Source organism: Leopardus geoffroyi, chromosome C1 (assembly GCF_018350155.1).
Source record: "Leopardus geoffroyi isolate Oge1 chromosome C1, O.geoffroyi_Oge1_pat1.0, whole genome shotgun sequence".
NCBI classification, from domain to species: Eukaryota; Metazoa; Chordata; class Mammalia; order Carnivora; family Felidae; genus Leopardus; species Leopardus geoffroyi.
The window spans coordinates 111,016,554-111,145,474 of record NC_059328.1 but is presented as its reverse complement, the minus strand read 5'-3'; the positions used below and the strand labels follow the sequence as shown (position 1 = coordinate 111,145,474).

At 41.1% G+C, this 128,921-nt stretch overlaps 1 protein-coding gene, 1 non-coding gene and 1 pseudogene across 18 annotated transcripts; 2 read left to right on the top strand and 1 right to left on the bottom strand.

Moving 5' to 3' along the window:
* Window positions 1-22,040: 22,040 nt before the first annotated feature.
* On the top strand, window positions 22,041-29,904 carry LOC123596864 (annotated as a pseudogene).
* A 7,879-nt stretch (window positions 29,905-37,783) lies between these two features.
* On the bottom strand, window positions 37,784-119,755 carry SAP130 (Sin3A associated protein 130). Of its 17 annotated transcripts, none has more exons than XM_045479350.1 (21): window positions 119,620-119,754; window positions 117,856-117,973; window positions 109,464-109,699; window positions 108,587-108,745; window positions 107,202-107,313; window positions 106,037-106,161; window positions 104,260-104,384; window positions 90,831-90,978; window positions 90,578-90,668; window positions 90,269-90,373; window positions 85,551-85,692; window positions 82,903-83,024; window positions 77,038-77,340; window positions 75,949-76,126; window positions 68,865-68,969; window positions 55,716-56,074; window positions 52,082-52,330; window positions 51,791-51,916; window positions 40,209-40,312; window positions 38,993-39,106; window positions 37,784-38,735 (listed from the first exon to the last, which is right to left on the bottom strand). In XM_045479350.1, exons 2-21 carry the CDS (start codon window positions 117,965-117,967, stop codon window positions 38,577-38,579), a joined length of 3,174 nt encoding a protein of 1,057 aa, XP_045335306.1. In that variant the 5' UTR covers window positions 117,968-117,973; window positions 119,620-119,754; the 3' UTR covers window positions 37,784-38,576. The 17 variants fall into 17 exon arrangements, with proteins under 17 accessions (XP_045335306.1, XP_045335319.1, XP_045335305.1 ...); XM_045479363.1 differs by having other exon boundaries at window positions 109,599-109,699; window positions 119,620-119,745; XM_045479349.1 differs by lacking the exon at window positions 119,620-119,754 and adding an exon at window positions 119,387-119,527.
* On the top strand, window positions 62,632-62,784 carry LOC123600217. The gene has a single exon (XR_006713577.1). It is a non-coding gene; the product is annotated as a small nucleolar RNA SNORA62/SNORA6 family (small nucleolar RNA).
* Window positions 119,756-128,921: the final 9,166 nt, after the last annotated feature.

Below are 128,921 nucleotides of genomic sequence, written 5' to 3'. Positions count from 1 at the left end.
AATAAGTGTTTACAGATAATTTCTTAAAAAACATGCTGAAGATGATTTAGGAGAAAAAATTTATTACTTGCAAAAAATTTTTTAAGTATTTTTAAAATTCTCTTTATAAAAATGAAGTATGGGGGCATCTGGGTGGCTCAGTTGGTTGAGGGTCCGACTTTGGTTCAGGTCATGATCTCACAGTTCGTGAGTTTCAGCCCTGCATCAGGCTCGCTGCTGTCAGCGCAGAGCCCACTTCAGATCCTCTGTCCACCCCACCCCGCCCCTCCCCTGCTCAAGCTTGCTCTCTCTCCCTCTCAAAAATAAACATTAAAAAAATAAATAAATAAAAGTGAAGTATGTAGTCAACATGATGCTAGAAGTTCTAGCCAATGCAACACAGCAAGAAAAAATAAATAAAAGGAGTACAGATTGGAAAGTAATAAAACTGTTCCCATTTGCAGATGACATGATTGTCTATATAGGATATCCCAAGAAAATTACAAAAAAACTCCTAGAACTAACAAGTCAGCTTAGCAAAGCCATGGAACACAAGATTAAAACGCAAAAATCTATCGTATGTCTATATCCTAGCAATAAACATGTGAAGGCTCAAATTAAAGGTGTATACCAGTTGCAATTGCTCAAAAAACCCCAAACACTTAGGTGTAAACCCAATAAAATATGTAAGAGGTTGTATAATGAAAACTACTAATGAAAGAAATACAAAAAGATCTAAAAAAAAATGAAGGGACATACTGCATTCATGAATTGGAAGACTGAACATAATAAAGATATTGGTTCTATACAAATTGATCTATCTACACATCTAATGCAATTCCTATCAAAATTCTACCAAGGATTGGGTAGACATAGAAAAGTCTATTCTGAAATTCATATAGAAAAAACAAGAACTAGAATATCTCAAAGAATTTTGAAAAAAATAAAAGTAGGAAGACTCACTCTACCTGATATTATGGCTTCCTTATATAGCTACAGTAATCATGACTGCAATATTGGCTGAGGGATAAATGCATAGATCACAGAACAGAGAACCAAGTGATAGTCAACACAAGTCTAACCAACTGGCTTCTGACAAAGATAAAAAAGCAGTTCAGTGAATGAAAAGAGAGTCTTTTCAACAAATGGCATTGGAGTAATTAGACATCCATGGGAAAAACCCAAAAACCAGGCTTAACTCCACACCTTTCACAAAAATTGGCTCAAATGGATCATAGATTTTTAAATTAAATTAAGTTAAATTTTATTTTATTATTTTATTTTAGAGAGAGTGAGCAGGGGAGAGGGGCAAAAGGAGAGAGAGAGAATATTAAGCAGATTCCACACTTAGTGCAAAGTCTGACGCGGGGCTTGATCCCAGGACCCTGGGATCATGATCTGAGCTGAAATTAAGACTCGGACACTCAACTGACCAAGCCACCCAGGCACCCCAAAATGGATCATAAATTATTTTATTTTATTTTATTTTATTTTATTTTATTTTATTTTGAGAGAGAGAGTGGGTGTGCATGCATGTGTGCACTTGAGGAGGGGCAGAGAGAGAGGGAGAGAGAGAATCCTAAGCAGGCTCCACCCTGTCAGCCCAGAGCCCGATGCAGGGCTCGATCTCATGAACTGTGAGATCATGACCTGAGACAAAATCAAGAGTTGGGCACTTAACAGACTGAGCCATCCAGGTGCCCAAGATCGTGTAAAGTGTAAAACTATTAAATGTTTAGAAGAAAACAGCAGAAAACACTCAGGACCTGGGGCTTGGTGAAGTTGTGGATATGACACCAAAAAACACTATCCATAAAAGAAAAATATCAATCAATTGGATTTCATGAAACCTTTGTCTCTGTGAAATGCCCTCTTAAGAGGGTAATAGCACAAGCTACAGATTGGGAGAAAACACTTGCAGACCACATATCTGGTAAAGAACTCATTTTTAGAAATATAAGGAACTCTCAATCCAATTAGAAAATGGTGGGGCGCCTGGGTGGCTCAGTCAGTTGATCGTCCGACTTCAACTCGGTCATGATCTCACAGTTCATGAGTTTGAGCCCTGCATCAGGCTCTGTGCTGACAGCTTGGAGCCTGGAGCCTGCATCGGATTCTGCGTCTCCCTCTCTCTCTGCCCCTCCCCTGCTTGTGCTCTGTCTCTCTCAGAAATAAACATTAAAAAAAATTAACAAAAAAAGAAAGTGGGCAAAATGCATGAATAAACATTTCACTGGAAAGGATAGATGGAAGGAAAACAGGCATGTGAAAAGATGCTCAATATCACTTGCCATTACGTTAAGGCAAGTAAAGACCACACTGAGACGCTCTTACACATCTACCAGGACAACTGAAGTAAGAAGCAGCAGTAATACAAAATGCTGGCAAGGATGTGGGGAGAACTGGATGCCTTGTACTTCGCTGCTGGGAATGTAACCTGGTACAACCACTTTGGAAATAGTTTGGCAGTTTCCTAACCCTATGGCCTGGCTACACCACTGGACATTTCTCCTAGAGAAACGAAAATTTGTGTCTTCACAAAAACTCTGACACAATTGCCCACAGCCTCTTTATTCATGCCAGCCTAAAGCTATAGACAGCCCAGATGTCCTTCAGTGGGGGAAATAAATTGTGATAGGTCCATACCATGAAGTACTACTTGGTAGTAAAAATGAACAAACTACTGATAAATGCACCCACCTGGATGGAGCTCAAGGAGCAGGATGTGATGTGAGGTCCCCCAGGGGCACAGCTCTGCCCCTCCCCAGCCTGCACTTAGGGCAGCTCGACTTCACTCTCCACTGCATGGACAGGATGGAACTCAGGCCTAACATCTCATCCTTCTTGTCCTAGCACATGGCTCAAGCATGACCATGTGACACAACTCAGGCCAAAGACAGGGGCTGGGCGTAAGCCACAGGATGCCTTTCTCCAGGCTCTGCCCCTGGGTGTCTTAACTACTATGCAGCACATGACCTGGAGCAACTGGAAAGGAACCACGCTGATTATATTGTTTGAGCCTCTGAAAGAGTCCATGCCTGCAGGTAAAACTACCCCAGACTCATGTGATAAATTGTATCTTCTATTAAAGGAACAAACTATAGAGTCCCTGGGACAATTCAAGTAACAGTGGACAAGATGCCTCTACTCTGAATAAGTAGATTAGAGAAACATTCTCCTGTGTTACCTGAGCCCCGTCTTCCATGTCAACAAAAATGGAAGGTCCCTCAGTAAGTCAGAAGATTTTTGTGCAAGCAGCTACCCGTTTTTCTGACCCACTTTTGTGACAGTCTCATTAAGAAGTAACTTAAAAAAATTTTTTTAATGTTTATTTATTACTTTTGAGAGACAGAGACGGAGCATGAGTGGGGGAGGGACAGAGAGAAAGGGAGACACAGAATCTGAAGCAGGCTCCAGGCTCTGAGCTGTCAGCACAGAGTCCAACATGGGGCTTGAACTCACAAACCTTGAGATCATGACCTGAGCCAAAGTTGGGCGCTCAACTGACTGAGCCACTCAGGCGCCCCAAGGAGTAACTTTTTAGCTCCAGGAGTGGAGCCAGAATCAGTTTCTTTTTCCTCTAAAGAGAATGCTCATGGGGCGCCTGGGTGGCTCAGTCGGTTAAGTTTCTGACTTTGACTCAGGTCATGATCTCACGGTTGGTTAAGCATCTGACTTTGACTCAGGTCATGATCTCATGGTTCGTGAGGTGGAGCCCTGCGTCGGGCTCTGTGCTGACAGCTCTGGAGTCTGCTTCGGATTCTGTGTCTCCCTCTCTCTCTGCCCCTCCCCCACTCACCCTCTGTCTCTGTTTCAAAAATAAATAAACATTAAAAAACTTTTTTTAAATAAAGAGAAAGCTTACGAAATACAGGTAACAGACAGCAATGTGTAATGTTTCCTCCCTTTGCTAGAAACCAGTGAGGGAAAGAAGTGTGTGTGATGGCGGGGGCGGGGGGGAGGGTACCCCAGCCTAAGAGAGGTTATAGTTTCTCACAAACAGAGTTCACTGATGAAGTGACATGAATATTATTTTAGCAGCTTCAAGGAAACTGATTCTTCTTTACCAGCTCAGCATTTCCATCCACAGATAGCAAAGAAGTAGCAGGCTCCAGGAGCCTGGCTGTTGTTCCTTTCTATCTGAGGGGTTGGCCATTGTGCCCTCATGTGACAGGTCACCTGATCTGGTCCAGGCTCTTAACAAGAAGAGTGAGACATTGAGGGATGGGGCTAGAATAAAACATAAGGAACCCACCAATCACCTGGGCTGAAAGTCAATCCCTTTTATCCATGTGAAACTTAGTACTGGCCCCTACATTAAAACTACTGTATTATAATGAGCTATATTAGCCAACTTTATAATTAAGGCCCATAGACTTCAACTACTCTAGCAGAAAATTTCTGCCAAATTCTCGTTATGAAGTGACACTTTTTGTGAGATATTTCAGTAACCTTGGCAGAAGGAAGGAAATGACCCCAAGATATCCTAACTAAATGCCTTTTGAATAATTGTAAAGGAGGTGTTTTAAAAAAAGACTACATGAATTCCTTTACTGCCATAGACGTACCATAGATCGAATGTTTGTGTCCCCCAAAATGCACATGTTGAGACCAAAATTCGTATGTGTGATGGTATTGGGAGTGGGGCCTTTGTGGAGGTGATATTTATGGAAGTGATTATGACATGAGGGTGGAGCCCCCACAAATGGGATTAGTGTCCATATAAAAGGGACCCCATAGGGCTCCCTCACCCCTTCTACCATGTGAGGACAAAGCCAGAAGACAGGTGTTTATTTAAAAAAAAATTTTTTTTAATGTTTATTTTTGAGAGAGACAGAGCATGAGCAGGGGAAGGGCAGAGAGAGAGAGAGAGAGAGAGAGAGAGAGAGAGAATATGAAGTAGGCTCCAGGCTCTGAGCTGCCAACACAGAGCCTGATGTGGGGCTTGAACCCACAGACCTCAAGATCATGACCTGAGCTGAAATCAGTCGCTTAACCGACTGAGCTGAAATCAGTCGCTTAACCGACTGAGCCACCCAGGTGCCCCAGAGGATGAGTGTTTATTAACCAGGAACAGACCCTTACCAAGGAATCTGTTGGTGCCTTGATCTTGGACTCCCAGCCTCCAGAGCTGTGAGAAATCAGTATCTATTGTTGAAGACCCTGTCTGTGGGGTTCTGTTACAGCAGCCTGAACGGAGACAAAGGAGGGGACTGAAGATAGGCCTCAGCGTGTACTTGTTTGTTAATTCATTAATTCACTCAATGAAAAGGTTTTTTTTTTTTTTTTTAGGTGATAAAAATGTTACTTGATTTTTTAACTTTAATTTCTCTTTAATAACAATATACTGGTTTCAGGGGCACCTGGGTGGCTCAGTCAGTTGAGCATCTGACTGCAGCTCAGGTTATGATCTTGCGGTTTGTGAATTCAAGTCCTGGGTCGGGCTCTGTGCAGACAGCTTGGAGCCTGGAGCCTGCTTCGGATTCTGTGTCTCCCTCTCTTTCTGCCCCTCCTCTGCTCATGCTCTGTCTCCCTCTCTCAAAAATAAATAAACATTGAAAAACAATTAAAAATGAATAAAACAAGGTAAAATAAAATAAAACAAAATCTTAAAAAATTAAAAAATAAAAATTGTGGCAAAAAACACATAACAAAATGGTTCATTTGTCACCATTAAAAAAAAATTTTTTTTAACATTTGTTTATTGTTGAGAGACAGAGAGAGACAGAGTGTAAGCAAGGACTGAGCGAGGCGTGGAAAACTCTACTGAAACATGATAACCTTCCCTGTGGAAAATCAAAATGGAAAATACCTGGGTGGCTCAGTCGGTTGAGCGTCCGACTCTTGATTTCGGCTCAAGTCATGATCTCACAGTTCGTGGGATTGAGCCCCGTGTCGACCCCCGCATTGATCTCTGTGCTGACATCCTGGAGCCTGTTTGGAATTCTCTCTCTTTCCCTCTCTCTCTGCCCCTCCCTTGCTCAAACTCCAGTGCGTGTGTGCTCTCTCTCTCTCTTTGTATTTCAAAATAAATGAACTTAAAAAAACAAATAAAAACACACTAGCAACTCTTAATTACCATTTGGTGTAATAAATATATATTTGATCTTCATCCACCGTTCTGGCGCAGAGCTCCTAAAGCCTGTAGGATATCGTAGGACATAAGAGTTACGAGAGCGCTTTTGTTCGTAATAAACCTCTCTCAACCAGATCTGAGTTTATGCTAATAAGGTGGCCTTGGTGGGTCCCTAGATGGCTTCAGGATGCATCCCGGGTCATGCCCTTGTGATGACAATCCTATAAAAATCTCTAAGCAGTAGGTTCAGAGAGCTTCCCGATGGATGAACACAGTGAGGTTCTGTGGGGAGGTGTGCCTGGAGAGGATAGGTTGCTCTGTAGTAGCTCCAAATACCTTCTGGCTATTCCTGCCTTGTATACATCTCTTCCATTTGCCTGGTCCTGAATTGTATCCTTTACCATAAACTAGTAAACAGAAGTAAAGTGTTTTCCTGAGTTCCACAAGTCATTCTAGCCAAGCATAGAACCTGAAGAGGGGAGTCACAGGACCCCTGATCTATAGCTGCTCCATCAGAAGTATGGGTGGCCCCTCCGGGACTTGCAATTGGCACCTGCAGTGGGGGTAGTCATGTAGAACTAAATCCTTAAACCTGTGGGGTTCTGCCACTAACTCTGGGTACTTACTGTCAGAACTGAATTGAATTGAATTGTTGGATATCAGGTCGCTGTCACAGAGAATCTGAGAGTTGATGCCAGAACTGTAATGACAGGTGGGCATCTTCCCTGGCTCCAAAAGGAGGCATCTGTGGAAAAGGAGACCGGGCAGGCAGGCAAGCTCAGTGTATCTGGTGCATATTAAGAACTCATTGCCTATAGAAAAAATAGTTATTAAAAATAAGTTGAATGCTGAAATGCCTTGCAATATGGGGACATCTGGAATATTCTAGTAAAAGCTATGGGACATTTACTAAAGATTCTTACTTCAAGTTTATTTATTTATTTTTAGTAATCTCCATACCCAAGTGTGGGGCTTGAGCTGACTACCCTGAGATCAAACGGAGACAGCCAGATGCCCCTCCAGATTCTGATTTGAAATCATTATTCTATGCTCTTCACCCTGAGGTTAGTCCCTCAAGCCAGGAGGGGCCCAGTTTACCAGTCTCACTCTTGAGTTTGTAAAATATAAAACCTGTATTAGGAAAAATGCTGTTTCCTTGATTATTGGCAGCCCTCTCCAAATCATACACAAAAATCCTCGTGTAACCTGCTTAGAGATAAATGCATTTGCCAGAGAGAGGGCGAATGAACAGGAGGAAAGTGAGGAAGACAGCTCAAAGCAGGCTGTTTCTGCTTGATGGCTCGAGACAGCGGTTTTCCACCAAGTACAGCAAGTGTCGACAAGGGAATGGGTCAGAAGAAGTTCTCCAGCTTAAACCTACTCCGTCAGTGACTGCAGGACAGGATCTGTAATCGCAATCAACACATTCCCCAGGGAATTCTAAAGCCATCAAAGTTTGAGAAGCATTGATTTCTTGTACGGACTGAATTGTGCTTCCCCCAACACCCAAATTCATATGTTGAAGCTCTAACCCCCGCAATGTGATTGTATATAGACATTATAGAGATAGGGTCTTTGGGACACATTAAGGTCAAATGAGATCGTCAGGGAGCAGGTGTGCTAGCAGGAAGAGAGCTCTCACCAGGAACAAAATTGGTGGATGCCTTGATCTTGGACTTCAAGCCTCCAAAGCCATGAGAAATAAATTTTTGTGCTTTGAGCCACCAGGGTTTTGTGGCACTTTGTTGTAGCAGGCTGAGCTGGCTAAGGCAGATTCGGGGGCAAAAAATGCCAGTCTGTTGTCAGCTACAAAGAAGGGACCCTCATTCTAGATCTCAAGTCTCTGGTGTGAAAAGCCAGGTGTAGCGGTTATCCCAGGCTGGAGGCTGGGACCAGTGGCTGGGAGGGGGCACAAGGGTGCTCCTGAAATATTGGCAATGCTCTGTTTCTTGGTTAGGGTGTGATTACACAGACGCGTGTGCTTTGTGAAACCTTGTTAGGCTTAGGATTTGCGTACTTTCCTGTGTGTACTTCTACTTAAAAAAAAAAAAAAGACAATATTCAAATAAAAAGTTCAAAGGTTTACTTCTTAGAACGGTGAGGATTAAGTGAGCACCTATGTAAGGTGCCTGACCGTTTTCAGCACACAGGATATACTCATTACGTATTTGCCAGCTCTCATCAGCTCATTAGGTGAAAGACCAAACAAATATGCAAATGACCAAACTGTGTGAGTAAAGCATCACCGGTCCACGCCCTCCCCCCCCCCCCCCCGGCCCCCGCAAAAGAGTGCAAGAGCAACTGCACAGATTTGGGGTTTGTAGTTATGCTTCTCACCCCTGGGAGCAGGGTCACTTAAGCTCTCTGAGGCTCAGCTTTGTAACTGCCCAACAGGTAAGTTGCCAAGATTAAACACTGTACGTAAAGACCCTGTCCTCACAAGCTCTGCTCCCTGCACTCTCACAGCTGGAGGAGTGCTAAGCATGATGGTGAGGAATGGGAAGCTTTGATGTGGCAAAGTCCCCAGGCTCCTGCAGGCAGAATCAGCAGGCGGCTTTAAATGCAGATTCTCTGGTGGCCATTAACCCCTAAGCGGCTGTAGGCTAAAGCTTTCAGTGTTGCTCTAGAAAAGGTAAACTTTCCAAGAAATGCTGTTCGCAATTGACCTTCAAGGAAATCATTTGCAGATGCAGCTGCCATGTGCTGGCTTTGAGGTTATTGCTGGCGATGACTGAGCCAAGACAGCGGGTGCCAAATACAGCCTTCCTGAGTGACCTTAAAAAAAATTAAGCTAATGGCAATTTTATGTTTTATGGAAGCTTTTCCTGTCTACTAACTGCCAACAAGAGCCAATCCTGGCGTCTTGTGCCTCTATCTCAGCCTGGACACTTCAGGAAACCCAGCAGGAAAGTATATCAGTGCAGATTAAGATGCCTCTTAGCTGTACTGTGAATTTTAGGAGACAAAGGCATACAACTAGGTGCTTGCGGAAACATGATTTTAACAAGTATTTTAACATGCATGGTAATGGTCACTATTACCCTCCTCAGGCTCTTGTTACAGCCCAGATATGACGCAGGCATCAACAACACTCCCAGTGTTTACTTACCCATCAAAGGTGAGGAGGGGCCTCATCTCCTACCGTCTCTCTCTCATGTCACCTTGGCTCTTTGCAAGGGCTAAAAGGCCACACATTATAGTTTTCTTGGTATCTTGGTATAGTTTTCTTGGTATTGTACACTCAAAGAATATACACATCCAAGATCAAGAATGAGTAGATGCATCTAAAGCTGATAGCCAGACAAATGTGCGGCAAAGGAAGGGACATTGGAGTGGATGCCTGAATTCTGCCTGTGTTTACCTGCTCTTTGAAAATAAGAGGGTGTGTGCACAAGTGACATAGAGAGATTTGTACTTCCTTTTTTTAAAAAATTTATTTATTTTGAGAGAAAGAGCATGAGCAGGGGAGAGTCACACACACACACACACACACACACACACACACACACAGAAAGAGAGAAAGAGAGAGAGAGAGAGAGAGAGAGAGAGAGATAATCCCAACCAGGCTCTGCACTGACAGCACAGAGCCCGACTCAGGGCTCAGTCCCACAAAACTGTGAGATCATGACCTGAGCTGAAATCAACAGTCCGACGCTCAACCGACTGAACCCCCCAGGCGCCCCAGGAGTAAACTCCTTTTGTGCCTAACCCATAAATCTGGCTTTTCTATCATAAGTCTCATCCATAAGCACAGAAGGAGTTAATGACAATGGGTAGGTTTCCCAGTCATGTGATTGTCCTCATTGCTGTATGCATAGCTGTCCCCAATCAGGAAGGGTTTTCAGTATCAGATGACAAAAATCCATTTTGGCTGCTTTAAGGAGATGAAGAATTTATGGAAAATCCTGGACTTCTTTGGAGAGCTGATGAAGCAGCTTGGTTCCCAGGCCGTGCATGAAAAGCACAGTCAAAACTGAACCTTACCACAGGTCCTGCGAGGACAGCAAGGCTGCTGCTGAGCAGTACAGGGTTCAGAAGCCAAGCCTTGGGCATAGTGCTCCTGGCGTTAGCACCCCAGGAGGGGAGGTCTATTTTGCCATGACTAGTGGTGGAAGACTCGCTATGATTCTGGACCCTTCACATCTTAGGGACTTACTTCAAGTCCGGGGGAGACAGATCTGACAGTCAGAGTCACATCCTATGCCGTTGTTGACCCTTCTAGAGCTTGCCCACACCTAGTCCTCTTTTCCTGCCAGGGACATTAAGTGTTACATCTTCTTGTCCTCTTGCAGTAAGACAGAGAGGGCAATGGGCTGTGAGTCAAAGTGACAAGTCTCACTTCTGGGCGGAAGCATTTTATTGCCCGGTGACCCCTCTCCAGCAGTCTATTCCTCTGGGGTATTGACAGGGAGGGTCCAGTTATTTCCAGCTATAAGATGGTAAAGCTCTGTCAGCCTGGGTTACAAGGGGAGTGTGCAGTGCAGAGTCCTGGGACAACCGGTATTACATATGTAACTTAAGCAAGGAATAAATTTGTGCTGTTGAGCCACTGGGATTTAAAATTTTTTTTTCAAGTTTATTTATTTATTTTGAGAGAAAGGGAAACAGAGCACACAAGTGGGCAGAGAGAGAGGGAGAGAGAGAGGATCCCAAGCAGGCTCCACACTGTCAGTGCAGAGCCCTATGAGGGGCTTGAACCCATGGACTGTGAGATCATGACCTGAGCTGAAGTCAAGAGCCAGACACCCAACGGATGGAGCAACCCAGGTGCCCTAAGCCACTGGATTTTAGGATTTTTGTTCCTATAAGAAAATAGGTCAATCTTTCCCTTAAAATTTAGATATTGCCGTATAGTCATTGAATTGGTACAGAGAAATCAGGTGAGTCTTATATTTTGACCTCTTGAAGAAACATTTTTTTCTTTAATGTTTATTATTTATTTTGAAAGAGAGAGAGCACAAGCACACACCAGCAGGGGAGGGGCTGAGAGAGGGAGAGAGAGAATCCCAAGTCAGTTCTACTGACAGCGCAGAGCCCGACATGGGGCTCAATCCCACAAACCGTGAGATCGTGACCTGAGCTGAAATCAAGAGTCGGACGCTTAACTGACTGAGCCACCCAGGTGCCCTGAAGAAACCTTTTCTTAAAAATATAGCTTTACAGAGATATAATTTACATGCCATAAAATTCACTGGTTAAAAATGTGCAACTTAATGGGTTTTAGTATATTTGCAGAGTTTTGCAACCATCACCATAGTCTAGAAGACTTTTATCGCTGCAAAGAAGGACCTGCTACTTATGAGCAGTCACTCCCCATTCTCTCCTCCTTCCAGCCCCTGGCAACCATTGATCTATGAATTTGGCTATTCTGGACATTTCGTGTATATATATGGAATCATGCAATGTTTGGTCTTTTGTGTCTGGTTTCATTCACTCAGCATGTGTTCTAGGCTCATCCATGTTGCAGCGCGTATCAGTACTTCATCCCATTTTAGGGTCAAGTAATATTCCTGGGTATGCAAGGACATATAACATTTTGTTTACACAATCATCAGTTGATGGATATTTGGGTTGTGTCCACTTTTAGGCTATTATGCACATTCATGTTCAAGCTTTTTTAAAAAAAGTTTTGTATAAAGTTTTTTTTAACATTTATTTATTATTGAGAGACAGAGAGACACCGAGCGTGAGCAGGGGAGAGGTAGAGGGAGGGGGAGACACAGAATCTGAAGTAGGCTCCAGGATCTGAGATGTCAGCACAGAGCCCTATGTGGGGCTCAAACTCACAAACTGTGAGATCATGACCTGAGCCGAAGTCGGTCACCCAACCAACTGAGCCACCCAGGCACCCCTAAAAAATTTTTTTTAATGTTTATTTATTTTTGAGACAGAGAGAGACAGAGCATGAGTGGGGGAGGAGCAGAGAGAGAGGGAGACACAGAATCTGAAGCAGGCTCCAGACTCTGAGCCATCAGCACAGAGCCTGATGCGGGGCTCAAACCCACAAGCTGTGAGATCATGACCTGAGCTGAAGTTGGACGCTTAACCAACTGAGCCACCCAGGTGCCCCAATGCATGTTCAAGTTTTTGTGTGGACATACGTTTCCATTCTTTTGGGTATATACCTAGGACCATAATTGCTGGATCACATGGTAACACTGTTTGACATTCTGATGAACTGCTTGTTTTCCAGAGTGGCTGCACCGTTTCACATTCCAGCTTGCAGTATATGAGGGTTCCAGTTTCTCCACATTGTGAGCAATGCTGTTATTACAGTGATGCTAATTGGTGTCTTCTTATGATTATTTGCATAACTAATGATGTTAAGCATCTTTTCATGCACTTACTGGCCATTTTCATATCTTCTTTGAATAAATGTTTATTCAAATCCTTGGCCCTTAAAATCCTTAAAAAATTGAGTTATTTGTCTTATTATTGAGTTGCAAGAGTTCTTTAAATATTCAAGATACAAATCCTTAGCAGATACAAGATTTACAAATATATTCTCCTATTCTGTGGATTACTTTTTTATTTTTTTGGTGATGTCATTTAAAACACAAAAGTTTTTTTTTATTTTATAATTTTTATTTATTTATTTTTAAATGTTTATTTATTATTTTTGAGAGACAGAAAGAGACAGAGCACAAACAGGGGAGGGACAGAGAGAGAGGGAGACACAGAATCTGAAGCAGGCTTCAGGCTCTGAGCTGTCAGCACAGAGCCCAACGTGGGGCTCGAAGTCACGAGCTGTGAGATCATGACCTGAGTCGAAGTCAGATGCTTAACCAACTGAGTCACCCAGGCACCCTTATTTCTTTTTTTAAGTTTCTTTTTTAAATTTACATACAACTTAGCATATAGTGCAATAATGATTTCAGGAGTAGAATCCAGTGATTCACCCCCTACATATAACACCTGGTGCTCATCCCAACAAGTGTCTTCCTTAATGCCCCTTACCCCTTTAGCCCATCCCCCCCATCCACAACCCCTCCAGCAACCCTCAGTTTGTTTTCTATATTTAAGAGTCTCTTATGTTTTGTTCCCTCCTTGTTTTTATATTATTTTTGCTTCCCTTCCCTTATGTTCATCTGTTTTATATCTTAAATTTTTTTTAATGTTTATTTTTGACAGAGAGAGAGAGAGAGAGACAGACAGAGCATGAGTGGGGGAGGGGCAGAGAGAGGCAGACACAGAATCTGAAGCAGGCTCCAGGCTCTGAGCTGTCATCACAGAGCCCGACGCAGGGCTTGAACTCACAGACCGTGAGATCATGACCTGAGCCAAAGTCAGACGCTCAACCGACTGAGTCACCCAGGCACCCCTGTTTTGTATATTAAATTCCTCATATGAGTGAAGTAGTATGATATTTGTCTTTGACTAATTTTGTTTAGCATAATACCCTCTAGTTCCATCCACATAGTTGCAAATGGCAAGATTTCATTCTTTTTGATTGCCGAGTAATACTCCACTGTATATATATACACCACATCTTCTTTATTCACTCATCCGTTGATGGACATTTGGGCTCTTTCCATACTTTGACTATTGTTGATAGCGCTGCTATAGATATCGGGGTTGAATCACAAAAGTTTTAAATTAAAAAAATTTGTTAATGTTTTTATTTTATTTTTGAGAGAGAGAGATCAGGGGAGGGGCAAAAAGGGGGGACAGAGGATCCAAAGCAGGGTCCATGCTGACAAGCACAGAGCCCCACACAGGGTTCAAACTCACAAACCATGAGGTCATGACCTGAGCTTAAGTTGGATGCTTAACCAACTAAACCACCCAGGTGCCCCACAAAAATTTTAAATTTAGATAAAGTCCAACTTATTTTTCTCTCTTGTCACTTATGCTTGGATTTACATCTAAGAAATTATTGTCTACCTAGATACACTGTTTTCTTCTCAGAGTTCTATAATTTTAGCTCTTACATATGGGTTTTTCTGCCATCTGGATCCAATTTTTGCATGTAGTATGAAGTGAGTATCCCAAACCATTGTTTTGCATGTGGACATCCAGTTGCCCTGCATCATTTTTTTTTTTCAACGTTTATTTATTTTTGGGACAGAAAGAGACAGAGCATGAACGGGGGAGGGGCAGAGAGAGAGGGAGACACAGAATCGGAAACAGGCTCCAGCCTCTGAGCCATCAGCCCAGAGCCTGACGCGGGGCTCGAACTCCCGGACTGTGAGATCGTGACCTGGCTGAAGTCGGACGCTTTACCGACTGCGCCACCCAGGCGCCCCTACCCTGCATCATTTTGAAAAGACTATTCTTTTCCCATGGAATTGTCTTTGCATGGACACTTGGCCTTTTGCTTAGTTGTCTGAAAAAATGTTTATCCTTAAAGTTCAAAAATGTAACCAAGTAGGGTCTTTTTGTTGTTGTTAAGATTTTATTTGTAAGTAATTCCTACACTTCATATGGGGCTTGAAACTACAACCCCCAGATCAAGAGTTGCACACTCCACCACCTGAGCCAGTCAGGCATGCCAAGTAGGGTCTTTATGGCAATTGTTCTCTATCGCTTTTTTCTCGTGCGTGTCTCTTTGACATGCAATTTAAGTGTGTTCACTACAGGGGTGCCTGGGGGGCTCAGTGGGTTAAGTGTCCCAACTCTTGATTCTGGCTCAGATCATGATCTCACAGTTTGTGACTGAGTCTGAGTCCCAGGTCGGGCTCCACGCTGACAGCACGGAGCCTGCTTGAGACTCTCTATCTCTTTCTCTCTCTCTGCCCCTCCCTTGCCAGTGCATACTTGTGTACACACTCTCTCTCTCAAAAGAAATAATAAAATAAACATTAAAAACAGTAATCATGTGCAGGCTCCTGGGTGGCTCAGTAGGCTAAGCATCTGACTTCGGCTCGGGTCATGATCTCGTGGTTCGTGAGTTCCAATACCACATCAAGCTTTTTTCTGATAGCTCAGAGCCTGTAGCCTGCTTCAGATTCTGTGTCTCCTTCTCTCTCTGCCCCAACCCTGCTCGTGCTCTCTCTGTCTCTGAAAACTAAATAAACATTAAAAAAAATTTTAAAACAAAGTAATCGTGTAAATATATATATTTAAAAAGTATGTTCACTACAGGGATGCCTGGGTGGCTCAGTTGGGAGAGTATGTGGCTCTTGATCTTGGGGTCATGAGTTTGAGCCCCATGTTGGGTATAGAGATTACATAAATAAATAAATGTAAAAAAATTTTTTTAAATTTAAGTATGTTCATTTCAGGGAAAACTATGCTATATAGGCATATCTTGGAGATATTGTGGGTTTGGTTCCAGACCACCATAATAAAGTAAGTACATATTGCAATAAAGCAAGTCAATGCAGTTTTCGGTTTCCCAGTGCATAAAAAGTTATGTTTATACAATATTGTAGTCTATTAAGTGTGAAATAGCATTATGTCTAAAAAACAATGTACATACTTAAAAACAGTTGATTGCTGAAAAATGCAAACTATCATCTGAGCTTTCACTGAGTCTAATCTTTTAGGGGGTGGAGGGTTTTGGCTCAGCGCTGGTGGCTGCTGACCAGGGTGCTGATTGCTGAAGGTGGGGTGGCTGTGGCAATTTGTTAAAGTAAGACAACAGTGAAGTCTGTGGCATCTATCCACACTTCCTTTCACAAATGATTTCTCTGTAGCATGCGATATTGTTTAATAACTTTTTACCCACAGAACTTCTTACAAAATCGAAGTCAATCGTCTCAAGCCCTGCCACTGCATTATTAACTAAGTTTATGTCATATTCAAAATCCTTTGTTGTCAGCTCAACAATCTTCACAGCATCTTCACCAGGAGTAGATTCCATCTCAGTAAACCATTTTCTTTGCTCATCCATAAGAAGCAACTTCTCATCTGCTCAAGTTTTATGAGACTGCCGCAACTCAATACCATCTTCAGGATCCACTTTTTTTAAAAAAAATTTTAACATTTATTTATTTTTGAGAGAGAGAGAGAGAGAGACAGAGCATAAGTGGGGAAGGGGCAGAGAGAAAGGGAGACACAGAATACGAAGCAGGCCCCAGGCTCTGAGCTGGCAGCACAGAGCCCGACATGGAGCTTGAACCCATGAACCATGAGATTATGACCTGAGCCAAAGTGGGACACCTAACCAACTGAGCCACCCAGGCACCCCAAGGCTGTTTTGCTTTCTTATCATTCATGTGTTCACTGGAGTAGCACTTTTAATTTCCTTCAAGAACTTTTTCTTTGCATTCACATCTTGGCTGACTTTGGTGTAAGAGGCTTAGCTGTTGGCCTGTACTGACTTCTGACATGCCTTCCTCACTGAGCTTAATCATTTCTAGCTTCTGATTTAAAGTAACACATGTGTGACTCTTCCTTCCACTTGAACATTTAGAGACCATTGTAGGGTTATTAATTGTCCTAATTTCAATATTGTTTTGTCTCAGGGAATAGTGAGGCCTGAGAGGGAAACAGACAGGAACTAGTGGTTGATGGAGTGGTCTGAACACATACAATATTTATTTATTAAGTTTGCCATCTTATCTTACATGGGATGTTCATGACACCACAAAACAATTATAATAGTAACAACAAAGATCACTGATCACCATAACAAATATAACAACGAAAAGCTTTGAAATATTGCAAGAATTAACAAAATGTGAACAAATGCAGAAACACGAAGTGAGTAGATGCTGTTGGAAAAATGGCACCAATAGACTTGTTCCACACAGGGCTGTAAAAAAACCCTTCAATTTGTAAAAAATGCAGTATATGTGAAGCACAGTAAAGCTAAATACAATAGGGGTGCCTGGGTGGCTCAGTCGGTTAAGCATCCGACTTTGGCTCAGGTCATGGTCTCATGGTTAGTGGGTTTGAGCCCCACGTTGGGCTCTGTGCTGACAGCTCAGAGCCAGGAGTCTGCTTCCTATTTTGTGTCTCCCTCTGTCTCTGTCCTTCTCCCACTTTTGCTCCCTTTCCCTCCCTCTCCCTCTCTCTCTCAAAAATAAATAAACATTAAAAAAAAAGCTATGTGCAATAAAATAAGGTTTGCCTGTATACTAGAAGAGGGTAGGGGAAGAAAACTTCTCCTTCCTCCCTTCCAGTTTCTTTGGCTGGCTTACTAATTACATTGACATGAGATAGACTAACAAGAGAAAAACAAATTTAATTATATGTGTACAGGAGCCTCATAATAATAGGAGCCCTACAGGCAGTCAGGCAATTGAATATACTATGGCATCATGAGCAGAGGAGAAGGGGTAGGGATCTGGGACTTCAAAGGGAAGAGAAGAAGACAATTTATTGGAAGTTGGGAAGAACAAATGTTTGGTAAACATATTTGCCATGTTTTGCAGAGAGGTGGGACACAGAAGAATTTGATCTCCAGGCCCTGCCAGCTTCCCCCCCAGTTTAACATGCCTACCCCATATTCTTTGTAGTGATTCCTGGTGACAGTCCTCTTCCTGAACCACACTCTCCATCTAAATTCTTCTAGGTAGTTAAAGGGGAAGTAAATAGGTCTTCCGGAGGGTCTTGATTGACTTCAGCTCAAAAGAATCTACATGCCAAAGTGACAGAGTCGTGTATTCTGCTCCCCTTCAAAGGGCAGCTCCAAAAAAAATTGACACCTCTTATACTAAAATTCAGTAATTCCCTCCATTCCATTTTAGTTTTTTCACCTTTAAATTTAAGCAAAATAAAGTTTAATGCTGTTCATATAAAAAAATAGTTTGCATAGCACAATCCATTCTATAAAAGTGTTATCTACCTTTCATCTCAATTATCTCCCTCTTATTGTAATGTCTAGAAATATAATCACTGAATGTTAACACTAATTTTTTCCTAAATGGTAGAGTTTGGGCACATTTACTAATTTCTTCTTTATATCTCTCTGAGTGGGTTAATTAAAAACAATAATGAGAATGTATCATTTTTATATAAAAGTAAAGTCATGAGTTCAAAAATTCATCATAAGTTTTCAAACACCTTTAAATGACTTTCAAAGCAATTTCGTTCTTTAATATTACTGCAATGTTGCACTTTACTAATCTTTTTTCCCAATTTTATTGAGATATAATTGAAATATAAAATTGTGTTAGTTTCGAGGATACAGCATAATGGTTTGATATATGCATATGTTGCAAAATCATGAGCACATTAAGTCTAGTTAAACCCATCTCCTCATATAGTTCTACATTTTTTCCCTTGTGACGAAAACTTTTAAGATCTGCACTCTTAGCAACTGTACAATACAGTGTTGCTAACTGTAATCACCATGCTGTACGTTACATCCCCAAGACTCATTTATAACTGGAAGGTTTGGCCACCTACACCCATTTCTCCTACCCTTTAACACTTATTTCTTATCTAGAGATCCCTCACCTCTGATGAAAGCAGTGAATGTTCATCGCTGTCTGAATGCCTGGTCCTGTGTTGCTGTCTTAAAGGCTTTGAATAGAATGTCCCATTTAATCATCTCATTAACACCTCAGAAATAGGAACTATGATCCTAATTTGACAGATGTGGCAATTGAGACTTCAAGATGTTAATTAGCTCATCCAGGGTACTTGAATAAACGCATCTATCTATCTATGTATCTATCTATCCATCCACCCATCCATCCATCCATCTGCTTATCTATGTATCTGAGGAGATTTATTGTAAGAATTTGCTCATGTAGTTATGGAGGCCAAGAAGTCCCACAAACTGCCATCTGCAAGCTAGGGAATCAGGAAAGCTGGTGGTATAATTTATTCTGAAGCCAAAGGCCTGAGAACCAGGGGGCTGCTGGTGTAAGTTCCAGAGTCTGAAGGTGCAAAAATCAGGCCAACGTCCAAGGGTAGGAAAAGATGGCCCAGCTCAAGATGGAGAGTGAATTCACCCCTCTTTTGACTTTTTGTTCTGTTTGGGCATTCAATGGATTGGGTGGTATTTGCCCACGTTAGTGAGGGTGGATCTCTACTGAATCACGTAATTTATTCCAGAAATACTCTTATAATAGACACAATCGGAAATGTTTATCAGCTATTTGGGTATTCCTTACCCCGGTAAAGGTGACCCATAAATTAACCATCACAAGTCCACCCCTTGTCAGCTATACACATCTCCTTAAACCATACTTAATCTCCAAAGAAAGATAGTAACAAGGTTATAATTCTCCTTAATGTGCTACTACTATCTTGTATACAACCCAAAACCTGCTAACCCCTTTCCTGGAAGAGGAGGTCAAGTCCCTGAGTGATGTTTGTTCTTCTTCTTGATATTCTGTGGCTCAAATAACATGATTTAAAATTAACAGTACGAAGCACCATGATATAAAGTCAGTATATCTCATGTTATATGAGAGAATAAGAGAGGAAAGGAAACAGAAATATTTTCTTAATATATGTATATATCTAAACAAAAGTGTATTCAATACAAAATGAAGAGGAAATACTCATAGCAATTACGGTCCTCGTTTCTGTAACCAGTTATGTGTCACAGCTGGTATTTATAACACCTTCTACTACTAAGCATTTTGTATTCACTTTGTCTTCAGCAAGTACCTCAGCTGGTTGTGGTTCTTTACCTGGTGGGATGACTCAAACCTTCATTTCTGAAGGGTCTGGGTCATTACTAGTCCTGCCTGGATTGGGTTGTTGTAGTTTTCCACCGACCTTAATCACAAGACATGGAACTTCTAAGAGACGGCCTGGGGGTGTCCCATACTCCAGACACACTCTTCTTTCCTTCCATCACGTAGTAGTCCAATTTCCCCATGGTAGTCAGGACCAATCCGCCAGTCACTCCCTTCCTTGCCTGTTGATTCAGAGGCATGAGAAGCCCAAAGTGACTGGGAAGCAGTCTTAACTTCTGATTCAATGGAATCACTGTTGTGTCTCTTTGTGGAAGTTTCCCTTCCTTTGGAGTTAAGACCTCTAGGCCAGCAGAGCATAAAGTCACAGGAGTAGGAAGCAAATGTGCTCGTGGGTTGCTATGGGTAGCAGTGAGTGGTTCCACTCCCATTTCTTCCCCTTGGTTCTTGAATCCTGACTATGGAAGGAATAGCACCAGATACTAGTTGCTGTTTTATGGAACATACAGCCTAATGGAGAACCTTGTCCCAGCACTGCAAGGTACTGCCACCCAGCTTGGGGCTGTTTGTAACTGAGTCTTCAAAAGTCAGCTGCTTCAGGATGGTGGGGACATGGTAAGACAGTGAATTCTATGAGCATAAGCCCATTGCTTCACTTCTTTTGCTGTGAAGTGAATTCTTTGAACTGCAGCAATGCTGTGTGGAATACCATGATGGAGGATAAAGCATTCTGTAATTCTATGGATGGTAGTTTTGGCAAAAGTTTTGTATGCAGGGAAGGCGAATCCATATCCAGAGTAAGTGCCTATTCCAGTAAGAACAAAACACTGTCCCCTCCATGATGGAAGCAGTCCAATGTAATCAACTTGCCACCAGGTAGCTGGCTGATCACCCAGGGGAATGGTGCCATATTGGGGGCTCAGTGTTGGTCCCTGCTGCTGGCAGATTGGGCACTCAGTAGTGGCCATAGCCAGGTCAGTCCTGATGAGTGGAAGGCCATGTTGCTGAGCCCATGCATAACCACTTCTGCCATCATAGCCTCTCTGTTTATGAGCCAGTTAGGCGATGCTAGGGCTGGCTAGGGAAAGGCAGACTGATGTCTACAGAATGGGTCATCCTATCTGCTTAATTATTAACATCCTCCTCTGCTAAGATCATCATTTGGTGAACATAGGATGCAAATATACTCATGGTTTTTTGTTTTTTTTTTTTACCCAAAGAGGTCTATTCAAATACCTCTTCCCCAAATTTCTTTTTCATCAATTTTCCAACCATATTCCAAGTCCCCAATCATGAAAGCAAATCATTGGCTCAGCCATGAATCAGTATACAATTATACATTTTGCCACTTCTTCCAAGCAAAGTGGACAAGCAGGCATACTGCCTGAAGTTCTGCCCACTAGGAGGATTTTCCTTCACCACTGTTCTTGAGGGATGGCCCAGAAAGGGGCTGCATGGCTACGACCATCCACTTTCAGGTGGTGCTTACATATCACGCAGAACCATCTGTAAACAAGGCCTGAGTCTTTTCTTCCTTTGTCAACTAGTCACAAAAAACTCCCCGTGAGGTGACAGGTGCAGGAAGGAAGGGAGAAGGCCATGCAGCGGGAGTGGAGAGCATGGGCATTTGGGCCACTTCTTCACGTAATTTACTTGCACCTTCAGGTGCTCGGGTTTGGTCACATATATACCACTTGTCATTTGATGCTGGAGTGTGGTTGTGCATGCCCAACGTTGTGGCTCGGTGGGTCAGATAACACCCAGTTCATGATAGGTAGCTGAGGTCACATGTAATTTGATGGACCACAGCCAAGCATTCAGTCTCTTCTAGGGCCCAGTAGCAGGCCAAGAGCAATTTCTCAAAAGGAGAGTTGCTTTGCAGAGGATGTCAGGGCCTTACTCCAAAATCTTAAAGACCTGTAATGCAATAAATCTACAGGGGCCTGTGAAAGGCTCCAGGCAGCATCCCTAGTGCCACTGACACTTCCAGTACTTCCACGGGATCTGTGGGTCACGTGGCCCATGTGGCAGAGCAGCTTGCACAGCAGCCTGGAATGTTGCAGAGCCTTCTCTTGTTCTGGGCCCCACTAAAAACTAGCAGCATTTGGGGTCACTTGGCAGATGGGCCAGAGTAACACACCCAAATGAGGAGTACATTGCCTCCAAAATCCAAGGAGGTTGGAGAGTTGATGTTCTCCTGGACAGTGCAGGTGTATTGCTGGTCTTGCCACCTGAAAGCAAACTGTTTTGCTCTGCTGGGCCTTATGGACAGGTTGTGGAGAAAAAGGAATTTACCAGATCAATAGCTGCATGCCAGGCACCAGGGGATGTTAATTTGCACAGCTGTAGCACAAGCCACAGCTGGGACAGCAGCTTCCAATCACTACCTGCTTTAGCTTGTGATAACCCACCCGTCTTCTGCAAGGGCCACATAGGGGGGCTTAATGGGGGTGAGGGTGAGTTGGGAGTCACCTTTCACGTCCTTGCACGGATGTCTGCAGTACCTCCAGCTATGCTGAATGGTTTTTTTAACAAATATTTTTAAATGTTTATTTATTTTGAGAGAGAATGTGAGCAGGGGAGGAGCAGAGAGAGAGAGAGAGAGAGAGAGAGAGAGAGAGAATCCTAAGCAGGCTCTGCGCTGTGAGCACAGAGCCCGATGTGGGGTTCAATCTCATGAACGCTGAGACCATGACCTGAATGAAATCAAGAACCAGATGCTTACCAACTAAGCCACCCAGGTGTCCCTGAGTTGCTTCTGATGTGCTTTCTAGGTATGCACAGTTCTAAGGGTTTCACTTGGCTTTTCCCACCCTGGTAGCCCTCACTCCACAGGCTGGAGGGCAAATGTGGCGATTCTGCCAGCTGCTAGCTGTGTCTGTTCCATTTATGTATTCTGAACTGGGAAATCACCACAAGATGGGCTTGGGGACCCACTAGGCCCACAGTGAGCTGGACCTGAGTTAAAATCTCATTGATCCTTGAGCCCCTACTCTGACCAGAGGGCCACAGTAACATTTTGGGCCTCCTGGAGTCAATGCCTATTCACAGCCAGTGTCCAGTAATCCATGAGTGGTCTGATTGTTTCCTTTTACCCACTGCACAGTTATCCAGGTAAATGGCTGTAAAAGATCTGGTAAAGGTCAAGGGGACCCATTTCCCTGGTTCGTTCAAGGGGTTCCTGGTCTGGGAACTGGCTCAAGTCTGGGAATTGATCTATTTTATGATTTGAGTTAGACTCTTGTTCACTTTACCTAGAACTTTTCTGCTTATACAGACCAAGTAAGAATTTCATAGGCTTCCTATTTATTTCGTTTCTAGGAACACGATGATTAACCGGCTAGTGCCTTGGGTCTGTGTGAATCAGACTATTCTGCTTGCTTTGATTCTGCAGTCCTTTGTGGTTACCACACCCACCTTCCCTTTTATGTTGTACAGCCAGAAAAACACTCCTTGGGCCTTGAAAGGGCAAGCCATCTTGAGTTCCGTAGGAATGAATTCTGCCAAAAACCTGTGAGGCTGGAGGAGGATTCAGATGAGCTCCCAGCCCTGGCTGGTACCATGATTGCAGCCTTGCGAGACCCTGATCAAGGCCGTGTAGTTCTGTTATACTAGACTCCTGAAGCATGGCAACTGAAATGATAAATGTTGTTTTTAAAAATTTTTTTTTCAACGTTTATTTATTTTTGGGACAGAGAGAGACAGAGCATGAACGGGGGAGGGGCAGAGAGAGAGGGAGACACAGAATCGGAAACAGGCTCCAGCCTCTGAGCCATCAGCCCAGAGCCCGACGCGGGGCTCGAACTCACGGACCGCGAGATCGTGACCTGGCTGAAGTCGGACGCTTAACCGACTACGCCACCCAGGCGCCCCGATAAATGTTGTTTTAACCTGCTAACTTTGCGGTAATTTGTTGTACAGCTTGGAAAACTAACTAGGAGAATATAGATAGGTGTAATGAGAAGAGAAAGCAGGAATGATCTGTACCCTGAAGGCAATAACTGCAGCAACCTGCTACCCCAAATCCCTGACAGTGCTTTAAAAATACCAACTGCGGGGTGCCTGGGTGGCTCAGTTGGTTAAGCATCTGACTTCAGCTCAGGTCATGATCTCATGATTTGTGGGTTTGAGCCCCGCATTGGGCTCTGTGCTGACAGCTCAGAGCCTGCTTTGGATCCTCTGTCGCCCTCTCTCCCCCACCTCCCCTGGTTCTCTCTCTCTCAAAATAAATAAATAAACTTAAAAAAAATAAACAGCATGGAACCTTAAAAAAATATCAATTTCATGCTATTGAAATGGTAAAAGTTAATTTATAAGTGAGACTTTTTTATTAAAAAATTTTTTTAATGTTTATTCATTCTTGAGAGACAGACAGAGCATGAGTGGGGAAGGGGCAGAGAGAGAAGGAGACACAGAATCCGAAGCAGGGTCCAGGCTCTGAGCTGTCAGCACAGAGCCCGATGCGGGGCTTGAGCCATGAACTGTGAGATCATGACCTGGGCCGAAGTTGGATGCTTAACCAACTGAGCCACCCAGGTGCCCCTCGATGAGGACTTCTTGAGAAATCTACTAGAGAGGAAGTTTCAGGCAACAAAATGACTAGAGAGATATGGACATAAGACTGGTGGTAAGCATTAAATATTTGTTTTTTTTTCCCTAGAAATTAATATTAATCATGGGTTAAAAGGGAGAGTATAGTATGCTACCTGCTGTCAGTATGTTCTGACATTGTAGGTACAGCACAACTATTTAAAAAGTCAGAGGAGACCCCTAAAGGAGATGGAGATTAATTCCTCACCCCCTTAATGTGAGCTATGTTTAGAGACTTGCTTCCACAGAGTCAATTATGGAAAGGAGGGAGGGAGTGATAACTTGACAGTAGACGGACCTAGTAAGCACTACTTAAACATGTTTGTGTATCTGTCTACTAAAAGATCCTAGCAATAATTACAAACCCAAAAGCAATGGTCATGCCACACTACCTAGATTATGCTATGAAAATACTGCTTCCCAGTAAATAAAACCAGAGATTCTTGGAAGAATGACTAAAGAGCAGGATATACATAAGATGTGTCTAGAATATCTTGCCATACCAGATAGCAAAATCATATCAGAAAGAATCAAGAGCCAACCTAAGGATGCTCCTATAAAAAGATACAATCAGACAATAAGTAACTCCTAATGAAAGAACACAATACGATAAGTAGTCTTTCAAAATAAAAAAAAAAAAATATGAACTGACCAAGACTCTATATCCATTGGACAGAAAATCATGTTTGAACTATAGTATTAAGTACAATCAAAAAAATCAAAATGCGGGGAACTTAAAGGATTGAGTGCTTTTACAAATAAATTGTAAGAAGGGCACCTGGGTGGCTCAGTCCATTAAGCATCTGACTTCGGCTCGTGTCTATGATCTCACAGTTTGTGAGTTAGAGCCCAGCGTCAGGCTCTGTGCTGACAGCTCAGAGCCTGGAGCCTACTTCAGATTCTGTGTCTCCCTCTCTCTCTGCTCTTTCCCCACTCATGCTCTTTCTCTCTCTCCTTCAAAAATAAATAAACATTAAAAAAAATTTTACAAATAAATTTTAAGAAAAAAACAAGGGCCACCTACTAAAAATTTAAAAGGTATATCAAAGACAGAGAACAGATAAGACAGACTGTAATGTTAAGAGATATACACTGGTTCTTAAAACTATGGGGAAATTTAAAAAATGTGATTACCATAACTGTCAAGATAGGGACATCCATTAATGGCAGAGTAGATTTACTAAGAGCAATCACATTCTGGGCCATAAAATACATCTTAACAAATTTAATAGTGTAGAAATCAGTAACATAAAGATGGCTGGAAAATCCCAAAATATTGGGAGATTAAACCACACACTTTTAAATAGCACGTGGATCAAAAGAGTCTCAAGAGAAGGTAAGAATTTTGAAATAAATGAAAGTACCAAGCTTCAAAATTTGTCGAATTCAGTGAAAGCAATGTTTAGAAGGGAATTCATGGCTCTAAACACATATTAGTAGACAAAAAGAAAGATCTAAGATTTAAAAAATATAAACTTCCAATTTAGGAAACGAAAGAAAGAATAGCAACTTTCTAAAGCAAGTTTCTAAAGGAATAGAAATAATTAAAATCACTGCAGAAATAAATGAAATTGACAACAGGGAATCAATGGAGAAAATCAACAGAGCCAAAATCTGGTTCTTTAAAAATATCAATCAAATTGATAAAACTCTAACTAGGCTGACCAAGGAGAAAACAGAAGTCACAAACTACTCTTATCAGAAATTAAAGAGGAAACGTTAAAGTATCAACATTACAGAACTAAAAAGAATCATGAGGGAATACTAGAGGCAACTTTAAGCCAAAAAATCTACTTAGAGTAAATGGATGAATTCTTAGAAACACACAAACTATCAATACTGACTCAAGAAGAAACAGATCTGAATAGATCAATAGTAAGTAAGCAAACTGAGATAGCAATAAAAAAAAACTACCCACAAAGAAAATCTCAGGATCAGATGATTTCACTGATGAATTCTAATACATGTTTAAGGAAGAATTAATACAAATCCTTAAAAAAATTTTTTTTAAGTTTATTTATTTTTGACAGTGACAGAGTGTGAGCATGAGCTTGGGAGGGGCAGAGAGAGAGAGAGGGAGACACAGAATCTGAAGCAGGCTCCAGGCTCTGAGCTGTCAGCACAGAGCCTGACGTGGGGCTAGAATTCACGGACCGCGAGATCATGGCCCGAGCCAAAGTCGGCCACTTAACCGACTGAGCCACCCAGGCGCCCCCTTAAGCATGTTTAATAATCTAAAGCAAACCATAGACAAAGAACTGAAGGAAATTAGTAAGACGACGTCTGAACAAAATAAGAATATCAGTAAAGAGATGGAAATTATAAAAAGCAACCAAAAAAAAAAAATCTGGAGCTGAAAAGTACTATAACTGAAATGAAAAACTCATTAGAGGGATTCAATAGTAGATTTAAGCAAGTAGAAGAAAGAATCACTGGACTTGAAGATTAGACATTAATTATCCAGAAGAGTAGAAAGAAAAACAAAATGAAGAAAGTGACCAGTCTAAAGAGCTGTGGGACACCACCAAGCACACCATAAATTTGGGGTGTTGATTGTAATCCCTAAGGTAACTCCTAGGAAAATAATATATACAGAAACTGAAAGGGGGGAATCCAAATGGTACACTGCAAAAAATACATTTCATAAAATACATGAAGACATAACAATTATAAACATATCCAGAAATAAGTACCACCAAAACTATATGAAGGAAAAATTGACAGAATTGAAGGGGAAATAGTTCAACAATAATAGTTGGAGACTACACTTGCCACTCTCAACAGTGGATAGAAACAACCAGATGGATGAATAAGGAAACCAAGAATGTGAACAACACTATAAACTGAGCTGATGTAACAGACAGATACAGAACACTTAGCAACAGGAGTTGCTACACATCCTTCTCAGGTACATGTGGAATATTCTCCAGAAGAGACCATATGTTAGGCCACAAAACAAGTCTCAATAAATTTAAGTAGCTTCAAACCATATACAATATCTTTTTCAATCACAATAGAATGAAACTGGAAATGAGTAAAAGAAATAAAACTGGACAATTTACAAACAGGTGGGAAGTAAACAAACACTCTTTAACCACAAGAACAACTAACAAGGGAAATTAGAAAGCACCTTGAGACAAGTGGAAACACAACACGGCAAAACTTAAGGAATGCAGCACAAGCAGTGCTCAGAGGGAAATTTATAGTTGTAAGTGTATATGCTGAAAAAAGGAATATCTCAAGTCAGTAACCTTAATTGTACATCTTAAGGAGCTAGGGAAAAAAAGCGAACTAATCCCAAAGCTAGCAGAAGGAAATAAAAACAGAATAGAGATAAGAGAACAGAAAGAGAAAATCAACAAAACTAAAAGTTGGTTCTTTGAAAAGATGAACAAAATTAACAAAAACCTTTCTCTAGATTGACTAAGAATAAAAAAAGATTCAAATTACTAAAATCAGAAATGATGGGGCACTTGGGTGGCTCAGTCAGTTGAGTGTCCAACTTTGGCTCAGGTCATGATCTCATGGCTCGTGAGTTCGAGTCCTACGTCGGGCTCTGTGCTGACAGCTCGGAGCCTAGAGCCTGCTTCTGATTCTATGTCTCCCTCTCTCTACCCCTCCCCCCCTCACTCTCTGTCTCTCTCTCTCTCAAAACAAATAAACATTAAAAAAATTAAAAAGAAATCAGAAATGAATGTAGGGACATTACTATCAATTTTACGGAAATAAAAAGGATATTCTACCCAAACTAATGCAAGAAGAAATGGAGGTGTGCAAGTGTTGCCGTGGGAGGTGAGTGTGCGGCATTGAGGCCTGATGTGGGGAAGGCATCCTACACAATTCTATGGCCAGGTGTAGACACTTCTGTCCAAGGCAAAAACTTCAATGGGAACCTTTGTCTCTAAAGATGGAAACAGTGTGACCACCTGAACAGACACTAAAAATAGCTCTCATCTCAAAGAATCCAGCACTGTGTAACAGTATGAGAACTTAGATGTTGGGGAACAGCATTTGGTGAGTGAATCCTTCTAGCCAGAGACAGTGCTCTCTTTGGACTCATCACCTTGCATTTTTTTCTTTTATTATTATTAGTTTTTTAATTTACATCCAAGCATATAGTGCAACAATGATTTCAGGAGTAGGTTCCATAATGCCTCTTCCCCATTTAGCCCATCCCCCCTCCCACAACTCCTTCAGTAACCCTCTGTTTGTTCTCCATATTTAAGAGTCTCTTATGTTTCGTACCCCTCCCTGTTTTTATATTGTTTTTGCTTCCCTTCCCTTATGCTCATCTATTTTGTATCTTAAAGTCCTCTTATGAGTGAAGTCATATGATTTTTTTCTCTAATTTCACTTAGCATAATACCCTCCAGTTCCATCCACGTAGTTGCAAATGGCAAGATTTCATTCTTTTTGATTGCCGAGTGATACTCCATTGTGTGTGTGTATATATATATGTATATATATATATATATATGTATATATGTGTATATATCACATTTTCTTTATCCATTCATTCATCCTTTATCATTCATCCATCAATGGACATTTGGGCTCTTTCCATACTTTGGCTATTGTTGATAGAGTTGCTCTGAACATTGGGGTGCATGTGTCCCTTTGAAACAGCACACCGTATCCCTTGGATAAATACCTAGTAGTGCAATTTCTGGGTCATAGGGTAGTTCTACTTTTAATTTTTTGAGGAACCTCCATACTGTTTTCCAGAGTGGCTGCACTAGCTTGCATTCCCACCAACGATGCAAAAGAGATCCTCTTTCTCTACATCCTCACCAACATCTGTTGTTGCCTGAGTTGTTAATGTTAGCCATTCTGATAGGTCATCACCTTGCATTTGTAATCAGATCGGATCTCTTCCCATCATGAGGCTCCTGACAATGTTGAACAGGTTTTCAGTGATCCTTGTAGAAAGACACACTCCCCAAAGAAATGCAGTATTTACATACAGTCCATTGGTATATACTGGATCTCCAGGAAACACCAGAATTACTAGTTAAGAATGTATTACATGGCTCAAGCGTTACAGTGGAAACTTTTCTACAGGTTCACAGTAAAACTCCTAGAAATACTTCCTGTTTCTGCATTGTTAGAGTCAACGATAGTGCAAAAAATCCACAAATGTATGCAGGGCACATTGTGAAGGTTTAACAAAAAGGAAACCCGAAGATGCATTCTGTTGTGGGGAAAACAACAATTGATCTTTACTCAAGAGATTCCTGGAATTTTTTCTTTGGACAGGCCTCTTTGACAGATGGTGTGGGAATATTCAGCTTTGCCAGGTTATGGCAGTGACTTTTTATAGCTCATGATAGGAAGAACAAAGTAAAGAGATCCAGGAAACATCAAGTGACGATTCAATTTCTGATAACTCTTCTATACCTACAGTGACTAGTATTTTGCTGCGTCAGTCTTGTAAGACTTTAGCCAATGAGATTACACACAAATATGGACTGAAACACTGTCAGGGCCTTGTATATCTAATGTGAGGCTCCAGCCACTTAGAAAAAGCCAACTACCTCTCCTAAATCTTTGCCCCATCAGTTTGCACAAGTTGCAGTTTGTTGGTTTCAACATATTGTAGAAAGATGCAAAGTGCTGGTGAGGTGGACTGATGGTGAATCACTCCAAAACACACTCAGGAGGATAACGTGAATTTGGCAAAACTTGAGGAAACCTTAATGGAGAAAGTGTGAGCGGGGGAGGGGCAGAGAGAGAGGGAGACACAATCAGAAGCAGGCTCCAGGCTCTGAGCTGTCAGCACAGTGTCCGACATGCGTCTCAAACTCACGAACTGTGAGATCATGACCTGAGCCGAAGTCCGAGGCTTAACCGACTGAACCACCCTGGTGCCCCAACACAGAATTTTCATATGATTCAGAAATCCCATTCCTAAATATATATCCAAAGTGAAGTAAAGTCCTTGAACAGATACTTGTATGCCAGTGTTCACTAGAACGTTATTTACAATCCACGGGGAGCCTGGGTGGCTCAGTTGGCTCAGGTCTTGATCTCAGGGTTGTGAGTTCAAGCCCTGGGGATGGAGCCTACTTAAAACAAAAACAAAAACAGAAACAAAAACAAACTAGGAAGTTATTTACAATCCAAAAGGTACAAATAACAATGAAGTGTCCCTCAACAGGTAAATGGATAAAATGTGATATATACATATACATAATGCAACATATCGAAAACCACTTAATTGTACATTTTAATTTTTTTTTAATGTTTATTTATTTTGAAAGGGGAGGATGGGCAGAAAGGGAGGGAGAGAGAGAATCCTAAGCAGGCTCCGCACTGTCAGTGCAGAGCCCAACATGGGGCTTGATCTCATGAACCGTGAGATCATGATCTGAGCCAAGATCCAGAGTGGGAAGCTTAACCAATGAGCCACCCCAGCACCCCTCAATTGTACTTTTTAAATGGGTCAACTAGGGGCTCCTGGGTGGCGCAGTCGGTTAAGTGTCCGACTTCAGCCAGGTCACGATCTCGCGGTCCGTGAGTTCGAGCCCCGCGTCGGGCTCTGGGCTGATGGCTCAGAGCCTGGAGCCTGCTTCTGATTCTGTGTCTCCCTCTCTCTCTGCCCCTCCCCCGTTCATGCTCTGTCTCTCTCTGTCCCAAAAATAAAAATAAACGTTGAAAAAAAAAATAAGCTTTAAAAAAAAATAAATAAATGGGTCAACTATACAGTGTGTGAATTATATTTCAGTCAAGCTGCTTTAATATAAATAATTAATACCATAAAAAATCAGTTGTATCTGAGTTTAACAAATGAAAAACTTTTACTCTGAATACTACCAAATACTGTTGAAAGAAATTAAATTAGTACAAATAAATGGAAAGACAGTCCATGTTTATAGATGAGAAGATTTAATATTAAGGTGGCAAAATTTCCCAAATTTATCTACAGATTCAACATAGTACCTATCAAAATCCCAGACAGCTTCTTTGCAGAAACTGAGAGGCTAATCCCAAAATTGACCTGGAAATTCAAAGGATCTAGGATAGCCAGAACAATCTTGAAAAACAGTAACAAAAAGGAGAACTCACACTTCCCAAATTCAAAACTTCCTATAAAGTTTAGGTAAACAATGGAGCCCCTGGGTGGCTCAGTCAGTTAAGCGTCTGACTTCAGGCCATGATCTCATGGTTTGTGGGCTCAAGCCCTACATTGGGGCTCTGCTGTCAGTGCAGAGCCTGCTTTGGATCCTCTGTCTCCTTCTCTCTGCTCCTCCCCCACTTGTGTGCATGCTTTCTTTCAAAAATAAATAGAAACATTGAAAAAATTTTTTAAAAAGTTGAGGTAAATAAGTTTAGACATACAGATCAAGGGAATAGAATTGAGAGATCAGGAGCGTCCGGCTGGCTCAGTGGGGTACAGCATAAAACTCTTGATCTTGGAGTTGTAAGTTCGAGCCCCACATTGGGTATAGAGATTAAAAATAAAATCTTAAGAAATAAATTGACAGTTCAGAAGTAATTCTTCACATATATAATTAACTCATCTTTGACAAACTGCCAGGACAATTCAATGAGGTGAAAGAAGCCTTTTCAATACATGGCAGGGAAGACTGGTAAGCCATAGGCAAAAGAAGGAAGTTGGACCCTTTACTTCACATCAGATGCAAAAATTAACTCAAAAATGGATTCAACTCCTAAATGGGAGTAGTGGTTCTGGGTACAGGGCTGATTTTGGGGGCAATGAAAATATTCTCAAATTGATTATGGGATGGATGCACAACTCCGAATATAGTGAAAGTCACTGAGTTATACACTTCAAGTAGGTGAACTGTATGTTATGTGAATTATAATTCAAAGTTTTAAGATTTTATTTTTAAGTAATCTCTACACACAACATGAGGCTTGAACTCACAACCCTGAGATTGAGAGTCACATGCTTTACTGAGTAGGCCAGTCAGATGCCCCATCTCAAAAAAAATTTTTTTTTGAGAAGGGGGGTGCAAAGGGAAAGAGAGAGGATCTTAAGCAGGCTCCATGCCCAATGCAGAGCCCAACATGGTGCTCAATCCCATGACCTGAGTTGAAATCAAGAGTCAGATGCTTAACCTACTGAGCCACCCAGGCACCCCTCAAAATCCAAACAACAAAAAAGGAAAGGTATCACTACTGATCCCATGGACATGAAAAAGATAATAAAGGAATGCTTGGTTAGTTCAGTTGGTGGAGCATGTGACTCTTGATATCAGGATTGTGAGTTCAAGCTCCATGTTGGATGCAGAGATTACTTAAAAATAAAATCTTATAAGAATTTTTTAGTGTTTATTTTTGAGAGACAGAGTGTGAGCAGGGGAGGGGGAGAAAGAGAGGGAGACACAGAATCCAAAGTAGGCTCTAGGCCCTGAGCTGTCAGCACAGAGCCCGACACTGGGCTTGAACTCACAAACTGTGAGATCATGAACTGAGCTGAAGTTGGATGCTTAATTGACTGAGCCACTCAGGTGCCTCTAAAAATGAAATCTTAAAACGACAAAAACAAAAACCCAAAAAACCCAAAAAGGACGTCTACAAAAAACTCCATGCCCACAAATTTACTAACTTAGATGAAATAATAAAATTCCTTGAAAGAAATAGCCAAAACTCACACAAGGAGAAATAGGCCTATATCTATTTTAAAAATTGAATCAATAACTGGTAATTTCCAAAAAACAAAGTACCAGATCCAGATGTTTTCACCGGTGAATCTGACCAAACATTTAAGGAAGAAATTATACCAATTCTCTACACTTCTCCCCAAAAAACAGAAGCAGAGAGAACACTTCCTAAATCCTTCTAGGACGTCAGCATCACCCTGACACTGATAAAGAGAAGTATAAAAAATAAGTCATATGTTCTTTCATGAACATAGATGTAACTAAACGTCAGCAAGTTGAAACTAACAATGAATAAAAAGAACTATACATCATAACCAAGTGGAATTTATTCCAGGTATGCTGGTTTGATTGGCTGGTTCAGCAATTTAAAAAGTCAATTAATGTAATCTATTAAATCAACATGCTAAATAAACTCATATGATTGTATCAGTGATGCAGGAAAACATATGACAAAACCCACCATCCATTCTATGATTGAAAACTCTCAGAAAACTAGAAACAAAGAACTTCCTCAACTTAATCAAGAACTTTTAGAAAAGCCCCTTCTCTCACATCGTACTTAATGGTGAGAAACTGGACACTTTATCCCTAAGATTGGAAACAAAGAAGGATACTCCCTCTTACCACTGTTTGTTGTTGTTGTTGTTGTTTGTTTATTTGTTTTGTTTTTTAATGGCAGAAGAAGCCAATGCAGTCTTTATTGGACCTCTTACCACTCTTATTCGACATCTTGCTGGAAGTCCTATCTACTGCAATATGACAGGAAAAAGAAAGAAAACTTATACAGATTGGGAAAGAAGAAATAAAACTGTATTTGTTCACAGATGGCACTGTTGATGTAGAAAGTCCCAAAAAGTTGGCAAAAGCACTTCTGTTAATATAGGAACACCACAGCATATAACGTTAATAGTATATAGATGTTGATTGCTTTCTTATACACTACTAGTGAACAATTAGAATTTGAAAACACAGTACCATTTATAATAGCATACACATAAAATGAAATACTTAAGTATAAATCTAATGAAATATGTACAAATGTATATGAGGAAAATTACAAAACTCTTATGAAAAAATAAAACACCTAACTAAATGGAGGTATCTGTATTTATGGACTAGAACATCCAACATTATTAGGATGCCAATTCTCTCCCAACTGGATTATAGATTCCATGTAGTCCCAATCCAAATTCCAGCAGAGCATTCCATACATATTAACAGATTCTAGAATTTATATGAAAAGACAAAAGACCCAGAATAGCTAACACAACAGTGAAGAACCAAGTTGGAGAACCGATACTGCTCAACTTCAGGACTATAAAGCGATGGTGATTAAGGGGTGCCTGGGTGGCTCAGTCGGTTAAGCGTCTGACTCGATTTTGGCTCAGGTCATGATCTCGTGGTTCATGAGTTCGAGCCCCACATTGGGGTCTGTACTGACAGCTCAGAGCCTGGAGCCTGCTTCGGATTCTGTGTCTCCCTCTCTCTCCATTCCTCCCCTGCTCATGCTCTGTCTCTATCTGTATCTCAGAAATAAATTAATTAAGACATTTTAAAAAATATATAAAAATTTAAAAAAATTAAAAAAAAAAGCTATGGTGATTGAAACAGAGCGGTGCTGGTGGTGAGATGATACACATGTACATCAGAAGAACAGAAGAGAGGGCCCAGAAATAGTGCCACACAAATACAGTCAAGTGATCTTTGACAAATGGAGCAAAGGTAATTTAATGGGGATGGTCTTTTCAACAAATGGTGCTGGGATTGGAAATACACAAGCACAAACATGTACACAGACCTGTCACAAAAATTACCTCAAAATGGATCACAGACCTAAAATGTAAAACACAAAACTATAAAACTCCTATAACAAAATATTGGAGAAAAATCTAGATGACCTTGGGTTTGGCAGTCTTTAGATATAACCCAAAAGCATGATCCACACACACAAAAAGAAATTGATGTTGTACTTTATTAAAATTGAAAACTTCTGCTCTTCTAAAGGCACTGTTAAGTAAATGGAAAGACATGCTGTAGATAGCAAGAAACTATTCGCAAAATGCATACCTTTCAGAAAAAGGACTGGTATCCTAAAAATACAGGGAACTCTTAAAACTCAATCTGAAAACAACCTAATTAACATATGGGCAAAGATCTGAACAGACACCTCATCAAAAATGGTATAAAGATGGCAAATGAGCATATGACAAGTGATTATCATGTCATTATGCATAAAGGCAGGAAACCACTATTTATCTATTAGAATGGCTAAAATCCAGAAGGCAACAACACTAAACATTGGAGAGGGTGCCAAGGAACAAGAACTGTCACTGATGGCTGATGATAATGTAAAATGGGACAGTCACTATAGAAGACAGTTTGGGAGTTTCTTACAAAAATAAACAGTTTTACCTCGTGAGCCAGCAATCACATTCTTCGTTTTTTTCCCAACTGATCTGAAAATTTATTTCCACACAAAACCTGTGTGCAAATGTTTATAGCAAGCAGCTTTATTCACAATGGTCAAAAACTAGAAGCAAGCAATATGTCCTTCAATAGGGACATGAGTAAACTTGAATATTTACACAGCAGAATACCACTCAGCAGTAAAAAGGAACGATTTATGATATGTACAACAAATGGATGAATCTCAAAATAAGACGCAAATAAGCACATACTCTATGACTGCATTTATATGAAGTTCAAGGACAGACAAAACTAATCTGTGATAATGTACAGATGAGCTGTTTACCTTGGTGAGGGGCAGAGGTGTGTTGGCTACAAAGGGGTCATCTTTCTGGGGTTATGGTGATGTTACACATACCTGTATTCAGATGTTAGCTAAACGTTTATGTATTTGTCAAAATGCATAAAACTATAAAGCTAAGATTTGGGTATTTTACTCCACATAATTGTATCACAGTTAACATTGGTTATTTGAAAAAGTCAAGATAGTGTCTGTTTGCGGGGAGGTAGAGGGTTGTGACTGGGATGGGGCAGTGGTGGGGCTTCTCAGGTGACCAACAGAGTTCTAGTTTTTACCCTGGGTGGTAATTTCAAAGTTGTTTTTTAAAAAAATTTATGAAGCTATACACTTGTTTCATGTAGTTTTCTTTATCTGTGTTGTATTTTACAATAAAAAAGTACCAAAAATAATCCTTTCAAAAGGTGTCCATTTTTTCCCAGGTTGAGAATCTTTAAATAGCTTTTAAACTCTAAAATTGTGTGATTCTATATTATTACTGTGATAAAAACTACTGAAAATGAAAATACTGTAAGGCATATTTCTATTTAACGGGGCTTTGAAATATCTGCGTTAAAAATATATATATGAAAGATTTTCTAGACAAAGCAGATAGGTTAAAACTTTTTTTCCCCAGTTTTATGTTTCTTTGATTTTCCAATGTAGAGAACAGGAGCCAAATCCAAGCCTTACCCCAAATATATTTCCAATTCTTTCTAATCTTTAAGTTTGTGAATGATAGTTTTCTGGAACAAAAGCCTGGTCTCTGGATTATCTCTTGCTTATAAACCCCTGGAAAGCAGAAGCACTTTAATATTAAAACATATGTCCATACAAAGAAATGTACAGAACAGTTGTATCTATAATATCAAAACCTGCTAACAACTTGAAAGTCTTCCTACAGGTGAACGGATAAAACAACTTGTGAAACATCCATGCAGTGGAGAGCTTGGTACTCAGCAACAAAAAGCAATGACCTATAGAAACATGGATGAATTTCAGGATAAATTTCCATTATGCTGAGTAAAGCACGCAGACGCCCTCCCTCGAAAAAGAATATATTGTATGATTTCACTCATATACAATTCCAGAAAATACAAACGAATCCAGTGACAAGAGGGCAGACTTGTGTTTGTCTGAAGATAGGGAGGCAGGTAGGGGTGAGAGGGAAGAAATCAGAGGCATGAGGAGAAACTACTGGGTCTGATGGATATGACCTTGACTGTGGGGATGGTGAAATGGGCAAATACACGTGACAAGACTCATCCCCCTGCCTCTCCCAACTTCTGACAGTATAAGGCAAGGAAGTACTGAAATCACTATTGTTCTAAACTGCATTGACAAGCTCCTTTGACCAGGGTTAAGTTTTGTTTAAAGTGAGGTGACAATACTTTTAGACAGAACAGGTCTGTAATGCAGGATCCCAAGTACGTGAATCACAGCCAGCACACCACATGAAACCATGGGGACAATGTGTGCACAGAAGAGAAACTGAGGCAAAGGAATATTCTTCCAGCACTGGTGTCTAGCAAGCAACCAATAATACCTTTTAAAGTTGGCTCCATACCTCTAGTGGAATAGCCTTGATTATTCTGAGGGCTTCTTGGCCTAGGCTACCCAGGCCTATGTGGCCTAACCAGAAGCCTGCTTTGTTTCTTCTCCAGTGCTATAGCAGATGGGAGCTTACCGTTCCAACCGGAGGAAGCTTGTTGCAGGTGAGGTAGAGTGTTAGTCCCAAAGACCAGGGCAGAACTGGCACAGACTCCCCATCTTAAATCTATTTGGGTCGGGGCAAAGAGGTGAGCTTCAGGCCCAAGTTGGCAACCCATGTCCTAAGGAAGAACATCCACCTGGAAGGGACAGAGGTGGCGGCTGGTGCTCAAAGGAAGCAGGCCTAGCCACTACACCACTCAGGTGGCTCGGAGGAAGCAAGAGCAAACGTGTGAAGAAAATCCACCATCGTTGGCAGCCCCACCCCCACTCCTGCAGCCTCAGTCCTATAATTTGACCAATTTGTGCCTGCAATGGGACAAAATACAGTCTTGTATTTATGATAACCAAGAGCCATTGTGACCTCTTCAAAACACCAGGATAAGGGGAACTCACTCATACGGAAGAACAAAACTTTAGCAGAGTCAACTCTCAACAATGTGTGGGAAATTACGGTAGGATACACACATGGTGGACAGCACAGCCCTGATTCACTTGATAAAAAGATGCAAACTACTCATGTACAAAAACCTCTTTGAGTCCTTTATTAACATTGGGAGATGTGCGGTACATACAATCAACAGCATCACACCAGCTACGCGAAGTACAGATAATTGAGAATGTACTTCAGAACAAGGATCTCAGAGCAACTTCAGATGTTGCTTGCTCGGAACCTCCACAAAAACCCAACTCTGACACACGCAGGACAGACAATATAACAATTTCACTTTGAAATGGTTCTTTAAAAAAATGACAAGAATTAATAGTTCAAACCCTTTAGAGTGTGAGATGTGGCAAGTCTCTTGGTGCCATATGACACTGCTGTAAAAGGCCAGCTCAGGCATTTGAAGGTCAGACAGATAAGAACTGGCTGGGCTGAGGGGAAGAGGTTTGATTTTTCAGTGTAGAGAGATAACAGATGGTCCAAGTGGATACTTTCAGTCCAGGCTCAGTATGGGTCCTGCAGGAATCCGTCAGATAAATACAACTTATAAACCAGAAGGCTGAAAACTGCCAGCCACTCATTTGTGTCACTGATTCTCACTGGCAGACACCGATGCATCAGGAGTCGTTTGTGACACAGCGAGTTTAAGAGGGATATGCCTGAAAGAGAGAATGGAGTTCACTGCATCAGAACAGCTCTGATCCGTTTGTGCCATTGGGTACCATGGGTCCCTCTGCTTTCTTGTGTGAATTAAGGAACACTTCCTTTTTTTCAATGTTCCATTTTGAAAAGAACCAAAACCCTCCCCCCACCCGCACCATCATTCTTCATAAATTCTGTTTCCAAAGTCCTGATTCTTCTGGGTCTAGACTTTCTCCTTTCGCTTCAATTTTGACACCTTCTTGACAGTCCCATTCTTGTTTAGAAGCTTCAGGACACGGTCTTTATGATCTAAAACCTTAAGCATGGAGTCTCTGGCCTCACTGATCTGGTCCATCACAAGTTTACACCGCTGCATATTTCCCTGCAACAGAAGACATCATCACCAATCGGTAATCAGGAGACCACCAGGCTTTTAAATAACTTCACCTTTGGACTGAGGCCATTCTGAGGCTGTCATATAAAAAAATGTTTTAGTCTTTCTTGGTATTGCAGGTTGAAGTAAACAGTAGGTTTTTACTAAATAAGTTAGTGAAAGAGGTAGGGAAATGGGAGAAGTAAGACCATTACGTAGGGATAACCCCTTAAACTGGATGGTCAGAGGGAAGGGCTCAATCAAACCTGTATCAGTTCGTTTATTCGGTGCAAATCATCATCAGTGGCCGCCTTTTTCTTTGGGATAATCCCTTCCTGTAGGTTGGTGAGTCTTTCATAAACATCATGCTCCAGATTTGTCTGCAACACACAAGAGGAAGGGCATCATGACCTCAGAGGTACTTTTCCTGAGTAACGTCAGGCAGATGCACCCACCTTGAATCACTTCTGTAAACTGGTGTGAGAACTGTGTGGGTGATAGGATCCTTTCTCTCGAGGACTAGGGCGCTAACGTAGAGCAAGGGAAACTGTTCAACAACGATTAACAGAACACTGCGTCACAGAGTCCATCTTCAAGGATACTTTTAAATACTGCCCTGAATTCACAACTGCTCTAAAAAAAAAGTCTGAAGGTTTCAGAGAATATGCTTTTCTAAAGTACAAAAAGTAGCCACGGCACTACTTTATTTTTAGATACTCATAATAGACCATGTTCTTCACATCAGTGCTACTCCAAAGATGGAAAACTTCATGAGGTTGTTTTGACTGGTGCCCCTTCACCTTCTTGGTGAAGAAGGACTCCCACCCTAGGGTGATGGAAACGGACACGTAACACCAGCCAACATTGTACACACATGAGATCAACAGCAGTTTACTAGTTGATATACTCACAGCCCAGGGGAGGAGGACACCACACACCATGCAGGGCCATGCAGGGGCTGCACTCAGGAACAGAGTGAATAAGCAGTGGCTGTAGGAGGCAGGCTTTGTAGTATTAAGAGGGAGAGGTGTCCCCTAGTTCCCATGGGAGGATGGGACAGCTTATTTGAACAATATTGCAAACTGGCAGGGAAATAAATCCCACTAATCAGGAAGAGGTGGGAGCTGAGCCTGGTTCCCGTGATAAGGAGCACTGTGGGCAGCAAGGGTTTACAGCCAGGCCACTTGAGGCTCTCTGTTTCAGATTCATGGCAACACAAAATACTGAAGCTTAACTGTGGGTCTTACACCCACAGTTGTTCAATATATTTTGGTTCCGGGCATCAGACTAAGATATGTTTGAACTGTATCTCTGGGATAGATATAATAATTATAATATTACGTATTAGACATAAAAACTCTGCCATCACCCAGATGAAAATGCTTCAGAATTACTCAAAAGGAAACACTATGAATACGGATGCCTCTGGCACCTGTTCCTCATGTCAGCAGGACATAACAACTTTACTAGAACTCCACCTACCAGCTGTAGCAACTGAGCGGCACAGAGGTGAACTTTCCAGCCTTGAGCACGACAGGACACCCCTTTCTGGTTAGCTATTTCCTGCAGCATAGCTTTCTTCTCTTCTGGAGCCATAAAAAAATAAAAAGTGTCTTTCAATTTTTATAAAGCTAAAAGAATTCGGGTTCAAGCTGCTGAGGTGCTACTATGTTATCAAGAATGTCTTCACTTAAATATCTTTATTTAAATAACTCCTTTGCATTGAAGTCATTAGGAATAGAGGTCACAACATGAATCAAAGTTTCTCCTTTTGTTCATCCCCGAAGAATGCCATAATGACATACTCTGCTAATCTAGAGAGTTCAAAAGAGAGCAAATTAATGTTTTAATCTCTTAAAGGAAGGGAACTGGTCTGTGGTTGCTTAGAGCCCTTGCTCATGTGTGATGCTTCCAAGCCTGTGGAGAACTGGGCATGAAGTTTTAGAAGAGTTTTGCTGTTATCTAGATGTTGGAGAAATGAAAGGAATCAAATTTGTATAACATTTCACATTTGGATAGAAAAGTCCAGTAACCAGAACTGTAGTAAAATAAATATGAAACGTATCATCTGGACTGGGGAGGGATAAACTAGGATAGAGGGGTACTTGTCAAAGGTGAGTTTAGCTGTGTATGTGAAGTTTTAATTACTGTTTAGCTATAACTTAAAATGTATTTACAGATTAACAGATCATTAAAAATTATTTTAAAATATTTTTAAAATTTTACTTTATTATTTAAAAAAATATTCTTGAAAAGACTGTCTATGTATTTGTCAAAACCCACAGAATGTAGAACACCAATACTAAGCCTTAATGTAAGTGATGAACTTTAGGTGATATTGATGTGTTCATGTATGTTCATCAAACACACCAAACCTACCATTGTGGTGGGGATGTTGATAGTGCGGGAGGCTATGCATGTGTGGAGCTGAGGGTACATGGGAATCCCCGTACCTTCCATTCAATTTTGTTGTGAACCTAAAACTGCTTTAAGAAGTTTATCAATTAACCAACCCCCCCCCCCCCCCCCCCCCCCCGGCACCTGGCACCTGAGTGGCTCAGTGGGTTAAGCATTCAACTTTTGCTCATGATCTTGCGGTTCACAAGTTCGAGCCTGGCATTGGGCTCTGTGCTGATGGCTCAGAGCCTGGAGCCTTCTTTGGATTCTCTGTCTCCCTCTTTCTCTGTCCCTTCCCCACTTGTACTCTGTCTCTTTCAAAAATAAACCTTAAAAAAAAAAAACCTACCTAGTAGGTAAATATTAGCGTGCATATGATTTAAAGACTTTTTAAACTTTTGAGGCAATTGGAGATTCACATGAAGTTGTAAGAAATAACACAGAGATCCTAAGTACTCTACCTGGTTTCCCCCAGTGGTAACATCTTGTAAAACCACAGTACAATGCCACAACCATGATGATGATGCAGCCTATTTAGATTTCACCAGTACTTGGTGTACTGTACTTGGGTATTTCATTTTAGACATTAAAAGAAACTCTTTACTTTGAAATAATGATGGACTCAGAGGAAACTGCAAAGATGGTACAGGGATACATCTGATAAGAGACTTGTATGTAGAACATACGAAAAATTCTTACAACTCCATAATACAGAGATAAATCGTGTAAAAAGTCAAAGGATCCAAACAGACATTTCTCCGAAAAAGATATACAAATGGCCAATAAGTACGTTCTAGTTTCTGGCTATTCCAACAAAAGTTGCTATGAACAGCTGTGCAGATTTTTGTGTGGACACAGGTTTTCACTTTTCTGGGTAAATGCCCAGGAGTGTAAGGTTTTTCCTTAAGTGTAAGTTCCGGTTTTTATGACACTGGCAAATTGCCTTCCTGAACAGCTAGCTGGGCAAAGTGTGCAAGACAACTGACTTGTGGAATGACAGTGCACCACTGATCTCTCCAGTGAAAGAGAAAATTTTAGTAACTATTTAAACCTCTGGGAAGGCACATTAAGGGAAAACAGAAATGCAACTCTACTCATGCAACATATATTTAAGCACATCTGCGGTAAGAACAGAGAGTCCATGGTATCTGAATCAAGACCATTTCTCTGTTTCTCTCCCAGCTCAGTGAGGTGGATACCCCCTGTGGACTGCAGTAGCCCAGAACATGGGGTTCCCTTTCCTCCAGCTGCCAGGTGGAAGGCGATCTTCCCAGGAGAAGCAGGTCATCAGGATTTCCCATCCTGACCCCTGCTACCTGCTGCTGAGGCTAAGTACTAGGTGTGTACAACTGAGATGCAGGGGTTCTCTTCTGTTCAATCCCTAGTCCAGAATGGAGACTGTACCCAAGGCAAGTGTGCTAAGAACACTGGGGCCCTGGGAACCCTTTTCCCGCTTTTTGAAGTGATGGTTTTATGCTAGGAGAAGCAAGCCAAGAGGACCCCAGGCTGCTCACTCCTCTTCCCCTCCACTGGATGCTCACCTCCTAGAGAAGGTTGCTCACCTTCAGAGAGAAGGTTGCCATTGTCCCCACCCCACCTCCAGAGTCCTTGCTCAGAGATTCTACCTGGGGCGGGGGGTGGGGAATTGGCCATAAAACAGGTAGTTTCTAATCTTTTTCCAAAGCAACAGGCTCCATGTGCCACAGACTATGAAGCTGAAACCTAAAGGCACTCCTAGGAACAGTGGGTTCCCATAGTATAGGAATAAATGTTATGGAGGTGTCTCAGTGGTTTAGTCTGTTAAGCGTCTGACTCTTGGTTTCTGCTCAGGTCTCATGATCTCATGCTTTGTGGGTTCTGTGCTGGCAGTGTGAAGCATGCTTAGGATTCCCTCTCTCTCTTTCTCTCTGACCCTCCCCCACTCACACTCTGTCTTTCAAAATAAATAAACAAACACATTTTATGGTCATTTTCCATTCTAGGACCTAATGAAAATATTATGTCTCCTTAGACAGCTCTTGGCTTGACAGTTTCTCAGACTGTCCTTGATTCTGATGACCTTGACAGTTTTGAAGGGTACTGGTCAAGGAATTTTGAAAGATGCCTTTCTATGTGGATCTGTCTGATGTTTCTCAGGATTAGAATGCAGTTATGAGAGGAGATACAGAGGGAAGTGACAACGCCATCAAAAACTATGAGGGGTACACACTCCAGTATAATTAACATACAGTTGTATTAGTATTAGGTGTACAATATAGTGATTCAACAATTCTATACATTTCTCAGTGCTCATCAGAAGTGTACTCTTTTTTTTTTTTTTCCAATGTTTATTTATTTTTTTTTGGGACAGAGAGAGACAGAGCATGAACGGGGGAGGGGCAGAGAGAGAGGGAGACACAGAATCGGAAACAGGCTCCAGCCTCTGAGCCATCAGCCCAGAGCCCGACGTGGGGCTCGAACTCACGGACCGCGAGATCGTGACCTGGCTGAAGTCGGACGCTTAACCGACTGCGCCACCCAGGCGCCCCTCTTTTTTTTTTTTTTTTTTTAACGTTTATTTATTTCTGAGACAGAGCATGAGTGGGGGAGGGGCAGAGAGAGAGGGAGACACAGAATCTGAAGCAGGCTCCAGGCTCTGAGCTGTCAGCACAGAGCCCTACGCGGGGCTTGAACTCACAGACCATGAGATCATGACCTGAGCTGAGGTCGGATGTTTAACCGACTGAGCCACCGAGGCAGCCCAGAAGTGTACTCTTAATCCCCTGTACCTACTTCATCCATCCCTCCTCCCCAACTTCTAGTAACAATCTGTTTCATCAGTTTGTTCTAGAATTAAGAGTCTGTTTCTTGGTTTGTCTCTTTCTTTGTTGTTATTGTTTTTTTTAACATTTATTTATTTTTGAGAGTGAGAGAGAGAGAGAGAGAGAGAGAGCATGAACGGGGGAGGGGCAAAGAGACGGAGACACAGAATCTGAAGCAGGCTCCGGGCTCTGAGCTGTCAGCGCAGAGCCCGATGCGGGGCTTGAACTCACGAACTGTGAGATCATGACCTGAGCTGAAGTCAGATGCTTAACCGACTGAGCCACTCGGGCGCCCCTGTTTTGTTTTTTTAAATTCCACATGAGTGAAATCATATGGCACTTGTCTTAGCATTATACCCTCTAGATTCATCCATGTTGTTACAAATGGCAAGCTTTCAATCATTTTTATGGCTGAGTAATATTCCCTTGGGTATATATATCACATCTTTATCCATTCCTCTATCAATGGACACCTTGGTTGCTTCCATAATTCAGCTATTGTAAATAATGCTGCAATAAATATAGGAGTGCACAAATCTTCTCAAATTAGTGTTTTCATACTCTTTGGGTAAATACCCAATAGTGGAATTACATGATATGATAATTCTTACTTCTAATTTTTTTTAATGTTTATTTTTGAGAGAGACAGAGTACGAGTGGAGGAGGGGCAGAGAGAGAGGGAGACACAGAATCCAAAGCAGGCTCCAGGCTCTAAGCTGTCAGCACAGAGCCCAACACGGGGCACAAACTCTGGAACTTTGAGATCATGACCTGAGATGAAGTTAGATGCCTAACTGACTGAGCCACCCAGACGCCCTATTTCTAATTAAAAAAAAAAAAAAAAAAGGTTTATTTATTTTTGAGAGAGTGGGAGAGCGAGTGAGCGTGTGTGAACAGGGGAAGGGCAGAGAGAAAGAGGGAGACAAAGAATCTCAAGTAGGCTCTGCACCATCAGTGCAGAGCCTGATGCAGGGCCCGAACCCACAAACCATGAGATCATGAGACTTGAGCTGAAATCAAGAGTCAGTGGCTCAATCGACTGAGCCACCCAGGTGCCCTTCTATTTTTAATTTTTTGAGGAACCTCTATACTATTTTCCACAATGGCTACACCAGTTTGCTTTCCCAACAACAGTGCACAAGGGTTGCTTTTTCTCCACATTCTCCCCAACATTTGCTTCTTTTGTTTTTGATTTTAGCCATTCTGACAGGTGTGAGGTGTGGTAGCTCACTGTGGTTTTGACTTGCATTTCCCTGGTGATGAGAGATGTTGAGCATCTTGTCATGTGTCTGCTGGCCACCTGGATGTCTTCTTTGGAGAAATGTCTGTTCATGTCTTCTGCTCATTTGTTGCTTAGATTATTTAGGTGTTTTTGGTGTTGAGCTATAAAAGCTTTTAACCTTTTATCAGATAGGTCATTTGCAAATATCTTCTACCATCCAGTACACTGTCTTTTAGTTTTGTTGTTTCCTTCACTGTGCAGATTTTTATTTTGATAGGGTCCCATAGTTTATTTTTGATTTTGCTTCTCTTGCCTCAGGAGACCTATCTAGAAAAATGTTGCTATGGCCCATGTCAGAGAAATTACTGCTTGTGTTCTCCTCTAGGATTTTTATGATCTCACATTTATTTATTTATTTTTTTTTTAAATTTTTTTTTTTTCAACGTTTATTTATTTTTGGGACAGAGAGAGACAGAGCATGAACGGGGGAGGGGCAGAGAGAGAGGGAGACACAGAATCGGAAACAGGCTCCAGGCTCTGAGCCATCAGCCCAGAGCCCGACGCGGGGCTCGAACTCACGGACCGCGAGATCGTGACCTGGCTGAAGTCGGACGCTTAACCGACTGCGCCACCCAGGCGCCCCTATGATCTCACATTTAGATCCTTCATCAATTTTGAGTTTATTTTTGTGTATGGTGTTAAGAAAGTGGCTCAGTTTCATTCCTTTAAAAATTTTTTTTTTAAAAATGTTTATTTATTTTTGAGAGAGAGAGAGAGACACAGTGAGTAGGGGAGGGACAGAGGGAGGGAGATACAGAATCTGAAGCAAGTTCCAGGCTCTGAGTTGTCAGCACAGAGTCTGACATGGGGCTTGAACTCCTGAACTATGAGATCATGACCTAAGCCAACGTCAGACACTTACTGACTGAGCCACCCAGGTGCTCCAACAGTTTCATTCTTTTGCATGCAGATGTCCAGTTTTCCCAACATCATTTGTTGAATGGACTGTCTTTTCCCCATTGGATAGTCTTGCTTCCTTTGTCAAAGACTAATTGACCATATAATTATGGACTTATGTCTGGGCTATTTTTTTCCATTAATCTAGGTTTCTATTTTTGTGCCAGTACCATACTGTTTCGATTACTATAGCTTTGTATTCTATCTTGAAATCTGGAATTGTGGTACCTCTAGTTTTTCTTTTCCAAGACAGCATTGGGTATTCAGGGTCTTTTGCGATTCCATACAAATTTCAGAATTATTTGTTATAGTTGTAAAAAATGCTGTTTTATTTTGATAGATATTGCATTAAATCTGTAGACTGCCCTGGGTAGTAATGGCATTTTAACAATACTTGTTCTTCCAATCCATAAGCATCTTTCCATTTTTGTCATATTCAATTTCTCTTATTAATGTTTTATAGTTTTCAGAGTACAGGTCTTTCACCTCCTCGTTTAAGTTTATTCCTAGGTATTTTACTATTTTTGGTACACCAGTAAATGGAACTGTTTTCTTAATTTTGCTTTCTGGTATTTCATTAATAGTACATAGAAATGCAACAGATTTCTGTATAATTATTTTGTAACCTGAAAACTCACTGAATTCATTTGTTAGTTCTAATAGTTTTTTGGTGGAGTCTTCTGGGTTTTCTCTATATATGTCATCTGCAATTAGTGAAATTTTTCCTTCTTCCTTCCCAATTTGGATGCCTTTTGTTTCTTTTTCTTGTCTGACTGCTGTGGCTAGAACTGCCAGTTATATGTTAAATAAAAGTGGTGAGAGTGGACATCCTTGTCTTGTTCCTGTTCTTAGGGTTTGAAAAACTCAGTTTTTACCACTGACTGTGATGTTAGCTATAGGTTTTTCATATATGGCCTTTATTATGTTGAGATATGTTCCCTCTAAACTTACTTTGTTGGAAGGTTTTATGATGAATGGAGGTTGCATTTTGCCAAATGCTTTTTCTACATCTATTAAAATATTCACATGGTTCTTATTCTTTCTTTTATTAAGGTGATGTATCACATTGATTGATTTGTAAATAATGAACCACCCTTGCAAGCCAGGAATAAATCTCACTTGATTATTGTGAAAGACTTTTTAAAATATATTGTTGGATTTGGCTTGCTAGTATTTTGTTGAAGATTTTTGCATCTATGCTCATCAGAGATACTGGCCTATCCTTTTTTTTTTTTGTGGTGTCTTTATCTGATTTTGGTATCAGGGTAATGCTGGCTTCATAGAATGAATTTGGAAGTTTTCTTCCCTCTTCTATTTTCTGGGATAGGTTGAGAATAGGTATTAACTCTTCTTTAAATGTTTGGTAGAGGGTGCCTGGCTGGCTCAGTCGGTAGGGCATGCAACTCTTGATCTCGGGGTTGTGAGTTCAAGTCCCACATTGAGCATGGAGTCTACTTAAAACTAAAAAAAATTTTAAAATGGGAATGTTGAATAGAATTCACCTGTGGAGGCATCTGGTCCTGGACTTTTGTTTGTTGGCAGTTTTTTGATTACTGATTCAATTTCATTGGTGGTAACCGGTCTGTTCAAATTTTCTATTTCTTCCTGACTCAGTTTTGGGAAGTTATAGGTTTCTAGGAATTTATCCACTTCTTCTATGTTGTCCAATTTGTTGGCACATAATTTTTCATAATATTCTCTTATACTCCTTTGTATTTTTATACTCCTGTGGTGTTGGGTTATTCTTTGTCCTGTTTCATTTGTTTTTGTTTATTCAAGTCCTCTCTTTTGATGATTCTGGCTAAAGGTTTATTAATTTTGTTGATGTTTTCAAAGAACTAGCTACTGGTTTCATTAATCTGTTCTATGGTGGTTTTTTTTTTTTTTTTTTTAAGCTTCTCATTTATTTCTGCTCTAATCTTTATTTCCTCCCTTGTGCTGGTTTCAGGTTTTTCTTCTTTTTGTAGCTCCTTTAGGAGTAAGATTTACTTGAGATTTTTCTTGCTTCTTGAGGTTGGCCTGTATTACTATGAGCTTCCCTCTTAGAACACCTTTTAATGCATTCCAAAGATTTTGGATTGTGTTTGTTTTCATTTTCATTTGTCTCCATGTATTTTTTTATTTCCTCTTTCATTTCTTAGTCGACCCATTCATTTTTTTAGTATTATGCTATTTAACCTCCATGTATTTATATTCTTTCCAGCTTTTTTCTTGTGGTTGATTTCTAGTTTCACAGCGCTGTGGTCAGAAGAGATACAGGGTATGACTTCAATCTTTTTTACTTTGTTGACACTTGTTTTGTGGCCCAACATGTGATCTGTTTTGAAGAATGTTCCATGTGCACTTGAAAACAATGTGTATTGTGCTGTTTTGAGATGGAATGTTCTGAATGTATCTGTTAGATCCACCTGGTCCAATGTGTCATTCAAAGCCACTGTTTCCTTGTTGATTTTCTGTTTGCACGATCCACTGATGTAAGTGGGATGAAGTCCCCTACTATTATTGTATTACTATCGACTATTTCCTTTATGTTTGTTATTAGCTGCTGTATGTATTTGTGTGCTCCCATGCAGGGTACACAAATATTTACAACTGTTATATCTTCTTATTGGATTGTTCCCTTTTATGATTATATAGTGTCCTTCTTTGTCTCTTTGTTTTAAAGTCGTTTTTGTCCAATATAAGCATTGCTACTCCGGCTTTCTTTTCATTTCCATCTGCATGATCAATGCCTTTTCAACCTTCACTTTCAATCTGCATGTGTCTTTAGGTCTGAAATAGGTCTTGCTTTTTAATCTATTCTGTCATCCTATGTCTTTTGGTTGGAGCATTTAGTTCATTTACATTCAAAGTCATTATGGACAGGTATCTATTTGCCATTTTGTTACTTGTTCTATGGTTGTTTTTGTAGTTTTTCTCTGTTCCTTTTCTTCTCTTGCTCTCTTCTCTCATGGTTTGCTGGCTTTCTTCAGTGATATATTTGGATTCCTGTATTTGTTGCATATCTACTACTAGTTGTTGACTTGTGGTTATCATCAGTTTTATATGTAACATCTAATGCATACAGCTGTCTACACTGACAGTCACTTATGTTTGAACAGAAGAGTGCATACTATTAGCATGATGCGTCATTATTCATGTTGACCTTGAACACCTGACTGAGATGGTGTTTGTAGGGTGTGTCCACTGTAAAGTTACTCTTTTCCCCACCAAAGTACACTTTGTAAGAAAGTCTCTATGTGTAGATCCCACTTAAAGACTGGAAATTTCTGTCCCCTTGAACATCTTTTTGTGCATGCCATCCGTGTTATCCTCTTTGGTGAAGTGTCTCTTCATGCCTTTGTCCATTTTCTAATTGGATTATTGTTTTTATTTACTGTTAAGTATTGAAAGTTCCTAATACATATATTCTAGATATGAACCCTTTATCAGATATGTCGTTTGCTAGTATTTTCTCCTGGTCTATAGTTTATCTTTTTATCCTGACAGAGTCTTTCAGTGATAAGTTTTTATTAAGTCCAATTTATTTTCCTTTCCTTTTGTGGACAGTGTTTTTGGTGTCGTGTCTAGGAGCTGTTCACCATGCCCTAGGTCCTGAAGACTTTATCCTAGGTTTTCTTCTAAAAGTTTTATAGTTTTACATTTAATATTTAAATCTATTATCCACTTTGAGTTAACTTTTGTATAAGGTGTGAGGATTAAGTTGAGGCTATTTCTCTCTCTTTTTTTACACTTATGGATGTCCACCACCATTTGTTAAAAATAAGAAGATTCTCCTTCCTCCACTTAATTATTTTTCCATTTGGTCAAAAATCAGTTAAGCATATTTGTGTGGGTCTATTTCTGCATTTTCTATTCCATTCCAGGCACTTACATGTATATTCCTCTGCAAATACCACCCTGTTTAAACTACTATAGATAAACTATATGCTTTAATAGCAGAAAAAACGATTTCTCTTATTTTTCAAGATTATTTTAGCTATTCTACTTTTTATACCTTTCATGTAAAGTTGAGAATAAGATTTACTATGTCTACAAAAATCTTTCTGTGAGACTGTTAGGAACTGTATCAAACAAACCTACTGATCTAGGGAAAACTGACATCTTATGTTGAGTTTCAAATCCATGAATGCTGCATGTCTCTTCATTTATTCAGATCATTTTTGTTTAATATTTATTTTTGGGAGAGGGCAAGTGGGGGAGGAGCAGAGAGAGGGGGCCAAAGGATCGAAAGTGGGCTCTGTGCTGAAAGGCTGACAGCAGTGAGCCCAATGTGGGGCTCAAACTCACAAACCACAGATATTCAGATCTCTTTAGTCAGCATTTCATAGTTATTAGCAAACATGTATGTTTTGCTAGATTTATACGAAAATTACAATCTTAGTATAAAATTGTATCTAAAATTACAATTGATTTGTGTGTTGACATTGTATTCTGCGACCTTGCTGAACTCATTTACTACTTCCAGGAGTTTTTTTTATGGAATCCTTGAGATTTTCTATGTAGACAATGATGTCACTTGCAAACAGAGATAGTTTTATTTATTCTTTTCCAACCCATATAGTCTTTTTATCTCTTCCTTGACTTATGGCGTGTCTAGAACTTCCACTACTAATCGTGAGTTTGTTTCCTGTGTTGCTTATTGTTCTTTTTTTCTTCTTCCTGTGAATTACCTGACCAATTTTCAATATTCCATCTTGATTTATTTATATGAACATGATTTTAAAGCTTGGGCAAAGTAGATCAATAAAGTTTAATAGTCAAGAGACCATCTGGATCAACACTTTCAGTGGTCAGATTACCATTCCTGAGATAAATTTTTGCACAGCGAGTCCCAGGCAGTAGTAACAATCCTTCCGTATGGCATAAATGTTATCAGGCTATACTTTACAATATTTTCCTGCTATGACATGGAACTCCTGTGCCGTGAAGAGATGTTTATTACTGGGCCACTCCCTGCTTCCACCAAAGGCCATCACTCTCTGGTATCTGGAAATCGAGCCTCTTTCCAGACCTCAAAGTCCACTCATAAGAACTGCTGGACATGCAGCCACCTCTGGAGTTCCCTTCAGAGACTGAACTATCAGAAGCTTTACCCCTGCTCGCAGACATTATAGTCCATACCATCTGATTCATCTTGAGGATTCAAGGAAACCATCAGAGATGTTTCCAAGTAGAATTTATTTGAGGGAAGGGGAAATGTGATCAATTCTCTGAAAACTTACACTTCTCTGTGCCATGATTATACCGGAGATTAATGATGCTTTTAAAGTCTACCGTCTCGTAGAAATATTTGCAGATATTTGCAAGTACTATCGGCTATTTTTACTATATGTGGGTTTATGAAAATGTAATTCTCAAGTACAACCACAACAAAATGTTTACTGAAGGCTTGCCCTAGACCATTTCAGGAGCTTCACATGTTAAACAAAAGGTGTTCTGGAAAATAAACTTCCTGGGGCTTACAATGTATCTCTCAGCATCCTAGGGACTAATGTGGACTATGTCCAATAACAATAAAGCTTTTCCGTAACTACCCTGGGGGCGAAGGAGGTCACTGTGTCACCCCCTGGGTTTTCTGGAAACTAGAAAACTGTAATTCTGTCTTTCTACTCTACTATGATTACCATACAGTCAAGTGACACCAATTTCATGCATTCACAATGGATGTTTCTGGGGAAACTAACCTTTGACCCGGACATCACTGTACCGCTGAAAGTGGTGGTAAGCAGCTTTCCAAGGGTTCCGATAGTGACGGAGCAAAGTAATGGGAGGTCTTGGACGCACTGGGACATACCTCACACCTTCTTCATCTATTCAGAAGAAAAGAAAAGGAAGACATTAAATAACTTATTATATATTGTCAAGAATCCTCAAGATGTAACTTTAAGAAGGATTATGGGAACAGCCTCGGGGATGGACTCCCGACTTAAGTGGGAAAGCTTCACGTGACAATAGCTAGCCCAAGTGACCATTACCAATATACTCCTTGGGTGGAGACTTGCGCTTCTCAGCCTTCACCAAAAGACTCTTGGCAGTGGACTTCTCATCGTCAGTGCTGTTCGTCTCCATCATATCCCCTTCTTCTGTAGAAATCACGTGCTGTTGCTTTCGAGGCTTTTTCCTTGGAGAGGCACCAGGTGGTAGGTCACTTGTAGGCATGGACAGGTTGTTAGCCAGCAATGCGAGAGATGGAGACACAGTGCTGGTAGCCAGGGGGGGAACTGCTGTCATAGGAAGAAGAGCACATACGTGTGTGAGAGAACCCATGCATTATGGGTAGCTTCACTGGATTTGCAACCGATGAGAATGGCTAAGACAGAAAAGAGAAGTAACATTTACTGAAGCTTCCTATGTGGCTGGTAGTGTGCTAAGCACCTTACTTGTGCAGAGGGTGCCGACTGCTCCCTAATACGTCATGATTTCACCATCCTTAAATGAGGACCCTTACACCTGTAGACGGGCACTCTGCCACTCAGCTGAAAGACTATTTACTAGCCTCCTTTATAGATGGGTGTGGCCATATGAAATGAAAACAGAAGTGTTTTGTAGCATTTTTTATAAGTGTCCTTAAATGAAGGTGTGACCTTCTACTCCTTGTCTTCTGTCATCCTGGAACTCAGATACGATAGCTGGAGTTCTAGCAGCTCTCTTGAATCTAAAGCATGAGGGTCAAACTAGGGGTGGTAGGACCTTGGATCTCTGATCCTATGGAGTCCAGTACTATCCCTGGACTGTCTGCTTGAACCGTCTCTGCTATGGAGGACACTAGGCATGTTCCTCAGGCCTGGAGTGCTCCTTTTCCAGATATCCGAACAGCTGGCACTTCATCTTTTTAATGCCTCTATTCAAAGATGACTTCCTCAGTGAGGCCCTCCCTTTAAAACTCTTCTTAAATTCATAGCTCCGACTTTCCCTCACATAGCCACACCTCACTTTATTGTGCTTTGCAGATACTGTGCTTTTTGAAAATTGATGCTCTGTGGCAACCCTGTGTTAAGCAAGTCTACCAGCACCGTTTTCCCAATAGCATCTGCTTGCTTTGTGTCTGTGTCACATTTTGTTAACACTTTTTCATTATTATTATATTTGTTATGGTGATCGTGATCAGTGATCATGACTCACTGAAAGCTCAGATGATGGTTAGCATTTGTTAGTAATAAGGTATTTTTTTTAAAAGTTTATTTTGAGAGAGAGAGAGAGAGAGAGCGAGAGAATGAGTGGGGGGAGGGCAACGGCAAAGAGACAGGGTGGACAGAGGATCCAAAGTGGGCTCCATGCTGACAGCAGAGAACCCCATGTGGGGCTCGAACTCACGAATGGTGAGATCACGACCTGAGCTGGATGCTTAAATGACTGAGCAGCCCATATGCCCCAGCAATAAAGTATTTTTAAATTAAGGTATGTATATTGTTTTTAAAGACATCATGCTATCACAGGGTGCCTGGACAGCTCAGTTGGTGAAGTGTCTGGCTCTTGATTTTGGCTTGGGTCATGATCTCATGGTTTCTGGGATGGAGCCCCGTGTCAGGCTCTGCACTGACTCTACCCCTCCCCTGCTTGTGAGTGCACGCTCCCTTAAATAAATAAACATTAAAAAAAAAAAAAAAGACCTAATGCTATTGCACACTTATTGTGTAAACATAACTTTTACATAAAATTCATTTGACTTGATTTACTGTGATATTCATTTTACTTTATTATTATTATTTTTTAAATGTTTATTTTTGAGAGACAATCAGAGTACAAGTGGCGGAGGGGCAGAGAGGGAGACACAGAATCTGAAGCAGGCTCCAGGCTCTGAGCTGTCAGCACAGAGTCCGACACGGGGCTTGAACCTATGAACCTCAAGATCATGAGGTTGGACACTTAACCTACTGAGCCACCTACGCGTCCCTTATTTTTTTAATCAAAAATAATTTTTTTAGCATTTATTTCTTTGAGAGACTGTGCATGCAAGTAGGGGAGAGGCAGAGAGAGGGAGACAAAAGATTTGAAGCAGGCTCCGTGCTGTGAGCACAGAGCCTGATGTGGGGCTTGAATTCACAAACAGTGAGATCATAACCTGAACTGAAATCAAGAGTCAACCACTCAACTGACTGAGTTACCCAGGCGCCGTGATACTCACTTTACTGCAATACTTGCTTTATTGTGGTGGTCTGGATATGAACCCACAATTTCTCTGAGGTATGCCTGTATCTGTCATTGCTTTTCTTAACTGTTTCTCTCCCCTGCTAAAACGTAAGCTCCAAGAGGATGGAGATGTACTTGTTTTGTACAAGAATGTGTCACAGTACCTGGTGTCAAGCCCTACAATTTGAGGCAGGATTACCATCAGTTTTCCAGTACAGAGAGGTAAGAGGAACTATCCAAATCAAGAGAGAACAGTAAAATGGAAAACATTTAATTTCCCGCTGGGTTATCCACGGTGTCTTTCAATGGGAGTACTGAGGCTGAATGTGGATAAGAATAACATTGTGGATATTATATATATAAAATAATGGGTAAGAAGAATATTTCATGGCATACTAAATACAAATAAACAGCAGGTTTAATAACTGCAGACACAGCACAACCACACCCCTTACTGAACAAACAGCATGGAGGATGGAGGCCTTTATGCCAAAATGCTAAGAGGGCAACGCCCGGTAACGGGAGTACAAAATGACTTGCCTTCCACCTGGGCTTTATCGGCATTTCGTAAATTCTGTACATGATATGTTATTTTTGCAGTCGGGGGAAGCAACGTTCCCCGATAAATTATTAACAAGTATACAAACAATCAGAAAACCTCCAAAGTGACCTGCATTTCACACACTGGAAGTTCAGAGTCAAGGAGAGGAGGGAAAGAAAGTAGCGAGTAATTTCAAGATTTAACTAATCACATGTAAGTTTATCAAGAGAGTATTTTCAACAACATAGATCTTACTTCACTGCATAATAAGGCAACACAAACTGGCAGGGAATAAACTGTTAGATAATTAGCCCTTGGCTTGATTTATCTTGACCCTTATTTTCTATCTTTAATTTTATTTTTTATTTTATTTTATTTTATTTTTTTCTATTTTTATTTTTTTAATGCTATAAATGTTTGTATTAAGAAAAAAGTTCAAATAAACCTTATACCACAAGAAACTAGAAAAAAAAAAACTAATCTGAAATTTAGTAGAGGAAGGAGATAACAAAGAAAAATCCGAAAGAGATAAACAGTAACATTACTGAAAGTAATGATCAATTTTTCCAAAATAAATAAATAAGTAACACTGGCAATGTTTTAACTACATTAAGAAAAAAAAGAGATAAGACTCAGAAACCAAAATGAGAAATGGAAAAGAAAATACAACAGATAGCCACAGAAGCTCTAGTTCAGGATATTCTTGGAGAAATGTTAATCCTTTTCATGATTCTGTTGAAGAAAGAAAATTAGTGCTAAAAGGGAAGCAAAAATGGGTTGTTTTCAAAAGGAGCCTTCTTAGGGAGTCTTCTCTTTCTTAAAAGGAACGAAATGCAAACAGTGTACCCTAAGGGATCGGGCTCTGCAGCTGAGGGTCCCAGGAGTCCGGCCCAAGGAGTGTCACGTGCCAATGAAGAGTGCTCTGGGAATGAACCTACCAGAGACCGGCCTCATGATGTCCATTGGCTCCACTTCTTCTTTAACTTTTATCTCAGGTACCGGAGGGCCCAACACAGAGGAGAGATTGCCGGCCACAGCGGCTGATGGCGGAGGGGCAGCTGCGATGGTAGTGACAGGAGGAGTGACGGGGACCGCTCCGGGAATGGTTGAGAGGGCGACGGCTGGCTGTGAAGGGGGGCTCGTGGCTGCGATCATGGTTGGGATGGTCGGTGGAGGCTGCTGAGCCGTGGGAGGGACTGCAATGGTGGGCTGGTCATTGCTTTGACTGGACACGGTCTCCATGGACACAGTGACTGGAGTGGTCATTGAAACGTGGATTTCTGACTTAGGCTTGGCACTGAAACACGAAAATGAAGATAATGTAGCAAACATCTCGGAGGATGGGTGTTTGTCCAGTTCTTTTTGTACAATGCACAGCACAACCCTAACTCTATTAGTTTGATTCTAGATATTGAACTTTAAGGTAAGTTTTAAAAATATCCCCACCTGGGCCCACCCTACCAAATTTTATAAGCAGTGATAAAATTAACTTAGAAAATAGCATTCACTTAAAGTCACATCATCAAAAGTCAAAGAACTTTTACTACATTAGTCTTTTTTCTCCCCCAATTCCTTAATGCACATGTTGCCTTATGAAGTTTTGTTTTGAAATCACAATCATACTCACTTTGTCTGTAGTTTCTTGTAAACCTATTTCTTATAGAAGAGGAAGCTCACACACATGGTAATGATTCAAAAGAATACAAATTGAAGATAATTTTCTTCCACTTCACATACCCAGCCCCTTACCCAGAGGCATCACAACTTTCCAGCTATTTTACCAGAATACTTCAGGCCTCTAAAGTAGCTATACATTTCATGTTTAAAACTGTTTATCTGAGGCACCTGGGTGGCTCTGTCGGTTAACTGTCCGACTTCGGCTCAGGTCATGATCTTGTGGTTCTCATGAGTTCGAGCCCCACAATGGGCTCTGTGCTGACAGCTTGGAGCCTGGAGCCTGCTTCAGATTCTGTGTCTCCCTCTCTCTATGCCCCTCCCCTGCTCATGCTCTGTCTCTCTTTCAAAAAATTAATGAACATTAAAAAAAAATTAGAAAAAAAACTATATATCCTATTTTTTTCAGTTTTATCAGAAGTAGTTCCTCATGTCATTACAAATTCTTCTTAAACATTACTTTTTAAAGTAAAAAAAATATTTTTAAAGACTTTATTTTTGAATAATCACTACAGCCAGCATGGGGCTCGAACTCAGGATCAAGGGTCACATGCTCTACCGACAGAGCTGGCCAGGTGTCCCAGTAAAATATTTCATTTAATAGCTGTAAAGGTTTACATACTAATGCTGAAAATTCAGGATATGAAAAGCAGTACTTTTCAAGGTATGAAAAGTACCCCCTCAAGTTCAAGGCCAAAAACAACTGGATTTCCATAGGCAAAAAATTCAACATCAAACCAAATCTCATACCATATACAAAATTGAATTCCACATGGATCATAAATCTGAGTTTAAAATGTAAAACTATAAAAGTTTTGTAAAAATATAACTCCCTCCCCCCAGGATTTAGTCAAGAGTTCTTAGGCATGATACCAAAAGTACACTCCAAAGAAAAAAATGATAAATTGAGTTTTAGCAAAGTAAAGGCTTTTGCCAAAAAAAAGAAAATAAAATTAAGACTTTTGCTTTGCTAAAGACCACTTTAAGAAGTAAAAGACAAGGCACAGACTGAAAAAAAAAACATTTGTGAAACACATTATGTTGATTCCACTTACATGAGGTACCCAGAGTAGTCAAATTCACTGAAAAAAGAAAAGTACAACAGTGGACCCTGTGGGCTGGGAGGAGGGAAAATGGAAGTGGCTGAATAATAGGCATAGGGAGTTGCAGTTCTGCATAGATCTGGAGAGGGCTGCCCGAGAGTGAGAATATGCTTAACACCGATGAAATGTACACTTAAAAATGGTTAAGACAAACAAACCAAAACACATTATTATCTATGATAAAAGAATGATATTCACAATATATAAACAACTCTGTAAACTCAATACTGGGAAAACATACAGTCTCAATAGAAGACAACATGAATAAGGAGCAAACTTATATGAATAAGGAACAAACACTAGAGAAAATATCCAGGAGGCAAACAGGCACATGAAAAGATGTTCAATACCATCAGCCATTAGAGTCGTGCAAATTAAAGTCTTGATGATATCCTACCACACCCCAATCAGACGGTGAAAATAAAACTTAAGATTTTATAATAGCAAGCACAGGAAAGGATGTAGAGCAACTTGATATACCAAAAACCTCCTAGCACTAATAAATGAGGTTAGCAAGGTTTTAGGATACAAGGATCTCACATGTTGCCGGTGGAAATTTGAAATGGTACAGCCAGTCTGCAAAACAGTTAGGAAGTTCCTTATAAAATGAAAAATACATGGACCATGTAACTTAGCAACTATACTCTTGGGATTTTTATCCCAGAGAAGTGAAAATATATGTCTACCAAGGAAGTTGTACCTGAATGTTCATAGCAGCTTTATTTCTAATAACCCCAAACCAGAACAATCCCAATGAACTTCAATAAGCAAACGGGTAAATAAGCATACGGGTATACCCATGTGATGTAACATTACTCACCCTAAAAAGAAGAAATTACTGATACATAGTACAATTTGGATGGATCTCAAAAGTACAACATTTGGTGAAAAAATAAGCCAGCATCATTAGGTATGAAAAAATACATATATTACATATATAGAGTATATATTTAATTTGAGATTCCATTTACATAAAACTCTCAAAATGAAAAAATTCTGGTGAGGCACAGCTAAGTGGCAAGGTATTATTAGGTTTGCGGGAAAGGTATGACTGTGAATAAGGGAATATCTTTGTGGCAACAAAAGAGGTTCACAATCTGATCATGATAATGGTTATATAAATCTATTCATGGATGAGATTTCAAATATACACCAAAGGGGGGAAAAAACTGGTGACATTTTAATAAGGTCTGTAGTTGGTCAACAGCATTGTACTAATGCCAATTTTTTCACTTTGAAAAAATACGAGGGTTATGTAAGACGTAATCATTGGGGGAAGTTGGGTAAGGGTACATGGGAACTTTCTGCACTATTTTATAACTTTTTGTGAGTCTTAAATTATTTCAAAATAAGTAAATAAAGGTGGGGTACAGGAAAAGATTATTCTGGAATTAAAGAGAATTAATGTGGGAGTAATGATCTCTGAAAATTCTCTTTCATAAAAGCAACAAAAACTTGGCATTAACAATGTTTTCAGAACTCTGGAAATGAACAATGTAGCAAAATTTTTCAAGAAAATCAGCCAAACCTCAGTAAGACCAATAAACTCTGTGATGTTTAACTTGCCCTATTTTTAACTGTTTTTTTTTTTTTTTTTTTTTTTTAGAGAGAGAGAGAGAGAGAGAGAGAATGGGAGAGCGTGTAGGAGAACGTGTGCAAGCAGGGGAGGGGCAGAGGGAGAGGGGGACAGATCTGAAGTGGGCTCAGTGCTGACAGGAGAGAGCCTGATACGGGATTCAAATCCACGAACCATGAGATCATGACCTGAACTGAAGTCGGATGTTTAATCCGCTGATCCACCCAGGCGCCCCTGCCCTATTTCTCTCTCTCCCTTTCCACCGCCAATGGCAGGCTTGCTAACCACCAGTCCATGCTTACAGCAAAAACCAGCAGCCTGGCAGCTACCAGAGGGGCTAGAGGCCCTTCAAACTCTCTTGACCAGAGAACTACCATTATACAAACTGGTTGCTCCCATTTGCAAGACTGTCTTATCTACCAGACCTGCTCAGTGTGAACACCTTTTCCTTCTAGAGTACTGGAACAAATCAGACACAAGTGATCAGCTTCCCAGCTAACTGATAGGATGGTAACAAGTGGGGCAAACAATAAGCTACCCAAAAAGCTTTAAAGGAAAACTTGGAGAATGAAATGTCCACAGGGGCTTCAAAAAGCTCCAACGTATTTCTGGCAAATTCAGGAAGCAATATATACATGTAGGACTGTGTGCGTACCTTGGGCTGTGCAGAGCCCAGGAAAGAACCAAGAAGGACACAGGTTCTCACCTCTGGCTCTGTGTAAGCGAAAAGAAAAAAGAGATGTAAAACCGCCTGCCTCAGTGTTGATGGGCTACCCCAAGACACACAAGGCCCTTAGCAAACACAGAGACTTACTGGTTCCAGGCATTCAGGCATTCGAGGAAATCGGTTTAATCATTAGATGACTACAAAGCTAAGAGTGTATTCAGTGGCCACTCTAGACAAAGACAGTGATTTTAAAGAATTATTTTACAAAAGTCCCTAAACAACCAAAACCCAACAACAAACCCCAGCAGCAACAACAAACCCCAGGGAAGTGTGGGAATCTGATTTCCAGAGTTGCCGCACACTGTTTAAAATGTCAAGTTTTCAACAATAATTCTGAGGTATGTAAAGAAACAAAGCAATGTTTGAACATGGCGGGGGGAAGCAATAAAACGGTCACTAAGGATGCACAGGTGTTAGGCTTACTAGTCAGAGAATTTAAGTTAGCTATTGTAAATATGTTTAAAGAACTAAAGGAGATCATGGTTATAAGAACAGCCTAAAAATCATGTCTCAGCAAACTGAGATTAATAAAGAGACAGAAATTATTAAAAAAAAGACCAAAAAGCAATTCTGCACTTGAAAAATATAAGAGTTGAAAAGAAAACAAAAAATCACTAACAAGACTCAAAAGTGTATCTCTGGGGCACCCAGCTACCTCAGTTGGTACAGCATGTGACTCTTGATCTCGGGGTCATGAGTTGGAGCCCCACATTGGGCAAAGAGATTATTTATAAAAAAAAAATATATATATATGTATATGTGTACATATATATATGTATATGTGTATATATATATATACACACACACACATATATATATATAGCAGTTGGAAAAAAAAAACTATATTTCAGCAGGCATAGGAAAGAATCAATAAGCTCAAACATAGGTCAATTGAGATTATCCAGTCTGAGAAACTATAAAAAGGGGTAAGGGGGTGCCTGGGTGGCTCAGTCGGTTAAGCATTTGACTGCAGCTCAGATCATGATCTCACAGCTCGTGAGTTTGAGCCCCGTGTCGGGCTCTGTGCTGATAGCTCGGAGCCTGGAGCCTGCATCGGATTCTGTGTCTCCCTCTCTCTCTGCCCCTCTTCTCCTCATGCTCTGTCTCTCTCTCTCTCAAAAATAAACAAACATTTAAAAAAAAAAAACTTAAAAAAAGGGGGGGTACACAGGAGGAAAAACAAACAGAGCCTCAGAGATCTTTGGGACAGCAATAACTATACCAACATACACATACATAATGGGAGTCCCAGAAGCAAAGAGAGAATGGGGCAGAAACAATATCTGAAGAAACTGCGCCAAAGACTCCCCAGATTTGATGAAAAACATCAATCAACCAACTTGTGTAGGAAAAGCTGAAAAAACCCACACCTAGACACATAATTAAATTGTCAAAATGCACGAATATATATATATTAAAAAAAAATTTTAAGTAGACTCCACACCCAATGTGGGACTTGAACTCATGACCCAGAGATCAAGAGTCACATGCTCTACCAACTGAGCCAGTCAAGGTACCCCCCAAGGAATTACTTAAAAGTGAAATTCTGTAATTTGATCGCACCAAAAAAGGGAATATATGGCAAAATACTAAAAGTTAAATCTATTTGAATAATACTGTGTTCTCTATTTTGTTCTACATTTACAGGTTTTCATATTAAGAACTCCAAAAAAGAATGCTATGAGATAAAGTTGAAGATATCGCCTGCAAAGAAAAAGAGATTTTCAATTTAAACTTCTCCCAGCCATTGTATTATTTAAGAGTGTAAGCAGGAATTCTGTTTATGGAAAGATGGCCTGGACATACTTTTCCATATTCTTCCTAGTTAAGTATAGCTGAAATCATGAGTATTACATATAAAAGCAACAAAACAGCTGCTGAGAGATGAAGGCAGACTGGCTAGGGCGCTCAGGACCAAAGGAAGACATAGCAGTGAGTTCCCTGGGTTTCCTTTCTGACTGTGCTCCAGTCTGGGTCCTGGAAGGCCATAATACAGAAATGTCAAAGGGCACAGACAAAAATCCCAAGAAAAGTCTGCTCAAGGAACCAAGGCAGGAGCAGCTGAGCAAGACAGGAGACTTCTAGACAATAACTGCTCTCCCAGTGAAACACCACAGAAATGACTGTGGTCCCAATTCCCACGCTCTCCGGCAAAGGCTGTGGAGAACCTAGACTTCCACACTTGCCAGGCTGTAATAAGGCAGCGTGATTCTCTTTCTGCCATCTCACTATTGAAGTGGTGTCAAAAGAGGTCAAGCAGGGAACCTGGCCTTCAACTCTCCACTTGGCAGTGAGAAGGCAATGCTTTCCCTTCCCCAGTTGTGGCCATGTGAGAGGAGGACTGCCAAAACATTAAGCTAGAAATAAACTCCAGGGTCTTCTAAGACCATAAAGGTCCAGGTCCAAACAGAAAACCACTCGTCTAACCAAGAGCCAAGAAAATCACAACTTGAACGGGAGATGAATGATGTCGGGTAGCATCTGACAAGGACGTAGAGATCATAAAAGTGCTTCAACAAGCAATGACAAATTCAAAAGATGAAAAACAAATTTAAAAGATAAAAAAACCAGAAAAATCTCAGCAAAGCAATCAAAGTTATAAAAAGTTCCAAATTTAAATTACAGAAGTGAAAAACAATAACTGACCAAACATACTCACTGGACATTCTCAGGAGCCCAGTGGAGATAGAATCAGTGGGGTTGAGGACAGATCAATATAATTTACCTAATCTCAACAACAGAGAGAAAGGAGACTTAGACTCCAGAGTGATGGCCCTGCCCACTGTTAGAGCTTGGATTGAGGCCACTGGCTGGCCAATGAACTCACAAGTGTAGGTAGTGTACCACATGAGGGGCAAGTCTTTCGCTACCACCACAAGGGTCCGTGGCCCAGTGAATGGAGTTTAAAAAAAATTTTTTTTTTTTCAACATTTATTTATTTTTGGGACAGAGAGAGACAGAGCATGAACGGGGGAGGGGCAGAGAGAGAGGGAGACACAGAATCAGAAACAGGCTCCAGGCTCTGAGCCATCAGCCCAGAGCCTGACGCGGGGCTCGAACTCACGGACTGCGAGATCGTGACCTGGCTGAAGTCGGACGCTTAACCGACTGCGCCACCCAGGCGCCCCATGAATGGAGTTTGATAGTAATTCTTGCTACAAATAAAAACAAAAAGAGTAAGGGCAGAAAAAGGACATTTTCTGATTTGCAAAGGGTCAAAAATTGACATCTTACGTACTGTTTGTCTGCTGCAAAAGAGATGCTCTAACAAATCAGAAAGTAAATCAAGAAAAAAGGAAATATACGTCACCAGGGATGAGATGAAGGGAATTCAGACCATGAAGGACAATGGAAACACAAGGGATAACAGCTGGGCACCGAGTCCAGAGAGCAACCAGTGAAGATTGGAGTAGGTGGAAGCAAGGCTTTAAGTTGGGAGGGATGTAAACTAGAAAAAAATGGAACTGACAGAGATCTGATAGGTCTGCCTGTATTTGGAGAATTTCTATAGGTTTCGGGGAGAGTCTGAGGATGAATTAGTACTGTGATTTGTTTTAAAGTTCATATTTTAAATTTATTTTAACAGCTTTTGGATTTACTTTCTAAATCTGTTATCTATTTTATAACATTAAAATAATTTTTTTAATGTTTATTCATCTTTGAGAGAAAGAGACAGAGCATGACTGGGAGAGGGGCAGAGAGATAAGGAGACACAGAATCCGAAGCAGGACCCAGGCGCCAAGCTGTTAGCAGAGCCAGATGCAGGGCCCGAACCCATGAACCGCAAGATCATGACCCAAGCTGAAGTTAGACGTTCAACTGACTCAGACACCCAGGTGCCTCTCTATTAAAAGAAAACTTTTTAATGTTTATTTTTGAGAGACAGAGAGACAGAGTGTGAACAGAGGAAGGGCAGAGAGAGAGGGAGACAGAATCCGAAGCAGGCTCCAGGCTCTGAGCCGTCAGCACAGAGCTTGACGCGGGGCTCGAACTCATGAACCAAGAGATCATGAGCTGAGCTGGTCAGACGCTTAACTGACTGAGCCACCCAGGTGCTACCCCCTCCCCCATTTTATATTTTAATCTTCCTTAATGTTTTGGCTTGGAATTGGTAATACAGTCATGTTTCATTTTCTTTTTTTTTTAAGCTCTATGTCCAATGTAGGGCTTGAACCCATAATCTTAAGATCAAGAGTCGCATGCTCTGCGCAAGCCAGCCAGGTGCCCCAGTGATACGTTCATGTTTCAAAGGATGTACTGGCAACTCTTGTTCCCTCCCTTAACCCTCCACTATCTCCACACAACACCACTCTACTGCAGTGTTTCACTGAATCTAAGCTGTCAGTAATTATACACCCATGTCGTGTAGCACTTAAAAATAATTAATGACAACATTAACACATCCTTACTTTTAACTCACATATTGGTTTCTGAGATGTTGACATGTATATGTTTGATCTTGTATCATAGTATATTTTGTATGGTTTTTGTTTTATATTTATTTCTTTTAAAAATTTTGCTTTTTCGGGGCAACTGGGTGGCTCAGTTGGTTGCGCGTCCAACTTCGGCTCAGGTCATGATCTCGCAGTCTGTGAGTTTGAGCCCTGCGTCAGGCTCTATGCTGACAGCTCAGAGCCTGGAGGCTGCTTCGGATTCTGTGTCTCCCTCTCTCTCTGCCCCTCCCCTGCTCATGTTCTCTCTCTCTCTGTCAAAAATAAACATTAAATTTTTTTTTTTTTAATTTTGCTTCTTCCATTTCTATCCTCTATGTCTACACGGTTTTCTATTTTAATTTTACCTTCATTCTGTGGTTTCTTCTAGATCTTTACTGAGTTCTATCCCTTCACATGTCATCCCTTTATGTCCTGTCACTTAGTCTGCATTTCATCCTTTGTGTGTTTTCCATCAGTGAGGTGGTGCTAACGTCATTAAGTAATTTAAATTCACAGTCAGAATTTTAAAATAAGTTTCACACTTATTCTGTAACACTTTTCTGGTGCATGTTCTTACTGAACAAATGAGTGTATTTTGTTGCTCTTTTCCTACGTTTTAATTTTAGTTATCTTCACATGAATATCCTTTTATTACTCATCAGTGAATGAAGTGGGCTATTCCTAAAAGCAGCAATTTCCATGAGATTCCTTTCACTTGGGCGTGGGAGTGTGGGGAGACTGCCCTGGTTTCAGCTAGTTATTTTTCACCGTCCAAATGCTCCCTTCTTTCAGGTGGCACAGAAACAGACTGCCCACTGCAAGGAAGGCCATCTGGGTGCCTGCATGCGCGGGGCCCTACCTCCACAATCTACCTCGGAACCATATTAAGTCCGGGAAAGACTCTGCAAATAGCCCCTGCTCACCTAAGTTTCTGCACATACAGTTGCTTACAAGGAATGTACTTTTGTATGTCACAGATGCTTCAGTTACTGTATTTTTTTCCCAGCGCTTTAAAAGTTAACTCTAGTGCTACTTAAAAACAAACAAACAAACAAACAAAAAACACTTGAAAAACAAAGATAATGTATTAAATTTGTAAAGTTCAGTATCCAACAATGTGGAGACTAATGGAGGACTAATGGAGGCACCAACACTTCTGAGAACATCACACAGTAAAGAAATAGGAATACAGTCTCTTTTTCTGGTTTTTCGTTTTTCTGATCTCCTAAAAGGACATGTCTGAACACGTGGTCTTTGTACCAGGTCTATTCTCTATACTCACTGTTGATGGGCTCTCTTCCACTCTCACGGTGTTAGAAACATGTATCTGCCAAAACTTAATCACCAGCATAGACCTCTATCTTCAATTCTAGGGCTGTATCTACTTCAGAATTTTATGTCCAACTATACATTTGATATCTCCACTTGGCTGTGTCTAACCACCTGGAGATCACAAAAGTAAAATATTTAGAACTAAACTTAAAAAGTTTTTTCTCTCGGAGTGCCTGGGTGGCTCAGTTGGTTAAGTGTCTGACTTCAGCTCAGGTCATGATCTCACGGTTTGTGAGTTCAAACCCCGCGTCAGGCCCTGTGCTGACAGCTCAGAGCCTGGAACCTGCTTCAGATTCTGTGTCTCCCTCTATCTCTGCCCCTCCCCTGCTTACGCTCTGTCTCTCAATAATAAATAAACATTAAAAAATTTTTTTTAAAGAAAAAAGTTTTTTCTCTTCTATTCCCATAGGCTTCCTTACTTCAGAAAGAATAATTCCTTATCTGCAGTCGCTCAGGCAAAACCTACTAGCCGGACTTCTCCCTTTCTGTCAGAAAATTCTGTCAGCTGTACCTTCAAGATACAACCAGAATCTGAACTCTTTTGAAGACTTTTACTACCTCCGCAGTGGTCCATGCCTCTATGATAGTCTAAGGTTGTATTATTTCTCACTTGGTCTCCCTGCTTCCACTCTTACTTCCTTGCAGTTTATTCCTAGCACAGTAGCCAGAGCAGTTCTTGTAAAAAAAAGTCAAATCATGTCACTCCTATGCCTTAGACCTCTGATGGCTCTCAGTCTTACCCAGAATAAAATCGAAAGGACACTGAATGATCCACAAAGCCCTACATCATCTGGCCCTCAGTTATATCTCTGAACCATGCTGTGCAACTCTCCTTTCGTTCTAGGCTGGTTTCTCTTGCTGTTCCTTGTATATACCTAACATATAGATAGTCCTGACTTTGTGCAGTGTGTGAATCGTACGTATATATGTGTAACTACATTATACCAGCCTCCCACCAACGCAGTTCAAATTTGAGCTACCACTCACTATAATATTAACTGTGAGTAGTTATATAAACTTTAAGCAATTTTATGCAAACTTTGCTGCTGCCTCCTCAGTCCATAAATCACTATGTAACTAACAGATGTGCATCAGGATCTATGACCAATCACATCACTTCCTTCGAAATATGTCCATGACTGGTTACTGAATCTGTTATTCAGTTTATACGGACAGCAAAGTGTGGAGCTGTGCAGTCTCTTGTTTCCCAGAAACAAACCCAGGTGAAATTTTATAATAATGGATGACAGAGAGCAAAAACTGGCCAACACAGATAAAAATGCAGAGAAAAAAACAGTCATTCTGGAAGTGAAATTGGATGTGATTAGAAGATTTGAAACCAGCAACAGCAGAGAAGACAGGGCAAGCGCTAGGCCTGTATGAAGATACGGCATGGACCACACAGACAGAATCCAATGAATTGGACTTTGACTTTACCGACAAAGACGGTAAAGTCGCTTATCATCTTTTAGTTTAAATTGCACTGGGCACAGAAAGCCGCTGTGGCAAAATGTAGTATTGACTTCTACTTTGGACTGAGGACTATTCAATCCTATTCAGGTCTAAGTGGTAAAGTTAGCTGGCACAATGAAAGAAAAAGGCCAATTTCAAGGAGAATGGGGGAAAAAAAAAACCCATGAAAACAAAACAACAAATCCTTTCCTGGCCAATAAAGGCTGGTTTACTTCAAAGTTAAGTAATTAATTAACTTTAATTTAACGAATTAATGTTAAGCTATCTGATGAAGCTGCTAGCACAGTGAAAAGATTCTGCTTTGAAATGTGCACTTGTACTCCACGTGTTAGTTACGGTAGAGGGTTTTGATAAAAAGGATGAAGATATCCCTAGAAGTGAGGCTGGCAAAAAATTTCACGTTAAACGAACTCTTGGAGACAATTTGCCAACACTGAAAAGATACAGGATACAATGTTAGAAGCAGACCGAAACTCAGAAAGGAGTATGACAATTCACCAACACATGGAAGGACTGTCGCTCTGCGTCAAGTTACACAATGTGAAGGCGGCAAGCGCTGTTCAAACTACTCTTGATTAGTTTTTAGAAGACACTTTAGTTCTCAATGTTTCTCATGTTTAAATTACAGTGTACCAAGTGTTAGTTTTACTACTTTTTTCACTTCCTTATATATAATTGACAATGAGAGAGTTTTGAGTATTTTCAGTGTTTTTAAAGATCCTAGAGCAAGTACAATCCCACCCCCTACAATTATGATTATTTTTCACAGCTGCCCCTTGAATGGTTATTTGTACTTTTCTGCACTACTGTGTAAAGTAACGACCGCATGTCCTCCCACATAATTCCTGGCCCCGCTCTTTGCTCTGACTCATGCAGCTGGACATCAGGCAGCATGTGGCGCTTCCTTCCTGCCCTTCAACCTCTGCTCAGAGAAGGCTTTCTGGATGGTGTCACCTCTGCCTCCCATCGCTTTACGTTCCCTTCACACTGCCTCCTTTTCCTTCACATATTTGTTTCTCTACACCCACTAGAAAATAAGCTTAAGGAGAATGGACACTTTGTCTTAGTCACTCTTCTATATTCCCAGATTCTAAAACAGTACCTGGCACATTCAAGGCATTCATAATTTTCTTCTTGAATGAAGTTTTATGAAGTACATCTAAATACATTAACATGGCAAGCTGTTACTGACAGAAGTAAAAATGGCAAGATACAGAACACTCTAATCAGCAAGATCCTGTTTTTAAGACTCTATCTACCTGTGTACATAGACAAAAGATTCAGAAAGATACTTAATACTGTTACCAATCAATATTAATTCTAGCTAGTGGGACTGGCAAAGTGGGTGGGGAACAGGACAATGATTTTAACTTTATACTTTAAATGTTCTTACATTGCCTCTCTTTCCCAAAATAGTGTTACTGGTGGAATGAAGAACAAAGAAAGCAGCATGTATTAACTACTGACACGATGCCATTTTTGACAGCAACGATAACTGGGTGTTTACTATGAGGCAGGCTCTGTTCTAAACACTTTAAATGCATCATTTCATTTAAATACACAAGAATCCAATGAAGCAGATATTATAAGTATGGCTATTTCATAAATAAGAATCAGAGAGGCTGAGAAATATGTCCAGGTCACACAGCTAGAATGTGGATATAAAAAGATGCACACAGGCAAATTATGTAAAATTTGTCACATGTTAGACTCTTTCCTCCTCAATTGTGTGCAGTTGGAACCAAGAGTGATAACATTTATGTGCTCACCCTGCAGGCCTAGGTGACCCAGATGTACTCCGCATAGAGCTTTCCACTCGAGGGCTAGCCACTTCAGGAGGCTGAGGAGGAATGAGGGTTTTCCGAACTGCCATTCTGAAAGAGACCAGACAAACCCAGAAAACAACAGTCCGAGGGCATTAAAGGATAAGAAGTAAATATTTGCTAGGCATAACTATGACAAAATAAAAACACTACATTTGCTAGGCATTTTTTAAAATGGTTTTTAAAATTTTATCCAAATACTATAGATATGTTATTGAAAATGCCAAATTGCACTAAAAAGCTTTTAACAAAACACAGGTCCCCTCCATCTCTCCCCATTTCCTGCCCATCTCTCTCCAGGAAGCAACCACTGTGACTCTTTTAGCTGCTGCTTCGACCACGCCACATGTCCTTTCTACTTATTATCAAACTTAACATCCGTATTAAGTGTTCCTCCCGATCACTGTTGTGTTTACATGTTTATGTTGACCTGAGAAAAAGTTCCTGGAAGTCAAGTGAAAGAAAGGTGACCAAGTTAGTGTCACTGTGCCATCCAGTAGAGGCCACGTGTGGCTCAGATGGGAACCAGCGGGCTCAGCAATGTGGAAGCTGTAAGTGTGACATGGGCAGTGTAGGCAGAGTGCTGGAAGCAAATGCCAGATGAGCGGGCTGAGAGAAAATGGCTTGAACCAGAATACACCATTTTGCAAAGCCTAATTAATGGATCCAGACAGTGATCACCAAGTCTGCTAACATCTCAAAATGGGGGACTACCAGACATTTTAATTTATAAACTGGTCTTGCCAAAAATAAAAAATAATAAAAAAAGAATCTATTCAAGCTTTAGGTTCAAGTAACAAGAGACAACGTGGCGGGGACAAGAACAGCAAAACCAAACTACAGGGGTAGTGGGCTAAATTGATATCCAAGTCCTAATCCCTGTACCTGTGAATGTAATAGAGTCTTTGTGAGTGTAATTTAGTTAGAGATCTCAAGGTTAAGATCTTTCTGGTGTGGAGGGTAGACCCTAAATCCAATGACTGGTATCCTTATCACGGAAAGGAGAGATATTTGAGACAGAGAGACACAGGAAAGGTCATGTGAATACACAAGAAGAGACTGGCGTGATATTCCCACAGCCAAAGGATTGCCAATAGCCACCAGAAGTTAGCAAGGAGGCATGGAATGGATTCTCCCTGGGTGCATACACAAGGGAACACCCTGCTAACATCCTGATTTTAGATTTCTAGCCATCAGAACTGTGAGGATAAGTTTTTTTTAAAAGATTTGATTTTTATTTATTTTTGAGAGAGAGAGAGAGAGAAAGAGACAGAAGGCACAAGTGAGTGAGGGACAGAGAGAGAGAGAGAGAGAAATGGGGCTCAAGCTCACCCAAAGTAGGGCTCAAGCTTACCCGATGTGGGACTTGAATTCATGAACCGTGAGATCATGACCTGAGCTGAAGTCAGATGCTTAATGACTGAGCCTCCCAGGAGCCCTAAAAGATTTATTTTTAAGCAATCTCTACACTCAACATGGGGCTCGAACTCACAACCCTGAGATCAAGAGTTGCATGCTCCACCGACTGAGCCAGCCAGGCACCTCTGTGAGAATAAATTTCTGTTGTTTTAAGCCACCAGATTTGTGGTAATTTGTTATAGCAGTTCTAAGAAACACAAAGGGGATATAACTGACAAAACCCTGGGAAAGACAGGGAAGGAGAGGAAAAAGTTTACAGGACAAAAGACCAAGTTTCTTCAACAAATAAATCGCAAGGAAAAAAGAGATGAAGGAAATCTATATATAGAAGAGCCTTAGGAGGCATATCAACTAAATACAATGTGGGCACCTTATCAGAATACTGATTCAAATAAATTAAAACAAAAAAGTTGTGACCTCTGAGACCCCTAGAGATTTGAACTAGATATTTGATATTATGAGGTTATACTTTTTCATAAGTATCTCTCAATAGACACATGCCGAAATGTATACAAATGAGAAGATGTACTATTTAGGATTTGCTTCAAAATAATATGGTAGAAGGGGGTGGGTAGGCATCTAGATTAAACATAATTGATTGGCTATGAGGTGATAAGCTGACAACTGAAATTGAATGATGGGTATAACATTCATATGTTCAAAATTTTATTACGTTTAGTTTCCCATAATAAAAAGTAAGACATAAGACCAATTCCACTAACTACCCCCGCAGAAAACAAAGAAAACAATTAAACATAGTGAGATACACCACTCTATATCCACAGACTAACCAAACTTACAAGAGTGTCAACAACAAGTGCTGGTGATGATAAATGCGATGACCCCCCCTCCCCCCCCCCCCGCCTGCTTGGAGCATACGCAGGTACTTACCAGAGTTGCACATAAAGCATAGCCTACAACCCAGCCAATCCCCTCCTAGGTATGTAACAAATACATTTAGCTATGTGTCAAAGGTCATGCACAAAAATGTTCAGGATAACATATGGCCCCAAAGTGGAAACAACCCAAATATCCATGGATAAACTATGGTACTGTTATTTAACGGCATCTCACATAGCAATAAAAATACTACAATCACATACAATTAACGTGGATGAACTAAACAAAGGGAAGGAAGATGGAGTCATACAAAAACACGTAATATATGATTCAACACAAATGCCACAAGAAGCAAAGCAAGTCAACAAGGTCAAAAGATAAACTGCTTAATTCCCTTTGGGAGAAAGTATTGGTAGTATTCTGTTTCTTGCCTAGATAGTGGTTGCATGCTGTGTTCACTCGGTGCTAAATTACCCCATACCTGCATTATCTATGCAGTTTTCTATACCTCAGTGAAAACGTGGAGAGAGAAAGAAACTGGAAGAAAAAATGGAGTTAGCAAACTCCTTTATTTTCTTTGGAAATAGTAGCAAATAAACCCATGAGAGCATATTTTTGCTATGTGAAGGAAACACCAGCGAGAACACACTGGTGAACAGGTGAGAGGGAGGAGAGCTACAGCACTGTTCTCAGCAGGCTAGAAAGGCAGAGGTCAGGGGCTCCAGAGCGAAGGGCTGAGAGTCTGTCCACAGTAAAAGATGAGATGAGAGTGTGGGATACAGATGCCGGCAGGTAGGGAGATTGAAAGCTAGAGTTGACCAAGTTCTCTTTTGGGTGTTTCCATTTTTCTCAAAAAAGTAGGGATCAAGTTCATTAGCTGGTAGTGAACATGGGTAAGGAAGTGTGGGAGTTCTGAGAGGAGCAGGGGGCAACTGTCCAGGAGAGTGGCTTAGGACAGCATCCTATGCTGGTCTTCAAGATCCTAGTGGAGGTCTCTGAGGTTAAGCAAGGCCAGTCAACACAGTTGTTTACCCCACCACAATCTGCTGTGCAAATTCAGCAGAAAGTTGGATTTGACTCTGGTTTTGACAAAGTGAAGAGGGGTGCAAGGAAGTGGGGGCCATATGCAAGGAAGTGATTGCAGCAGACCCCAAAAACTGAGTCAAGGAGAGGAGAGAAAGGTCATGAAAGGGGGGTAGCATCAACGGGTGGAAGGCTCCCTGGTGGGTAGTGTGCTCACCACTGCTGGTGAGGTGGGAAGACAGAAGGTAGGCTGTGGGACACCGGAGGACAGAAGAAAAGGTCAAGGAAGGCTTGTGCTTGTGGGTTTGTGCTGATGGATGGGGGAAGACGGAGAGGCATTTAAGCAACTGAGAAATCAGAGACCTGGGATATCATTTCAGACAGAATGACAGCCAGATGTTAGGTACCTTCTGAAGGACATACAAACATACCCCCAAACTGAACTGGAATCTGATCTTGAGCTGCTCTGACCAACAAGGTAGTCTCTGGCCATACGGGGCTACTAAGTACTTGGAATGATGGGCAAGTGCAACCAGGAGCAAAATTTGTACCAGTATTTCATTTAAATAATTTGAATTTAAAACTGATATTTGATTCAGTTATTAGAAAACTTTTCAGTGGGCCTGGAATGACTTGGCTATGCAAAAGTATACTCTTCAAGTGCGAATTTTATGAAATCTGAATACAAACTGAGTGCTTTCGAAGAGGGATGGCTTGAAAGTGGCAGTGAGGCACCAAGAGGACATGGACCCCAGCACCAGGCCCAGTGACAGGAGGATCAGGAAGAGAGACAGCCATTACTTTGGGGAGAGTGCAGGAGTCGAGATCCTGAGGAAGAGCCAAGTTCCACTTACAGAAGGCAGACACACTCAAAGAGGAAGGAATTCTGATGATGACAACTCAGCTATGGGGGCACAGCAGAAAGGTCACAGGGAGGCGGCCAAGTGGAGGAGAAGGGGGCAGATCTTTTTGTCTCCAGGGTTGTGAGATTTCAACATGTTTATCTAAGTAACAGTTTAAAAAAAGTTTTTTTTAACGTTTACTCATTTTTTGATAGAGACAGAGAGTGAGTGGGTGAGGGGCAGAGAGAGAGGGAGACACAGAATCGGAAGCAGGCTCCAGACTCTGAACTGACAGCACAGAGCCCGACACAGGGCTTGAACTTACGGACCGTGAGATCATGACCTGAGCTGAAGTCGGACGCTTAACTGACTGAGCCACCCAGGTGCCCCTCTCAGTGCTGGTTTATTAACACGCACTGCATCTACTTGTGCTGGGCATGTTGCGGTTCTTTAAATCAGGAAACTCATGCCCTTTAGGTTTGGAAATTTTCTAGGAGTTATTTTTTAAGTGATCTTCCTTCTTTTCTCAGATCTCTCACTGAAGCATTACTTGGAGGCAGGATCTCCTGAGCTGATTCTTTGATTTTCTTGTCTTTCCTCTTCTATCTTATTTTTGTGTTCTTATTTTTCAATCTACTTTTGAGAGATTTCCTCAACTATACTTTTTTTTTAAAATTTTTTTTTTAACGTTTATTTATTTTTAAAAAAAAAATTTTTTTTCAACGTTTATTTATTTTTGAGACAGAGAGAGACAGAGCATGAACAGGGGAGGGGCAGAGAGAGAGGGAGACACAGAATCTGAAACAGGCTCCAGGCTCTGAGCCGTCAACACAGAGCCCGACGCGGGGCTCGAACTCACGGACCGTGAATTCATGACCTGAGCCGAAGTCGGACGCTCAACCGACCGAGCACCCAGGCGCCCCACAACTATACTTTTTTTAAGTTTATTCATTTTGAGAAAGAGAGAGAACAGGGAAAAGGAAGGGCAGAGAGAGAGAGGGAGTGACAGAATCCCAAGCAGGCTCTGCACTGTTAGCAGAACTGGATGAGGGGCTCGAACTCACAAACCGTGAGATCATGACCTGATCATGACCTGGTAAGTCAGATGCTTAACTGACTGAGCCACCCAGGCACTCCTGTATTTTTTTTTTTTTTTTTCAATTTTAAGTAGGCTCCACGCTGGGTGTGGAGCCCAAATGCAGGGCTCGAACTCACAACCCTGAGATCAAGACCTGAACTGAGATCAAGTCGGACCCTTAACGGACTGAGCCACCCAAGAGCTCCTCCTCAACTATATTTTCCAACTCCTCTGAGTTCAATTTCTGCTGTTGTAGTTTAAATTTCAGGACACACTCTTTTGTTCTCTAAAGGTTCCTTTTTGATAGCACTGCCTTCTTGTTGCACAGATACATCTTTTTTTGTCCTTTGAAGACAGCATTCAGTTTTGGTCTTTATTTGCTTTCACTTTTTGTTTTTGTTCTCCTTGCCTTGCTTTATGCTCCAAGCTGCGTTTTTCAGTATGTCTAGTGGTTTGCCAGAAGGCCCTCAGAAACCTGCTTGGATGTGTGTTCATGATTAGGAATGGGGGACTAACGTTGGCTGGAAGCTCTGAGTTCATGGAAGAACTTGCCTACTTTAAATTTCAAGTAAGGGGGATCTGATTCCTGACATTAGGAAACCCCTAATGCTGGTATCTGCATCTTTTCCCTTCGGCTGGACAAGCCCAGAAAGAAAGTGGAGTCAACATCTCACTTTTTGTCAACAGCGTTCAACTGCCAGGTTCTGCCGGCTAAAAGGGAGAAAGGGACAGGTAAGTCTCAGCATTCTGCAAATCTGTTTCTGGTATAATACTCCTGGCCCCCCCTTGTGCTACTTGATCTCAGTGGACCATTTGCAGTGTTAAACTCTTCAGGTGCATGCTGGGGTTGGGAAGGGCAGTGCACTGCAAAGTATGGGTAGGGAAGGGGATGCAGGGCTCTGATCCTCTCAAACACATTTCAATCCTGCTTCTGTTTAACCCAGTCTTCTATTCTCTCATTCTTGTGTGTTTATATCTTTCTAAAAAGCCTCTTTGCTAAAAGTTCTATAGGGTTTTGAGAGGATAAGAAATTTAGAAGTGCATGTTCAACCTGCCATGTTAAGTACAAGCTTTGCCCTGCATTTTCATTGATAAGGCTCCTTTGCTACAGACTGATTTATCCTTAAAAGAGAGTCTGGTCTACGGAAAGCTCCACACGTCAGGAAACCCTGTATGGACCCAGCAGCTTATGTTCTCACTATGCTTTAACCTTTATAATCTTTTGTAGACACACATCAGCTCAGTGCAGCCACAGAAACTCTGCTCTATGAAGTGTGACTGCCCATCTCCCACCTCCCAAGTTTTCAAGTTAAGTTTCAGAGCACAGCACATACTTTCCTGCCCATCACCCACCAACTCAGGTTCTATGGCAACACAGTACACTTCTGCTGCTGAATAGGACCCTTACTTAACACACCTGGGAAACTGCTTGTCCTGAACAACAATGCATGCTGGCTGATGAGGAAAAAAAACAAAACAAACGCAGTACACATTAATGTGCTTACCTAGACAAGCCTGAAGGGTCTGTTAGAAGCGACTTAGGGAGTCTAGGATTAAACTCCACAAAATAGAGAGAACTCCTAAAGTAGTATGCAATGGCTGTTTATAAACTAACCCCCCACAGACTCCTGGATTCTTACCGTCCCAAAGTCTGGGCTTGGCAAGGCTCTACTGAACAAGCCTGGGGTGAGGTTATTTTGAAAGAGATTAAAAATGTCACAGAAGATGAGAGATTTAGAGTTTGCTACCAGCACAATAGAGAGCCTAATGTTTCTACCAATTATACTCAGAACTAGAGGTGTCATGTGGCACTACTGGGTCTACCTACCCATCCGTGGCGGGCTTCTTCCGGAGGATACTTGGCCGGGGGGACGAGCCCTGGGCCGGAGCGTTGGTGCTAGCACTCTGGCTGTGGGTCTGCACCACAGTTGTTGCTGCTGGAGCGGCACTGAATGGACTGCTAATAGGGTTGGCTACAATTGTGGCTCCATCCGCCAATACCACTGCTGGAGAACAGGGAGAGGGCAGAAGAGAACAATGAAGAAAGGGAAACAAAAGCGAACATTACTAAAATGTCACATAAGGCAAAAACAATCAGACCACCAGAATTAGAGTACCCATGTTATAACTGATCAATTTCAAGAAAGTAAGGTTTAGAGCACAATGTTCATCTGCCTAAAAGCAGATGGCAAAGTGGGAGGTTACTAAGTCTATTGATGCATGATCAGTAACAACTTCTCTTTGCTTTGGAATCATAATTACTAATGAATCAGATAAAATACATAAAGTACATAGTAGACTTCAAGAAATGGTCTCCTACAATTCTTGTGAAATACCATTGCCTCTCAACCCCTAAAAATGATACCAACATTCCAGTCCACTTTAATTTTACAACTTTACATACAACTCGGAAGAAACAGCAGAATGAGAACACTGTGGAAAGATGAATCGGCTTTCTCAACTTTACAGAGTGCTTCCTAACATGTGCAAATGCACATTAGGCTGTTTGTATATATAGTTTCTAATGTTTACAATGACCCTGACAGATAAGTTCTAGGCAATGTTATAAGGAGGAAACTAAGGCACAGAGAAATTACTTGAAACCACCAAGCCAGCAAGAGGCAGAACCAGGATTTTAAACAATTTTTTTTAAAGTTTATTTTTTTTGAGAGAGAGAGAGACAGACAGACAGACACCAAGGGAGAGAGGGAGACAGAGAATCCCAAGCAGGCTCCACACTGTCAGCACAGAGCCTGATGCAAGGCTTGAACTTATGAACTGCAAGATCATGACCTGAGCCGAAACCAAGAGTTGGACACTTAACCAACTGAGCCACTGAGGTGCCCCAGAACCAGGATTTTAAACCCAGTATATCTCTTTCTTCCACACCAACCTCCCTGCAAAAAACTCAAATTACCTGAAGTCTTTCCTTCAGGCTGAGGCTGCTGAGTACCCATTGGAGCAGGCTGGAGTCCCTGTGTGCTGATTGGGGTTGCTGAGTGAATTCCCTGTGTGCCCATTGGTGCCGGCTGTATTCCTGGAGTCCCGATGGGGGCTGGCTGTATCCCCTGTGTACTGATAGGTGCTGGCTGGATCCCTTGGATATGTCGAGCATGAGAAGCATCCACGGTCATCAACTGCATGGGGTTTAGGTGGACTGTGGATGCCACCCCAACGCCAGTCTGGGCTGTGATGGCAGAGTTTGGAGCCTGAGCAGAAACTGAAAATGAGACAGAAAGTGACTATACGAATGTTAGCTCTGATTAGACATAGTCCACATAAAGAGAAAAACACTAAAATGAAAACAGAATTTTCCACTGTAAAATTTCTAAATCCTGTTTTTTTTTTAAAGTTTATTTATTTAGTTTGAGAAAGCAAGAGCAAATGAGGGAGGGCCAGAGAGAGAGGGAGAGGGAGAATCCCAAGCAGGCAGGGAGCTCGATCCCACAAACCCTGAGAACATGACCTGAGCCTAAATCAAGAATCAGATGCTTAACTAAGCCACTCAGATGCTCCCAAATTCTGTTGTTTTTTGTTTTTTTTTAAAAGCACTACATAAAGCTCTATATATTGGAGTTTCCTCCCTCATTTCCTATCAATTTGATTTGATCTTGCTGCAGGTAACTACTAGAAATAGCATTAAAAGCAGGAAAGGCAATCATCCATTAAGTTCCAAACGTGAGCTAGGGAACTGTGCTAAATAATTAAAATAAACCTTCTGATATACATCTGTAGCTCCCAGGTCAAGAATCTTTGCTTTAATTGACATAACCACCATCACAAGCATTTCTGATAATAAGAACAAACTCTGTAACATAAAAATGAAAACAACAGCATTCCCAGGAAACCACAGAGAAGGGATTTTTCATGTTTTGTGAAAAGAAAAATACAAAAGATGTTTCTTCTCTGGGGTGCCTGGGTGGCTCATGGATGAGCATCTGACTCTTGATTTTGGCTCAGGTAATGATCTCACGGTTCGTGAGTTCAAGCCCCACACTGGGTCAGCACAGAGCCTGCCTGGGATTCTCTCTCTCTCCCTCTCTCTGCCCCTCCTCCCCCCACATGCCCTCTCTGTCTCAAAATAAGACATAAAAAAAAGATGTTTCTTCTCGGTCATCAAAACAATCCCGAAAAAAATATATGCACCCCGTGTTCATTGAATAATTATTTATTATAGCCAAGATATAGAAACAACCCTAAGGTTCCACTGACAGATAAGTGGGTAAATAAAATGTGATATCTATATCTACACACACACACACACACACACACACACACACAATTATTTAGCCTTAAAAAGGAATGAAATCTTGCCATCTGTGACAACATGGGTGGACCCTGAGTATATTCAGCTAAGTGAAGTAAATCAGACAAAAACAGAAAAAAACTCTCTATGATGTCACTTGCACGTGGAATCTAAAAACAAACAAAACCAAACCGAATTCACAGATATGAAGAACAGACTGGTGGTTGCCAGAGGCAGGGAATGTAGGGTGGGAGACATATGTGAAGGAGTCAAAAGTACAAACTTCCAGTTATAAAATAAATAAGTCACAAGGATGTAATGCACAGCATGGTGACTAGAGTCAATACACTGGAAGTTACTAGGAGGGTAGATCTTTAAGTTCTCCTCATAACAAACAATAATTTGTAATTATTTGAGGTGATGGATGTTAATTAATTAGACTTATTATGGTGCTCATTTCATAAATACACAAATATCAAATCATCAGGTGTTGTACACCTGAAACTAAGATAATGTCATGTCAATTATACACCAATTAAAAAAAGGAAACAACGTAATTTAAGTTCTATAAACCACAGACTGGTTAAAAGGAGATTATTATTATGAATGAGAAAATCACAGCAAAATGTTAGGACGTATAAATTTATAATCATTGCTATATTGCAATTCTTCCCTTGCTGTAAAAGAAAGAAGAAAAAATCAACACCTACCAAATTATTAGTTTCTTCTTGAGAAGTGAGTGAACCTTTGTTGTTTCTGTTCAGTGACGGCTGTGGTCTCCTGCCTGAACATGCAGTCCAGTCACCACCCCAACCCTTTCAAGGGCTGATCTCATTCCACGTGCAGTATCCTCACTCACACTACACTCCTGCCCACACCAAACCACTCTGTTCCGAGCGCATATTCTGTGCACTTTCTTCACAGACAGAAAAGTGCTTTCCCCCAGTCCCACCGTGGCTCTGTGCTACTCATTCTGAGAGATGCTTTCCAAATGTCACTTCTTTTAGGAAGTCACTCCTGACCTCTAAGCCTACCCTCTCAAAGTAGAAATAACCTTAGCTCAAAAGCAGCCTGGCTTTGCTCAAGCCTTTTTCGTTGGGATTAGCACATTCTCTCCAGTAATGGTTCTTCATGTCTTATCTCCCCATGTGACTCTAAGCTTGATCAAAGTAAGATGTTTAAGAGTCAACTTTAAAAATAGAGCCTAGAATAGGACCTTACATACAACAATAGGGTTCAATAAATATTTGTGAAATTAACGCATGAATGAATAAATGAATGAAATGGAAAACATCTCTACAACAAGTGAAATTTCAGGAACAATTTGAGATGGATCAATTACTTACAGAGTATATAGATTATGTGTATATATTCATAATTACATATTTGTATCTACACCTAGTAACTAAATAACCAAAAAGATTCTATCTTTATACACAACCAGAGCCCACGAACTAGTCTAATCTATCATAAACTACGTATTACAGTAATCTCATATTTTGCAAGATCGGAGGCTATTATACACAAATTTTCCTGTTCTCTTCCTGATTTGGAAACATCTGCTTTATAATCATTTACAAAGGAGCCACCTGAAAACATGACATTGTAAGCTGGTTAATAAATCATTCCTTCAGCTGTGTCCACCCATGCAAAGATCCACATGTCTGAGAAATAATATATTACCCCTCCTCTGGACCAACAATGACAGCACTGATACTGGAAGAAGTAAGTGCTGTTGACTGGACTACTCATTTTTCTGTGTTTGTATCCATCAGGAGTACTGCAGTGGTAAAAGAAGACACTTGGAAAAATAATAATGTAGAGAAACAGATGGTTGGCAGGATCCCCAATACTTCTGACAGTCCTCTTCTGATGGATGTTTACAAATAAACATTTATATAAAATGATAGTGTCTGCAGAGATGGTTCTAGCTCAAGAGGGACTCTGCATGTCCTTTACAGTTGGATAGCATTAAGAAAAATACATATTGGTCATGAGTTATCTTTTCCAGAAAGGCAACCATGACTGCACTGTTACAGAAGTATCAACTGGCTGAGGTAGATGAAAAAACTTTAAGTGTTGTTACTAATGGAGACTTAAGAATTATCAGCATTAAATGTAACACACACACACACACACACACACACACACACATACACACACACGTGAAGTTTACTTAACTGTCAACACGATTCTACCATACTTCTTGCATCCTACTTTTTTTTTTTAACGTTTGTTTTTCAGAGAGAGAGAGAGAGAGAGAGAGAGAGAGAGGTAGAGAGAGAGAAAGAGAGAAAGAACAAGCAGGGGAGGGGCAGAGAGAGAGAGGGAGACACAGAATCTGAAGCAGGCTCCAGGCTCCGAGCTATCAGCACCGAGCCTGATGTAGGGCTCAAACTCACGAACCATGGGATCATGACAGGAGCCAAAGTCAGACGCTTAACCGACTGAGCCACCCAGGAGCCCCTTGCATCCTATTCTGACATCAGGTAAACACCTTTTATCTTTATAGGACTGTTAATAAAGAATAGTTAGAAGTTTCTTTTGAACAGATGTTATTACTCTCTCTCCCTCTCTCTGCCCCTCCCTTGCTCGTGCTCTCTCTCAAGATAAATAAACGTTAAAAAAAAAAGATGTTATTACTTTGATGTACAGCAAAATAGGACAGAAAACTCAGAACATTTCATCAGCTACTTCCCCACATTAAAATAAGCCTTGGAGAAAGTTTTGTGGGGAAAGAAAAAAACAAACAATAAAAAACCCAAAGCAGAGACTGAGGAACCTGTTTTCAAAGCTATTTAAGTTAAACCTGAGAATCTGAAAGTTTTAGACCAATGTTGTCCAATGGAGATGTTAAGTCCATTGCAACTGTAAATTTTCCAGTAGCTACATTAGTAAAGTAAAAAGCAGGCCAAATTAATTTTAATGATATATTTTGTTTAAACCAATATACCCCAAATATTACGATTTCAAAATATAATCACTATAAAATAATTAATAAGCTATTTTACATTCTCTTTTCCATACTATGTTTTCAAAATTCAAGGTAAGTTTCACTTTTTTAAAAAAAAATTGTTTTTTAATCTTTATTTATTTTTGAGAGAGAGAGAAACAGAATACGAGCTGGGGGGAGGAACAGAGAGAGGGAGACACAGAATCTGAAGCAGGCTCCAGGCTCCAAGCTGTCAGCACAGAGCCTGATGAGGGGCTTGAACTCACGAACCATGAGATCATGACCTGAGCCGAAGTCAGACCCTTAACCGAGTGAGTCACCCAGGCGCCCCAGGTAAGTTTCACTTTTTAAACATTTTTTTAAATTAAAACATTTTTATTTTAGAGAGAGAGAGAGAGAGAGAGAGAGAGAAAGCATGAGAGGGGTAGAGGGGCAAAGAGAGAGAATCTTAAGTAGGTTCCACGCTCAGTATAGAGCCCAACATGGGGCTTGATCCCATGACCCCAGGGATTATGACCTGAGCCAAAATCAAGAGCCAGACACTGAACTGAAGCCATCCAGGCACCCCAGGGTATGTTTTGTTTTTAAAGCACATCTCAAATCAGACACTGACTTCAATTTTTATCAGGTAAGTTTTTATCAAAAATATTTCATTTGTATTTTGATTCAATATAATCTACAGTTTTGAAACAGTAGTTTCATGATCGCTAAATTGTTCCAAACATATTCAAAATTTCTCTAATTTTCATTAAGTAAAACAGAAAAAAAATCAGTTTTTCACTTGTGCTGGGTCCCCATTCAAGTGCTCAATGGCTCCATGTAGCCCTGGCTGCAGTCCCGGGTCACACAGTAGAAAGGCAACACCCAAAGTCTGGTCTCTTATGCCTAAAGCAAGCTGAGGGTCTCATGCGAAAAGAAAACACAAACCCTGAGGATTAAGTATTATTTTTTCTGGATTAGCAAAAAGAACACTATTTACAAGTGAGGATGGTGAGTGTTGAGCATAACTGGACTGATATTACAAACACAACAGATATCCCACAAAACAACAGAAGCTCCATAAAAGTACAGCTTTTACCATTTTAACCATACTGCCATTTTAAGATAAACTGTTAACATAATTATCCTCAAGGTGGGATAAAACCATGCAAATATACTAATAAGCAGCAACTTTTTTATAGATCACACAGATGTGATCTAAAACCTTAAAGCCTGAGATTATCACCTTATCTGAATCTGAAAAGAGAAGGTGGAGTAAGAAAACCCATTCTAGAAATACTCACTGGGCAACTTTCACTTCATTGCTTACAAAAACTGGCAAGTTGGGGCGCCTGGGTGGCGCAGTCGGTTAAGCGTCCGACTTCAGCCAGGTCATGATCTCGCAGTCCGTGAGTTCGAGCCCCGCGTCAGGCTCTGGGCTGATGGCTCAGAGCCTGGAGCCTGTTTCCGATTCTGTGTCTCCCTCTCTCTCTGCCCTCCCCCGTTCATGCTCTGTCTCTCTCTGTCCCAAAAATAAATAAACGTTGAAAAAAAAAAAAAATTCAAAAACTGGCAAGTTAAAAGTCCCCTAGCAGGGCTTGTACCTGGATACTGTCGGATGGTGGACACAGAGCTGGTGATTGGGGTGTACGTGTGCGCAGCCAGTGGGTATGCAGAAGGTGGGTATGTTGGCAAAAAGTACTGGAACTGAACGGGAACAGACGGTCTATAGGTGGAAGACAGATAATATGAGCCAAAATGGATCTATTTTCTTCTTCACTTTCAAATGATCCTATCCCCCAGATCATCTTCATACCCTTATATGCCATACCAACATTTCCCCAATTGTGTACCAAATAAACTGTCAGATCAAAGGACACACACCAAGAGAGTAAGATTTTTAAAAATACATGGGTACTATAAATAACCATTACCAACAAACATAAAAATGTACACAGAGTACTAATTACCAAACTGACTCAAAAGAAAAACTCACAATCAAAGGTTTGCTCAGCTCAATTCCATTTGAAAGACTCTTAAGTTCAGACTGTTTTTACTGGAAATCTTATCAAACACACATAATACAGATAACCTCAAACTTCTACAGACTGATTCAGAGATGAGAAAAAGAAGAAATGAGATCTAACTTACTTTTTTTTAGCTTAATGTAGTCCTGATACCAAAACTGGACAGGGAGAATAGTAGAAAAGATAAACAAATCTCGCTCTCTACATCAACACAAAAACTTCTAAATAAAACTCAATAGAGTACTATGTAAAATAAAATACATCATGATCAAATAAGGTTTATCACAGGAAGAATGACCCACTATCAGAATTTCTACTACTGTTTTAGATACTATTAAAAAATTAAGAGGACAATTATTTGAAGTATCACAAAAGATACACAAAAAATATTTAACAGAAACTAAGATAACACTAAATGTTAACTAGAATAGAATTAAAAAAATACTCCCCCTCCAAATTTTAATCGCATTCGATACTTATGATATAAATACCTAAAAAATAGGAATAGGAAAACACTTGGTTCCTCAACCTGAAAATAGCATCTACCAAAATCTATAATGAAATTTCACAAGAATTCCCATTCAGGTGAGGAATAAGTTAAGAATGTTCACTATCTCTGCTCTATTCAACACCACATTGGAAGCTCTAGTTAACGAGAAAAAAATAGGTATGTGAAATGGAAATGAAAAAAATCCCTCATACACCTACATACGAAATCCAAGAGAATCTACCAGTTTTAGAGCTAACAGATGTGTTTAGCAAGGTGAATGGGACAGAAGACCAACATATTAAAACCTATAAGCATTCCTACACACCAGAACACACAGTCCTCAAACAAGAACACTTAAAAATGATCCAATTCTGAAATTACTTCATAAGCACTGTATGTACCAGCTTCTCATTGGGGAAGAAGAGATACAAATACGGAATGGCGGAAGAAATGGGGTTGAACTAGAAGTATCAACGTGTACTAAAGAATTTTTACAACATCATATACTTCCTATTTCTGTCTGCTAAAAGGGCCTATCATTACAATCCAGTAGCAATGAACAGAGCTACCACCTAGATCCAGATTTCTAAATGATGAAAAGGAGCCAGGTCTCCCTGGGGAAATGGGAGATGCCAGGGCTCAGACATTATTGAGGAGCGTGGAGTATCTTGTTACAGTGGAAAGTAAGGAAGGGCTAGAATGAATGGGACATGACAAAACCCACAGGAACTGGTCTCAAGAAGCTCCCAGAGAAAATCTGAGCATCAAAACAGAGGACAGCAAAGGATTATAATAGTGAATAGACCAAACCCATGAGCGCATGCTGATTTAAAAAAATAAGATGCACAACAAAACAAATAAATGGGTGTAAATAAGAGAACACTTATTTACCTAAGAATGTCAACTGACAAATGTGGAAGAAATGACTGTTAGAAAAAGTCACTTTTTTGCAACCATCATACTGCAAGCATCAAGTGATTCAGCCAAGCATCAACAGATGCTAACACCACTGAGACGAAGTTTACTGAGGAGCAGGGTATTTACAGTCTCAAAGTATTTCCACACGGATCAGTGGTTTACAAAGGAGAAAAATATACCTTTATGGAAAAATCTGGCAACCACCACCTTCATTACATAACCAGCATTGCCATGGCTAATGGTGAGACACAAGGGCGTCATAAGCTCTCTGCTGCGGTGACAGTGAGAAGAATGCATCACCTAAGTGGTATTTGCTCCAAAAATGCATAACCTGAATCTAATGATGAAGAAAGTATCCAACAAGCCCAAACTGAAGAACGTTCTACAAAAACAACTGGCCTGTCCATAGTCTTAAAAAATGTCACTGAACGGGAATGGAAGACTAAAGAATCATTTTGGGTAATTGCACTGTGGTTATGAGAAGGTCTCTGTTCTTTGGGGCTGAAAAGGAAAGTACTTAGGGAGAAAGGGTCACGATGCGGCAATCCATACGGTCAGACTGCCTCAAAATAAATCAAACACAGAAACACACCAAACAAAAAAAGCAGATACTAGCAGAACATCTATCAAAAGGAGAATAGCTAAATAAACACAGCACATTTTCACAAAATGAAAAAATAAATTGTACAACATATTATTTTCAGGAGCAAATTTGAAAATAAGTGTATATATACTATATTGTGAGACATTTTGTTACTGAAAAATCAAACCAACTAATGACACAATGGGGCAGTGTAACCAGCACATTCCCTCCTACCTATTGTCACTTCGGGTTTCCATGGCCACAGGATTTGGAGAGGCCCGATGACCTGAAATGGGAATCAGGCTACTCCTCTCCGCAGGGTAATCAGGCTGGATCCGAGGAGAAGTGTGTGTGATCTGCTGAGGCACCACCTTAGCTACAAATGCAAAATCCAATCACATTACCTCTCATATGCTTTTATTGGCATGCCAAAACATTCTTGGCCAGCAACAATCTTAAGAATGCAAACAGTAATAAGAAGCCTGGCTTTTTAGTTTTCATAATAAAAGAAGAGGAGTACACAAAATTCAACTGAATTATTTCAATCCAATACTCCACTGATACATTCATATATTTATTTGTCAAACAGGGTTCAACATCATCAGTACTTTAACAAAAATACCAGTAATCAGGTCCTTTCCCCTAGACCTGGCTTCTTGGAGGCCTTTTTTTTAAAAGGAGAAAAAATTTTAATTAGGAAAAAAAAAAATCAACAAAATTTTGAATAGAGACATGGCAAAGATCTTAGCTTCTACTTAGCAGAGAGAGAGGGAGGGAGAGACAAACAGAATCCCATGCAGGCTCTGCACTAACAACACAGAGCCTTGATGTGGGGCTTGAACTCACAAACCGTGAGATTGTGACCTGAGCCATAACCAAGAGTCAGATGCTCAACTGACTGAGCCACCCAAGCGCCCTGATAATCACTTTATTTCTTAGGTCCTCTGAACATCCTGTGATTTTACATAATGCTTTCGTTTTAAAAAGAAATGCATAATGCTCTCTTTTTTGTGAGAGCGCGCACACATGAGAGAGAGAGAGAGAGAGAGAAAGAGAGAGCGAGCGAGCGAGCGGGGGAAGAGCAGAAAAAGAGGGAGAGACAGAATCCCAAGCAAGCTCCATGCTGTCAGTATAGAGCCTGACTCGGGGCTCAAACTCACGAACCATGAGATCATGACCTGAGCCAAGACTAAGTTGGATGCTTAGTTGACTGAGACACCCAGGCACCCCTCCATAATGCTTTACAGCAAAATCAAGATGACTACATACGGTTTTCAAATCTAATGTGAGGCTCAAAGTTTGCTCTCCTCTAGTGTTTGCAATCAAGTTTTGTTTAGAAGGTACAGCTGAACTGGGACCTACTTTAGTGTTCTTACAGACCTGTTAACTCTATGTGAGGGAATTTGGAAAGGAGAGCTGCAGGCTACATCAGAGAGACAGAAGGACAGCTACCATCCGTGTAAGACCCAAGTCACAGCAGTGACTGGCATATAAACACTGGTGACGAGGATGATGCCACTACATTAGCCAAAGTGCAGTGCACTGAACACCGACAGTAAGCAGCACAAACCCACCATGATCCCCAGCTATTTCCCAAGGGAGGCAGCTGGAGAAATTTCTGCAGGAGGATACTGGAATGCCCAGTTCAACCACTGATGATGACATCTAATGGCTAATGAACGGAGAAGCTGGCATGACACATCTTCCACTGGTGGTAAGTAGAGGGGGAGCAACCAAGCCTTGTTTTCCCACTGTGCCCATAAAAGGTAGGAGAAAAGAATGCTTCCAATAGGAATGCAGTTGTCATTAGGCAGAGCAGCTAACCACTGGTTGGTAAACCATACACACACCCATAAATTTATTGCTGTACCTTTGTTTCTAATTAAAAAAAGCTACAGGGGCCCCTGGGAGGCTTAGTCGGTTAGGGTTCATCTTTGGCTCAGGTCATGATTTCACAGTTCATGGGTTTGAGTGCTGCATTGGGCTCTGTGCTGACAGCTCAGAGCCTGAGGCCTGCTTCAGATTCTGTGTCTCCATTCCTCTCTGCCCCTCCCCCCACTCTCTCTCTCAAAAATAAACAAAACATTCAAAAAATTAAAATAAGCCACATATTCTCAATTATCTAAAAACCAAAACACAACACAACAAAACAAAAAAACACCCAAACACTTCAGGAAAAACATAATGCAAAAATTGTAAGTTGAACATAATGCCACCTCCAAAGAGAATCCCTGGTTTTCTGAATGCTGTGATCATCCGATTCTGCTTTTTATAATTCCAACACCTCTGTCATATGTAGGCCAGAGCATGGAGAAAATAAAGACAGTATTCTACTGGAAATGAGCACTCCTTAAAGGCAGAAACTATGCTCATGGTTAATTAGGCTTTTTTCCCCCCTGACTCAACACATTTCTATTAGTAAAAATGGTTGAATTCAGTATTTAATCTCACCTGGAGAAAGCAAGTGTTACTTGGAAAAAGCTGCTTAAGTGATTTTAAGATATCCCCTAAAACCCTACTTGAAAACCAATGCTGTAGGGTTAATATCAGGTTTCCTTTCTCAACTGAGGTACCTCTGCACAGGGATCATCTAGTAATGTAACAGGGAAGTATTTGGCTTACCGTAAATAAGGAAAAGAAAACTAGAATATGAGCCTAGTGGGACTTAGACGAAATCAGTCACATTAAGTAGCAGATGTTAAATCTGGACACTTCTGTCAAATGATTTTCTTATCTAGAATTTACGAAATGGCTAAAAATCAAAGATTAAACAGCTGGGAGATGTAGAATACTGCCCTGTAACTTAAGACAGGTAAAAAGTTAATTGTTTTAGCCAAATGAATGCACATATTTCTTTCTCCTGGTACTCTGAGTTTACTTCCACAGTGTGACCGCTTGGGAAGATACAGTGACATTAACAGGACCTAATCTCTAAATAACTCTTTACAGAGAGGATTCAAGATGAAGCCAGAGAGCTCCTATAGGGCACACTGTCCTCTCTTTACTGGTCTTTCTTCGTAGCTATAGATATGCTAGCGAGGCTCTTGACTATAAAGATGGCAAGAATAAACCTGGATCTGTTGTTACAGTGCTGAGGAGACACAATCAGAAAATGGTGTGAGGTGATAATATGGAATAAGCAACGTTCTTTTCCAATAAAAGTGTGTCAATGCTAAAATCATACCCTCCGAACTTCTTTTCAAAGGAGGGAATTAAATTCAGAGGGGTGTGAAAGAAGTATGGTCTCTCCAACGCCAAGATGCAGTGAGCGGTAACGTGAGAAAAAGGCAGTAGCAGTGTTTTTTCACTGCTAAAAGCCTACTGTGGGACTTACTACCAAGTTAAGGACTGGCGTGGTCAAATTATCTAAGGGAGGGGGAAGGACTTCCTGGGTCCCACCATCATTCCGGAAAAGTGTCCTCCAAGTTTTCCCAGAGGAATGTGAAGCTGTCTGACGTGGGAAGGAAGAAAGGAAGGAAGCACAGAGGGAAGGAACACTGGAATGTAGCAGTAGGGAAGCCATTCTTCCGTGTCTGCTCACCAGACTTCTGCCAGGTAAGTATGTCAGTGTGTCATCTCACAGAAAGCACTCTTCCAAAAGTTTATGAAAAACATGGCAGCTGTCCCATGTCTCTGGGAATAAACAGTAAAATGACATGCTTAATTTCATACAACCAAATCAAAGCTAACCCTGGAAACTAAACCTGGGGCTTGTGAATTAAACAGAGCAGTGCTCTGCCTCACAGGTCAGTCTCCGCTTTGGAAGCTGTGACGGTGAGACCTCAGCCCCCAGGACAGGTGTTGGCAGCCTGTGGGCAACTCCCGCCTGATGCTGGTTCTGTATGGCCCATGGGCTGTACATGGGTTCATACTTTGTCATGGTGGGGCGGGGAGGGCAGAAATCAAAAGAAGAACATTTCATGACACATGAAAATTATAGAAATCCAAATTTCTGTGTCCATAAAAAGACTGAACTATAGTCACACTCATTTGTTTACATATTATCCACAACTCAGCAGTTGTGACACAGACCTATGAACCTTACAAAGCCTAAAATATTTATAATCTGGCGCTACACAGAAAGATGCTCGATCCCTGCTCTTAATGATTAAAGTTTGGCTGCCAGAAATGTTTCAAAGATTTTTTCTTCTTCTTTTTAAAAAATTTCTTTAATGTTTATTTTTGAGAGAAAGTGAGAAAGAGCATGAGCGGGAGAGGGACAGAGAAAGAGGGAGACACAGAATCTGAAGCAGGCTCCAGGCTCCAAGCTGTTAGCAGAGAGCCTAATGCGGAGCTCGAACCCACAAACCATGAGACTGTGACCTGACTCAAAGTCAGACGCTTAACTGACTAAGCCACCCAGGTGTCCCTTATAGATTTGCTTCTTAATATTCAAGGCATATACAAATTTAAAAGGGGAACAAAACTTAGAAGAAATTTTATGACGGTTGTGAAGTATCTTGAGGTAGCAGTCAGATGAGAACCTAAGGTAATCAACTTGAGGGTTATCACCCTTCCTGCTGTGCATCATCCAGAGATTTTTCCTAAACAATCCAGCCGTGTACAAGTTCTCTTCATTCCAGATCCGTGCTTCTTTCCTGTTTTTCCTGTGAATCTTGTCTATGTCTGTGAAGTTAACTTATTTCTTAATAGGTACACACAGAAGAGGTAAAGTCTGATGAATGAGGAAGTCAAAGCTGTGTTAAAATAATGTTTACTTTGAGCTCTCAAACATTATTATCCTCTTTTTCCCCTTTACTCTCAATGCCAAATCTGTATGACAAAGACATTTAAGAGTTAAATTCAGCATTGCCTTGAAAATCAACAACAATAATTAGAAAAAAAAAACAAAAAAAAAAAACCCTACCAATACTAGCCTTGTATATGAAGACCTGGTCAGAGGGGCAGAAAAATCCCTTTCAAGCTCTGTGTGAAGGTTGCAGGACACTTACCGACTGGGATGTTTGAGGTGGTCACAGCGGTAGCATGGGACGAATGTGAGGGCATTGTCATGGTAACAATTGTACTTGTGGGAGCTTGTGTGTGTGACACAGAGCCTGAAATTGGAGAAAAAAAACCTTTCAACAATGATCTCTTTACACACACTACAGATTCTCCAAAACCTGACAAAAGGTCTTAGGAAAAGATAAGAAAATTCTTCTAGCCTATTCGTTTCCTCTGACTGAAGCTGAGAAATGAAAAATTAACTCAACACTTAAGACTCACACTTCCCTAGCAGGAGAGCAGGGCTGCCAACTTACCGGCTGTAGTCGCTGAAGGAATGGTGTTGGTTGCCAAAATAGGTGCTACTGTGGCCGCAGCCACTGGTGTACCGGTGCTGAAGATAGTTTTCTGGCGGGGGGAGATCCACAACACAGTTATAAACAAGAACAGCTCAACCTCAATGCAGTTAAAAGCAATTGCTGCCTTCCATACTGCGAGGTTCTTATCAAGTTTTGCACAACTCTGGTTTTAACCCACAGCCTACATGGGTGGTTTTGCCTCTGGTTTTACCTGAGCCATGGTGTGAAGCTGCTGTTTTGGCGTCCCTAATGCAGGATGAGATGGCAGTGTGATTCTTGTTGTTACATCCCGTGACTGGGCAGGACGCTGAATGCTAATTGCTGCAGATGGCGGATGCTGGATAGACAAAGTTGGCCGACTGAAAAGGGAAGAAAAGACATTGTGACTTCTAACTTGCCTCTAGACTCGATGCAGGCAGTCAAGGCCATTTACTTTTTTTTTTTTTTTTAATGTTATTTTTGAGAGAGAGACAGTGTGAGCAGGGGAAGGGCAGAGAAAGAGAGGGAGACACAGAATCCAAAGCAAGCTTCAGGCTCTGAGCTGTCAGCACAGAGCCCAATGTGGGGCTGGAACTCATGAATCGCCAGATCATGACCTGAGCCAAAGTTGGATGCCCAATTGACTGAGCCACCCAGGAGACTCCATTTACTATCTTGTACTAGACCACCGTCATACAGTTGTATTTTTTGTAGGTCTGTAAAGTGTACAGATGAACCTAGGACATAAATGGCCTGTTAAGTTTCTCTCCTGAAAGTCCCATAAACCTCATTTCCAAAGGTATCAATATGCACCATGAACCAAATCAATTAATTCTTAGTCCTTCTCAGTACTCTCAGTGTAGCTAATCAACACTCTAGGACAATCTTAGGTAAGCATTATTATAATCAATACACTTCACTCTGCGGACAAAACTGGAGATACACACTAAGGTTTTTATGTTATGAGGGAGGATTACAGACAACCTCGATTAACAGCAGCCTATGTCAGGGCCCTTGAAGCACTGACCTGCTCCCAATTTTGTATTATTCCTTTCCATGTCATTCCTTAACGTGTTAGTTATGAGTGCCTAATGATGAAAGGGATATCCACACAGAGAGCAGGTCAAATTAACTGGCAATAAGCTATTGAAATTCCAACAGTGGCAGGAGAACTTGACATTATAACAAAGTTGGCATCTCAAGTCAGAGGGGGAAGAATGGACTACTTGATAATAAATGATGCTTGGAAGACTAGGTAGCCATTTGGAAAAAATAAAATTGGATCCCTGCTTCACACATTACACCAGGATACACAGGAAAAGGATCAAAGATTTTATAAGAAATTTAAAAAAAGCATGTGAAAAAAAAAAGAATTCTTTCATAACTTTGGAGTGGAAGAGAGTTTTTTAACTACTAGAAGCTTTGAAAATCCAAAACTTATAAAAAGATCAATAAATTTTACTCTGTGAATAAGCAAACCTACATAGAGCAAAACATACTATAAACATAGTCAAAAGACTCATAAATGAAAGTGTAATCTTAATATACTAAGATCTCCTTGTAGTCAATGAGAAAAATAATTCCCCAAAAGAAAACAAGCAAGGGATACGCATAGCCAGTTCCGTTTCACTAACGGAAAATGCAAACGGCCCCTTAATAAAGAAAAGACACTCGCCCCCACTCATAGGAAGAGAAATACAATTTAAAATACACTGAGACATCACTGTTCACCTACCAGAATGGCCAAAAAAAATCCCCCAAATGGACAGCATAGGAAACAAGGTGCAAGGAAACAGACACTTCTTTTTTTTTTTTCAATATATGAAGTTTATTGTCAAATTGGTTTCCATACAACACCCAGTGCTCATACTGAAAGGTGCCCTCCTCAATACCCATCACCCACCCTCCCCACCCTCCCCCTCTCCATCAACCCTCAGTTTGTTCTCAGTTTTTAAGAGTCTCTTATGCTTTGGCTCTCTCCCACTCTAACCTTTTTTTTTTTCCTTCCCCTCCCCCATGGGTTTCTGTTAAGTTTCTCAGGATCCATATAAGAGTGAAAACATAAGGTATCTGTCTTTCTCTGTATGGCTTATTTCACTTAGCATAACACTCTCCAGTTCCATCCATGTTGCTACAAAGGGCCATATTTCATTCTTTCTCATTGCCACGTAGTACTTCATTGTGTATATAAACCACAATTTCTTTATCCATTCATCAGTTGATGGACATTTAGGCTCTTTCCATAATTTGGCTATTGTTGAGAGTGCTGCTATAAACATTGGGGTATGAGTGCCCCTATGCATCAGCACTCCTGTATCCCTTGGGTAAATTTCTAGCAGTGCTATTGCTGGGTCATAGGCTAGGTCTATTTTTAATTTTTTGAGGAACCTCCACACTGTTTTCCAGAGTGGCTGCACCAGTTTGCATTCCCACCAATAGTGCAAGAGGGTTCCCGTTTCTCTACATCCTCTCCAGCATCTATAGTCTCCTGATTTGTTCATTTTGGCCACTCTGACTGGCGTGAGGTGATATCTGAGTATGGTTTTGATTTGTATTTCCCTGATGAGGAGCGACATTGAGCATCTTTTCATGTGCCTGGAAACAGACACTTCTAAACATTCTGGATGGAGTATAAACTGGTATAAACCCTAAGGAAGGCAATTAGTAGATATCAAAATTATAACTGTATATAATTGCTGATTACTTTTGGGAATCTATCTATACTTTGGGAATATAGATATTCTTGCACACGTTATTGACTGCAGTATTGCTTATGATAGGAAAAGTATTGGAAACAACCTCAAACCCGTTCATACATACAATGGCTCACTATACTGCTACTAAGAGAACAATGAAACGGTCTATGAATCTGGGAAACTTTCGATGTATATTCCTATATGAAAAGAAAGCAAAGAGAATCTATGAGTTAATTTTTGGTTAAAAAGGACAGAAGTAAGAACTGTATGTGAATCTGACTATATATATTTTATTTACATATTTATTTTTTGGGAGAGTGCAAGCGGGGAGGGGCAGAGAGAGGGGGCAGAGGATCTGAAGCAGGCTTTGCGCTGATAGGCTGACAGCAGCGAGCCTGATGTGGGGCTTGAACTCCTGAACTGGGAGATCATGACCTGAGCCAAAGTCGGGTGCTCAACCAACTGAGCTACCCAGGTGCCCCTGAATCTGACCATATTTAAGAAACCCTGGAAGGATAGCCAGTAAGTTATTATCAGGTAATTTAGAAAAGCAAAGGGAAAGGAACATAGGATCTTGGTGGACAGGGGACAGATGAGAGAACAACACTCCTTACTATACATCTTTTTTTATGCTTTTATATTATGAAAACATGTGACTACAAATTAAAAAGAAGTTGGTTAGTTGAGCTGTAAGGGTAGACTTGATTGGGACTGTATATATCTAAAAAACTTTTTTTAATATTTATTTATTTTTGAAAGAGAGAGAGACAGACAGAACATGAGCAGGGGAGGGACAGAGAGGGAGACACAGAATCCAAAGCAGATTCCAGGCTCTGAGCTGTCAGCACAGCTGGGGCTTGAACTCATGAATTGTAAGATTATGACCTGAGCTGAAGTCAGACACTCAACCAACTGAGCCAGCCAGGCGCCCCAGGACTGCATGTATCTAAACTAAGCAATGGTTAATTTCATCATAAGGATCCTGTCTCATAATTCTTAAAAAACAGACATGGGGGATATTAGTGTATATAAAGTGTTAAAACTGAATGAAGGATGGTTTTCTTTCTGAAAAGAAAACTAAATGCCTATCATTCGAGTTTAAAGGAAAGCTGAAAAGACTGGCCACAAACACAACTACGCAACTTGGTAGAACTCACTGAAGAGAAAGCCTACTACCGGAGACTGGATTTTCATGTTTGGATTTTTGTTTTTTCCAGGATGAGCCATTTCCCCAAACCCATTCCCTATGTTCACCCAAGATGTAAAGGACCCCAAAAGATTTCCTCTTAAGTGACTCTCATGTTCTCAAGCCAGAAAAAAAAAACTAGAAACATAAAAACCTGGACAGCCCTGAAAAGTCTTTTGGTCATTCATTTCAAGCCTTTATTATGCCTCTTCTGTTAGTCATCTAAAAAAGGGTGGGAATGAGAAATGGATGTTCTCTTGATAATTTAAATGACCACTTTGAGATTTTGTTTCCGTTTCATTTTCTCTCTCCATTATTATGGAAGAATCCAATTTTTTTTATAAGTCATAGAGCCCAAAAGTTATATCCAGAAACACAAAGAAGAAAAATACAAGCTGTGCCTATTTCACAGCCTGGTTAGTCACCACCGGAGAAATGGCACGCTGGTGGGAATATTAGACTAGATTAGCACATACATGGTAGACCAATTCTGACCAGGATGTAGAGATCCACACTGCGCAAGATACCACATTGCGAACCGAAGTACTTCTGTGGCTCCTAACATTACCGACGATGACCATTTGGACCCACTGTCCTGAGGGTCCAAATGCGGGCTGCAGGGTCAGATGTTTGGTACAATCTCTGCTGAATCTGCCTAAAGATATTATTCTTGATGCAGCAAGTGGAGCCTCAGTCCTTGCTCAAATTAACAGGATTCTGAACACCACTGGTCCAGTGAATGAACAGTAATTAAGACTTTGTTTTACAGCCTGGATTCTTCCCTACGTGGCTTTCACACCCTCTTTGAAGGTGACTTTAGAATAACCTGAGAAGAGCAGATATTTGGGGACACAGACCACCTGCATAAACTTGTTGCTCCAGCTATCAGGACGTCTCTGCAGCTTTATCAGGTAAAAATCCATTTTGGAGACTGGATTTTTTAATGTTTACTTTTGAGAGGGGCGAGAAGGGGCAAAGAAGGAAGGAGACACAGAATCCAAAGCAGGCTCCAGGCTCTGAGCTGTCAGCTTAGAGCCTAATGTGGGGCTTAAACTCACATGACCTGAGCCGAAGTTAGACACTTAACTGAGTGAGCCACCCAGGCGCCCTGGAGACTGGATTTTTAATAGTTGACAACATAATGTGCTGAATACAGCGTCACATAAGATACCTGCTCCTAGCATTTATAATGAAAACCATTCAGAGAGATACATGTATATATAATTAAATTTTTTTAAATTTTTTTTTTATTTTTGAGACAGAGAGAGAGCATGAACGGGGGAGGGGCAGAGAGAGAGGGAGACACAGAATCGGAAGCAGGCTCCAGGCTCTGAGCCATCAGCCCAGAGCCCGACGCGGGGCTCAAACTAACGGACCGCAAGATTGTGACCTGAGCCGAAGTCGGACGCTCAACCGACTGCGCCACCCAGGCGCCCCCATGTATATATAATTAAAATAAGGACAAATTTTAGGATGGATGAACTTAATTATAAAAGTAATTCTGAAAAACCTTATAACAAAGAATAACGCCAACATTTGGATAACTGGGAAAGGGTCTCCTCAATTCACCTTGAATGCACTGACATTTAAGAGGTCCAGCACATGCAAAAAATACCCAAAAAAGAATATCTGTATTAAGGATTCAAATATGGTTTTAAGTGGTTTTGAAAGCACAGACTATAGTGTATAGTAATCTTTGACTTTTTGTGTACTCTTAATAAAAAACGATAAATATTAACATTTCTATAACATATATTACATGCTAGGCATATTCTAAGTCCTTTACATACATTAATATGATTATTTAAAAAATTTTTTAAAAATATTTTGAAAGTTTATTTATTTTTGGGACAGAGAGAGAGAGAGACAGAGTGCGAGTGAGGAAGGGGCAGAGAGAGAGGGAGACACGGAATCCAAAGCAGGCTCCAGGCTCTCAGCTGTCAGCACAGAGTCCAACGTGGGGCTCGAACTAATGGACTGCGAGATCACAACCTGAGCCAAAGTCGTATGCTTAACTAATTGAGCCACTCAGGTACCCCTATAATCACTTTTTATAATGGTCTCTGAGATAGCTGATATTATTGCCATTTTCTACGTGAGGAAATTGAGGTATTAACTCTTTGACTAGCACTCTCACTTCCACAAACAGAGTTTGAAAATACACCATCTAAAACATGGAACAGCACATGTGTCAAAATGTCCAACACAACATCCATAAGATGGGGTACAATGCAGCCAAAGATAAAAGGAATGAATAAGATATCTCTAGGCACTGATTTGGAGTCCTCTCTAGAATACATTGTTAAGAGAAAAATGCAAGATACAAAACAGTATATATAAATACAACGTGCTAGATTTTCTGTAAGAAAGGAGTGGAAACAAACAAACAAACAAAATGTATGGGTTTATCTATGCATATACTTACTTCATAAAAAGAAACTCTGAGACACCAAATCAGAGAGTAATAAAATGGGGACTCACCAAAGAGCAAATGGCAAATTAGGTGGAGCCACAGACACTTAAGAGTCCATCTTTTTATATAGCTTTGACTTTTGAACCAAATAAATATTTTCCATGTTTTTTAAAAAGTTAAATCAAAAAGTAAATTCTAGGGGCGCCTGGGTGGCTTAGTCAGTTGAGCATCCAACTCTTGATTTTGGCTCAGGTCATGATCTCACAGTTCGTGAAATCAAGCTCGAAGCTCACAGCACAGAGCCTGCTTGGGACTCTTTCTCCCTCTTTCTCTTCCCCTCCCATGCTTGTATGCATGCTCTCTCTCTTAAAAAAAACTAAATCCTTAAAATTAAAAAACAAATTTAAACAAACAGTCCTAACTATGTATTAAATTATAATAAACATGCACTAAAAAGATAACCAAAAAACTAGGAACAGGTTATCTTAAAAAGCAAAGGGATAGGAACATGGGAAATTGGTACCTGAGGGACAGAGAAGAGAATGATACTTCTCACTGTATATCTTTTTATATATTTACATTTTGGACATATGTGAATCGAAATAAAATGTTACTACATATCCCACAGAGAAAATAATCAAGTGACTTTTGAACACATTCTTACTTTTAGTGGGATCCAGTTTGAGGACAAAAGAACTGTGAAGAAGTCTTAAACTTCATTCAGTCTTATTGTGAGCATAATCTACAGAAAATAAGGGGTTAATTTTCGACGGTGGACTTGGGACTGTGAAGTGTTACTATGAAACTATGTTTTTAATATTATAGATCAAAAAACCCAACTAGTTATGCTAATGTCTTGAGGACACAAGGTTTTCAGTATGAAAGATGCACAAGTGTAAAATTGAGGAGGGAGTCTGGGTGGCTCAGTTGGTCAAGTGTCTGACTCTTGATTTTGGCTCAGGTCATGATCTTACAGTTTGTGAGATTGAGCCTGAGGAGGGGCTCCACGTTGACTGCGTGGAGACTGCTTGAGATTTGCTCTCACCCTCTCAAAATAAATAAACCTAAAAAAAACAAAAACAAAAAACAAAACAAAATATATATATATATATATATATATATATATATACACATACACACATACATATACATATACATGTATGTATACGTATACGTGTATATGTACATGTGTATATATATGTGGCGCCTGTGTGACTCAGTTGTTTAAGTGGCCAACTCTTGATTTCAGCTCAGGTTGTGATCTCACAGTTCGTGAGTTTGAGCCCTGCATCTGGCTCTGCACTCATAGCACAGAGCCTGCTTTGGATCCTCTTCTCACCCTCCCTGCCCCTCCCCCACTTGTGCTTACTCTCTCTCTCAAAAATAAAGAAATGTTAGAAAAATTAAAAAAAAAAAAATATATATATATATAAAATCGAGGAAAGAAAAAACTTATAATGTTAAATTTCATTTGGAGATATCAGCATGAAGCCATGACTATGTTTACTATATTGATTACCTCTGTCCACAGAAAGAGCCCAAAAGGAATGATACCTCAAGAGCAATGTGTACCCCTAGCAACCAGATCTTGGGTTCTAATTCCCATTCTCCACTAAAGAGAACCAAGAATCTTTGCAGAAATGGCTGATTTCAAGACCAGGGAAGCAGAAAAAATAAAAAAGGGCCTAATTTATCATGTACCAGAAATAGGAAAGTATGTGAAGTCCAAAAGGAGATATCAAAATGACACTCAAGCCAGTTTGTAGGGGTTCTCACTAGCCAAATTTGGGGCAGCTAGGAAAGAAAGGGATTTTCATTAAAATACACCGAGTAAAGAAAATATCCCTGATCCATAGTAGCAACACCCTCCTATACAAAAAAAGATCAAAGAGATTAAGTAAGGTCAGCCAGCTAGAAAGTGCTCCCAAGTCTGTTGTCTTAATCACTATACTATTTCTTTTTAATGGCCTCAGAGGCAGCTCTAGGAATAGACACCCAATTTAGACAAATACAGAAAATATGTGGTTAATTTACAATGAGTAGACTAATGAGCATCCTCCAGTGTTAAACTGGATGTTTGCTTCACTTTAGAGTGAGGACAAGAAGTACTGTAGGCAGAGACTGCTGGTTTGGGATTTTCTCACCTCTCAGAAAACAGTAACAAGGAAAAGAAAAAGGAATTCAGTCTCCATCTTTGGCAAAACTAGGAGAGACCTGAAAACTCAAACCACAGAAGGGGTAGCAGAACGGCCAAGGCAGTGATACTCAAACATGAGCCAATACAGACAGGATTTCTGCAGCTATAATTTAAGGGACAAGATCCAGTCAAGTATAATTCTCCAAAGTGAGGAGCATACTCTGACACAGGAAACCATAATCTTTTGTTTGTAATAATCAGAGGGGTCACTGAAGCAGAACCTGGACTCGGACCAGTTCCAAGATCCAGGAATCAACGATGTAGGGTTAAACTATTAACCACACACACAAGTGCCATGTGAAAAACAGGGTGTGGTGAGGGGCACCTGGCTGGCTCAGTTGGTACAGCATGTGACCCTTCATCTCAGGGTCATGAGTTCAAGTCCCATGTTGGGTACAGAGTTTACTTTAAAAAACAAACAAACAAACAAACAAACAAACAAACAGCATGTGGTGAGATGCAGGGAAGAGAGAAACTGCCATTTGGGACAATCTATCTTCACTAGCAGGAGAGAAGTAATGACCAAGAAAATACAAACACAGGATTCTGAGCCATTAGGAAAATCTCCCCTAATCCAGTACACAGCCCAGCCTACAACAAGAACCAATTACAAATAGGTGACGCAGAATACATTCAACTCCATTCAAAGATGAGTAGTCAGAACGCAACCAGCACAGGATCTATCTCATGATGCTATAAGAAAAATGGTGGACAGAAAAAGGGGAAGTTCACTAGAAATACTTTTCACTAAGCAGATGAAAATTGTGCCATGAATGAAGAAACCTGATGCAATAACTGCTTCCAGAAATGAAAACACAAAGCAAAGATGTAAGAGCTCACTGGACATAATGATTAGACAACAGAAGGGGCTAAAATAAGCATAGCTCAAGAGAAAAACAGAAGAAAATATTCAGCTGCATCAGGACTGAAAGCAAAACTAAAAAGTAGAGCATGCCAGACAATGGTAGAAACTCAGTAAGAAACAGAGAAGATTGTGAGAAAAGTAAGCAGAATCAAAAGGGGGAAAAGTTAATAAGGCTTAGATAAGGAAGTCATGCAAAAAGGATCCAACAAACACATAACTGGGTGCCCCCTCCCACTAAAATGGAATAGAATAAAGACACAATCCAAGAAAACTGTTCATAAATATGGTGTCACGCTGCAGATTAAAAACATACACCATGTTTCAGAACAGAACAATACACAGTGGTCGCTACAAAACAAATCCCAGTTAAATCATCGAAATTCAAAGATAGAGAGCCTTAGGGGCGCCTGAGTGGCTCAGTTGGTTGAGCTTCCAGCTCTTGGTTTCAGCTCAGGCCATGATCCTAGAGTCAAGACTGAGCCCCATACTGGGCTCAGTGCATAGGATGGAGCTTAAGATTCTCTCTTCCCTTCCCGACCCCTTCCCCTGTTCATGCTCTCTCTCTCTCTCTAAAAAAACAAAACAAAAACAAAACACAACAAAACAAAAAACAAAGAAAAAAAATCTTAGGCAATCAGGCAAAAATATCAAGATCCTTTTAAGGTGTTTAAAAAAAGAAATCAAGCTGGCCTTACTTCTGTACATCATCTAGTTCTGGAAGGCACAGGAAAAACACTTGATAAAGTACTAACAGAAAGAATACAGAAACAAAAGAATTATCAGTTAAACTACTGCTTAAGTATAGTGATAACTGCAAAATGATTCTGAACATGTGAAAACTCAAAATACTGGTCCTGTAAGTTCTTTTTGAGGAAGGTAATAGAGTTCATTCAATCAAGCAACGAACAATAAAAAATGATTTAAAAAATTGGCAGACAGGATTACTCTATTTAACAAAAAGAGTAAGACTTAAAATTTTTTTGGAACTTTCCTTTGTTTCTATGCCTTAAACCAATTTAATTATCATTGGTTTATCTGGTCTTTGAGAGTTTGATAGAATTCAGTGAAACCGTCTGGGCCTAGTGCTTTTCTGGGAGATGTTGCTTTGAAATTTTTTTCTATTTCTCCAATAGAAATTGGTCTATTTAAACTTTCTGGCTTCAGGGACACCTGGGTGGCTCAGCTGGTTGCGCATCTGGCTCTTAGCTTTGGCTCAGGTCACAATTTCACGGTTTGTGAGTTCAAGCTCTCCGTTGGGCTCTATGCTGACAGCACACAGCCTGCTTGAGATTCTCCCTCTCTCTCTCTCTGTGCCCCTCCCCCACTCACATGCTCTCTGTCTCTCTCAAAATAAACAAAATTAAAAAAATAAACTTTCTGGCTCAATTCGAAGGGAGCTAAATATTAGAAATTTATCATTGTTATAGATTTTTTAAACTTAAAAAAAATTATTTATTTTGAAAGACAGAAACAGTGTGAGCAGGGGAGGGACAGAGAGAGAGAGTGAGAGACAGAATCTGAAGTAGGCTCTGTACTGTCAATGTATAGCTCGATGCAGGGCTTGAACTCACGAGCTATGAGATCATGATCTGAGCCGAACACTTAACTGACTGAGCCAGCCAGGTGCCCCTATCACTGTTACAGATTTAAGTAGAAAAATCATCTGGTCATTAGGGTTTTTGCCTGTTTAATTCACTAGTGTATTTCTAGCGCCCAGAGTACTAAGACTGGCAAAATGCTCAAAGTACATCTCACAAAATTCAACATCCATTTTTTTATTAAAAATTCAATACAATGGAAAAGATAGATACTTTGATAACATGGCTTAAAAAAAAAAAAACTCTAGTTTTCATTGTCTGCACATTTCTAACTTTCAAATTTCCTCATACCATCTGAATATATTAACTTTTTTTTTTAAGTTTATTTACTGATTTTGAGAGTAAGAGAGAAAGAGAGCGAGCAAGCAGAGGGAGAGGGAGAGAGAGCATCTCAAGCAGGCTCTGTGCTGTCAGTGCAGAGCCCAACACAGGGCTCAATCCTATGAACTGTGAGATCATGACCTGAGCTGAAATCAAGAGTTGGGACACTCAACCGACTGAGCCACCCAGGCACCCCTGAATACATTAACTGTATTAACTTTAATACAAAATTAAAATGAACAACATATAATCTGTTTTATGTTGGGCAGTTGTGTCTCTCTATACCTCAGGCAATATTTTAAATTACCAAAAGGTAAAGTATGCTCATTTTACTGAAGAGGAAACTAAGGATCAGTAATGTTGAAAACTTGCCTAATGCCACACAGCTAGTGAATGACACAGCTAATGGTTAAATAGAAGTCCTAGGCACTCTTCTACATTTAAAAGTTACTTTCTTCAGAGTTCTGTTCCAGACCCTCTTCTCACTGTATTTATTCCCCCTGGTGAGACTCATACCCCCAACCTTGAACTGTAGCCCACAAGCTGATAACTCCCAAACCCATTACCTCTGGCTCTGACATCTCTTCAACCACCTGCTGACAACAGCCACTTGATTGTTCCATGGATAAACTCAGTATCCCAAAAATCAAAATTATTTCTAACATTCGCTTTCTTTCCCTTGTTTCCTTTTTACTTACTTGGTCAAACAAGGAAAAAAACCAAGGAGACATCTAGACTTCTTCCTCACCACTCTGCCCTGCCTCCAGCTGGTAATCAAGACTTATGGATGGTCTCTTCTGACTGTTTTGGTCTTCATGCCTACTACCCCTTCTTTTGTTCAGTGAATCACTTCTTGTTTATATTGCTAAAGGCAACACATAACCAAAGGTATTAATCAAGAAAGACCTCCTGGCAAGGCTCACATCCCATTGTCTCCGCCCAACTTTCACAACCTTCCCACAATGCAATACAATGCAATATGCCTTGGGGATCGGGAGGACAAACACTATCATGTCTTCACTCAATGGTGTACTTCCTTAGAGGCACCCCAGATCATTCCTCATCAACCAGACTTTATCCCTGTAGGGCCCTGTTGATCTCTCCCTTTTCAGATACCCAAACCTTCCAATACAGCCTAGAGACTTACAGTCTATCTCTGGCAAATCCGCAATCTCTAATCTGAATATATCCTTTACCTCCCTGCCCTAATGAATCTCGGCTCTCCCCTGAGAATATTCCTTCCCCCTTCAGCCCTCTCACCTGGGAGAACTTTTCTCTCAAAAACCTCTTCCCCATCTATATGGTCTTCCTGAATTATCTCCTTCAGAACTCTTACCTGGACTCCAAACTCCTCTATTAACCTATCTCAACATCTCCACTTCAGTGCTCAGAAGTCAACACCATCTTCCAGTGCTCAAAACCAATCAGGGATTCCTCCCCAAAGCTAGTCCTCCCACTGTTCTTCATCACACGTTACTGCAGCATCACCTTCCTAGCCACATGATGTCACCTTCCTAGCCACGCAGTATTACTGCTGCGAAACCTTCCTAGCTACACAACTGGCAGGGCCAAAATCCTAACTCTTCCTATTCTCTCACTGCCCCTATATAATTCTTCAGAAGTCCTGAACCAACTTCAAACCTCTACTCTGGATCTAACCAGGTTCCACCTCCAGCAATCCTCTCTCCTGGATTCCTGACACACCCTTCTAAACCATCTCTCTGTTTCCCACTTTGTCTCTCCACAGCTGATCCACCAAAAACTTCAGATCAGGACGCTGCTCTGCTCAAAACTCTGGTAAGGCTTCCCGCTGCACCCCAGCAAAGTCTAAATCTGTAAAGGGCTTCCTAAGGCCCTAAGTGATATGGAGACCCTGTTACTTCCTAAAATAATCTCTGGCCGCTCTCCTCCCATCAGCCTCTTGCTTCTCCTTAGGCATGGCAAACCCACTACAATCTCAGGCCTTTGCACTTACTGTTCCCACTGCTTAGAATGCTCTTATCCTACACAGCCATATGGCTCACTTCATTACATCTTTCAACTGTTGGCTCCAATCTGTTCTTATCAACAGTTCTCCCGGATCACCTTACATGAAGTGGTAGGCCTGCACTGCCTACCCTGTCGCTCCAAATCTCACCCTATCTAATTTTTCCCCAAAGCACTTTGCACCATCTAGGACACTTTGTTTTTGTGTGTCTCCAGCCCCTAAAAATAGAAACTCTATGAGGGCAGGAATGTCTCGTTGTTCACTGCTTTACTTCTAGTATCTAGAACACTACAGAGCTCATAGAAAAGCACTCAAGGAGTATTTACTGAGGTAAATGAAAGGATGAAGGAAAGAAAAAGGTAAAGAAGGAGGGCTAGATCTTTAAGCCCCAAATATACCTGAGTGCTGAATCAGTAGCATGTGCTGCTGTTGTAGTAATGACTGGAGATTGAGCTCTGGTGGCTGAAACTGTTGCTACCACAGCAGGAGGGATGGTATTAGAGGTGGTCACAGGTGGACGAGACTACCAAGAGAAGAGAAAAAAATATTTCATTTAAAACAAAAAGCAAAATAAAATATAGTAAGCCAAATACTGTAAGTGTAATTTAAAACCTGGGCCTCCAAACAAGTATGTTGTTCAAATGAAAGGAAATTCTCACCATTCTGACTAAGGAATTCTATGTTCAGATAGGTAATTTTAAGACCAAGAGTCAGAATTACAAAAAAAATTCCCATTTTGGCTGGATAGAGTATATAAATTCCTCCTTTCCAAATATGACTAGGTTGAACATTTTATCCTATGGGGAGTAGTTGGGATCCAACCCTTCAGATCTAGAGTGCCCACAGATTTGTTGTTGGTTCTGACATAGACATTCTATACTCCCACACAACCAAGCACTTTCCATAGAGGGCTCTAAGCCGTCGGATGGAGATGCTGGCTCTCGGGCCCTCTAAGCCAGCAAACATGTGAAAACAGCATTTGCTTATGGAAGATTCAGGGTGCCCAGCTGCTCTCTGGCTGTTTTCACATGGATGTACTTCTCTTACCTTCCTTTATACTACATCTGTGTATAAAATCTTCACCAGACAAGTTCCACCCTGGGCTTCACTGGCTTGTCCACTGTCATTTCTTTCGATCATCTGAGCTCTTCTGAGTAGTCCCTTTCTTGACCCTGATACATGCAGTTCAATTTGCAAATGCTGCCCATTTGGATCTGCCTCTTATCTCCAGACCTTCGATCTGCAGTGCCTACGCCTACTGCTACAGCTTGTCTCACACCAGGTCATCACACTAGCTTTAGAACTCCCTATTTGGGTTCTTTCTCCTGTCCTTCCTGTATACCATTTACACTCCAGGGGCCGAATGAGTCTCTAAATGTGCTTTGTTAGCCAGCAAGCCCTCTTATTTTGTTTTAAATTGAAAACTCTAGGCTGGACATGTACTATCCAGTGTCCACCCAGCAATCTTCCTGATTGTGTTAAACCCAGCTGTTCTATATATGTGACCAGTCTGGCCCCCAAAAGTATTTGAACATGCATCTACCGTCTGTGGTTCAGCTACATTAATCTTCCAAAGAGATTTCTGTGATCTCATATTACTATGTTCAAAAAACTTAGTGGCTCTCTGCTGTGTATAAAATCAAGTTTACACTCTGTATCTTCAAGCTCTGAATTCAGAGACATCACAGTATCACCTCATAACACAGTATACTTCAGTACTATTGAGGCCATAGATTTCCTTGGAAAAAAGCTGAAAGACACAGACTGTCTTTCTTGAGAAGCACACACATGTATAAAAATGTGCACGAAGTATTTAGGGGCTCATACATCCCTATCTGAATTAAAACTTCTCCGTTCTGGCTCACCTTTACTAAACCCAGTATACAAGTGCCATGGTCTTCCTTGCCACTGTGCATAGTCTCACTCCCTTTCACCGCCTCTTCACTTCTCTGAATCTCCCTCTACACCCATCCCTACAACAGCTTCCCTTGGCCCTGCTCTTCTAAATCTCCGTGGCTGATCATCTCACACCGTATAGAACTCAACCTTCTGGACACCTTGGCGACTAGATCAAAAGTCACGTGAGGTCAAAGGACTCTCCCAGGCTCTAGCAGAGTCAAGAACTCTGAGTAGGCACTTGATACTTGCTGGCTGACTACCCACAAGCTGACATGCCTGGATAGGTTGGTGAATGATATGCTGTACTGCCGGCTGAGCTGTAGCAGTATTTGGCAACTGGGAAGTCGGCCTCAGGACCGTGGTCACTTTAGAACTGGACATCACAGCAGCAGCGGCTGCACCTGGAAAATAATTTTTGTCATTAGTATGGCTTATGGGCTCACCATTTAAATATTCCAATCATACGCCCTAGGAAAAGAGTGCAGATATGTTCTAAAACTCAGTATGTCAGTAACTTAGCTGACATGCCGTATCGTATACTTCCCTTTTGTCACATAGAAAATTTTAAAAAGTGCACTCACGGGTTGTGATTTGTTAAGATTAGTAAACTGTTTTGCTTCTTCAAGGACACTATGAAATGAAACTGTTTTCTGTTTTGTTAACTGCAAGGATGCAGAAGAGAGGCACACACTGAATAGCACAGCGCGGGGCTGCTGCCTTCATTTAGGCCAAGGCTCCAGCGGTTTAACCATCAGTGAGGGTTCACCTGAACTACCTCTGCCTTTGTATTGTCAAATACAGGCAAATGACATCTTAGTATTTTCACAAAAGTACTTTCGATCTAACACAGACGCCCTTGCAATCTGTGAACTTTGCTCTGGGGACCAATGAATTACGTTATGACCAAGTAAACCTGGTTTTGTACTTGTTAGCCTGATTTTGCCAACAATGATTTTACACTCTCCAACATAAGGCTGATGAAGTAGCTGAGAAAAGTCACTGAATTTAATACTTGACAACCTATCAGAATTTAACTGTAAGAATAAATCCATCTTACAGCTGTATTAATTGAGTTACCATTATCACTAAACCTTTAAAATATTCAGTATTCGTATTTGTGACTTTATTCTAAACATCAAGATCATTTTGGACTGTCATAAGTCTGAGGCGTTCCTCATTATAAAGGACAATCTTTAGACCCTACTAAAAATCTGAATTGTTTAAAGTTTACACCCAAAAGCATACACACATGCTTGTTGGGGTATGACTGTAATTAGCACATATTTGACCATGCCAAAAATGTGTATTGCTCTAAGTTTATTCCTGCTGTCCTATAACTTTAATAAGCTGATTCTAGATACATTTTTTATTACTGTATCTCTTACCAAATGTGTATCTGCCAATGCATTTTGAGAACTTAAGCAAAACGTACAGTTTTTACCTCGAGGTAAATGAGAAGCTCCAATGTGAAGAGGGGGCCCAGGAGCATTGCTGCGGATAATAGACATCTGTACATTGGTGGTCATGATATGATGCAGGTTACTGGGATGTCCCTGCAAGAAACAGGACATAATGTTATTTTCATGTGCTTGGTCTTAGCCATTGATGCTTAGCCATTGCTTCTAGGAGGTCAGCTGCCTCCAAATGTGGGTCAGGGTGTTCCTTTTAGACAGTGAGTACCCCAAGGGAAAGGATGTTTAGTTTTTTTTATGCAACATACTACATGAAGACCCATGCCCTCAAGCATGGGGTAAGTGACTGTGAGAACACTTCAACTGCCTTGAGCCACAGTAGGTGCTAGATCTCTAACAGATGGACTCATTTGACTGCCCACTTTGGGACACTCTCATCTCCAATATTAGTCTTTCACACTTGTTCTGTCTGCGTTGGCAAAAAGCTTATTCTATTTTATTTTATTCTATTTTAGAATAAGCCAAAAGCTTATTCTATTTTATTCTTATTTCCTATTCTATTTTTTTTACATGCCACTGCATTCATCCACTCTTTATGTTATGCAGGACTTCTAAGTAAATGTCAATTAGCACTCAGCAGGTACTCCCATACGAGTTCTTCAACTCCTCCCCTCCTTAGAGGACCTTCCTCACAGGCTCCCAACCTTGATGCCAGTGATACCCAGGTGGGGGTTCCAGTATTTCTGGGAGTACTCAGCAGTATGACAAGAGAAAAAACAAAAAACAAAAAACATAGTGTCTTCTTGGAATACCAATTTTTTTCTTAAAAACTTGAAGGGAAAGTTTTTAGATTCAGGTTTTTTCACTGGTCAATAATTCAAAATATTTAAATAAATCATATACATATTATAGAGTAGAAGTAGAATTTCAGCCAAAAAACATAAGCTAAAACATGAGACTACAAAATAAATGTTCACGACTGATGAGCTGCTTGAGGGCACTTGCTAGGTGCCCAAGACATACACCATCATCCTCCTCAGAGAAAAATCCTAAAGAAGCATTACTGCCACGAGGCTGTTCTCCACCCCCCAAAGCTAACCAGCACAAGTGGACTCTGAGCACCTCAAGGATACGGACGGTCTTGTCTAGACTTGTATCTCACATGGACGGTGGTGCCTCACACATAGCAGATGCTCAATTCATACTGGCCAAAGACAAAGACCACTGTGCATGTTGGTTTTACTCCCTGCAGATATCCTTCTCTCTCAAACCTGCTATCCTCCCCTTGCAGATACCAGTGACCATTTAATTTTTTAATTTAATACAGTGCCTAATGTACTGCTGGCATTCAATAAATAATGATCAACAGTTTGGCATCTCAGTTTGAAAATCAGCAAATTAAGAGGAGAAAAACCTGTTGTCCACTGATTGTTGCCACAGGAATGGCTGAAGCTTGAGGGATGCTACTCTCCATGGTAACGGTAACCTGCCCTGGAACCTTGGGGGGAAGTGACAAGGTAGAAGGTGGAGCAGGAGCAATGGGACGGCTAGGCATGGTGGGCTTCGGGGGCGGCTGCGAACAGAAAACCACACGAAACAATCAATAGCTTTTTACAAGTGATGCATTTCCTTCTATAGTTAAAAAAGTACACAAATCAAACCTGGAGAGGGCCAGGAAAGATCCAGAAGCCTTATATATTTTATCTCTTAGCATCACAGCTCTTCCATTCAAGTACCAGCATTTCCATTTTACAGATGAGGAAGCATACAAAGCAAGGCTATGTCACTTGCTCCAAGCCACACAGACAGTAAAAACTGGAACTGGGACTGAAGCCCAGACTTGGATGGCTCACAGCCCACATTCTTTCTTCTGTACAATGCTGCATCCCAAGTTTGGGCGGAAGTAAACAAAACTCCCAGTAACTAAAACATTGCGACAAGGTAATACACAAGGCGATATTCTCAGATACCCCCAAATTAGTGAGCTTTAAAACAAAACCTTGGAGAAGAGTGCCACTCCAAGATAAAAACTAAGTCAGCATGCCCATTAACTTGAATAAAGTCAATGTCAAAATGGATACTAGAAAAGATCCTGTGATGCCAACTGCCCAGCGGCACAAGATAGGCACTGCAGAACAGCAGAGCTCTAAGCGACAGAAAAGAGCTGAACTGATGGGTCAAAAAGAGAACGCTGTGATCCTGGATGCGGCCTAAGACTCTGTGAATACTGTCAGGAACATGAGCCAGTCCTTAGCTGTGGTTTAATGTGAAATTTTAAACCTCTCCATTACCTTCATAAGTCCCTCCGAAAAGGAGAGTGGCACTGCTGGCGTCAGATGTGCTGGTGGGGCTGTCACTGTGACGGGTGTGCCCGATGCAACAGCATGGTGTGTAGACAACATCTGCACCTGCGGATAGGGCCTTACCACAACAGGCTCTTGCTTCTCTTCACGGGACTGGAGGGAGCCGCCGGAACCCATGTGCTCCCTGGCAGTGACTTCAGCCTCTCGACTAGATTCATCATTGACTAGTAAGGGCATTAAGGGAGAAAACTCATGTCATATGCTGTCAGTGTTAAATAATACTAATGAGGGGCGCCTGGGTGGCGCAGTCGGTTAAGCGTCCGACTTCAGCCAGGTCACGATCTCGCGGTCCGTGAGTTCGAGCCCCGCGTCGGGCTCTGGGCTGATGGCTCAGAGCCTGGAGCCTGTTTCCGATTCTGTGTCTCCCTCTCTCTCTGCTCCTCCCCCGTTCATGCTCTGTCTCTCTCTGTCCCAAAAATAAATAAACGTTGAAAAAAAAAAAAAATTTTAAATAATACTAATGAAGTAAACAGCACATACAGCTGTCGGCTGGGCTGATAGCTCAGAACCTGGAGCCTGCTTTGCATTCTGTGTCTCCCTCTCTCTTTCTCTCTCTCTCTCTCTCTCTCTGCCCCTCACCCACTTACTCTCTCTCAAAAATAAGAAGGCATTAAAAAAAAATTAAAAAAAAATGATCTCAAACAGTTGGAAGAGCAATGCAAGACAGGATGCTTTCATTTAAGGTATTTATTTAAAAAGTTATAAAAACCTAACATTAAAAAGATAACATAAATATTCTTAAGCCCAAGAACATACAGCTTTTCAAAACAAATTTCCTACAAAACAAACATGGAGATCTCTATCATTATTACAATCCTATCATCATTATGTACACCTTTTGAAACTCAACAATTCCACTTGCAGCAATGTATCCTATAAAATACATAGTACGTGTGTAAAATGACTTGTGTACATTATTTGTTTCACCATTTTTATTCCAGTAAAGGAATTTTTAAAACCTACGCATCTATCAACAGGTGACTGGATGTATAAATTCCGGTATACTCCCAGACTACCATGAACTATAAAAATAAGACAAGGAAACTTTTTAGGTATTCTTATTAAAAAATCGGTAATGTGCATTACGCAAAAACATATCTAAAGGAAAAAAGTAAGGTACAGAACAGTGAAAAAGTAATCATACATGCCTTTATTTTCTTATGTAGAAACATAACTCCCAAAGTATCTTGATTTCTTGATGGGAAAGAAAGTAGATTCTGAGAGAATAGGGATAGGAGAGATACTTTTTGCTATACACTCTTTCTTTGGGAATTGTGGACCAGAACAACAAGTAACTATTTAAAAACAACTTAAAAATTGAGGGAATTCGACTCCCACATTGGGTTCTGTGCTGACAGGGCAGAGCCTGCTTGGGATTCTCTCTCTCCCTCTCTCTCTGCCCCTCCCATGCATGCCTTCTCTCTCTCTCAAAATAAATAAATAAAATTTTTAAAAAAGCTAAATGAAATTCCATTGGATATACCATAACTTTTTTAACCATTATATCACTGATGGGCTTTTAGGTTATTTCCAAATTTTTGCTATTATCAACAACTCTGGGATAAACATCCATATGTATTTTGAGTTCTTGTCCAGCGATTTCCTCAGGAAAAAAATCTCTGAGTACAGGTGTTACGTGAAAAGACATGTATATTTTACATTTTGTTATATGTTGATTTTTCTCCCTGGTCATTCAGATTTTTTTTACTTTGATTTTTAAAACCACTCTATTGATGTACAATTTACATACAATAAAATGGCTATTCACAGACTAGAGAGTTCAACAACAGTTTTGGTTTTTTTTTACGTTCTTAACCAACAGGCTAGGAGTAGAACTGCTGGGTCAAATGGTAAGTAAATGTTTATAGGAGACTGCCAAAATACCTTCCAAAGTGGTTGTATCGTGTTATAGTCCCATCAGCCAGTGGATCAGAGTTCTAGCAGCCCCTTATCCTCACAATTCTTGATACACAGACATTCCAGTAGGTGTTTAGCGGGGTTCTCATGGTGATTTCAGTTAGCATCTCCATGATGACTGGTGATGTGCAACTTCTTTTTATGTGGTCACAGGCCATTCATAAATATCTTCCTTTGTGAAGTATATGTTTCTTTTCAAAAAAAAAATTTTTTTTACATTTATTTATTTTTGAGAGACTGATAGAGTGCGAGTGGGGAAGGGGCAGAGACAGGAGACAGAATCCGAAGCAGGCGCCAGGCTCTGAGCTGTCAGCACAGAGCCCAACATGGGGCTCGAACCCACGAGCCGTGAGATCATGACCTGAGCCGATGTCGGATGCTTAACCGACTAAGCCATGCAGATGCCCCATGAAGTGTATGTTTCTATATTTTGTCCATTTTTTAGTCAGTCAGCTTTACTGAGGTATAATTTACATAGAAAATCCACTAATCCTTTGTACAAAACTAGATGAGTTTTTGCAGGAGTATACAGTATTCTAACCACAATACAATCACGATGGAGAACATTTTCCATTACTCTTACCGGTTCATTCATGCCCCTTTGCAGTCAGTTCCCTCCCTCAGACCCTCCTACCCCTTAGAAACCATTAATTTGCTTTCTAACACTATAGCTTTGTGTTTCCTGGAATTTCATACAAATAGAATCATACAATATTTGGTCTGTTGTGTCGGTTTCTTTCTCTTAGTATAGTCAGTCCTTGAACAACATGGATTTGAATTGCACAGCTGTACTTACACGTGGCTTTTGATACAGTACAGTGCTGTAAATGATTTTTTCTTCCATATGCTGTTCGTTCGTTCTTTCTTTCTTTCTTTCTTTCTTTCTTTCTTTCTTTCTTTTAGAAAGAGAGAGACCATGCATGTGCCTAAGCAGGTTCCACACTCAGCATGGAGCCTGACAAGGGCACTGATCCCACAACCCTGGAATCATGACCTGAGCAGAAATCAAGAATCACACCCTCAACCAACTGAGCCACCCAGGTGCACCTCTTCCTTAGGCTTTTCTCTGTAACATTATCTTTTCTCTAGCTTACTTCATTATAAAAATACAGTATATGATATATAAAACACAAATATGTATCGATTGTTTATGTCATCAGTAAGGCTTCTGCTCAACAGCAGGCTATTAGTAAAGTTTTAGGGGAGTCAAAGTTATACTCAAATTGACTCAGAGGGCCAGTGACCCTAACCCTCAGGTTGTCCAAGGGTTAACTGTATAATGTTTTTAAGGTTCATCTATGTTGTTCTATACGCTAGCAGTCTGCTCCTTTTTATTAAGTAATTTTCCACTGTATGTGTAAACCAAACTTTAGTCACCAGCTGATAAATTCTGGGTTGTTTTCAGTTTATGGCTATTGTTTCTAGGAACACTGATTCTAGGAACACTTAAGTATGAACATTGCTTCTAGGAACACTGAAGTATGAGTCTTTGAACATACATTTCCATTTATCTTGGGGAAATATCTAGGAATGAGATTGCTAGGTTGTATGGTCAAGTTTATATTTAACTCTATGAAGTACTGCCAAACTATTTCGAAAGTAGCTAGATTATCTGGCGTTCCCAACAAGAAGGTATGGATTCTACTTGCTCCATGAACACCTCAAACTTGGTATTGCTGGTATTTAATTTTAGTCAGTATAGTAGATATGTAGTATTTTCTGTGGTTTAGTTTGCATAGCCTTGAGGAAATAACACAATTGAGTATCTTTCATGTGCTTATTGGACATTCCTATAGCATCTTTGGTGATCGGTCTATTCAAAGTTTGCCCATTAAAAAATCAGAGTGTCTCAAATAGAAAAAGCTATTAAGTTACAAGAGTTCTTTATATATTTAGGATATAAGTCCTCTGCAGATATATTTATCCAAATGTCTTTGTGGCTTGCATTTTTGTTAATGGTGTCTTTTGAAGAACAGGCATTTTTAATTTTGATGAAGTACAATGTATCAGTTGTTTCTTTCATAATTAGTGTTTTTTGTGACCTAAACAGTATTTGGTCACTGCAGTTTCCATGTTTTCTTTTAGAAATTTTAAGTTTTTCGTTTAGGTCCATAATGATACATTGTGAGTTAATTTTCGTGTAAGGCAAAAGTAAAGGTTAAGGTTCATTTTTTCCATATGGATATTCTGGTGTTCAAGCACTATTTTGTTGAAAAGACTATCATTTCCCTATTGAATTATCTATGTACATTTGTCAGAAATCAGTTGACCAGTATTATGTATGGGTCTGTTTCTGGATCCTCCACTTTCAATGATCTATATTTCTATCTTTATGCCAATACTACACTGTCTTGATTAGTGTAAGCTTACAGCAAGTCTTTAACGTAGTAGAGTCTTCCAACTTTCTTTTCTTTTTAGGGGGATCAAAACTGCTTTGTCTATTGTAGATCCTTTAGTTTCTACATAAATATAGATTCAGGTTGGCAAGTTTTACAAAAGGACATGAAAGGATTTTCATCAGGATTTTTAAAAATCTACAGATCCCCTTGGGTAGAACTATTATTTTAAAAATATTGAGTGTTCCAATCCATAGGCATGATTGATCATTTCATTTATCTAGGTTAAAAAAAATTTTTTTTAATGTTTATTTATTTTTGAGAGAGGGAGAGAAACAGTGTAAGCAGGGGAGGGGCAGCGCAACAGGGAGACACAGAATCCAAAGCAGGCTCCAGGCTCTGAGCAGTCAGCACAGAGCCTGATGAGGGGCTGGAACTCACGTACCGTGAGATCATGACCTGAACAGAAGTCAGACGCTTAACTGACTGAGCCACCTAGATGCCCCACTTTTATCTAGGTTTTTAATTATTCTTAGCCATGTTTTTCATAGGTTTTTAACTCTAAGTCTTACACACGTTTTGTTGGTTTATCCTTAAATATTTTCTGGGGTTTTTTTTTTTTTTTTTTGATGCTCTTGCAAATGACATTTTAAAAATTTCATTTTTCAAAAAAATTGCTAGTATTTAAAAATATAATTGGTTTTTATACATTGAACTTTTATCCTGAAACCTTTTTTTCTTTTTTTTTTTTTAAAGTTTATTTATTTTGAGAGAGAGTGTACGTACACTCATGTATGCAAGCTGGGAGAGGAAGAGAGAGAGAGAGAGAGAGAGAGAGAGAGAGAGAGAGAATCCCAAGCAGGTTCTGTGCTATCAACACAGAGCCCGACACAGGGCTAGATTTCACTAAGTGTGAGATGAAGACCTGAGCTGAAATCAAGAGTTGGATGCTCAACTGACTGAGCCACCTGGCTCCCCCTTTTCTTTAAAGGGCTTTAAAAATTTTTTTTAAGTAATCTCTATACCCAATGTGGGCCTCGAACTTACCACCCCAAGATCAAGAGTCACATGCTATTCTGATTAAGCCAGGCAGGCACCCTAGTATTTTCTTTATATATGATGTTTTGAACCTTTCCTGTTATCCAAACAGATCTTCCCATAATTAAATTTTTGAGGGAATGGACAATTTAACAACTTTCCCCAAACCTATTTGTCCAGGAAGACTTTGATTTTTGACAATTTCATTAAGATACACTTTACTGACCATTTCCTGTTAAGATCTTTTCGAAACCATTTATCATTTCCTTCCAGATATCTGAGTTCTTCACTTCAGCTTATTTTTACCTGAAAAGAATCCTGAAAGGGTAGTTAAGAACACTGGTTGTAGTCTACACTTCTGAAATTTGAACGTGTTTGAGATCCTGATATGCTTTTACTTCTGATAAAAGCGATAGGAAATATCAAGAAAATATTTAACTCCTTATGGAAAACTTTTGTTTCCTTCTCTGAGAGCAATAGAAGGAAAAAACACACACTATTCACAAGTAAAATTACAGACAATTTTAAGTCAATGATTTCCTCAACAAAATCTGAGGGCAATTATTCCTAAATGACACCATTTTTAATAAGCAGCATAATTCTCTGCAAATAGACATTCAAAAATACTCCCTTTAAGCTATGCTTGCTTATTTATTTATTTATTTATTTATTTATTTATTTATTTTAAAAGAGAGAGAGAGAGAGAGCATGCAAGTCAGGGAGGGGCAGAGAGAGGGGTGGAGAGAGAGAATCCCAAGCCAGCTCTGCACTGTCAGCGCAGCGCCTGATGCGGGGCTCAAACTCACAAACCATGAGATTGTGACCTGTGCCAAAGTTGGACACTTAACTGCCTGAGCCACCAGGTGCCCCTAAGCTATGTTTCTTTAAATTATTCTATGAATTTATATCAAAGACAAAATACTGTCAAAAATATTTATTAAAAAGCAAAGAACTTTAAGTGGCTCTGTAAGGACTTGATGACCACTACTTTGTGTCCTATGATGTAGCAAGTACAGCAAATACAAAGGTACGCAAGGTGGATGTGGTTCTAGCCCTCATTCCAGGAGGTCCAACCCCTGACTTGCGGATGGTGGAATCAGTAAACACCTCCTAGAGAAAGTGACATCTGAGATGAAACCTCAAGGAAGAACAGGAATTAATCAGATAAGTGAGTGTGAAAAGGAAGAAGGAAGTTTGTGGCAAAAGGAACAGAATGTATAAAGTCTGAGTCAAGAAAATTGGGAACTTTTTGTCATTCATTTAGAAAATGAGTAGCTACTATTAAGCAGGAGACATAAAGTAGCTTAAAGTTATTTCAAGTCTAAAGAGAACTGAAATGAATTTGTAACAAAAAAAAGTTGGCAGGAGGGAAGCAAAGGGATAATGAGGTTGAAACACTAGACAAAGGGCCATAGCTCACAGATAAGAGAGAGAGACAGAGCAATTAAAGATGAGGCCATGTTCCTGGTTTGAGCAATGAGCAGACAGTGGTACCATTTACCACGATAAGGAACTTAGGAAGCAGGAGGCGAAGAAAAGGGAATAGAAAAAGAAATACTCCACTTTGCAGTGCCAACTTTTTTCTTGACACATTTAGAGAAAAGACCACTTGAAGGAGTTCCTCAACTTCAGCACTACTGACTGGACTGGATACTTGGGGGCACAGGGGCAGGGGAAGCTCTAAGGCCCATTTAGCAGCATCCCTGACATTTAACTATCAGATGTCAATAGCACCCCCTAGTTGTGACAACCAAAAATGTATCCAGACATTGCCAAATTATTCCCTGGAATGCAAAATCATCCCTGCTGAGGACCACGGACCTATAGCACTCAAAGGGTATACAACCAAAAACTAAGCGTATATATGTGTGCATATTCCGTTGATCCTTGAACAATGTAGGGGTTAGGTGATGGCCACACCTGCAGTCAAAAATCTGCATATAACTTTTGATTCCCTTAAATTTAACTACTAATAGTCTATTGTTGAGTAGAAACCTTACCTGTAACAGTTGACTAATACATATTTTGTATGTTGTAAGTATCATATATCATATTCTTGCAATAAATGAAGCTACAGAAAAAAATGCTAGTAAGAAAATCATAAGGAAGAGGCACCTGGGTGGCTCAGTCAGTTGAGCAGCCCAGTCTTGACTTTGCTTTAGGTCATGATCTCATGGTTGTGAGATCGAGCCCCGCTTCCGGCTCTACACTGAGTGTGGAGCCTGCTTGGGATTCTCTCTTTCCCTCTCTCACTCTGTCCTTCCCCCACATTCACCTACCTTCTATCTCTAAAAATAAATTTTTAAAAAATTTAAAAAAAATTATTGAAAAAAGAAAATCATAAGGAAGACAAAATACATTTACAGTACTTTACTATTTTTTTCAGAAAAAACCCACATGTAATGGAGTTCAAACCCATATTTTTCAAGGGTCAAATGTACTTTTTTTTTTTCAAACCTTTTTCCTAGTTCATAGGCTCATAAAAGGCAAGAACTATGCCTTACACAGTTTGGACTCTCTCATGGCACTATTAATACTCTGGGCGTTAATTAAAGGAGAACACACTACTGTATTAAAAATATAGTTCTTGTAGGAATGCTTTAATGTAGGTTTCTGGTATACTCTAGTACATGTGAAAGAATTAAAAAAGGAATTTAAAAAGCCTTGTTTAGATTAGAATTGTAATATATCCTTTATTCAAATTTGATAACCTAGTATTTACTAAAATCCCACAAGGAATTTGCTAATTAAAAAAAAAAAATTTTTAATGTTTATTTATTTTTGAGAAAAAGAGAAACAGAGTGTGAGCAGAGGAGGAGCAGAGAGGGAAGGAGACACAGAATCGGAAGCAAGCTCCAGGCTCTGAGCTATCAGCACAGAGCCTGATGTGGGGCTTGAACCCACGAACTGTGAGATCATGACCTGAGCTGAAATCGGATACTGAACTAACTGAGCCATCCAGGCACCCCCCCAAAACTGGCAACATTCTTAAAACAAGAAGCAATATAGGAGAACATCGCATATCTCACCTGTGGCAGCTGGGTTTATCAATCCTGCAGAACCACTGTTTGCAATCTGTGAAGGAGCCTGGCTTAGCCCAGTGGATGGGGTTCCTAACCGAGGAAACTGTTGAGAACTCATTTCCACCTGCAGTGCACACAGTCATATGGTTATTACTAAATTCTCACGTTAGAATCAATAATGAGAAATTAAAGCATCTCCAGTACCTATACTTTCCTTTAGAAAAGCAAATGCAGCATCATTCATCTAGAACAATTATTTGTGATCAATATACAGTGCAGAAGTAAACTAAATTCTGTTAAGTTTTTAGTGGACATAGGTTCAATAATAAAATCATTTGTGTGGTGTTGGGGGATACTATGACACTCCATAAATACAGCTTACCACTCTAAAAAATCAACACTGAATTCTGTACAACAGCCATATGACAGGTATTAACACAATACATATACATCGGTATAAAGTTTTATGGAAAATAGCATGTCCTTTTAAAGACTGAAGCTTACACCAAGGTGACCATAACTGTCATGTGTATGTCATAGGAGGAATCTGAGGGGAGATACCTTGTTCTAAGAAATCAGAAACCTGACATCAAGACCTACTTCAAAAGAACTCTCAAATGATTTTCTGCACAGGCCTCCGTTTACAGATTTCCTCCCCCTTTCTCTCACAGACCACCCCCACCCCCCACTAAGCCAGAGGAACCAGAGACCTTCACCACTTTCTCTAAATCGACCCCCACTTTTCCCTCAAGAGCCAAGCTCTACCGGTCTTTCGATTCGCACGCAACCCCACCCCCACCCCAAAGCCCACCGCTGAGATTGGAGAACACAGGTTTCCAGACACACTTCGGGTGTCTGAGACTCTCGGGTTAGAGGGAGGACGGCATTCTAGGGATCCCTAGCACAAGCGGCGTGCCTCTTTACCTGCAGCCGCCGCCCGCCGCCCGCACCTCCCGCTTCCATCTCGCCGGGCTGGGGGTGCCGCGGAGGGCCCATCTCGGTGGCAGCGTTGGGCTCCGGAGTCGTGGAGACGGATCCTACCGGAGCCCACTTCGGGCCCGCCGCTGTCCAGCCCAGCCGGCCCCGCTCACCCCCGCCACCCCACCGGGGCTCCGCTCCAGTACTCTGCCCCCGAACCTGCCCCTACCTCCCCCGCCCGCCCATTGGCCCCACGCCGGGCGCGTCATTCGAGGGCCCGCACCAATCCGCAGAGGCCTGCGCGCTCTGATCCCGCCCCACCCTCCCGCCGACTCCCAGCCAATCAGGCGCGAGCCTCGCCGGGGCAGCCCAAACCCCTCGAAGCTGAGCCAATGGCAGAGGAAGACAAGCGCTCCCGGCGAGGGGGGCGGAGAGGTGGGAGGCCCCGCCTCGGTCGGGGTCTGAAAGCGGCGGGCGCAGGGCCCGGATGTGGAGAGTCACTTTAAACTGCTCCAGGAGCCAAACTCCCTGGGCCGCCCGCCCGCCGGCGTTCCCCCAGCCGCTCTACTTCCCCGCCAGGGCCCACGCCCGCCACGCCCCCAAGCCCGAAACAGCCCACCCCTCCTGGAGCCTCTCTCTTCCTTGCCGCAGGACACCGGGTCCCTGCCGCCGGCCCAACTGCCATGCCCAGCTCATGGAAAAGCGTAGATCTAAGCCGCAGGAGACGAGGCACCGCTGCCCTTCCCCAGGGACGCTCAGCGGGACGGACGCTGCAGCCCGGCTCAGCCGCCCCGCCCCCTCGTCTCCTCCCCTCTCCTCCCCTCCCCTCCCGGGCGCCCGTCCCGCCATTACCTGGGTGCTGCGCCGAGGGGCCGCCGCGCCGCCTCGAGCTCGCTCCTGTGCGCTCTCTGCTTTTGGGGCCGACGTCCTCAGGCTCTGGACCCGCCGCCACCGCCGGGGCGCTAGCACTCTGCCCCCCACCCCTCAGCCCAGCGCCGCTGCTTCCGCCGCCGTAACGAGCCTCTCATCTATTGGCTGGGGTAGACCCCGCCTCCCTCTGGGGAAGCCAGTCACCGCCCAGTATGAGCCGGAGAGCGGACGAGCCTGCCCCTCGGAGCCGCGGGGTCCTGTGGGAAATGTAGTCTCCGGTACCAGGAGGGCGGGCCTGGGCGGGACCTCCGGGCGACCCGGTCCGTGTAACACACCCCTTTGCTGCCTAGAGTGGATTCTGCCTTTTCTCTTTGCTTAGTTAAAAGGTAGTGAATCCCACCCCTTTGCCTCAGCTGATGGCACTAGGTTGCATTTTCCCCATGGAGGTGCGGCACGGGAAAAGGGTAATGCAGGCCGACTGCAGCGGGCCGAAGAGGCCGCAGGCAGGGCCGAGGGTTTTCCTGACTGTGCTCACTTCCCCGCGCGGTGTGTGGGACTTGATGTCACCACCGAAGGCCAACCACGGCTAGCAAAGCCTAAGCACCGTGGGAGAATCGGGTGCGCTGAACTGGAGCTATTCTGTGGGGTTTGCGCCGAGCGCGCCGCCTCAGGCACTGCGCACCGGGCTGGGCCGCCCCAGAGCGGTACACCCTCGGGTTGAATCAGGCCGGCTGGAGGGGGGATCCTGACGCAAGGCTCGGGCACTGTGCACTTGCTCAGTTTTTTCCAGATTACAAAGAAGCCAAAGGGGATGGTGTTGCTTTGTTGTTTTGTTTGGGGTGGAAGATTGGAGTTTGTACACCTGTAGAAGTCTTAGCGAAAACTGGGGAAGCAAAATTTGGATCTGTATTATGTTCCCCTCCTCCTTTCCCAGATGGTAATTTAGGCCTGGACTTTTGTGACAAGTTAGAAATAAGAGGGGCTTAAATCTCTCCTTTCTATCGTGCACAGTTCTGTAAGATAACTGATTGGTAGGACGATAGTAGCTCAAGGCAACAAAGATGAGTCTCAAGTACCCCTCTCCTTCCTCAAGCCATTTTCTCACTTTCTTCCCTTCTCAGATTTCTTCTGAAAGTAACTGATGTGATATACTTTAGTCTGCTCTCTCCTTAGGCAGTCTCTACCCCTTGTTGGATTCTGCTCCTGCCAGTCTTCTCAAACTGCTCCCCAAAAGTTGCCAGTAACCTACTTCACCCAGTGGTCCTTGCTTAGTTCTCATCTCCTCTACCTTGCTGACAGTAATTCCTCCTTAAAGTGTTCTTCCCTTGGCCTCTATAACCACGCTTTCTCCTTGTTCTACTCCTATCCTTATCAAACTCCATGGTACCTCTTCTTTCTCACAAATACAGCCTTCTCCAAGGCTCCAACCGTCTTCTGATTTATACTATCTTCTTCCTAACTGGTTTAATGCACTCTCACACTTTCAAATATCATTCCTGAAAATGACTCAAGGTCTTATCTACACAATGTGACTTCTCTCATAGTTGTACACTTACAGGTCCACAAATATGTCTTACAACCCCCTGAAAAGTAACCGATAGAACACCTTTATTGATTTGTCTCATGTATGTACTCCTGATTTCTGGGTTTGATGAATGGCATCACCATCCTCTCTGCCTGTGGTTTTATTGTTGTTATTTTCCACTTTTGCATCTCCTAACATCACCATATGTACCTCTATACCCCTTTTCCAATGGTTACCACAGCCTTGGCTCAAGCTTTCACTATTTCTTGTCTGGATTAGATCAGTGCTGTAATGAGTGCCCCCATGTGAATCTCATCCTGCCCCCAATCTATCCTCCACAGTTATTTTTCTAAAACATTAATCTGAGTCCATTCTTCCCATCCTTGACATTCAGTAACTTCAGAATAAATCTCTAAATCCAGTATTCAAGGTCTTAATAATTTAATCCCTCCTACCCAAACATAGGATACTCTCTCAACAGTAGTTTCCACCAAATTTCCATACAGTTTGACTTCCAGAGTTTTGCTCAAGGCTGACATGCCTTCTATAAAGGCCTCAACCTTCAGTGATCATCCGGTAGAGTCCTGCTGATTCTACGCTACCTAACTGGAAAGAAAAGGATTTATTATCTACTACAAGCCTTCCCCGAATTCCTCTCCTCCCTTCTCCTCCACAGGATACTTCCTGGAACTTCTTCAGTACCTCTAATATAGCACTGTCTACTCTGTATTTCTCCTGGAGTAGGCAAAGAAACCACTGATCTTTATATCTCCAATAAACAGGAAGAATTCAATAAATGTTTACTGAGTCTAGTCACAAACAAGTCAGAGTACATGAGTGAAATCTGAGTTTTCTTTAGTTACTAGGGATAGTCTCTGCTGCTGTATTCATGCATATCTCCAATCCTTCATATCATGTACACTTGAAGGAAAATCCATGGTTGTGTTCCTAGGTTTTAGAATCCCCATCTACTGGGCTTGGTGTGCTGAAGACAACCTCCTGATGCCCTGGCTGGGATGAATCTTCCATATATCTCAGGTATTCAAGCCCCCTGTCAGTTTCAGGGACTCATTACTCTCTTGGATTCTTGAAAATGATGTTGCCCATACAAGAGAGTTTTGATGGATTGAGCAAAGACACCAACACGTATGCATCTACTAGGTGGTTATCTAAAGAAAGGGAAGTAACTACTCCCCTTTGCCAACAAAGGGCACAGGTTCTCAATGCAAGTGTCCTGTGGTGGTCAGTCAAGTGTCAGCAGGTGGTCTATACGTGTTTGTGAAGTAAACAATGCCTTTGACACTGGACCCCAATGGTTCTCAGTCTGTAAGAGCCTCAGTGGTCCAATGATACTCTTTGCAGTTCCTCTAAGTCCAGAAACTCCCATTGGCCCAGCTCTTCATACAGAGAAACCTAGTCCCTTCTGGTTTGCTCATCTGTAAAGGGAGAATACCGTTACCTATCTCTATCTTTTTGTATAGATTAAATGAACTATAGATATAAAGGATGTGATGTTTTTGAACTTTCTTATATCCATTGTCTTTATGACCTTCATCTGTTTATTACTGAGGCCAGACTCAACATCTGTCTCCTCCTGGCACCACATTCTGTACCACTGTCCCTACCCCAAATGCATGTATGCTAGGTGTGGTGGGCAGACACTAGAATGACCTCTCATGAACCTCCTCCTGGTGTTTATTCCCTTGTATAATTCCTTTCCCTTGAGTATGAGGAGGACCCGTGATTTGTTGTAACCAATAGAATATGACAAAGGTGACGAAATGCCACTCCATGACATGTCATATTCTATGAGACTGTCGTGCTGCCACACCTGATCTAGAGGCTCCTACCTGGGCTGATGAAACAGCCAAGCGACATGGCAAGGGACTGTAGGTGGCTTGTAGGAATTGTAAGCAACCTCTAGGATTTGAGGGTGGCCTCCAGAAAACACTTGCAAGGGCTTAGACCTTCAATCCTACACACCAAGGGAATTAATTCTGCCAACAACCTGGGTGAGCTTTGAAGCTGATTCTTACTTAGTCAAGCTTCTGGATGAGAACTTAGTCCAGTTGATACTTGTAATTGTAGACTTTGAAACTATAAGCAGAGAATGAAGCTAAGATACACCTGGGCTCCTGACCCACAGAAATTGAGATAATACATGTGTTGTTTTAAGCTGCTGAGTTTGTGGTGATTTGTTATTCAGCAATAGCTAACTAATACACTCAGAGTAGAGTGGCGTCTGATCCTAGGGCATCTATTCTATAGGCTGTCCTGAAGGAATATACTGTCCAAACTAGAAGGAATGTAATTGACCAAACTTCTCAATTCTCCAGAATTTGAAAGTAGAATTTGAAATATATAGAAGAAGAGAAGGAACAGAAGCTGAAAAGCTTGAGCATTAATGAAAACCATAAGAAAACTGAGCCAGAAACAGGCTGCAGCCATAGACAGAAAAGAGCAGCATAGAGTTCCCAAGGACAACTGGAAGTCGGGAGAAACCATAGAAGCAGAAACAGATAAGGACCAATTCATTAGGCAGTGGGTGGGAGATGGACAATTACCTCTTAGAAAGCCAGAGCAACCAGAGCTCCTGGGTGGCTCAGTTGGTTAAGCGTCTGACTCTTGATTTCAGCTCAGGTCGTGATCTGATGATCATTGAGTTCAAGCCCCAGCACTGGGCTCTGTGCTGACAGGATAGAGCCTGCTTGGGATTCTCTGTGTCCTTCTCTCTCTGCCCCTCCCTGCGGTATCTTTCTCTCTCTCTCTCTCTCTCTCTCTCTCTCTCTCTCTCTCTCTCAAAAATAAATAAATAAACATTAAAGAAGAAAAAGAAAGCCAGAGCAGCCAGAGCAACCAGCTGACTCAGTCTCTAGAACTGACCCAGAGGAGGTTTGTGTGTCTTCAACTACAGCATCTGCATATACAGATGAGCCAGAGTGAACCCATCTTCTTTACAGCCATGCCCAACCTGTTGATAAGTTCACATTAACTTGAGTGAGTCTCACTGTAGCAGCCAAACCCTGTCAAGGTGAGGTGTGAACCTGAAGGCAGGCAGTTGAGAGGTGATACAGTGGCCATGCCATCTACAAAGATCCCAGTTGCTGTCTCCTGCTCTGCCAAATTTCATGATCCAAGTTGGCAGCACCAGCTCTAGCCATCTATTACTCTGGTTCCACCCCAGCTGGTCTAGTGCTAAGTGGACTGCAATTCAGTCGAGACACTAACCACCCATTAGTGTAGGCCTCCCCAGGTTGGGGGCAGGGTCCTCCCCAGGCTGCCCTCACTTATTGCCCCCAGCAATAAATTTCAGGGGGTCCCCAGGCCACTCGTACCTCTGACTAATTGGCTACAAATTTGGGGGGTTCCCACAAATTTGTTTAAAAACTCACCAGAATGACTCATGAAACTCAGGAAAGCACTATAGTTACAGTTTTATTGTCAAGGACACACATACGGTGAGATCTGAGAGGAAGTGCAGATCTTGGATGCCCTCTTCTCACAGAATTGGGGTGCATCACCCTCCCAGCACATCAGTGTGTTCATCAGCCAGGGAACTTCTCTGAACTTCAATGTCTAGAATCTATAGTCGTATTTCACTATGTAAGCATGAGCAATGAAATCATTGGCCAGATGACTGAACTCAATCTCCAGCCCCTTTTCCAACACCAGAGCTGAAAGTCCCAGCCCTCTGCCCCCATCCTAGAGCTATCTAAAGGCCCACCAGGAATCATCTCATTAACATAACAAAGTGACCCTCCTCATCCAGGAGATCCCAAGCTTTTTTGAAGCTTGATGCCAGGAACCCAGCACAAAGACCAGACAAATTATTTATTGTACCACACCATCACATCTGTATTTTAGCCAGGAGTAAGGAGCAAAAAAGGCCCCATCTTTACTGGAAGCTGCACAGGACTATTCCACTAATATCTCAGTGGCTGGAACACAGACACTGTGTTGCAAAAGAGTCTGGGGGCTGCAGGTGTTTTCCTTGACAGAAATGTGTCTAGCTAAAAATTGAAGACACTATTTTTAGGAAGGAAGGGAAGATTGGTCAGTCAGTAGACAACTAGTGGTATTTCACAGAACTCATGCAAAGGGTAGAGAGAAACACAAAAGGCAGAAAGAATGTTTTTTTCATTTCAGCCTCTGTGGGAGGTTGAGATGTCAAAGAACCACTAACACAGCTGTGAATAGTTTCCATAGTAACAAATGCCAATGTCATGGCCCCCCAACCCTGAGATCTCGCAGTGGCTGCCAGGAGCAGAGCTGTTAGTGTGCCCACATTAGAGGCTAGGTTACTGTCTGTGGTGTTACAAAGGACAAGAGAGATCACCCTGGCAGCCAGAGGAGAAGACAATGGCACATGTCCATTGGACATGTGGACAGACAGGAAGAATGGCCTATGGAGCAGACAGGAAGAATGGGCCACTCATTCCACCAATAGACTAAGTGACAGGCACTCCACAGAGGCTAGTTACACAGAGCCCAATGAAACACTTCCATCACCACCCTCAGAGAACATTATATAAATACAATAAAACTTCCCTGCAGAAGGCTAGGGGCAGAGTCACAGAACAAATAAGTGGTGACCATTATTATGACAATATCTTTACTCCCAGGCCTGTGTGACCATAGAAATTCCAGTGAAGAACCATCGTTCAAACACTTTTTATAGAAGAATGTGCCTGAACACTGCCAGTGAGCAACTGGTGTTTTGGCTAATCCATAGTCCTTCCTCTTAGGAAAAACTCATCTCCACAACCCCACATATGGTGATGACAATCACATGGTCCTGTCCCCTGACCACCAGGATTGGTATGGGCCCTGCTGGAAGAGTGAATTCTCTCTCATGAACTGGAGACTTATGTGGAGACATGGCAGACATTGAATGAGAATGGAGCCCAGTCATCTCATGGCACCCTTCAAGGTTCTGGTACACAGGATGCCAGAGATGTCTGGGCTCCCACCCTTTCTGGAGTCTGCTCTTTGGGCTCTTCTTTGGGTGCTGTGTGCCTTTGAGTATGTATCTGAATTAGTTTTCTGTGGCTGTTATAAAAAATTACCACAAACAGAAAGAACCCACATTTATTGCCTTACTGTTTCTCAGCTCATTCGTCCAATGTAAATCTCACCTGGTGTCAGGCAGGCTGTTTTCTGGAGGCTTTCCTTGCTCATGTGCCTTGTTGGCAGAATTCAGATCCCTGCGTTGGTAGGACCAAGGTCTTCTTTTCCTGCTGCTGTCAGCTGAGGGCTCACATTTCTTGGATCTGGGATCTTTCTTCATCTTTAAAGCCAGCAATACAAGGGTCCCGCTCATGTTTTGAATCTCTTCTTCTTCTTCCATTTCATCTCTCTGAGCAAGCCGGGAGAAGCTCTCTGCTTTTAGAGACTCATGTGATTAAACTGTACCCACCAGAATAATGCAGGATAATCTCCCCATCTCAGGATTTATACCTTTAATTACATCTGCAAATCCCCTTTTGCCATGTAAGGTTCTAGGGATCGGAGGGTGGGCATCTTTGGTAGGCCATTATTCTACATACCACGCTACATGTCTAATTAAGTCCTGGGGTTTAGGGATCTGATTTCTACCCTGACTCTGCTTCTAGTCAGCTGTCCAACACCAAACAAGACATTTCCTATCTTTATGCTCTCAGGCCACACCAGGAGTTCATGTTCTGGTAAGCCATGTTGGCGGACCTGCCATACAGGCTGACACAGGGCAGATGGAACAGGTTGGCTCCCTGGAGGAATCAGGGTAGATTGAGTATGAGGGTAAAAGCAGAGTTGCTCCCGAGGAGCCATGGGGGCAACTGGAAAAGCCAGAGAGGAGCAGAAGCATTGGAGCTGGGACATCTCCATGGAGGAAGGAAGAAGCTGGGGTACACCAAAAACCATAAAATACCTAGGAATAAATCCAACCAAAGTGGTGAAAAATCTATACACTGAAAATTATAGAAAGCTTATGAAAGAAATTGAAGAAGACACACACAAAAAAAGGAAAAATATTCCATGCTCATGGATAGGAAGAACAAAGATTGTAAAAATGTCAACACTACCCAAAGCAATCTACATATTCAATGCAATCCCTGTCAAAATAACACCAGCATTCTTCACAGAGCTAGAACAAATAATCCTACAATTTGTATAGAAGCAAAAAAGACCCCGAATAGCCAAAGCAATCTTGAAAAAGAAAACCAAAGCAGGAGGCATCACAATCCCGGACTTCAAGCTGTATTACAAATCTGTAATCATCAAGACAGTATGGTACTGGCACAAAAACAGACACTCAGACCAATGGAACAGAATAGAGAACCCAGAAATGGACCCACAAATATATGGCCAACTAATTTTTGACAAAGCAGGAGATAATATTGAATGAAATAAACACAGTCTCTTCAGCAAGTGGTGCTGGGAAAACTGGATAGTGACATGCAGAAAAATGAACCTGCTCCACTTTCTTACACCATACACAAAAATAAACTCAAAATGTATGAAAGACCTAAATGTAAGACAGGAAGCCATCAAAATCCTCGAGGAGATAGCAGGCAAAAACCTCTTTGACCTAGGCCGCAGCAACTTCTTACTGAACATGTCTCTGGAGGCAAGGGAAACAAAAGCAAAAATGAACTATTTAGACCTCATCAAAATGAAAAGCTTCTGCATAGAGAAGAAAACAATCAGCAAAAGTAAAAAGCAACCGACGGAATGGGAGAAGATATTTGCAAACGACATATCAGATAAAGGGTTAGTATCCAAAATCTATAAAGAAGTTATCAAACTCAACACCCAAAAAACAAATAATCTAGTGAAGAAATGGGCAAAAGACATGAATAGACACTTCTCCAAGAAGACATCCTGATGGCTGACAGACACATGAAAAAATGCTCAACATCACTCATCATCAGGGAAATACAAATCAAAAGCACAATGAGATACCACCTCACGCCTGTCAGAATGGCTAACATTAACAACTCAGGCAACAACAGATGTTGGCGAGGATACAGAGAAAGTGGATCTCTTTTGCACTGTTGGTGGGAATGCAAACTGGGGTAGCCACTCTGGACAACAGTATGGAGGTTCCTCAAAAAATTAAAAATAGAACTACCCTATGACCCAGCAATTGCACTACTAGGTATTTATCTAAAGGATACAGGTGTGTTGTTTCGAATGGACACATGCACCCCAATGCTTAGAGCAGTACTATCAACAATAGCCAAAGTATGGAAAGAGCCCAAAGGTCCATCGATGGATGAATGGATAAAGAAGATGTGGTACATATAGACAATGGAGTATTACTCGGCAATCAAAAAGAATGAAATCTTGCCATTTGCAACTATGTGGATGGAACTGGAGGGTATTATGCTAAGCAAAATTAGTCAGAGAAAGACAAATATCATATGACTTCACTCATAATGAGAACTTTAAGATACAAAAAAGATGAACATAAGGGAAGGGAAGCAAAAATAATATAAAAACAGGGAGAGGGAAGAAACATAAGAGACTCTTAAATATAGAGAACAAAAAGAGGGTTACTGGAGGGGTTGTGGGAGGGGGGATGGGCTAAATGGGGAAGAGGCATTAAGGAATCTACTCCTGAAATCATTGTTGCACCATATGCTCACTCACTTGGATGTAAATTAAAGAATAAATTAAATTTTAAAAAAGTAAGCTATAAAACGACTTTAGTTTGATATCTATTGGCAATGATAACCCAATAAATTTTTTAAAAACCAAATTCACAAATACATATAGG

Excerpts from the sequence above, each read along its gene's own strand:
- SAP130 (XM_045479347.1), bottom strand. The coding sequence starts at position 118,845 with ATGGGCCCTCCGCGGCACCCCCAGCCCGGCGAGATGGAAGCGGGAGGT. Across the intron at positions 56,075-68,864 it reads GGGTCACCTAGGCCTGCAGG|TGCCAAGCCTAAGTCAGAAA; the intron begins GTGAGCACATAA and ends TTCGTGTTTCAG. Across the intron at positions 39,107-40,208 it reads CCGCTCAGTTGCTACAGCTG|ACAAATCTGGAGCATGATGT; the intron begins GTAGGTGGAGTT and ends TGTGTGTTGCAG.